General features: G+C 47.1%; 1 protein-coding gene across 1 annotated transcript; it reads left to right on the top strand.

The window, feature by feature from the left end:
- Positions 1 to 26,701: 26,701 nt before the first annotated feature.
- Positions 26,702 to 131,638, top strand: LOC119396552 (17-beta-hydroxysteroid dehydrogenase 13). Its single transcript, XM_037663810.2, has 6 exons — positions 26,702 to 27,543; positions 121,788 to 122,027; positions 122,904 to 123,010; positions 128,334 to 128,471; positions 129,922 to 130,047; positions 131,484 to 131,638. Exons 1-6 carry the CDS (start codon positions 27,316 to 27,318, stop codon positions 131,554 to 131,556), a joined length of 912 nt encoding a protein of 303 aa, XP_037519738.1. The 5' UTR covers positions 26,702 to 27,315; the 3' UTR covers positions 131,557 to 131,638.
- The last annotated feature ends 12,541 nt before the right edge of the window (positions 131,639 to 144,179 follow it).

The following is a 144,179-nucleotide window of genomic DNA, read 5'->3' as shown; positions in this document are numbered from 1 at the left end:
CATTCCTTACTTCGTCTCGGGGAAGCTCTCGCACAGTTACTATCCGACAATGTCGTAAAACACATCAAGGGAAAGAAAAGAAGAAAAAAACAACATCGCAGTATGTACTCTCGGAATCCTTGTATCTCCGTCCAGGAAATGAGATCGGTGTTACAGTCCCCCTAGTTCCTTCCGCTTTGTATTATTGGTTGTGTATTCTTCCTCGCTCTCTTTCTTTTATCTGTCGCGTTCAGCTGTGGGCTCACTACCACATCGGCTTTATTCCTCCGCACGACCTTCGAGACAGGGCAACTGTTGAGTCAGTCCCTCCAAGAATCTCGCGCTAAGCTTGCAGCGAATGAGTTTTCTTGCGCGACAACTGAGGTTGTTGATCTCACTAGCCACCGGAACGACACGCTTGCCTACCAGTCTCAGGATCGATTAGGCGAGGCTCGCGATCACTTGCGTCATCGAAGATGACCCTCTGGCTTACACACACTGCAACTGATGCGGGGGCACAACACCGGCGCAAAAAACTGCCAATGTTCTTGCCCTACTGGCTAAAAGATTGTCATTCGCTTGTCATTCACATATTGAGGCAAGAGGAGTGAGTCTATGCGCAAACTTATCCCTTGACGATTTGTGCCCGCTTCACCGATGTTTTGAAGTAAATGGAAGAAGAGAAAATCGATGCACTCGCTCTTGCGATGCCACAGTTACTCCTCTCTATGCACTACGGGACAACAAAAACCTAAAAAGAGCAGGGCGAAACCCCATCATTTCGGAAGCTCTACAGCAATAGTACCACGCACACCGCGGCACGAAACGAAAGACAAAAAAAAAAAAAAGGCTATTGCGTACTCTACAAACTGGTTCACTGTCTGCTCAGCTTCATGTAAATAAGAAAGTTTTTGTTAAACATGCCAGCCTGCCGACGATCTAAATTATCCATTATCCACTCGCTAGGGCACTCACAGGCGTATCTGCGTGTGCACGCACACACAGGCACACACACACGCGCGCCTGTGTGTGCGTACATACATACATACATACATACATACATACATACATACATACATACATACATACATACATACATACATACATACATACATACATACATACATACATACATACATACATACATACATACATACATACACGCGCGCGCATGAAGTAAAGATACGCCCACGTCCACTCAGCGACGTAACAATGCAGGCTGATTATTATAATTCAACAAGCGCCTCAGCAAAACCCAGGAGAGCGTGGAAAAAGGCGTGGCAACACTGCACCATCATATGCGGTCAATGGACAGACACGCACACTCCATTTATATTATATACGCCCAAAAAGAATTCTACGATCACAAAAGGATCATATACTTGGCCGGCAATCTGGCAGCTGTTGCAAGAAATATGAACCGCTTCTCTTGCGCACCCAGCCTGTGCTTTGATTATCGGCGCGATGTAAGGTCCTTCAGTGGGGCCTGCGAGTCGTTTTGCAGCGGACGGTGGACGTCACGTTAAAGGACGGCGTAAATATGTGTCGGGGTCATTCATCACATCGAAAACCAACGCAGTGTTGGGGCTCCTCGATATCGGCAGTGGTACGCAACAGCGATGTGATTAAATATCTTCCGGACGCCCACACGCTCTGATGTTTCCTATACTACCAGTATATCGCTTTTTTTCGCCTCTGACCTTCATTCGCAGGGGCAATATCTCAGTGCCGTTACAGGTGCCTTACGTAGAAAGGAATGATGTGTCGCGTTGTTTACGTCGGTGGCAAAATTTATGATCGCACTTGATCTTTGAGGGCGCAATATGATATGGAATACACGATACGAAGGCACTTCGAGATGTATTGTTGCTGGTTCTCACCCTTCGCTTCGAAATGTTCTGTTCGAGAGAAAGGAAGATTGGGCGAGTTGGTTCGGCTGTGTGTCTGTGTGCGAAAATTCGGGAAGCTGGACGGGAGGGGAAGGGGGGGGGGTCAAACTTCATCCATCCAAGTTTACTTAGGCGACGGTGCTCCTCATTGCCTGAAGATCAGTGACACACACACACACACACAAACACTGTGTGTGCGTGGGTAGGACATCCTCCTCAAGCAAAAGAAGACTTGGCAAAGAGAGAGAGAGTGCGTGTGTGTGTGTGTGTGTGTGTGTGTGCGTGCGCGCGCGTGTGTGTGTGCGTGTGCGTGCGTGTGTGTGTGTGTGTGTGTGTGTGTGTGTGTGTGTGTGTGTGTGTGTGTGTGTGTGTGTGTGTGTGTGTGTGTGTGTGTGTGTGTGTGTGTGTGTGAGAGAGAGAGACGTGCATTGGTGTAAGTAGCTTGAAGTCATTCATAAACCTGTAAAATCTTGCGCTTAATTCCTAGAAATATTTGCACACTTTTCATTATTTTCTGACACAATGCTGTTCCGTTGAATAGAATCACTTCCTGACGCCCTGACCTAGTTTTTAGTATGTTATATGTTTTGTTGTTTAGTTGCGTATGCAAAGAACTTCTCTTGTAATGTTCTACTTACGGTTGATATATCATCACGTGCAATATAATCATTTATTATAACGCGTCACGACTGCCCAAAGCCTTCTCACATAACCATGTGACGATCACAAATTTTTATCATCTCATACAGCGCACTTACAATTGAGTACGTAAAGCCTTGCGGCATCGATTCCTGTCTTTGTTTGTTTGTTTGTTTGTTTAGTTCCTTATGCAAAGTGTCATCTTGCTCAATTCATTAAAGTGTTCGCACTGTGTAATGCCTTTCGGGCGTTTAGGGACCCTGAGCAAATCAATAAACGCGACTGATCTTCGCTATACCCTTTAGGCACATACACACACGCCTCGGCTAGCTTTGCGAGCTGCGCCAACTCGTCTCAACCCCTGATTACCGCCGCGACTACGACAAATGACGAGGGACGCAATTACGTCCTGGCTCAGCTCCTCGAGCACTCAGCCACGTGGATGTGTTACCCAGTTTGCGAGCGCACTCAGCACATGTTTACTCACACTGAAGGAAACGGCGAAGTCCTCGAGGCTAACGTAATTAACGCTTCGCCGGGCGTCGTAGAACACCCTGTTTTCCCGCGTGACCCCGGGTGGAATTCGCATTGTCGCGGGAATACTCTTGAACGTCGTTACTTTGCGGTCAAACGAAGGGCCGCGTCGTTTTCGAGACTCGTAGTTGACTCTAGCACTCGCCCAGCACGCATACTACAAGTAACGCTGCCTAAACAATTAACAAGGCGAGCGAACAAATGGGCAACGCTGCAGGCTCTTAGATGAACAGGCTAGGGAACCACGAGCTCCGCTTTCAGCGGAGGGTTTGATGATGTGGCTGCAGCGCCTGGAATCTTGTGTTCATACGAAATGTAATACTCCGAGTCATTACTTAATTCGTAACAGTCTGCGATAATGACGCGAGAGCGGCGTTCTATTTCCTGCCTCCTGACATACGTTTCCTACGGGAAACGAACTTCGCGACTCCTATTCCCGCTTACGGCGCAAGACCCAAACAATGAAAGAAGTTTGGCGACGCAACTCCGCACCAATGACGCAAGCCTGCAGTGTCGCGTTGGTCGTGTTGTTTGGTAAAACAGTAATTACAGACTCGGCGTTGACCAATAACATCATAGTTTAGTCGAGAAGAAGCATCGGGACCTTGGGTCTGCGCGTGTAGTAAAAACAGAGGCGTAAACTGCGTATTACGCTGTGCATACTGCAATGACTTTTTAGTCAGAGACCATACTGTCGTTCTAGATCTGCAGGGCATCGATCTCTGAACAAAACGGATGTGCAACCGTCAAAGCGATTTGAGCCTTCTCGAAGTTCTCTGTCTTGCGACCCCGATTGCGTATGACAACTGCAGAAGCCAGTCTACCATATCCTTTTTCCTTATAACTGTTTCTGGCTTTATTTCAAGCATTCCAGAAGTAGTCTAGAAACTTGCATTGTTCTTTTTCTTATTTCGGTGCGAAATATTAGCAAAGGCAAAAACGCTAAATAAGTGCAAGCCACGATGTTGACGTGCTCGAGCGATCCCAATGCCAGGCAGGCATGCACTCGCATTAGTGTTCGTGTGTGACTCTACGCGTGGCAAGCCAACATTTAGCAAAACTTCCTTAGAGACTAGTTGGTTCATGCTGAACTATTGACGCGATCCCTTCTTTAAGCTTGCGTAGCACGTCAATAAAGAACATTTAGGTATCTCCGACCACGGCCGCTATCAGGCAGGCGTGCCTTGTAGGAAACCTCAGCACGGAGAAGCAAAGCATCACCGCCAAGTCTCCCTCCTCGCATTCGACCGAGTGAAACGCCCTTGACGCTTCCGCGCTTCCCGTGTGCACATCCACCACGCGTACACGGCAGCATGCCTTACTGACTGCGCTCGCAGACGGCGTGGCGACAGACGGGCAGCTGTCTTCGCCCCTTCGTCGTCGTCGATGCGTTCAGCGAACGATTCCTATCGTCCTCCTCAACACGCGATCGATCGTGTGCTCCTTCAGCTTTTTTACGCATACGTATACGCAAGAATGCATGCGCGGCGTGTGTTTCCTCGTGATCACCCACATACTCAACCCCTCTGCCGCCCTTTTAAATGATCAGCATCCGTGACCCATATATTTTAAGAATGCCTTGTTAACGAATTAATTCGTTAACGAGGCATTCTTAAGTCTCCGGAACGCGTAAAATACCGGGAATTAAATAATCATTTGACACTGGGAGTGTTAACCTGAGCCACCCGTGGCTATAACGGCGAATGTAAAACCACGGGCGCTCCATGGTAAAACAGTCTTTTTGCCATGCGCCGTGCGGCGTCATATAGCCGCCTCGGTGACTCAGTGGTTAGGTGCTCGCCTGCTCACATGAAAGACGTGGGTTCGATACAGGCGGCGGCGATCCCATATCGATGGAGGCGAAATGCAAGAGGCACGTGTACTGCGCGACGCCAGTGTACGTTAAAGAAACCTCGGTGTTCGAAATTGTTTGGAGAATTCCACTACGGCGTCTCTCCCACATATCAAGCGCTCTGGCACCCTAAACTCCATAAACAAACAACTAGACGGCGTCATGTAGCTAGCCTATCAGTCTGCCCTTCTTGAACTCTGTCACACACCACGTGATGAGTTTTGTCGCAGATGGCAAGCTCGTTGCTTGAAGTCGTGAAGACGAAAGCGAGAACAGCACTCTGCCTTTCTTACTATTTGCTTCTTCTTTTTTCATTTGTCTGTGTGAGACGGCAAATGCAAATAGCACGCCAATATAAGAACAGCTTGACGGCCTACAGATCCAAAGTTTCGATTGGGCCCGTCTCAGGAAAACTCTTCCTTTTCACTTTTCTACGACAAGTCGATCAAGTACCGTCACGTGCACCAAATGTCCGTCTCTGGGCAGATTGTTCGAAACGATGCGCTCGAACTTCCGTCGTCTCGCAGCAAATTGCTGAGAGCGTATGGCCGCGATGGCGTTACTTGCGACAATATGGGACACAATACCCTGACTTTTCGGGTGACTCGTTGGGAAGTGTCTTCATTTCACCGGTTCCAACGAAAAGTTGCAAACGTCTTCTTTATGTTTTTTTTTTCTGTAGTACTTCCATAAGAACCAGACCTTGTTTTTCCTAATCTTGCTTTACTTTTCATGTCCTTCTCTGTTGACGTACCTAGTAATGTCGCTACGTTGAAGATGGCATGATATTTTCTTTATGTTTTTTTAACAGAAGCCTGGTACTCTGCATGTCGTTTCAAGTACGGACGTACATTTATTTCCGAGCAAAAGATAACCAAGCCCTCGAGGAGAGCGACGCCTAGTAGTTAAGCTATACCGGAACGGCAATAAACCCCGTTCTACGGGGGCGAAATAAAAAAAAAATGGTCGCATCTTGCACAAGTGGTGCCAGGCTGGACTAACAGCGCAGCTTGTGGCTGACCTAGCTTATTAGCAAGGTTATAATTAGTCAGAATATAATTAACAATACCTCAATGAACGATGACTTAATTAGCCGTATCTTAATTAACAAGGTTCTGCTTACCGAGGTCTTAATCAGGTAGACCTTAATTAGCGCAATTTTAATAAACATATTATTTAGCAAGGTATCAATTAGCATGACCTTAATTATCTTGAACTTAGCATGGCTTGGCTTAATTAGCTTGATCTTGGCATAGCTTGGCTTAATTGGCTTTACTAAGCATATTCCGGCAATGCGAGGCGACGTCATAGCTAGGCGGAGTTTTTGTTCACGCCATGCGACGCGAGGAAATGCTTAACAGCTCCGCTGAAAAAACAAAAGCACCCGTCTACTCAGATTTAGGTTCACGTTAGAGAACCCCAGGTGGTGGTCCAAATTCATCCGGAGTTGGCCCCTACGGCATGCCTCGTATCTGTATATTAGTTTTCGCAAGCGGAAATCCCAGCATTTTAAAGTTCGGTTACGTCAACACCGAGAGGCTATACAACCGACATGAATATATGCAAGTCACCGCGTTTACGCGCGGTCTCGACAGCGCCTGCACCCGAATGATAAGATTTTGAGCCTTCTGCGGCCGTTCCCCGGCAGAAGAAGATCGTCTATATCCTCCGCTGGCATTTTAGCCTTGGAGACGCACGCTTTTTTTGAGCTCGAGTGAAGTATTTTTACGTTTACAGACAGCTCCGCGAGAACATTTAGTCTCTAGGAAAACACGAGGTTTGTTCTGCGCTCACAGAAAATGCGTTCTGCCTTGGCACTTGGCCTCCCGTGTGTATTTATCACTGCTCTGAACAGCGGACAGCTTTCACGCGCTTTTCCATTTTTAAAGCAGCTTGTTGGCCATCACGCACTGTTTTGTCCCCAGAGGTCCCCTGAGACGATGAATTAGAAGAAATCAAAGAAACGGTAAGAAGAAGAAAAACTACAACAACAACAACAACATGAGGAAGGACACGCCTGAGACCTTTTATTCAGGAGGCTGCCACGACTGCAAGCAGGACTAGAGCTTGACAGCAATTGATATTCGCCATAGATCCATGGTCTTCGTCTTCCTGTTCTGTAGTAGTCGTTTCTTTCGGGCTCGCAGAAGGCAGATCCGGTTCTTTTAGGAAGCGGTGCCCTCACTACGTCTTGCTCAATCTTAGAGCGATGTACAAGCGAAAGCTGCCTTCGCCATAACAGACGAGGGTGGTGCGTCGACGTCAGGTCTTCAATATAGCAGCAACGGCTCTCATGGTTTTATGGTTCATTCGAGTTGACGGATTGTTGTGCGCATTAATAACCTACTGGGCTGTGATCCACGGCTCCTGGACATATATAGTGACGGGATGGTTTGCATTGCCATACGAAACATGCGTGTTTGTTTGTTTGTTTGTTTGTTTGTTTGTTTGTTTGTTTGTCTGTTTGTTTGTTTGTTTGTTTGTTTGTTTGTTTGTTTGTTTGTTTGTTTGTTTGTTTGTTTGTTTGTTTGTTTGTTTGTTTGTTTGTTTGTTTGTTTGTTTGTTTGTTTGTTTGTTTGTTTGTTGGCTCATACCTTCTACGGGCGATAGCCATTCAGTCATAACAAAAGACCCCTGAAACACTTTTCTGTTCTTTCTATCAACTTTATACTGTTCGCTGTTTGATTTCTACGATTTGACTTATCACTCCGGTTACGTGAATTGCTACTATCCAATCTCTTGGTTTTTCTTATAACTAAGCCATTCTCAACTTTTACATATTTTACACTTGCAATTATATTTTGAAATGTACCACGCTCTTGTCCAATTTATAAACAACGGGTACGTGCCATAACACAAAAGGCTTGCCATGTAGTACATCATGCTGCTGACAGCTAGGAGAGCGTAGTAATCAAACGGAAGGGGTATTCGAGTGTCGATCTAACTGTGCTCAATTAAACACATTGCATTCAGTCTTAACGAATTCTGCACCATGACCTGATTCCTGTCGTTATAATCCTTTGTGCACTGCCTACAAGCGCACCGATCACCGTCATGACGTCAGTTGGGGTACGGGGCACGTTTACGGCCCATTATCCTTGACTATACCATTAATGAGTTATTTTGAAAACCATTTATTTCTAAACATATTTAGAATATAAAGCCATTCAATTTCTAAAAAAAGGTAGCGCCCGTTTCATGGCCTACCAACCGCGGCGGGTTGCGCCAGGTTACCGAGGAACAACCAACCAGCCAACAATTGGTTGGTTGGTTGGACCTTCGCAACCTGGCGCAATAATTATCATCCATATAACCATCGTCGTCATCGTCGTCATCGTCGTCTTGAGCACGTGGCACATGTGGCACGAGCATTGAGAAGAACAGTGTGGAACCATGGCGACGTTCGTCTTTGCGTAGCTGCAGTACAACTAGCGAAAGGTCCCATCTCCTATCACCCTATCGACCGGTCATAGTCGCCCGCTTCAGTCTCGTGGACGCGGCCAAGAACAAGTGCGAAAAGTGTCTTGCTCAGCTCCCAGTGCCTACCAGAGCGTTGTGCGCCGCTCAGGTTAGTAAAACCTGCGTTTTTGTCGTCTGTGTGGTAGAGGCCGCTAAGCAATATTCATAACTGCTGCAATAACATCGCAGAACATTTGGCATGTTCTCGCTCATAAGTACAACTCGGTGCTACGCTAAAGGTCTTAAAGACCTCGTCATGTTTCGTGTTTACTTGAACAAGGGACAGGGATGGCCAAAGATCACGCCTCCTACCACACCCTGCATGATAGCGAGTTCTTTGTTTCCTTTACACATGTAGCCAGTAAGCTGTCTTAGTTGGGTTTCTCTAGTGGCATTCGACAAGCTCAATGCACATCTTTATCAACATGGAGAGTGTATGAGTCTCAAATATGACGCGTGTCTTTAAATACATTACAAAGAGCGAATCAACATGCCGCCGAGACGCATCGAAGCTTCCTTTCCTGTAACATAGTAAACATCAGAGTGATACTTAGGTTCAGATGCACGTTAGAGAATTTCCAGCGTTCGAAATTAATCTCGCACTTCGGCGTGCCTCGTAATCATAACATGGTTATATCGCGCAAATCCCAAGCATTATCTTTTACGCCAGATGCAGGACGAAAAGCCTCATATTACACAAGAAAGGAATATAATCGAGCAAAGAGGCATCTTTTGTGATGACGCAGGTATAACCATGCGAAGAGGCGGCGCCAGACGTGGTCGCGGGTAGCGGCAACCTTACCAGCGCCAAGGAGACAAGACGGACCAACGTAGGCCGACAGGCATTCAAAGCGACCCGGTGTATCCGATTTCTTCACCAGAGTGCACCGTTCCCGCCCCCATAACTATTAAGTCGGACAAGCGCAAGCCTATAGAGAACATACAAAGCAACCCGGGGTCTCCAAAGCGGGACCAACGCAAGCCTGTGTACTTGCAAAGCAACCCGGTCTCTCCGACGCCGTCAGCGGAGGGTGTCGCTTCCGCCACCATAGCCACTGAGCCTGAAGAACGTAAGCCTACGATGTGCGGCGTGGACTACGTCCAATGGACTACGTCCACGTGGACTACGTCCAGGTGCCCCAAGAGCAACAACAGGAGGAACGGAACAGGGAGTCGATTCCTCCGGAGACGCCGTCCCCGGCGTTGCAGCACGCTAACCAACCGATGGCAGCGACCGGAGGGATGCAGATTCAGGTGTACCCACGACTCTACTTTGATTGCGCTTCATTCACACGTCTGGAGATACTAGAATAAGTGGTATAGGCAAATTTTGACATTTCATGCATCTCCAGAGTTGACATTGATAAAGAAAGAAAAGGAAAGAAAGGAACGAGAGAATACGAATAAAGAAAAAAGCATCGTATACCTGTCCGCTCGTCATTCTTCTTGCGCTTTTGTCTATATATTACTTGAAGTTCAGAAAACGCGTGAAATAACTGTTATTCGCCGCGCGCATTTCTTAAATTTAAAACTCTCACGCCAGCGTACTCGTGTCTTCAGCTTCACAATTGACGCAGTAGCGCAAAGAATCACATGGACCACAAAAGAGCAGGACAAGACACAACGCTATCACGGCGCTGTTTCCCTCCAAAATGTTGTACCAACATGCCCAAGCAACCACTTTAGCTATTTCTCCGTCCACGTGATTCCTTGCTCTACTGCGTGAATTATGTGCTACCAACTAGCCCATCAGTTTCGCTCTTCTTCACGCCATTGTGAAAGAATCCGGATTAAATTTGACTACCACGCGTTTTTCAACTAGCAATTGAATGTCAAAAGAGCTCTCATCCATGGACAACGGCTGTATACAGGTGGCAGCGGCCCAGCCGAAGGATAAGCAATTGGCCGCTGAGAAACGTCGGGTAAAGCGGCGACGTCTGGTCAAGCCGAAAACCGGTACCAAAGAGAGCAGTCCTGGTGCGCCACCGAGGCTCTCCGGGATTACGCCCACCAGCATTCCTGACGGGCCCGACGACGCCCAGGCGCGCGTCGCACCCGATGACTGCCCCGTCAAACTCGGAGCGCCGTCACCGCTGCCGTCGCCCATGCGCTCCACGGCTGGCGAATCCGAAGCGCAGCCAGGATCGGGCCCGGCTTCACCTACGTGCACGTCATACGACGTCACGACTCCCGAAAGCGTGGATTCTCCGCCGATGGTTCCTCCTTCTAGTAAATCGGCGATAAATCGAGTAATTTCCTTTGCTGGTGCTTTTGACGACGTGAACTACAATGCAGTGCTTATCTAGATAAGTCCGTAAGCTTCTAGAAAAGATGAAAAATCCTTGAACGCGGGTTGCCGCTGAAGCCAAGCGAACGTTCTTAGAAGCGGTCTTGTCCTCTTCAAGGCTGCAACACTTGCAGCCTTGATGAAAAGACTGCTTCTAGAAACGCTGACTCCAGCGACAGCCTGGGCTTAAGAATTTGTCATCTCTTCTAGCCATAGGTAGGCAAAAAAAATTGGAGGTCACTCAGACTCACTCAAGAAATATATTTTGCTCTGAGGGCTCACTCGCACTCAGACTCGACAAAATTTTGCTCAACCGACCGGACTCACTCGGACTCAGACTAACGAAAATTTTTCTCAACCGGACTCACCTGGACTCAAACTTACCAAGATCTTACTCAGCCAGATTCACGGCTTGAATGAGTCGACTTAATGAGTCCGTTAGTGTAAAATTAGCGTTTTCCATCATGGTTTTAATGCTCTTTAACTCCAATATCTCACATCATCGGTGTTCAGTGATACGCCTATTAAACTTCTACTTTCAAATACACGTCATCAGGGGTGTCAATACAGTAAAGATATTTTCATGAAATACGCAACTCACGATAGATATTTTAATCAAGAACTCACACTGAAAGAGTTTGCGGAAGGAAAACATGCTCCCCCCCCCCCCCCCCCCACCCACACACACACCCTAGCTCACACCTCCGATCAAAAAATATGCAGGTGGCGCATGAACGCTAGTGCGTTGAGATATGTGTGAACAGACTTGAGTACAAACGTAAGCCGATGTAAGACTGATAGTAATGCTGAAGATGAGTGCATAGGAGTTCAAGCTTCCATGCCTTCTTCCCCTGCCGCAAGGTTCTCTTTTTAAAGCTTTTGCGAATTATCACGTACTGTGTGACATGGCTCTCTGAAGGTTTAATTTGATTTGATGGCAGCGTGACACATTCGCCGCTTTCATAAATCCATTCTCGCAGGACAAACAAAGCGACGACAAAGTCGACGTTCGGGAGAAGGCCTCGTCACCGAGAAGTCCGCAGAAGGCCGCCGCAGAATTGCTGTACGAAAAGCTCTACGATATGGTAAGAAAGGCGAATCTCTACGTTATGAAATTCAAGTAATCTGTCGGCTGGGGCAGACGCTTACAGAACCTGAAATCACAAAAATTAGGAGTTGATTAACTAAATTTTACAAGTGATTTCTTACTTAAAACGTAACTGGGGAGTTCGAGGTGTGTCTATCTTGAAAGAATCTTGAAGGTGACGACGGTTTCGAGATATTCATCCCAAAAGTGTGCTCCGAAATATGTGCACGCGTCCCTAATTTTTGTACGCGAAACGGCGTTTTGCTGAAATAGTAATCAGAAAGACATTACATTTTTACCGCGAAGTTGATGGCGCATACCTCAATATTTGCGGTGCGCTCAGATTTGATGACAAGTGGATATGTCTTGCGAGACCCCAGCAAGGACAAAAATAATGTCTCTCTCTCTCTCCAAGCTACTACTCACCAATAACGGCAATGGTCTCTGGGTAATTATATCTTAATGCGTGAATTGCAATTACTTCCCCATCGATTAGCGTGGTTTTAGCATTGGCGGATGTCTACCCTGACATACATCTTACATATAAAGAAGTTTTCTTTTTTGCATTGGAAACCCTGTATTTAAGTTCTACCCAGTGTCCTCGTAGAAACACCAGGTGTGAATCTTCAATCGGGAGACCATCTGCGCATTCACTTTTGAGAACAGTTATTATGGTCCTCGGCGCAGATCACTTTTCTTTTTTCCCTGCCAGGTTCCAGGTTAGATTGGATTAGGTTCGGTTCGGTTAGGTTTGCTCATATATGAATACAAGACAAATCGCCTCAATGATGTCCAGCGCTGTCGCACTGCAACAACTGAGCTTTTCAACAGTGAATTCGGGTTTGCCATTTCAAGTTTTCCGCAGGTACAGTCAAGGTCACAAGAGACAGTCACGACGAGACCCGCACTAACGAGATCGGGGACGAGAACGTCACTGGCGAAAAGCATAATCCCGGGAAAGAGCGCAAGCGTCACGATCGGCGTAACCCTCTGCGTCTGCGCCATCTTACTTCGGCACCATTTTCCTCCTCGTGACGCGGCGCTCCGTCATTCATCTCAAACTGTGCCTCACCGAAGACTGCCAACGGCACGCGACGCTGCTCACCAAGCACCTCAACACGACGCTCGGCCCTTGCGACGACTTCGAGGCCTTCGTCTGTTCCGCGTGGCAGATATCGAAAGAGTACCGGTAGCAAGGCAAGTCGGTCATCGACGACCTCCGGTTCAACTGGTACCATTGCTTCGAAGACACCCTGACCGCCGGTGGTCTGAAGTATTCCGCGGGTAGAAAGCCGCTGGCCATGTATCACATGTGCAACCTCTATTTCCCTTCCAACGCGTCGCAGGTCGAACTGATTCACGAGTTTTTCGCCTACCACGGGTTTCGCTGGCCGGAGCCGCCGGAAGTGCTACATCCACCACTGGCCTTGCTCATCCTGCTCAGCTACTATTGGGCATCGCCGTATTGGATAACGGTCCATCTTTTAAGTCCCACTGCCAGTGGCAGGCAACGCGTGCTGATCACCCCTGGCCTCTACGTTTCCATTCTTCGCAATGAACACGAGATCGTCGCAGCGGCGTACGGTCGCTACTGGCAGTTATTTTTAGAACTTTTCTATCCGGACCCCGAAACGCGGCCTCCGATGAACGGGGAAGCCGTCGAAGAGATTCGAGCCATGGAAAAGGACGTGCTGGACACCCTGCACGCCGCTGCCGTTTCTCTTCGAAAGAGTCCAGCCACGTTTCCCTTCCGCGAAATCGGCAATCACGTTCCTAACGCGTCCGCCGTTGAGTGGGTCGAAGACTTCCAGGCGGGCATGGCGCTCCGACCGAGTCTGACCGTCGACGACGAGATCGTCGCTAGCGACGTCGCATACCTCGAGGTGGTCAGCGTGCTACTGGACAAGTACGGCCCGCTAAAGTTAAACCAACATTCTGCAGAACTACGCACCGGTGACCGACTACGCTTTCCTCGTGGGCTATTACGGCAGCAACCAGAAAACAGCGGCGTACAGGCCGCCCTACTGCGCGCACAAAGTAGAAGCCTCGTACAAGGTCCTCGCACTCGGGGTCGTCGCACGGTTAACCGTCCTCGACCGCAGGGTCATCGACGGCGGCTTCAAAAGCCTCGTTTCTGCCGCTTCAGGCAGAATATGGAACTCCGCCTGGATGGACGATGAGGACAAAGTGCGGATGATCACCAAGTTTGCATCCGTAAGCATGGGTTTCTTGCCACCCGAGGCGGTTCTAGAGGACGGCGCGCTGGAAGGACTTTACGAGGAATTCCCGGAGAACAGGCCGTCTTTTGCCAGTTACTGGATCGGATCGCTGGCGGCCATGGGAAGCAGGGGCGTAGCCAGAAATTTTTTTCGGGGGGGGGGGGGGGTTCAACCATACATTATGTATGTTCGTGCGTGTGTTTGTATGTGTGCATGTGTATATATGCAAGCTAAATTGAAAAATTTCGGGGGGGGGTTGAACCCCCCCAACCCCCCCCTTGGCTACGCCCCTGATGGGAAGGATGAACAGGACGCCAGAGTACCGGAAAGCGTTGTTGTTGCCGGGCAACAACTTTCCGGATTACCTCAGCTACGGCTACATATCTAACACGGTGCAGCTGGCAATTGGTGCGGCCGCCGCGCCCGCGTACTACAGCAGCGGCACGGAGGCAATGCTGTACGGTGGCCTGCTCTTCTTGCTGGCCATGCAGATGGTCAAGGCTGTCGACGAAGAAGGTATCAGGTGGTACATGAATCAAACCGCGCTGGACAATACATTCCTGTCTAACGCTTCTCTGCAGGCATTCCGCGACAGGTCGGAGTGTCGGTATGCCGCCGGTAACGAGAGTGCCTTCCCCGAGGTTCCGGCCCTCGAGATCGCCTATGCCGCTCTTAAGGAATCTCACCTTGAGCGCAATACCGAACCCCTGGCCCTCAGCGAGCAGCTGCCGGAAGACAAGGTGTTTTTCATGACTCTATGCTACATGGCGTGCGGCAACGTGCACGTCAGGGGTGACATCGCGCCGGACTGCAACAAGGTAGTTCGCAATTCCGACGCATTCGCCCGCGTCTACGCCTGCGCAAAAGGAAGCAAAATGAACCCGGAGAAGAAGTGTTCGTTTTTCGCGTAACGTTGCGTCGTGCCGGATTAGACGGTTGCGGCGTACGTAGTTCCGTGTTGCACAAGAATAGCGGGATTTGCAGGCATGCGTACGTTCGACGCGACGTTACTTGATTTGAATATTGTGTGTCCGACGTTGTCTGTATGAAGTGAACGCTAGCAATCTTGCGAGCGCATATAAATGCGTTGTGCTCTCTAACGTCGTCGTGCGTGAAGAATAATCCAAGAAACGATCAGTGGACATCAATCCTGGAAGCATGTTTCTCGATTTAATGTTATATACTTCACGACCTCAGAAGTCCCTGAGTAAGTTACTTGCGCCCCTCGTGGTGTCGTTTACTGGAGGTGACAACTAGATACAGCAAAAAAAGTAAAACTTCTGCAATCTTGATAGGTTGTAGTGTCACGTCTTGCGACGCTACTACTCGTCCTAACGCACGCTAAGATAGTGGACCACCAACGCCGATGATGTTAATTGTGTGCTCCAGTTGAGATAGCAAAATTGAGAGCAATACGCCCGCAGGACATGCTTACAGCTGTTTTTTATAATGTCCACACATTTTGCTAAAGTGCAACACTTATTACTATACGGATCATCAAAATGTAGTATATTGCCAAGACCAAACAAACCGTATCTACCTTACTTTGCGTTATGGAGATGTGACGGTAACGCTATGCGAGTATATACGAAGCAAATCAGTGCGCCGACCAATCGTAAGTGCATATGTGAACTTCAGCAGCCACGATGGTTCGCCTCGATGGTACAGTGGTTACGGTGCTCGGCTGCTGACCTGAAGGTCATGAGTTCGATGTCAGGTGGTGGAAATTCGCGGAGCCATCTATACTACGGCGTACCTAATAATCATATCGTAATTTTGGCACGTGAAACCCCAGATATTAGCAGCCATGATAGTAACAACTCCCCTTTCCTAATGGCATACAAACACTATGGAAGATGGGCCAAGAACCGGGGTGTGTTGTCGAAGTAATTCCGGAATAGAAAAAATGGCTACTATAGATGAAGATATGAAAAGGTTATGCTAAATCAACTACGGTAACTTCATTGATATTTTCCCCTTCCTTTGCGTGGTTCGCTTTCCGTCACTGGTTTATTTTCTCCCTTCTGATAATGTTCTTTACAATATAATTACCGACCTCGTATTCAGCAGATGCTTTTCAGCTATGTAACGGGTATTGTACCGAACCTTACTTGCTTACTCTGGAACATGCTAATAACCGTGCCTGAGAAGCATATTGAAAAAAGAAAAGGAAAACGTGCTCGGAAAGCATGAATGGTAAAATAGTTGTTATACAGCGCTTACAGTCAACTCTGCAGTCCGCGTTCCTTATAATCAATTTTAACTGAAGTACAATGTCTACCTATTTTTGTTCGGCCCGGTGCAGTTGGAAAATAACATCTGTGTTCGTCAAAAAATTTTTTCGTTTTTAAATACAATGAGCACTGGAATCTCACTCTAATGAAACGGTGAACAAAAATTAGGCAGGTCCCACGCAATGTGGGAATCGGTTTCATGCGAAGCAGTCAGAGAGTACTTCTATGCTGTATTTTATGGCTTTGAGCCAGAGTTACGAGGGGGATCGACGGGTTTTACAGCGAAAGCTGTTATGAGATCCGCCGCCGCCGCAGCCGGTGTCCGTAACCAGTATCGCTCGAAATAAAAAACAAAAAACGAAATAAGAAAAAAATTCCAGGATGGAACGAGGTTCGAACCTGGGCCCTCTGCATGGGAGCCCAGTATTCAACCTCTGAGCCATGCCAGTGCTTGAAACTGCTTTGCAAAAAGGTCCTATACAGGCTTCATGTCGGGAAGGAACCACATTAGCATATGCAATATTGCGTGGTAGAAGAGTAAAATAAGCACCAAGCGTCGCACAACGCGAATTCTGTAACCAGGCGTCACACAATGCGAATTGCGCAACGAGCAGGTTGTTGAATGCTTCCAACCAAGGAGGTTTAAACCTCCTTGCTTCCAACCCATTACAGGGCTCTGCCATAATTCTTCGTCGTCATCAGGCACAGCATCAACAAAGTGCGCATAATGCCTTACATGCGTTTAGCAGGTACCCCGGCTCTCCGTAGAATGACGAAAAATGGCAGTGCCTGCTGCCCTACTTCTAAAAAATTACAATGATTTATAGCGTAGTGGGTTCCTCGCAAGTGCACTTGTATTGGTTGCCAAGGAAGCCGATAAGCGCATGATCGATTTCCTCGGGGTCTCAGTAAAATTACAATGATTTATAGCGTAGTGGGTTCCTCGCAAGTGCACTTGTATTGGTTGCCAAGGAAGCCCATAAGCGCATGATCCATTTCCTCGGGGTCTCAGTAAAGTGCGACAATGAATGTGCGCGTCGTTTCTTTGCGTTTAATGTCACCCGCACGCGTGCCGTCATAATAAATAACGCTCTCTCACTCATTTGTTTAACGTGCGCGCCTAACCTCATTAGCGTCTACCATCCAATGGTAATGGGACTCGCGAGGCAACCGCATGAGTCATCTGCAAAGTCGGCTCCCGAATGCTGGCTCTGGGCATATGGTGGCACTGTGATGATTGTAACGTAACACCAGCCACGATGGCGTGATAGCTACGACACAATGTGATATCGCTGCTAACTCAGCGCCTGCGCGCGCTAGCCTTTAGAATGAAGTCAACGGTGCTAGCTAGCAATAGCAACATTACGTACGCGAGAGTAATTGGCGCTCTCGCATTTAGCACATTTTCCAGAGTTTTATCTTAACCCTGCTTGCCTGCCTGCCTGCCTGCGTGCGTGCGTGCGTGTGTGTGTGTGTGTGTGTGTGTGTGTGTGTGTGTGTGTGTGTGTGTGTGTGTGTGTGTGTGTGTGTGTGTGTGTGTGTGTGTGTGTGCGTGCGTGCGTGCGTGCGTGCGTGCTTGCGTGCGTGAGCGCGCGTGTCCTTTAATTCACCCGACACCAGGGTGGCACCTACCTGCCATCGTAAATTTATAAATTGCTCCATACCGAACAGCAATACGGCAGTGTAATAAGGATGAAGTGTAATACGGCAGTGTAATAAGGTATGCACATGAGGAAATATCGATCGATCATCGATGAGCAGTGGATGCACGCTCACCTTGCGAACGGTTCTCATCGCAAGAAAGCGTGAAACAGATCATATGTCAGGGAGAATTCGCTCTATGTAATCCCCAGTGAATGCACGAAGCGCTCGGGCCTCCGCGTAGAGGCTGCTGACTCGATCGTGCAAGGCGTCGAGAAAGTGCCGAATGGGAGTCTGCTTTTCTCTTCGCGAACGCTCGCAGTGTTCAGAGCGATGATTACATATGCACAGAGCCTAAGCCATGCTCCGTAGGAAGTTATACATTACTGCGCACTGTTCATCACCTTCCCTGGAGATTTCTTGAAGTGTGGATGTGATAAAAAAAAAACTGAAAACTTTCCATTTCAGTCGAGCGAGGAAAAAGAGCTTCTTCCATCATGTGTGTAAAAAGAGAACACTCTCTCACAAGGCCATCAATTTTACTTTATCTGGCGTAGAACATGCTTCACGGCCCCCACGCGATCACAAACAGTACTGGAAGCAATGTGCTCAAGTATACACTTAAAAGCGTTCTGCAGAGCTAGCATCTCCATTACAAACTTCGGATCCGTATGTATCCCGAAACGACAATTTGTCTTTCCTGTGACGAGTGCCCTGCTTATTTTCTGATGATTCTACCTGATTACTAGACGGTTCTCGCTAGGAGCCATGAGTACATAAGTACTAGAAAGATGTTCGTCCGTAAACATATTTTACCTGACGCATGCTTATAACTTTGATAGCATCCATTTCACATTCACGAAACGCGTGCTTTGAGAGCAGCTACAAGTTCAAGTATACAACTGCCTACAACGAGTGTCAGGCAAAGGGTGATAATTTAGGCCCCTTACATTTTTTGTTTAGACACACGTTCCTATGCGTATAGCGTTACGACGGTTAATATTGTGAAGGAGGCGAGACGTCGATGAATATTTACAAGGGCTTTTCTGAAGTAAGCCAAGATGGTCGAAGTGGTCGACCCACGCACACTCGTCGGCTTCATCACTGAGGAGAACATCTCAGGAGCTCATGTTCGTGTCGCTCCGTCAAAATATTGCAGCACACGCCACTTGGTCATTCAAGCGCGGGCACTGAACTCCTGTGAGAAGTCTTCGATACTCATCAGTCACTTGCAAGATATAGTGAAATGTCAATGAAACGTCTGTGAGAATATCTACCTCACTGAAATTGCATTATTAAAAAAAACTGCTGCGTAAAAGGAAAATGAATTAGCAGATTAAACAGGCCCTCGACGCTGTGCCCTGAACAAAGTTCGATGCACTGAAAAGCGTGAGGAATGCTCAGAGGAAAATGCTGAGACGCACGCAAAAAAGAGAAAAAGAAAAGAAGAAAGAAAACGAAAGCGGAGGAATAATGCTTACGTCAGCATAAATATGATGGATGTGACAGAAAACGCACGTCACCCTGTTTACGCGGTAATTCGCTGCGCTTCGAACGAAGGTACACGTGCAGTACATGACAAAGAGACTATGACGAGCATTTCAAAAGCGCATCGAAAAGCTTACAGCCTTTAAAAATAGTTGCGTAAGAAGTTTTGGAGAATGAAAGTGTTGTGTAAGAAGTGTCAGGAGGATGTCCCAAGAAGCGCACAGTTTGTGGAAACCACACAGTGTTAGAGGTGATCGATCTTGTTTTTCTTGCTATTTTTTTTTTCTTATTGCCTTACGAAACGTGTGCATTTCACATAAAAGGCCTGTTTTATGACGTCTAAGCGCTGCAAACAGCAAATAAATACTGAGATACGTTTATTGTTTGTTGATGCTCCGTCCACCTTGTACGGTGACGAACTCAGCGGAGCAGGAGACCTTCTCATGACACCGGGCTTATAAAAGCAACGGTGCAACAGTGTGGGCTCATGCGAAAAAAAGGGCACACCACTTAACAAGCGTCATGACGTAGCATATGACGCCCCCAAACTTTGCTCTATGTCAACTCTAGCTGATCCAAACCTCCTAGTTGAGCTCGTGCCGAGTACAAACAGGTGCGGGTTCGACACATGGCCACAGCCACGGTCATGGGTTCGATCCCCGGCCACGGCGACCGCATACGGATGGAGGAGAAACGCGAAAGCACCTTCGTGTGTAGTAGTTTGGGCCCGTTTCACAACATCAGGTGCTCAGAATTATTCCGTGGTCCTTCTTTTTACGGCCTGTCTCATAATCACATTGGGGTTTCAGTATGCAAAACCTCAGGATTAACTTTAGCGGTACAACGTTGTGCAGAAGATGGTGGCAGATCGTGCTTCTTAGAAATATTCAAGCGATGCTTGTTATGCGACTCAGATTTCGGTGGCGAGCGTCGTACGTGTAGTTATGATAACCTCTCCTGGATGGCGCCACGGGTCGCCCTATTGTCGGATACAACTTTAGAAGTCCGCGATATTTCCTCCTTACAGGCAGACGTGCACAGGCCTGCATCAATGGGTGCCCACTGCAGACTGACGTCATGAGCCGGACGGCCGTCTTCGGAGAACATTGCCGAGTGCATGAGCGGGACTATTTATTTAGTCGCAGTGGCGATCGGCTGCCGCGCTTCGGTCGCCTGAGCGGACTTCTTAAGTTGTATTCGACCATAGTTGTGTATATACATTTCCGCGACTAATGTATTAAAGTGATTTTCGTTCGGATACTTGCGTCGTGCTGCTGCTCCGCGTGTGTCAGCCGGCGATGCAACAGAACGCATGACCGTCGTTGTTGCCTGTAGCAGCTGAAGTGTTGCGCTACTATGCGCTTGAATGAAAGTCCGATTCCCGGCATGGGGGAAGGAAGCAGTTAGGAGGGAGCATTGCGCGACGAGATAGAAAGAAAGAAGGAAAGAAAAGTAGCAGGTCAGGCACTCACACGCCAAGCTTCGAACGCTTGCCCCCATCTTCCCGATGGGAGAAGGTCTCCTGAATTCTTTTTCTATAAATAATCGACTAAGTAAATCAATAAACACGTAATCAGGCCATCTGCATATACGCATGGCCGATGTCACGGAGGCACTGCGGCTCTGTCTCTCTCTCTCTCTCTCTCTTTTTGACCGTTTAGGCACGTTTACGCACGGAACACAGACCTTCCGTGCGAGCCGCGCGCGGCGTTCGGGAAATCATTTCACAACCCTTTTGGAAATATCCAGCTGATCCGTGTCTGCGCGCCACCGTTTCCACAGTCGCGAAGGGCACCGCTGATGGTGTACGTATGCCACAGAAGCCTCGCCACTGGTGTCTGCCATCGCGTGACTCTGTCTATCGCACGAACGAACACGGACGAATGAAATCTTTTCCAGGTCGCCGCCACAGTCTGCACGCGATCAGTTCTTTCAGCAGCTGATGAGTCACTCGGTTCGAGAAACGTCATGACTGCAGTTTAGTTAACCTTTTATAGCGAAGCTTTCTTAAGCCCTAACCACACGTACGCGTTACAGCGCGTCAGCGCGTGGCGTGCGCTCTACCTTATCGCGCCCTCTCCCTATGGAGAGAGAGTGCGCACAGCTTGGTGTAGCCGCGCACCCTCTCCCTCCATACGGAGACGGCGCGGCGCTGAGTATACACGCCACGTGCTGACGCGTTGTAACGCGTACGTGTGGTTAAGGCTTTCCCCTGCCCTGTACCGTCGTTGTTTTCGTAGTAGTAGTAGTAGTAGTAGTAGTAGTAGTAGTAGTAGTAGTAGTAGTAGTAGTAGTAGTAGTAGTAGTAGTAGTTGTTGTTGTTGTAGTTGTAGTAGTAGTGGTGATGGTGGTAGTGGTGGTAGTAGTAGTAGTAGTGGTGGTCACGCAGGTCATGTGATCAGAGAGGGCAGTGAATAAAGAAGTAAATAAAACGAAATGATGGTGATGCTTTTTTTCAAATAAAGAAGACCTCGATGACGATGATGCTGACTTTTTCTACCGAATGACGTCATCATCCTTACAGCTTCGCTTTCCGATGGCATTCACGGCATGGGATCGGCTGAATTATCTTTTTTTTCTCCATGCTAAACAGTGACCACGCGCAGTCTGACATTTTGGATTCGATTTTGTTGTTCACAATAAATCCGATGTGTTTCAAGACACATCCTCAGCCTCCTGCGAAAGTGAAAACGCAAGGACGAATGGTTTTTGAGAGGTATTTATATAGCACATTGTATTAATTAGTTTATTTATTTATACTATTGTAGTAGTGGACAAGCACACGTACACCGAGTTATGCAAAACCAATTAACCGAAACCGCATAGCGAACAATATTATTACTAAGTACAAACGCAAGGCAGGAAAACAAACTTCAGTAAGGAAAGCAAAACAGCGATACCGACAAGCAGTAGAGAATGACTGATTTATGAGGCTTCCAAACGGCGCGTTCTTTAACCACCTGGAGTGTTTTGCATTTCGCTCTCTTCGAAGCGCGGTCTGCCGCCTCATGGATCGCTTCGAACTTCGCAGCATAACTTTCCATAACCACTAAGATACACTGCAGCTGATGCTGAAGCTCTGTTCCATGAAAGTATGACCCCTTTGTATTGTCGCTTTCGCGTAGCAGTGAAAAGTGTCACCACATGGAATCACTCTCACTACGAGAACTGGCCGAATAGCCAAAGAAAATTTTAAAACGCGCTCGTGTGCTAGTTGGTACATATTTAGTAGAAAAGGAAGGCACGACAAGATAACACGGACATGAAATACAGGATCCGCCACGGTAGTCTAGTGGACGGCGCTCGACTGCTGACCCGATGGTTGCGGGATCGAATACCGGACGAGGCGACCGCATTTCGATGGAGGCGAAGTGCTCGAAACCCGTGTACTTAGAATTAGGTGCGCGTTCAATAACACCAGGTGGTCAAAATTTTTCCGTAGCCCTCCACTGCGGCGTCGCTCATGATCATATCGTGGTTTTAGGACATAAGAGCCCATCAATTATCCTTATTATGAAGGACAGGATGGCACTCGTCCTGTCCGTGTCCGTGTTTTCTTGTCGCGACTTCCTTTTCTACGAGATACCAAAGAAATGTGTTCGCTTTAAAAGACGAATCGAGCGCAAGAATTCGCACATCGTGAATAAAAGGACAATTCCTTGTTGTCGTCGTCGTCGTCGTCGTTGTTGTTGTTGTTGTTGTTGTTGTTGTTGTGAGTCACGGACATAGCTTGGGACTGCAACGCCTAGTGAATAGCGCGCCGCTGCACCACTCTACTGCCCAGTGCGCAGTCGGCAGCCAAGATGACGCAATCGTCATTCCCCAACGAACAGAAAGCATCGAGTATGCTTCGTTGCCTGAGAGGTTTCTCGTTAAACAAAACGTCAATCTTACGTCAATTTTTCGTGAAGTTATTGCTCGGCTTGATTCACGGGTAAAAAAAAAAAGAGAAAAGAAAGCCTTTCAGTGGAAGGCATGTGACCTAACGCTTCTGCGCACATAGGCATGACTCACACATCACACTGGCGCGCCGTCGCTGCGTGAAGGAGGAAAAACATCTGCCCGCTTGCTGCTGCGTGAATGAAGGACAGCAGAGGGCAACAATTCAAGCCACCAAACCCTAAAGAGAGCGCATGTCGATCGAAACATTCATTATCAGTTGCCTTTTTATGCATTTTGAAGCAATACCGCGAAGCCAATAAAGTCATGCATGTATTCTTGTATACTGTGTGTAGTATGCATTAGTAGTATGTAGCAGACAACTGTTGTAACGTCATGCATAACTGTAATTATTGTTGTATGTGTGGTAACTATTGTAATAGAGAGGTATGCGCAGTATGTAGCATGTTTTCTTTTTTTTTTGTAGCATGCACGCATTGGTGCATTTTTTATCCCACTCCTGCTTACAGCCTTCTTAGGCTAGCAGTACTTTACGAATAAATAAATAAATAAATAAATAAATAAATAAATAAATAAATAAATAAATAAATAAATAAATAAATAAATAAATAAATTTCTAAGTGTGATACTGGACTAATACATAGCGCCTGTGTAACAGCAAAACGAATTGCATACCGCGTGACGTTCTCTGCAGTGTCAGAAAAGGCAGAGATTGGACAGGAAACGTTCTTTGTACTGTTTGCAGTGGAATCTCGCTGACAGATTCTCCGTATAAGTTTCGCGGGATAATACGTTTTTATTTATTTTCCCGGCCAACGTTCCATATAGGAAGTATGTGTTTTCATTCAGTTGATACAATCGTGTTTTCGATAAAGTCGGATAATACGACCGCAGATGTGGCCATTTACTGCTCTTCCTAGATGTGATTGCTTCACGTTCCATTATAATAGCTTAGATAACATTTCTACGAACCCACGGCGGGAAGCGCCGTGGGTTCGTAGAAATGTTATCTAAGCTATTATAATGGAACGTTATAGTGTTACGCCGCCGTCAGCTGCGCAGATTCTGCATCTGCAGCGCGAGGGAATGATCACCGTCGGACAGCCCAGCGAGCCGCTTCCACATCACCGATTCATATGTGCGGTATGACAAGTTCGCTGAATAAAAGTTCTTTGGCTGTGATTGGTGTAGCGTAGAGTGATGCTGCTCCCCGTAATCTGTTATGCGGTGCCACTTAACGCCACAAGAACATTTTCTGTTGTGTGTGCCACCGAGTACGGACGTCTGCACACATCTTGGATCTTAATTCGGATAATAAGATTTTCGGATAATACGTTTCATTTTCAGGCCCTCCTGAACATCGTATCAACGAGATAGCCGCTGAACTTACAGCAGGAATTCCTTTTCTTTCGAGAAATTCCGGTTATTTAAAACAAGGACAAAATCTGGTCAGCATCTTTCATCGTTTTAAGTGGCCATTGAGGTCATTTAAAACGATGAAACGATGTCGCCGCATTATGCGGCGACAGACAGAGGAGAAGCCACTTAATATGAATGCTGCCGGTATTGTCGCATCGGCACGCTTTAGGTGGCCACAGGCAGACGAGAAGCCACTTAATATAAATGTAGCCGATGTTGTATCAGTGCGCATTACGCGGCGACAGATAGATGAGAAGCCACTTAATGGAAATGTAGCCGATGTTGTAGCATCAGCCCGCATTACGCAGCGACAGACATACGAGAAGCTACTGAATATAAATGCAGCCGATGTTGTAGCATCAGCCCGCATTACGTGGTGATAGACAGACCAGAAGCCACTTAATATAAATGCAGCCGATGTTGTAGCATCAGCACGCATTACGCGGCGACAGACACACAAAGCACTGCATGTTACACGGTGGCGAAAGTGTGACGGCAGGTTCAAACTGACGGAATCGCAATACGAGCGTCTGAGACGGAAGGGTGGGTGGGAAATTCACGTTGCTCGTCTTTCACGTTCGCCTTGATTTGCGTGCCCGGGTGACACATCCTATATCAGTACTTCCACCACAGTATGGCGTGATACCATTGTTAATGTTTGCAGGCATGAGACTGATATGGCGAAAGGGCGTGAAACAGTGACCTACATATCGGATAAATGCGCCTTTAACAATCTCGAGCTCATCCTCAGAAAAATTTTGAAGCACGAAAAGGTAAATTATTGACCAACAACGGACAACACGGATGCGTCAAGTCCGATGTAATAAATTTTCGGGCTGCAAAGGTAACAGTTTTTCGAACTCCAACATGAAGCATCCAGAACGAGGTCTACTATCCGTAGTCGATAATTAAGCACACAGCTTTTTCGAATCCCGGCCGGACTCGCCACATCCCGATGGGGGTGAATTGCAAAAGTACGTACTTCAATTTAGCTCATGAAGTCTAGGTGAACAATATTCCGGAGTCTTCCATTGCCTCATCATCATATCGTGGTTTCCGCACATAAGATCTCAGAAATTTGAAAAATAATTCCTAAATGTGGAAGCAAGCAGTTCATCGGCACACCTAATTCCAAATCAGTAAAGCGAATTGGCGCGCCGCTCCAACGACATTGTCGTCGATGAGACTTGAGCAGAGTAATTGTTGGGGTTTAACGTCCCAAAACCACGATATGATTATGAGAGACGCCGTAGTGGAGGGCTCCGGAAATTTCGACCACCTGGGGTTCCTTAACGTGCACCTGAATCTAATTTCACGGACCTCCAGCATTCCGCCTCCATCGAAACGCAGTCGCTGCAGCCGGGATTCGATCCCGCGACCTTCGGGTCAGCAGTCGAGTACCATAACCACTGACCACCGCGGCGGGTGATGAGTTGAGTAGAGCTTGTTGAACTTGTGGATCACACCCAAACAGGGGTATTTGCCAAGAACCGGGTAGTTTCGAGGTGATCCTTAAAATATATGATGTTTTATCGATTAACACAAGGCGAAAAGAATTAATCATAGAAAAACTGAAGATATTAAGACTAGATAAACTGGAAAGTGCGGTTATATATAACGAACCGAATAATTCGCAACAATGCAATGTGGAGGTTTCCTTGACTGTGCGGAGTTATCTTAACGATACCAATAGGTTAACTATCTAACCACGTTATTCTAACCTTTCTGTGTATACCAATCGAAATAAAAATTAGGTTATTTATTTATTTTATTCCTTGTTACTATTATTGGTAAAAAAGAAACTTTTTTAACACGTATGCACTTCATCGTGTACAAGAATTTTCTCTCTAATTTCGTAACATTATTACTCTATAACTTGCCCTATTTGTAAGCTTTCTCAAATTTTATAGAACCACTCAATTCTTGGCCACTCCCCGACAGTGGGTGTGAGCCACAGTTCATAGGTGAACAAGAACAAAAAGACGACGACGAAACGAATGTGTGTGACCTGCCCCCTATTGCCACTCATGAACGAACAACAAAATTCGGCCGCGCAACCCACCACCACGGCGTGGCCCCGAGAGGGGCCCTCAAATTTCCCGATCTCGACGCTTCGACGGGGCGCCGCGGGGCGTCGCCTCGTGCGTCGGCTTTGAACAGCTGGCGGGGCAGCAGGCGGCGGTCGAGGCGGCGTCGACGCCGGCGCGGCGAGGGGGCCCAGCCGAGGCCGCCACACACGACGACGGCCCTCGCGGCGTCGTCAGATAGTGCGTGCTCGCCCGCCGAGTGCAGCAGCTGCAAAAGGTCCCCCTCCTGGTCCACGCTCGTGTTGTCGACGCCTTCGCGTGGGGTGGCCCTCGAACGACAAGATCTCCTCGGCGTCCCTGACCGATCTTCGGAGAAAGCCCCGTGCGTCTAGCCGCCGCGGCACTTCGGCGGCGTCCCCTTCTCGCGTGGCGGGCTGCCTTGTTTTCGACTACGGACTTCGTGGCGAAACCCACGTGGTGCTTCGCGTCTCCGGCAAAACCGAAGCTGTCTTCGCTCCATCGCTGATTTCGTGCCTCGGACTTGGCCTGTTATTCCTCACCGTGGCGCCGCCTCCGTCATAACGCGAGCGCCGCGCACTTTGAAAACAACGCGAACGCCGCCGTTTGGTTTGACTTCGTCGCAACCGTCGTGTGAAGCACCATGGAGGTGGCTCCGTACTTCTTGCTCCTGCTCGAGCTGCTGGGTGTCGTGGGGCGGTGCGTGTTGTCGGTGCTTGTGTACATGCTTCGACTTGTGGTTCCCGTGAGCCGCAAGTCGCTGCGCGACAAGCACGTGCTCGTCACCGGAGCGGGACACGGGCTGGGACGCGAGATCGCCCTACGCTGCGCGCAGCTCGGCGCTAAGCTCATCCTGCTCGACATCAACAAGGTGAGCAGATTTTGAAGGTGCATTTTTTTACACTTTTACAGGTACGCTCACCCTGCATTCGGCATTTCGCGGTTTTCTAGGTGGCAGGTCGGCGTCTTTATGTCGTGTTTTGCAGGTAATCGTGTAGTTAGGCGGGTACACGATATAGAAGGCACATTACTTAGCCGTAAATGCGTCGTACAGGATGACCAAATAACATTTCCGAATTCGTTATCGACTCTTACACTCAGGCTGGTGTGCATTTAGCACTGCTCCGCAACATTTCTGGATCTGTGACCTTTTTTTTTCGCAAACACTGAGTTGAAACGTACACTGCGACTACTTGGCAACCTACCGCGTTGCATTACTGAACTAGATAGTCCAACAACTGGCCGCGGCGACCACATTTCGATGTGGGCTAAATACGAAGACGTTTGTGCACTTAGATTTCGGCACACATTGAGGAACCTTTGGTGATGAAAAATAATCCGGGTGCTCCCATAACGCCGAACCTTTTATCAGATTGTAGTATGGGTACACACATCGAACTCTAAAAATTAGTTGAAAGCGTCGATTCATCCTGCAATCGCTTATTATTACTTTTCGGAAGTTCAGTTCACGTTTCGTCTTTATGCCCCGCGATTTACTTGATCAGTGCAAGTCAGATGCCCCATATTTCTTCGTGTGTATTGCGATGACGGGTACGTTCCGTGCCATCGCTTACTTAATCTAAAAACGAGCGTCCGACGACTCAGAGGCATTGCTTACTTAATTATTCGCAAAAAGAAACAAGTGAAAAATAAACCAGTACTTGTCGATACATAATAAACCTTTCACATCGAAAATGTGACACATTCAAGTCCCCTTGAATGTAACCACTTAGCACGATTGAAAGTTGGGCAAGTTGGTTCGGATTCATTGCTTGAAAATGCGCGGTAAAGAGGGTCACACGAGAAAGCCGGTAAACAGCGCGCCGTCCTGTGTTTATCGCATTTCTCGCATGGCCGCCTTCGCCTTTTCCGCGCATTTTCAAGCTGTGAATGTAACAACGTTGTACAGAATCGCGTATGTTGACATTCACCCTCAGTGACCGTGAAACCAGCGGCTGGCCGTTTGCGCAGGAAGTAAGAAGGTTTAGTTGTTGTTTTTTTGTTTGTTGTTGTTTCTTTTTTCACTTTCTTTTATAGCTTTACAACTTCGAGTGTGCCAACTGAAAATTGACTCATCCTGTCCGCTTGGAGTAGCCGAAGCGCTGCTATAATTTACTGCCGAATACGCTTTCGAAACAGAGGCTCACCTTCGCTACGGAAACCCATTACTTTTTTTTCATCCAAAGAAATATTAGTTTTGTCAGGTACAATCTATAACTCACATTTTTTAAATATATGTTTTTGTTCTGAGCGCTGCGAACGAGTGCGGATCGGCGTAACGGGAAAATCTGCGCACGTCATTCTAAAGTCCAGTTGGGGTGGCTAAACGAAGCCCCTCAAAAGCTGTCCGTACTGGATAAGCCAAGATTCTCGTGAAACAACAAAAAGTCGCAAGCATGTAGACTAGTTAGTTAGTTAGTTAGTTAGTTAGTTAGTTAGTTAGTTAGTTAGTTAGTTAGTTAGTTAGTTAGTTAGTTAGTTAGTTAGTTAGTTAGTTAGTTAGTTAGTTAGTTAGTTAGTTAGTTAGTTAGTTAGTTAGTTAGTTAGTTAGTTAGTTAGTTAGTTAGTTAGTTAGTTAGTTAGTTAGTTAGTTAGTTAGTTAGTTAGTTAGTTAGTTAGTTAGTTAGTTAGTTAGTTAGTTAGTTAGTTAGTTAGTTAGGTTGAGTTGAAGGGTTGTCGCGTCACTGAGTCGCTCAACAGGATGACGACTGATCAAATTGTCAGAGGACGCAGAGGAAATAAAGGATCACAAAAGTCTTCAGTGCTTGGTATATATAGCGTTTTGCTGCTGAGCACGAGGCCGCGGTTTGGATTCCAGGTCGCAGCTGTCGGCTTCCAATGAAGGCGGAATGCAGTACCGCTCGTGTAATGTGCCTTGGGCGCACACTGAATAACTACAGATCGTCGAAAAAAAAAAAGAGGTATGACAAGGTCCTCCACCACACGGCTACCCTCAAACGACAGTCCACATCTCACGTAGCTTAACTGAAATTATAACTTAACTAAAGTCGGATATCAGGACGAGGAGAAAGAATCGCATCTGATGAACACGTTGGAATCTGGAATTTATAAAGCGAAGCTTTCGTAAATCTGTTGCTTGAACTTCTGCGCAACTGAAAGCGTTCTCTGATAGCTCGACGCTCCTCGCTCAGTCCCATTTTCTTCACTTCCCGTATTTCTTCTACACACTCAGATGCTTCTGTTGCCTATTCCTTCACTTCTGTGTATAGCCGACTCCTTTACTTTTCTGTTGACTTCTCTTGCCTGTCGTTCGAGTCGGGCACACGCCCTGTATAACACGTACAGTTTTTGCGGCATTGGTCAAAGGTGTGGACGCACGTCCAGTGGCTCAATTTGTCGTCGTACAGTTTAGCGGGGTTTTCGTCTACTTGACAACGCATCATCCACATAGTGCGGGAAAAGGACAAACGAGGCTTCACTTAAAAAGCGACAACTCAGGGCTAGATTGCCGCTCTCTGACAACGGCATTTATCGAAAGCTTGCAACGACCGTGCACTCATTCAAGGTGCAACATCGACCCCGGCATTCTGTAAACGCCGAGACAAACCGGTATATTTCCCTTACGCGTGAGTTGTGTACGAGAGAAAGGGCCATCTTTTCGAAGGTCACTCAAGGAACGCCCATCGGCACGCACCTAAAACGGCAGGAGGAAAGAATTGTGCGGGGGCTTATACGGTGATTCACACGATCCTTGTACCGTTGCTGTTTTCTCATAAAGCCGCGTGGGACAGTGGTAATTCGCAATTAAGGAATGTCGTACTTGTTCTTTTTTTGTTTCTGTTTGGTTTTGTTTTATTGCTTGCCGATGTGTCGGCAGACGCAACTTCTCTAACGTCTGCGCGCGCGGCAAGGTACTTGGACACATTATTGGTCAGTTTATTACCAATTTTCTCTAACATAATAACCTGTTGTCTTCAGCCCAACATGGCTTTCGTAAAATATTATAAACCTGCACGCAGCTATGCAGCAACGACACTCGCAGTTTTTTTCCCGCTTCGTTGAGTCATGACTCAGGAGAATTCCATTGACCGTGCGAAGGCCGCGCTATCAAATGCTCGCGTTCCCGCCGAACCTGTTTACTGGGATGGGGGAGGGGGACTTCGCTTTTCACCTTGGGCCGCATACCATAGAAGCCCAAATTACCCGCTGAGTTTTATTCTATACATGTAATACACTCCAGGCACGAACATCGCGCAAATAAACTTTCGAATTCTGACCACAACATTGACGAGTTATCTTCCTCTTTGTGAATTCGCATGCTTCCCCTTCAACGTTAATTTCAGTGAATTGTGTTTTTTTAACGGGGCTTGTTGCTGAGCTAGTTGGTTCATTACTTGAGGAAAAACTGGTCTGTGCTTCCCTCAGTGCGAATAGCTGCTTCGGCTTCCAAGTAATCCCACCCTCCCCCTTCCCTATACTCCGTTTCATGCATCAGGTGCATCGCTGTGGAAGCTATCTATGCAAGAAGTTCGGTCAGCAAATTGTGTAAATTTGGGCGTTTCGCGCTTGGCTTTCCCGTGCCAGCCGAGCACGCGCCTGCGCGTGAGGCGTCGCGATGGACTGCAAATGAAACACCAAAATACGAAAACAAGGACGCTAAGCGATTAAAAACAACAGACTGACAACCGCATAACAGGGTTTGTTTATTTCTAAGGCACAAAGCATCTTCATTTATTACTCAGCCTAAAAACAAACCACGTTACGGTTGGTGGAATCATTGAACTATTGCTTGGTGCGAACACATCTACTGCAAGAAGTCTCGCTAGATTCCACCAAAGTTGCACGTGATCTATGAAACCGAGTATAGCAAGACTGGAAACCTACGCCGCCGATCTTTCTTTTTTTTTTTATCTACGCATATACTACGCGTTTATATGAAACGACGAGGAGAGCCTACGAGCGTTTTAACTTTCAGATCAGCTTTTGGCAAGCGAATTCACGCAAGATCTCTAAGCCAGCTTCTCAGCTTATCAATGCGTCGGGCTTACTTATCCAGAATAAAAAATGTGTGTGTGTGTGTGTGTGTGTGTGTGTGTGTGTGTGTGTGTGTGTGTGTGTGTGTGTGTGTGTGTGTGTGTGTGTGTGTGTGTGTGTGTGTGTGTGTGTGTGTGTGTGTGTGTGTGTGTGTGTGTGTGTGTGTGTGTGTGTGTGTGTGTGTGTGTGTGTGTGTGTGTGTGTGTGTGTGTGTGTGTGTGTGTGTGTGTGTGTGTGTGTGTGTGTGTGTGTGTGTGTGTGTGTGTGTGTGTGTGTGGTGTGTGGTGTGTGTGTGTGTGTGTGTGTGTGTGTGTGTGTGTGTGTGTGTGTGTGTGTGTGTGTGTGTGTGTGTGTGTGTGTGTGTGTGTGTGTGTGTGTGTGTGTGTGTGTGTGTGTGTGTGTGTGTGTGTGTGTGGGACGACCACCACTGCGGTTTTTTGAGTCAGTGCATGAGGCAAGCAGAACACGGAAAAGGTGACCTAAGCAAGCGATCGTTCGTAATTAAAACAATTCCGTAAAGATCTCGCGGTAAAAACAAGAGAAACGCTTTAGAATTATGTTGAATTAGCTTCAGTTACTCTGATAGCAAATAACAGCCAACATATTACTCAACAGTGCTGATATTATGCTAGCAAATACGTTACACTAAATACGCTGGGCTTCCCGCAAATCTCGTGCACACTCTTTGTCACAGTTCGTCTCATAATCGTAACGCATTAAAAAATTGCTTTGTTTAGCGGGCGAAATCTAAAACGCACACTTCGCCGTCACCTATAGTTTCGAACTTTGAAGCGTTTACAGCCGCCGCACACTTCCGTCAGTATCCCACTTCTGACGTCACGTACGTTATTTGTAACCACGCTGCCCACTTGTCCCAGCAGTGCCAGTGAACGCGCGATCGACTGCGAAGCAGTTCTTAACGACCCAGGCTGTCTATACTAGACCGCATGGTGTAGAGTTGTAGAGTTGTCACATGCCGCCGAGCTAACAAGCAAATAATCATCCCAAAAGAAGCCTCCCCCCTTCCAAAGAAATCGGCTCTACTTTTGTGAAGAAGCCTAAAGAAGCGGATTTTAATAAACATTCTCACTCCTGAAAGTATTTTTCAATTACGATAAAAATTTGCTAAAATACGAGGAGAACGTAAAAAGTAACTTTAATCATTTGTGTACAGCGAAAATATGCGCAGTTATGAATGAAATCACATATTTAATTTCAAACATATATTCTCCAGGGTAGCCTCCACTCATAGGCGTGCGCAGGGTTCCCCATTAGGGGGGGGGGGGCGAAGGTTCATCGCAGCGCCCCCCCCCCACCCTACTAAGTCCATATATGGGGCAGATTTTGCGCCCCCCCCCCCTCTTGGGCGATTCCCCCCCTGTGCGCACGTCTATGCCTACACTCTTCTCCTTGCACTTCTGCCAGTGCATAAATAACTTATTGACTCCACCAACGTATGTTTGATTTCAACGCTCAACTAGACGAAGTTGTCGATGAAGACGCTATGAGTGAACGTTACGAGCACTAAAATAACTATATTTGTGAGAAAATCGCGAAGCCCCAGAAACTCGGCAAGCGACTGGCAAATTCCACAAGTGACTCGGTGATAAAAAAAGAGACTAAATCCGCTTAATATAAGCGGAACTGGCAAATATGCCGTGCACTATACGTTCGCCTTTCTGCTTCCTTGCGGAGAAGTCTGTAACGTACCCCTGTCTCGAATAATCACCCTTATACCTCGCTCTCCCTCACCCCTCCCCACCCTTCCCCATGATTCTCGCTAATGACTTCGAGATGACTGGGAGCTCGCTTTGCCCCCGCGAGCATCGGTTTTCGATGCGCGTCGCATTTCTTAAACGCGTCCCATATATGCGCTTTAATCGCGTAATTTTTGCTCGCTTCTATTTAATGATGCCGCACCTCGATAAGCGAGTTGTCTAGCAGCTGTTGTGCGCCGCAAATGAGAAGTCAGATAACGGTCCCGGGGTCGCTCGTTCCCCGCGCACGCGATTATGAAATTTAACGCAGCGGCCCGGGAGTGCTTAAACGCTTTATGGGCTCGTAACTTGTACGGTGAGAAAAAGAAGAAAAAAGAAAGGATACGACGGGGGTTTCCATCTCATACACCGTGCGAAGAAAGACACTGAGATATTTAGTCGACGAGCACACAAATGCTGGCGTTTATTGAAAGGCGGTCGTTTCATCGAAGTTATGTGTTCGTAACGTTTTGAGTTGGAAATCGTGCCGCGCCAAAAATTACTAACGCATATACGAACGCGGAGATAACATGGAAATATTAAAGTCCTCGACTTCGTGGATTGTCTCTGAACCATTTATGTACACGGCGGCGTAATGCGCCGATAACGGACCCGTTGGTTCATAATTAAATAACCCTTACAAACAGCTGCTTATACTATACAGCGGTTTCACGGAACTGTTTTGTTTCAGTGAATGGGGTATTCGGCGCCTAATTAAAACCCGGGCTTTGCGGTTGCGTTTCCCTAATTGCCAGCGCTTGGCATAGCGTCGATTCTTTACCGCATCGAAAGCTCATCGGTATCATTCTATAGACTTACGAGCTTACGTACTTCAAGCATGCGATCATGTGTTCTTGCTCCTCGACTAAAATAAGCAGAAGCCGCCGCGGGGGTACAGTGGTTACGGTGCTCAGCTGTTGACGCGAAAGACGCGGGTTCGATCCAGGCCGCGGTGGCTGCATTCAGATGGAGCTGGAATGTTAGAGGACCGTATATACATAGATGTTGGTGTGCGTTCAAGAAACCCAGGTGGCCGAAATTTCCAGAGCTCTCCACTACGACGCACCTCTTGCATACTCATGCCGTGGTTTTGGCACGTAAAAACCGCTGGGGTTATTATTATAGCGCAGTATCGTGATCGTGTAAGAAATTTTACTATTTTGGAATTGTACTTACGAGCGTCTGCTCGCAGTAATTAGTACAGTTCAGTGGCACATTCCAGTGCTCAGTATCAGAAGATCTTCACCTCTCCGTTTCTTAAAGTAGGACATTCAATCCATCGATTTACCGTCAGTCGAAAAGTGACACGGTCCCTTCTGCAGTCGCCTAAGAAGACTGAAAGGTGAAAGCATCTTCTTCATTTTCTCTCAGTCGTTTGTACTGATACCCCCCCCCCCCCCCCACACACACACACCCAAGATTGCTGCACCCAACGTGCTTTTGCACTGCCTCCGTGATCGCAGCATTGGAAGCTATCTGCACCTCACGTGGTTTTTGCACTGCCTCCGGGATCGGCCCACCTTTGACTTAGCGGCAATGTCTTGTAATGACGTTTTCATTACGTCACGTTAAATGACGTCGACGACGTAACTTTTCGCGTTTGATGGAGCATCCAAGGCTTTCGCCCTGATAACTGAGTTGTCTGCCTAGCCTCGTCTTCTATGCAATCAGTGGCGTAGCAGGGCACCGCCTTATCTCTATGGGTGTCGACATTCCGCGACAAGGCGCTGCTAATCATCCGGAGGTGCGTTTTGCACACGTCTTCGCTGCCGGCTCCGGAAGTCCAGCGGACGGTCCCGCGGCGAGGTGTCCTATCGCATATACTGGTCTTTCCGGAAGTCGGGTCTGACGCGCCGTGGCCGACTTCCGGGCCTTACTGGCGATCGCTTCCTTCCTACACGTTTAGTGGCTAAAGTTTTAAGATGACGTTCTGGGGATGCGGCGCACCATTGGCACACGCATCGTTAGGGCGGCTCCGACCTTGATAAGTTGCACGTGAAAGGGATGAGGTGTTTCATGCTGAGGTAATCACTGTATATATATATCCTATCGGCCCGTTGCTTTTTCCTCGGGCTCCCCTGTAGCATTTGACAAATGTGTTCTCAATGACCTTCTTTATTTACTTTTTCTTTAGTCTATAAACTGCAGGTATAACTTTCTCTAGTGTGTAAGTTGTTTTTTTCCCGTTCATTGTCATAATCGTCATCACCAGTCTATTTTATATCAACTGCAAGACAAAGGCGATTTCACCGCCTCACCTAACCCCTGCCTTCCTCGGCAGCCCTTGTCATCTCTTGGGATCCATTTTGTCGCGCTCTTTAACCGACCATCGCTTATCTGCACTTCGCGTTGCGTGTGCTGCCCAGGTCCACTTTTTTTTTCTTTTAATGTTGACTGGGGTGTCGGCTACTCGCTGTTCGTTCGCTTGCCCACTTTGCTGCCTTCCTATCTCTTAATTCTACGCCCATCAATTTCCGTTCCATCGCAAGTTGCGTGGTGCTCACTTAACTCTCCGCATCCTTTGTAAGTATCCGAGTTTCTGCCCGATGCGTTAGTAATGGCGATACACAAGTCCTGTTTTTACCTGATCTCAGAACAAAGGACGAAGGAAAGAGCGTTGAAAGCGGTAGTGATCTACATATTTACACAGCGCAATATGAATGACGACAGATATCGAGTCAAACAAAATAAAACAAAAAGTATCGAGTAGCGATGTTTTAAGCATTTGGGAAGGAGTAATTACTGTTAGGAGTAGAAAAGGTACTCCATTTTCTGCGCACGGCTCAGCGCCACTGGGGAGGGAGTAGAGGAAGATAAGAAGAATAGAAGAGACGGGAGATTTGAATCAACGTCCGCTATCTCCATCAACCAAGCGACGAGGGCCCCAAGAGAGCGAGCGGCCCATTGAGCTGGAGCTCCTGAGACGAGCGGAGGAGCGGGGGGTCTCCTTCAAGAACCGCTCTCTCTTTCCCTCAGCCCGAATGACCAACGAGGCGGGATGTCCAATAGGGGACATTCGGGATCGTGAAACATTCAGGCTGTGAATACGCAACGCAACACGCCAGGCTCATCGCTGCTTCTCGGCAGTAACAGCGCCCTGGCAACTGTTAAACGTCTTGGAATGCTGGCTTGATTAGAAACCCAATAGGCCTTAATTCAACGTCTCCAGCGTCTCTCAAAGTCCTCGTCATCATATTTGTCGTCGTCATCTTCCCCTTGCAGACGTCAAGGAGTGTGCTTATCCCACGGCCAAGATTTCAATCGTGCTTACCGACGTGTATGTCGTCCACGAAGTTGTAAATGTACACCGAACAGCAAAAGTTTACGGGACGTTGGCTACGCAAGAAATTTGATTTCTTGCTCTGTTGGGGCGCATTGCTTCTAATCTAGCTGGTGACTCCATATGTTTCAATGCCGACTATAGGCTGGAACACTTATTTGGAGGCTATGTTCCCAGTCAAATCGAGAGTATAGCTTTCTCGAACATTTCGCGTCCCGCAAAGCTTTTGCTGCTGGGTGCACTTCGAGCCGCACTGTGTGTGGTGCCTTCCTTGTCACTCTCCCATAATCGTAGCGCCAGATGCCGTTTTTTTTTTTTTAGCAGGTAGTTTAGGGAAATATGGGACAGGCCCATGCACGCTGGTCGTAGTGAGGCTTATGATGATGTTGAGTTAAACTATAGGTATGATGAGCTAAACTAGAGAAATGGTTAGTTAAACAAGAGAAATGCTGCGAGTTGCTCGTCGACATCCATGACTTTCCTTTATCGTTCTCTCTTTGAACTGCGGTTAGTGATCTTTAATCATCACCTGATGCGCGTGCACCGCGCACGCTTAAAAGCTACTGAAAATGGAACGAGGATTTCACGCATGTGTGTTGCGTGCGTGCCCCTAACTACAAATAGGGGCCCCGAAATAACGTCTTCGTACACGAAAACGAGCGGCGCGCCCTCTATGTATGTATACATACACAAATCACGCGCATTTGCGGAACTCAAAAGGGAATTCGGAACCGGCAAAAGAAATGGAGAGAGGGCACGCAATGAATCAAGAAAGTGAATAGGACACTGTCGCACGCTCGGCTGCATCCTAGACACAAACACGCGCCACAAGCGAGTTACCCCCATAGAATCTCTATACGTCGTTGCTTTCCGTTCCAGCCTGCTATCTCCTTCCTGTTTCTTTTCCGTTTTTCTATGGTTCTTAGAACTTTGGGATGTGCTGGAACTCTGGGAGAAAGCAAGAAAACGATAAGCACCGAGTCTGCAGGCCTTTCGCCGCGCGCGTTTCATGGGGGCCGTCCTCGACGCAAGTCTTTCTGGAACCCCGTGCCTAGAGGCGCAACGCGCGCGGGGGAATTGTGCGACCGCCTTCGCTGTCACTGCTGCCTGCTTTTGCCGTTGCGTATCTTCTATGTGTGTGAGTGTGTTTGTGCTTTCGAGGAGCTCTCGGGTAAAGAGCGTTTTGTCCGAACAAGTGGGCTCTGCTGCCGGGGAGATTGGAAGCGCGCGCGCACGCGCTCGCGCCCCACATCGCGTTTGTTCGAAGCTGCACTGCCTCTGTTGCTGCTACTGCGTGCGATACGGCGGCTGAAAGCTACAGGACGCGCGAAGCACACGTTTACGCACAGTGCAGTGTATATGCGTTGGCTCTCGACGAAAACTGGCCCTCAATGCTTCTCGGGCGAAGGTGGCAAAGTAAAAAAAAAAGAAAATCATCTAGTGAAAGGATGGCAGGGAGAAAGCTTATGTATTTCCTGAATCGGTGATGCACAATTTTATAGCCAATTTTTATGCACAGTTTTATAGCTTTAGTGCGCGATGGCACACAGACGCGGTGGTTGATGGAAAAATGGGGAACTGCTTTCTCTGTCGCCGTGTTATAGGATTTATTTTCTTTCCGTATGCATGGTAACCAGTACTGGTTATCATGCATTATTGTTCACGGATTTTTGGTCAGGCGGGCAAGTTAACTCGCGAGGACTTCGGTTCAAGCAACACGCTGAAACGCGTTGCGTTCAGCCTGGAGAAACGTCGGCCTTATATGTATATTTAAAAACGCTGAGATCGCTGAGATTTCTAGTGTCTCCTCTTGTGGCATATTTAAAGCGGCATAGAGGCTCTTCGTTTCGCGTTCCTTTTTTTTATTTGCTATGGCGTAACATAGTGATGAACACATCTTCACAGATTCGGTTCCCGCGGAATTCAAAAATAGGCTCGCGTATGTAGTTCGACGCTTTGGTGCGCATTCATGCAACCCAATTGTGAGAAATCACTTTTGATTACGCGCGCTTACTCAGACAGGCTAATTGCCTCGCTGGGTTTAAATAATTACGCATTCTCCGATATTAATAATAAAAAAAAGATCAATAAAGAGTAATCGCACTCGAAAGCCTTATGTCGCGATCGCGGATATCGGGACAAACACAATAACGACGGATACGGTCCATCTTTTCCATGTATGGAAACTAAACGGCTACCTATAGCCTAGTGGGCCAACGGTTATAACGTTACGTTGCCGAACACGAGGTCGTGCGTTCGATTCCTTGCCACGGCAAGCGCATCTTGATTCGGGCGAAGTGCAAGAAAACTCCCTTGCATTCAGCTTTAGCCGCACGTCGTATATTATGTAATAAAACTCCACTTATTAATCGCACACAAGAAGATCCAACTTGTTCTATCTCCCTTCTTCTTTATTCTCTTCACCTCCCCTTCTTCTTCTAACTGTAGGCCGCTCGGATTGCTTCACATTATACCGGAGTACCACATACCACTGGGCACATATTTATCACATCGTCGTCTTGGCACGATCAAGCACCAGAATGTGATGAATGTCGCACGGTCGCGGTGCCGCATTCTTTTCTCTGGTGATTCTTCCTCGAAACGCTATACGTGCTTCGGACACTAAAAATTATAGCAAAGCTGTCAAACGGGCAATAAGCGGGGCTAGTCTTTTTTTTTTCTTTTTTTCTTTTCTTTTTTTTTACAGTGCAGCTGTTAGAACCTCCCTAGGTTTCTCATGTCGTCGTGCGCAGCTTCGACTTGCGGATATGTGCCACAAAATTTGGGCAAGTGCCGCTGCTCGCCTCCGGCCAACTAAAAATGAAGAAGCTGTCTAGTCAAGCGCAATCTACTCCTCCTATACAATGAACCAAATGCTGGCGTTATGGACACAGTGCTCATGGTTGTCTCGAACCGATAAACTAACAAAGGAAAACGAAATTGAAACTGCACCGGAGATTGAAGACCTGAATGACCTGATGCAGCTTGCCAATGCTTTGTACGTCGGGAGCCGAACGATGGCGCCCAGCCAGAGTGCTGCGTTTGTGCAAATACCGAACATCGAAGCGCTTTACTTGACCAATCAAGATGAAGATTACACTTTCTACCAGGCAAATGATAATGTACAAAAGACTTAAGCTGCCGAGTATTGTAGGCTAAAAGAACACCCTCTCGACCCGATTACGAATTGATATCACGAGGCGTTGGACAAGGTGTCCGAGGATGAATTTATAGGCACGGTCCTAAATATCCGATCGCTTGGCAAGCATTACGCAAACTTGGAATACGATGACATCCTCCTGTGTCTAAACGATTCACGGTGTGATTAGGTGCTACTTTACTGGGCTTCCACCAGCTCCGTTGCTCATTGGTGTTTGCGATAGCAAAGCCACACGTAACTTTTTTTTCTCCCTTTTGCATTTTCTAAAAACGCGGTGACTTAGAACCACGAACTAAGCAAACAAGATAAACGAACACAGGTTTATAGGGCGAAGTGCGTTGCCTGTAACTCGGTGTCCAAGAGCGTTAATGGGTTCACGTCTCGTTTATTTCGTTTGTGGTTTTCAGTCGGCACACTCTCAGATTACAGGAAAGCCGGGCGCGTCGAAATGACGCAACCTACAGGTCACCTTGGGAACCGAGTGTACGGTAACCCTTTTACGCCACGGCTTCGAGGACGCTCTCGTCCTGTAGGTTTACTTATTATTTTTTTTGTACGAGTTTTCCTCCTTACTTAAATAGCGCTGTCATAGCGTGTGCCGATGCAATGTAAGTCCGCGGGGTATAGTATAACCACGCGAGCCGTGATTGCTATCGAACTCTCCCACGTTCATGGTCACCGTCGCCCGACGTGACAGGTGAAAGTGGTCGCCGACCGCACTCTATCACAGCACATTCGTTTGGCTGGTCAGTTTTATAGGGTTTAACGCTCCGAAGCGACTCAAGCTATGATGGGTGCCGTGGTGGAGGGTTCCGGATAATTTCGACCACCTGGGGTTCTTTAATGTGCACTGAATTCGCACAGTGTACACTGACCTCTGTAGCATTTCGCTTCCATCGAAATGCGACCGCCGCGGCCTGGATCGAACCCCCGTCTTTCGGATGAGCAGCCGACGTCTACACTCTAAGATAAAAAAAGAATGCGTTGCCCTTATTCGCGAGTCCTGACTTGCGAAAACATGAGACAGAACATGAGAGTCACGTGAACTCTTTTTAGAGACCATTATACTTTCTTCTGAGAGTCGAGAAACCGAAAAGAGAGTCAATTGACGTGCCTCTTTAAAGAGAGTCATATACGTGGTAAGTCAGGACTCCTCATTTCCTTCTTAGAGTGTATGGCGCAGCAGATTAATCGCAGTTGTTGTAGGCCTGCACGGTGCGTCTGTACAGTGTCGGCCATGTTTAGGCGGTACACCTCAGTACAGTGTCCAAGAGTTTATCGAAGCTGACATTTAGCTTAAATTTTTTAAAAAAACTTTTTGACCTAACAAAGTGTCTCCCTCCGTATTAGGCCTTCTCGTTTGCTGCAGCATGCTATATTTAGCTACAATGTCTAAACACCTCCTAAATAGCCCAACCTTATTTATCAAAGGTAAACGAATCTTGATCAGCTGTTCTGTTCTTTGACGAGGCGCGTCAAAGGCAGTGAATCACATTCGCTTACCGCCACGATGGTGTAGTGGTTAATTAAGGTGCTCCACTGCTGAACCGCAGGTCGCGGGATCGAATCCCGGCCACGGCGGCCGCATTTTCGATGGAGGCGAAAATGCTAGAGGTCTGTGTACTTAGATTTGGGTGCACGTTAAAGAACCCCAGCTGCAGGGGCGTAGCCAAGGGGGGGGTTGGGGGGGTTCAACCCCCCCCCCCCCCGAAATTTTTCAGTTTTGCTTGCGTATATATACACGTACACATACAAACGCACGCACGAACATACATAAAGTATGGTTGAACCCCCCCCCCCCCGAAAAAAATTTCTGGCTACGCCCCTGCCCAGCTGGTCAAAATTTCCGGAGCGCGCTCCACTACGGCGTCTCTCATAATGATATCGTGGTTTTGGGACAATAAACACAAACTATAATATTACTAATCACATTCGCTGTACTAAGAACGACCAGAGTGTTTAGCAAGTTGGTGTATGGGGGTTCAGGTCGGAAGAGCTGATTTGCAGGTACGGACTCAAATGAAGCAAGAACGATGTTTGTATTTTCCATTTTCCTTCACTTACGTCCATGTTTACCTTTACACGTGCCGCGCAGCGGGCCAACTTATGAGGCAAAGCCATAACGCGCCAACTAATTGGACCACGTGGTGACAGTTACGGCGAGAGAAGGGGGTGAGACATTGTTCAATGCACCGCAGTTTCGAGCTACGAGCTTTTTCAGATTGGAACGTTGCTTCTGACGACTGAAATGACTGGCGATCAAGTGAGCGAAAGTAATGTGTTCCGAAGGGCCCGATTCTTTGTTACAACGATGCGAGCAGACAATGGATTCGGAGAAAGCTTAAAGGGGTCATGAAGCACCCCTTGGGCTTGTTGAAAAAAACACATCCTGCGGAAAGCTGACACGGCTATGAACTGCTCTGCCAAATATTACAGTCGTGCGCGCCGCGTAATGGCCACAAGCGGAGCGCGAAGTTGCCGTTTCCCCAGGCACCCTCTTTTCAAACAGAGGCCGGTTCTCACTCTCGTCGGTGGGCGGGGCGTCTGTCCGTTTACGTCGCGGATCTGTCAGTTTACGTCGCAAGAGACATAGCGTGCTTATTGGCCGATAGCCGAGGTAAATCGAGAGCGGCGTTCGGATCAGATGCGCTTCTTGCCGCGGGGTGCCGCCACTTGCCGGCGCCGCACTCAGTACACGGTAGCCGCACTCGCGCAAGCGAATCACAGCGGGAGAGCGATCGCGTTTCATGACGCGCGCTGACGTAACTTCTTTCCCCCATGCCATCCCTCTCTGTCTAGCTTCCAGTGCGCTCGTCGGCACGAGAAAAGAGAGAAAGCGCTGGGAGCGTGCGCCAAACCCCCGTAACTCCGCTGATTCTTGACGGATTCGAGAAATTTTTGCGGCAATCGATTCGGGAGGCAGTACACTCCGATACTGAGGTCATTAGATCATTACTTGGAAAAGTGGTTCATGACCCCTTTAACAAAGGTTGTCATGCTTACTTAAAACATAGAAATACTAAAGGAAGCGAAGTGAAGGTGCAGGGAAGTTGTCGCAAGTGGGAGCTAAACCCACTATGTACTTTTACAAATCTAGCTATACCGTGGTGAACAGGCCCTCGCGCCAAGTTTTGACGTTTGCGTATGTGTCCAAGATTAGACTTCGGAGTGATACACAGCGAATGTGAAACATCTACATATCCTTCATTCGTAGCTTGGCAAACAACGCTGTCCTTGTCGGAGAAACCCAGGCACCACTTATACTCGTCAATACGATCTGGCGCCATGCAATGAGTCTATACCTAACTACCGGGAAAAGTCAACTTCATGGCTGCCGCGCCGTATCATGTTTTGTCCTCCCCCCTCCCCCCTTCAAATTTTTTCGACGTAAGCACGTGATCTATCAGGATGTATGCGTATCTCAAAGGGATTGTTTTTCAGCCCTTTCGCGCAGGGCTGTATAAACAACAGGCAACGGCGCTCGTTTGAAACTCCTTGATGGGCTAACTGACACGAGGACGACACTGACAAAATCGACGCAGCATGAAGCTTCCCTACGAGACGCGTACCGTCGGTTCTCAGTCTCGGAGCCGCTTGTCGTTTTTCGATATTGCCATGGCCGCTTGTTATTGTTATGTGATCGGGCCTCACCCAGCACCTCCACCAGATGTCACGTGGTAGCGCCGGTGTAGAAGGCGGCAGTCACGCTGGTATAGAGACGGAAACTCTTTATTGAGCGAAGTTGTGCCCAGAAAACTAAGTAACTCCAAGTACAAACAATGCGCTCTGTACACTGATAGCGGCGACCACAGTTGACGGCTTTCGGTAACCTGATCGTCGGTGGAACGCGTCGTATTTTATTCATGAATGATCGAAAATTCCAGTGTTATCGCTGAGGCTCGCGTTATAGCTTCAGAATAGCCTCGACTAATGGTGACGTGCGCGCAACCTTATCGGAACCGTCTAAAACAGCCTCGAAGTGCCACAAACATTGCGGCGCAGCCTGCGCCGAGCGGTGGTAAGGCTTTCTTTTTCTTTTCTTTTTTTTTTTTTTTTTTTGTGGGTGACACCCGATCACATCACAATACAGAAATAAGCGCGCGTGGCAGTATGATCACTGTTGTTCCTCTTAGCCTCCACTGCCTCGTCAAATGCGGTTAGTGGTGGGGCGACAAATGGGAAAAGGAAGCGAATGTCCTTCGTCGATAACGTTAGTCATGCTCTAAAAAATGAAGAAGTAAAAGGCGACCGCGTGGAGGATGTGAGGCAGAGAGAGAAAGAGAGCAAAGGCGCGTTGAGGTCATTTAGGGCCGATTATGGCCTATCGCAGTCACTCTTTCGGCCGGACGACCGTAAGTATAAGGCTGTCGTCGCCACCCAAACTCGCCCAACGACTGAAATGGACTCTCGGGAGTCGACACAGAGCTCCTAAACGATCGTCCTAGGGCGCACCGCCGTTCGCACGCAATCGCCAGCGCTTTAGCGTATCCCTTCTCTCCCTCCCACTCTTTTCCTCCTCTCTGACGGAGTCCCCTCACCCTCGCTGGAGTTCTCCTTATGGCGCTTGCGGCCTGAATGTCCAACGAGACGGAATGTACACGAGACTGAATGTCCAATAGTGGACATTCAGTCTCGTTGGACATTTCGTCTCGTTGGACATCGTCTCGGTTGGACATCAGTCTCGTTGGACATACAGTCTCGTTGGACTTCCGTCTCGGTTGGACATTCAGTCTCGTTGGACATACAGTCTCGTTGGACATTCCGTCTCGGTTGGACATTCAGTCTCGTTGGACATACAGACTCGTATGGACATTCAGTTCTCGGTTGGACATTCAGTCTCGTTGGACATTCCGTCCCGCCCGGTCACAAATTTCACTTTTCCGTTTTCGTTCCACACATCCCAATATTTGCTGTGAAAATTTTCGGAATGTGCCCTAACATTTGCGACGTGCGTGAAAATTCGTTTCGTCGTGATAGGACGTGGCGCTGACACTGCGTATTACGCACGGCGCGTAATACTGCTCGATACCCAGGCTTGTACAAATGGCAGTGATATATATATATATATATATATATATATATATATATATATATATATATATATATATATATATATATATATATATATATATATATATATATATATGTATATATAGAGAGAGAGAGAGAAAGTGCAAAGACACGAGGGAATAAAATAAGGACACAAGACGCAAAAGTGAAATATTTAAAAATAAGAAAAAAATATTTAAAAAACTTCCTTTTCCACCCGTTTGCTCGTGTTCATATAACTTGATGCCTTTTCAACTAATCGAGTTGAAAGTTTGCGCTTTTCATGCTTTTGTTATGTGCGTCCTCCCTAAAAATATGTACCTCTAACTTTAGCAAGCACAGTTTAACAATTATGCAAAACCATATAGCCCGGTACCTCACCTTGTTGAGTAATCGATTAGCTTTCAGTTTTTTCTCCGTAATCCGTTAGCTTTTTTTAACAGTAATTGTAATCGCTGACGCTCTTTCACTGTAATGCGTACAAGTCTGTTCCCGACCCAGTTTTTTTTTTTTCACTTGAGCTTCACAGCACTAATATCGACGTCATTGGAAGAGTAATAGAAAAGCTCGTGTTCAGGCCGGTTCTGAAAAGTTCTCAAATGATTTTAAACATCATAAAAACAGTTTTATTGTCGCCAACGATTACCTGTATGCTATGTGTTGTAATGAAAAATTATTCACGCGAAGCACTTTGCAAAACGCGAGCAAGATTGGCTACTTCGGCAATAAGCTCAGAAAAAATGAGCAGTTCGCAGCGGATGGCCTGATGGTCTCTTGACTGGCCCGGTGCAGCGGAGCTGTAGGTCACCGCTCATTGCACGTCACTCTAATGTGGTGTGACGTCACTAAAACTTTCGTTACGCTTCCTACACAGTGACGTCGGTGTCAGTCGCGCTAGCGATGGGTCTCGATCGCGAGAATGAGCATTTATACAGACTTTGGAAGTGAATTAAAATATATTCTAAACGTTTGCTGCATGCAATACTTCGTGCTGAGCGTCCTTGCTTACAGAGAAAGCCTACAGCAGGCTTTTTATAGCCTCAAAATTTGGTGACACCACTTCTTTAACGGCATGGTCTTTCCTAGACCGGCCTGCAGTTCTCTTGTAGCCGAAATGCCATGACATGTTTCCATCAAGGTAGTCAAAACTAAAACTGATATCCCACACTCAGCATGCTTCATAACCATTTCGTGGTTCTGGCGCGTAAAACCCAAGAATTTGATTTTAAAGGAAAATTTCCTCCCTAGCTTCTTCGACCCGCCTTCTTTAAGAGGAAAGAAGAATTGTTCTAGGGGCTCGTAGAAAGCCAACAATCAAGCCAAGGAAAGCATAGGTACGTTGTTTGTTGATGTTTTTTTAACTGTAGTGTAACGAATATTACCTAAATTGAAAGGACTTAAATGGCACGAAAAAGCACACTTTCTTTCGGTGGGATTCGAACCCACAACTTTCGCATTACGCGTCTGATGCTCTAACAATTAAGCTATACGACGGAGGGCGCTCCCTCGTCCAATTTATTGGGTATTTACGTGAGCTTGATCTCTGGGAGTGTTAGCAAGCGCAAATGTCCGCCGCCGTAATTATGAGGTTGCGGGTTCGGATCCCACCGATGGAAAGGTGTTTTCTCGTCTACTTGGATTCCTTTGAATATGGGTTATAATTATTACATCGCAGTTAAAAGAAAGCAACAAATAATGTCCCCAATGTTTTATTTGGCTTAATTGGCTGTTGGTTTTCTAACTAATAACTGAGTCTCTCGAACTATTCTTCTTTCGCACTTTCATAGCAAGGGCTTCGTCCTGCCTCGTGACGCTTTCTGGCAAAAATAGTGTTTCACACTCGCCGCCTTAGCTACGAGTGGCGCTGTTAACACTCTCAGGGATTAAACGCACATAGATACCGCACTAGAGTGGACGAGGGAGCGCCCTCTGATCGTAATCCTTTAAGGGGCTGTGATGTCCGATTTATGACAAAGATAAATAGGAACAGCAAAGTATGCAAACAAACAAAATAAATCAATAAAGTAACATACTCAACATACATATGAAAACTAAAACTACAAAATAGAAATAAAACTAACAAAACTTGAAATTATGATAAATGCAGTAAAGCGAATACGGAAACAAAAATACGACGCCCGACGCCACAGACAGTCAATATTTGCAAAACACACAAAAAATGCGATCTTCTGTTAGGCTATCTTAACCCAACGAATTCAGTTGCCTGAGAAATTTCAAACGAGGGCACGTTTATCTCTTCTAAATTGGACATTCCGTCTCGTTGGACATTCAGTCACGTTGGACATTCAGTCTCGGTTGTACATTCCGTCTCGTTGGACATTTCGTCTCGTTGGACATTCCGTCTCGGTTGGACATTCAGTCTCGTTGGACATTCAGTCTCGATGGACATTCCGTCTCGGTTGGACATTCCGTCTCGTTGGACATTCAGTCTCGCCGGTCACGTGACCCATTGGACATTCAGTCTCGTTGTACATTCCGTCTCGTTGGACATTCAGGCTCTGAATCAGGCGGGGAGTTCCAAAGGCCAGAGCTGCGGACCCTGGGTCGTTGTATAACGATCGCAGGGTCCGCGCCCCCGCAGGATTTAACGGTCGCGCGAGATATAATGCCCCCCCCCCCCCCCCTTTCTGGTCTTCAGCATCGTCCCGATACGCCGTTCCCAACTACCCTTTCCCCTCCATTCTTTCTTATTATTAGCGCGAACTGCCCTACTGGGCGGTAATGTCCGGTCGTTACGGACCGGTGTAATGCACCTTAAGTGGTTATGATCTGCTTCAGAGTGGCAGCGGTGGCGAAATGAAAGTTTTTTTCCCTCCCATATACAGTTCCTCGATACTTCCCGGACGATGCCTTATGCTCATTATTCAGACGTTCGCTTCTATACGCGCGTGGTTTCTAGGGTGAGAGGGCCTTCAAGGTCGTCGTTTCCTTTATATATCCTCGGCTGAGTAGAACGACTGTTTTTCACGCGTGACACTGTATACGTGCGCGCATGGTCGATTGGTCATGACAAGAACAGCAGCTCTTCTTCTCTATGCGAACAAATTTTAAGCCTGGTAATACTTGTTGCTAGGCTAGTTTGTACGTGCTTACTTCCTGGAATACAAAAGCACGCGCAGGCACCATCGAGAGGACACGAAACGTAAAAAGTGGTTGCAAGGGACGAGCTTTTCCGTTTCGTGCCCTTTCTATTGTGCTTACGCCTCCTTTTGTAATTCCAGTAAAGTGTTAAGCCCGCGAGAACGTCCTAACGAAACTGTGACCAGCCGTCTCCTGTGTTATGGCTCGAGGCAGTTATACTGGCGTGACATAATCGATGCGCAATTTCATTCGGGACCGTAGGAAAAAAAAAAAATTAGACGGCCATTACAACCCGTGAATGTGGATGTATAGCGAAGCGGATGAAAACCACCGCTGTAACTGGTGATACATATCACGGACTTCTCCAGTGAGGCTAAGAGGTCAACCATCCATGGTGACTGTAAGGTACGGTCATGCCCGGTTCCTCCTCCGGCACATTATTCGGACAGGAGAATGTCAGCACCCAGCCACGATGGTCTAGTGGTTATGGTGCTCGACTGCTGACCCGAAGGTCCCGGGATCGATTACCGACCGCGGCGGCCGCGTTTTCGACGGAGGCGGAAATGCTTGAGGCCCGTGTACTGAGATTTAGGTGCACGTTAAAGAACCCTAGGTAGTCGAAATTTTCGGAGCTCTCTACCATGGCGTCCCTCATAATCATATCTTAGTTTTGGGAGGTTCATTCATTCATTCACAAAACTTTATTGAGAGTCCTGAAGCCCGGTCTCTTCAGACCGAGGCGGGCCGCGTCCACGTCGGCACCGTTAGGCCGAGCCTTAGGGCGCCATCGTGAACCCTCTGGACAGCCCGTAGTTGATCCTGATATGAACAGCTGGAGATCATCTTCTGCCAGTGAAGCCATTTTTCTTCGGGGTTGGCGAGAGTCGCGGGCCAGCCCGCCAGCATGTGCCTGATTTCAATGATGCCATCGCATGCGTCACATTCTTTTCTAATTTCGCTTTCGGGGTGAATTTTTTTTACAAAATACGGATTGGGGTACGCCCCAGTTTGCAGTAAACGCAGCGTGACTGCCTGAGCCCTGTTCAACTTTGCGTGTGGCAGTGGGAATTGCCTACGCCCCAAGTAGTAGTATTTAGTGATCTCGTTGTAGGTTAGTAAATTATCTTTATGATTCCCGGAATGGCAGTGGGCGTCGGTTCGGTTCTGACCGGCACGGCAAGCGAGTCCTCGTGCCAGGTCATTCGTCACCTCGTTGAGGTTGACCCGAGCCTCGTCCACTTGTCCCATATGTGCAGGAAACCATCGGATTTCAGTTTCTATAGTTTCGACATTGCCGATAAGTTTAACCGCAGTCCCACCGACAAAGCCCTTGTCGAAGCTCTTAATTGCTGTTTTGGAATCGCTATAAATGTAAGACCATTTTCGGTTCCAAACCCCAACAATTTGCCATGCGAGCTCTCCGCGGCATTTCTTTCCCAATGCTTCTTTTAAAACTCGTTGTATACTCGTTCATTCAGGAACGCTTGATTTGATAACATTTATTTTTCTTTATTCAGTAGGCCTACCGGTCGAACGTAAGCGCCCTCGTTCGCGCAGGATTCCCATATTCTTTTCCAGTGGTAAAGCGTTTTTGCCGGTTATCGAGTGATTTCCGTTTTGTGTGAGTTATACACACTTCTAAGCCAAGTTATACAAACTATAAGCTTTGTATAGCTTGTAATTGGATTCTTTATTTCATTTATTAAAGCGAAAGCCTTAGATGCTTCAACAAACGCAAATATCGACCGTCGGCGGCGTCAGCACGAGTGATCTAAAGAATATTGTGATGACGTCACCTCATGACGTTATTGTGACGTCACAGATTGACAAAATTCGTGGCGTCACTACGAAGTCGCACCGTGTGACACCATCGTTTGATCTATGGTGGGCCGATCCCGGAGGCACTGCAAAAGCCCGTGAAGTGCAGAAAGCTTGCAATGCCTGCGATCCCGGGGGCAGTGCGAAACCGCGTAAGGCAGAATCAATATATCGACTGAGAAGAAAAACTGGAAGAAGAAGATGGTTTTTGCCTTCTAGTCGTCTTAGGCAAATGCATAGGAGTCGTTGTGAACTTACTTTTTTTCGCTCTCGTGTAGAGCGCACATAACGACGCAAAGCCGAGTCTCCCACAAAAAAGAATTCCTCGCATTCCCGCGCACCGCGACGAGGCAAGAAAGATAGGGCGTTGTTTCCTCGAGTGCACTTCTTAACCGGCGCCGAGCGAGACTCCCCTTTTATTTTCCCTCAAAAACCCGAACGAGCGAGACGGCTTTTCCTATAGCTACTCTGAGCTGTTCTTCTTGTACTTATTTTAACCGTTCGAACTGTCTCTACGTCGCGAGTATGAAGGGAAAAAAAAGAAAACTTTCGGACGAGCGTTTTGCTCGCCCAACTTACGAGGACTTTTTAAACTAATTAACGCCATACTTCGGGCAAGAATGTCTTCTTCTTCCGCACGATGCGCACCTCTCCTCATCTTGTTCTTTTTCTCGTCTTCAAAGAAGAATACCTCGGAAGTATACGTGGGCAGGCTTAGTAGTGCGAACCGGATTGCGTTGCTTCTTCGTGTAGCTAGTTCTAAGCGTGCCGCGTCACTGACAAAACGCTTTGTCCCGCCCACTTTAAGCAGCGGTTACTTCCACAGCGGGTAGCTAAAAAAAAAAAGGGAAGCGCCACCGCAAAGTTTAAGGAAGGCGCTGTAATTCATGTCCGACTAGACATAAGAAACTTTGTCCCGTACAAACTGGGGTTAAGTTTTAAATTGTTCTTGATGTCTCCGCTGGGCTAAGTTTAGGATACCGCTCGCGGTGTGTACGGCGTTTGTGTGTGGGTAGTATGTTTACAGCGAGCTGTGTGAAGTGCATGGTTACAATGCTAAGCGTGCGGCGTTGCGATCAGAGTGTATAAGTGTCGCGAGGTGCTCATGTGGCATGCTTGTCATATATACTGCAGAAGCGTTCAAAACTGGGCTCGTATATACAGTCTGCCACTCTGGAAAGTTTAGTGTGTAACTGTACCACAGTTTCCTCGGTGTTCATGGATTAAAGCGCGCGGTACTCGTGCGTGCATGGCGGCCGCACTCTAAGCGAAAAAAAAAAATTAATTTGGGTATGTGTTACTATTTTCGGTGACCCCTGACTTGCCATGTATATGACTCTCTTTAAGGAGACACTTTATCCTCTCTTTTGGGTCCCACGACACTCCGACGAGTGCGTAATGACCTCCAAAGACAGTTCACGTGCCTCTTTCAGATACATGACAAGTCGGGAGTCACAAGAAAGAGTCAAAGGATTCTTTATTTATTATTATTATTATTATTATTATTATTATTATTATTATTATTATTATTATTATTATTATTATTATTATTATTGTTATTATTATTATTATTATTTAAGGCCGAAAACATTAGTTGCCTCATCAAACACGAAAAGTGACCTTCGGCATCAACAACAGTTAAGCAAAAAAAAAATATATATATATATATAATGTGGTGACGTCACCATGAGACTTCATTGTGACGTCGCAGATTGCAGAAATATGTGGCGTCATCACATGATATCGTCGCTCGGTTATAGGTAGGCCGATCCCGAAGTCACGTGAGGTACAGAAAGATTGCAGTACCTCTGATCACGGAGGCAGTGCATAACCACGCTGTGCAGAAAGCTTTCGGGAGCGGGGCAATCGGTACAGTCGACTGAGAAGAAAAAGATGGCTTTTACCTTCGAGTCATCTTAGGCGAATGCGTAAGGGACCCTGTGGAGTTTCCTTTTTTTTTTTTCTTACAGAGTGGTGAGCGTTAATTGGACTCACCAAGTTCCCACAATGAAATCGAGAACCCTTTTTTACGCACTGCGGCTGTGTTTGATCTCCACAGCGATCACATATAGCGCTCACAAATGGCGCAAGATAGAATTACTGTATATGCTACCTTTAGGTAGCAGAGTTGCGCATCTGTCTTGCAAACGCCGCTAGCAACCATGCGCTGCGGAGAAGCTGACGCTCGGCTCAATTTTTGTATTTTTTCGACGGCGCCGCTGTAGCGAACTGGATTGACACTGGTCATTCACAGTAAGGTTAGCCACCGGTCTTCGACTCGCCAAACATGTCGATCGGTGACCCGGTAGGCATTTCGCCTGCAAAAACGGAGTGCGTCTTCGCCGCATAGCTGTGGTTGCTAGCCAGATCTATGCGCAATTCTGCTACCTAAAGGTATCGTATACAGTAACTCTAGCGCAAGATATGCTGACCGCCGTGCGGTCCAATTGTTGCGTTTAAATCGTTGAGTACTGCACAAGGGTATGCGCGAATGATCACTGGGCGTGTGCGACCGAAGCGGGCTTTGGTTAGTGGCTCAGACTTGTGTTGCCACAAATCGGGATTTTAGTCATTCGAGCCAGAAAAAGCGTGTCCGAGTCGAACGTGAAGCCGCTCGCCATATCAAAATCGGAGACCGGAAGCGGAAACACGTCGGCGCGTCTTGCGTTAGAGACAAACTAAGCGGTAAGCGCCGATCAACTAAGGGTCTTGTGTTGCCGACGAACTAATAGGAACCGCGCGTGCGGCCACGGCTATGTGCTCTGCAGTAGCAGTTTGGACTTGTTGGTATATGCCATTCTAAGTAAATGTATTGAATAGCACTCATGTAAGTGACAAGAAAACGATAGAAGGAAAGAAGTGTTAATTTCAAGGGCTCGTTTTCTTTGTTATACACAATAATTATGAGAACTAACAGACAATAATGCCAAGGAAAGTATAGGGGATGTTTTTAGTAATGAATGTAAAGTAATTGTGAAGAAAGAAAAGTGGACGAAAAGATAGCTTGCCGCGGGCAGGGACCGAACCTGCGACCTTCGAATAACGCGTCGGACGCTAACGCACCGCCGGTAGAGCATCGGACGCGTTATTCGAAGGTCGCAGGTTCGGTCCCTGCCCGCGGCAAGCTATCTTTTCGTCCACTTTTCTTTCTTCACAATTACCTTACATTCATTACTAAAAACATCCCCTATACTTTCCTTGACATTATTGTCTGTTAGTTCTCATAATTATTGTGTATACCAAAGAAAACGATAGAGAAGACGGAGCGGTAACAATATACTATACCACGGCTTATGTCGCGCCAACGAGGGAAGCTGCAGTGGACACGTGGCCCGAATTGTGCCACGTCTCAGATCTCACTCACGTTGGGATGTCGACGGTGAGAGCGCCTCAGAGCGCTCTGCGCTTGAACGCAGTGCTGCGAAGGAACGGGCGGTGTTCAGAGCGCTCCATTGCGACCAGCCGAACATGACGCCCGTCGCCGCGGAGCGCTCGACAACGGCCAGCAGAATGTATACCACAATTCGTATGGCTTAAGTCAGATGCACCACTGTCGCTTCTCACATTTAGTCACACCGCCCAATCATCGCCGTCGTCCTTATTACCGTCTAATGAAACATGATGGCAACTCGGCGGTCTTTATACAAACGCCGTTATCGTCATCACCGGCATGTGTATCTTTGCAAGTCTTCCGAACGCATAAGTTGCACTTCTGCAGTTCACAGAGGCTTAGTACTTGGTACTTGGGCAATCCATTTCTGCGGTATTTGCAATTATCATTCTTATTTGACTCTCACTCGCTGTTCTGTGATATCCCAGCCTCTCGGTAAAGACACAGAAAGCTTTCAGAGTGTCAGTAAAAAGGCGACGATATTTTACTTGCACTCAAAGCAAAAAAGAAAGTTCTTTTGCTCTTTTTAGTGAGTTCTGACTCGTCACATATATAACTGTCTTTAAGAATACACGTTAAATACATTTGGAAATAATTTATATTCTTTTCAAAGAGTCGCGGGAGGCGCGACTCTTTAAAAGAGAGTCGACGCCTGTCTTTAAAGAGAGTTATATACGTGACTAGTCAGGATTAACCAGAAATAGTAACAGTAGTTTTCTTATAGTGTGTGACCAAACTTCTTTCCGTCTGCTTTTTTAACACGACTGTGTCAGGTTAACTAAACAAGAAATGCTGTGCCGGCAGACACGTCATCCCCGTGAAACCGCAAATAAACTTAAGACAACAGCAATCACGTGAGGCATAACAGATCAGCTGAAAAGTTTAAGAACAGTCCTGGCGGCCGCGCCGTGGCAATATACGGGAGCGTGACGCCCAATTCGAGTCACGTACTCTTGCCGGTTTAATAATTTTTGATTCGCGCAAGCGTTGAAAGCGTTAAATTTAGTTCGTACTGTTATGGCAGCCACGCATCGCGACACCGCCGGGCCGCGCGCGACTTAAGTCAGCAGGTGCTTCTTTACGGGATCTTTTCTTAGTTTAATTTCTCTAGGCTCCGCTCCATTTGGCATTGGCGCTCTTGTCACGTCTTTAACTCAACGCCGCGCTTCTCGGGAAAATTGCGGGAAAGGCAGAACATGCGCAGGCATAATGGGAACTTGTAATCGAAGTTTCGCTGAGCAGAAGTTCTTCGAAAATAAAAAAAAGATGAAATAAATGGAAAGAAAGATAACAAAATTTTCCTTTTCAACTTTTCCTTTTTTTTTTCGTCATCCCGACGTGTTACCATACGCGCTTGCCTGATCTCAGAATCAAAATTTTATCGATAAATTCTTATCGCTTAGCGGAAATACTTATTAATTAGGGGATAAAGGCGCTTGGGTCGTACGTTTATTTTAATTGTTCCGTGACGTTTCTCATTAGCTGACTTGCCCGACAAGCGGCTTCTTCGCCCGACTTTTAATTGCGGTATCGACTCTCGACCCGCCACACGTTTAGCTTGCTTTCTTTTCTCCGCCTCCTGATCGCATACGTTCATTCTATATCGCCGCAGCACGTGCTCTGGTTATCTTTCTTTTTGGTTCCTTTAATCTTTTCGCGGCACATATCGCACGGGCGTGCATTCTACAACCTCTCTTTCTATGTAAACGCGTCATACGCTTTACGACGTTAAATACATCAATGTAGTTCTGTGTATACATTGTTTGGGGAACTTCCTCCGGCAATTAAAACTTTCAGATAAGACCTTGCCGATGTAGCTACCATGTAGTACATCTAGCAAAACTGAAGCTGAAACAAACATCTGTGCCGCTTCTACTCGTACATACATGTACCGCATATACAGCTTTCTGCTTGTCAGTTGTTTTCTTCTTGAAACCTGCATTCGGTAAATGAAAAAAAAAAAAGGGCGTCTCACAAAGTCACGTCACTTCAATTACCGTATTTACTTGAGTACTACCAGCACTCGTTAGCGCAGACTTGTGTTGGCTAAATTATGACTAATCATTTAGCCAACAGGCTACTGTGGGGTAATGTTGACTATATATCAGTCAGCAGTATATAGGCGACGATAACAATCACACACGTATATATATATATATATATATATATATATATATATATATATATATATATATATATATATATATATATATATATATATATATATATATATATACGTGTGTGATTGTTATCGTCGCCTATATACTGCTGACTGTTTTTGACTAAACATGGCTAAGTGATTGTCAATGTTGGTTGATCTTGGCTATCCCCCTGTTATAACACAAACATTGTCTTCTTTCACTCTAAGTCCAGTGATTGAGTCATCGGCCAATTTCTTAAATCTTCGGTGCAGAGTGTCCTTGTAACAATGATCGCAATGCAAGCAAAACTGCATCTGAGTGACTGTAATCGTTATATACAGAGAGTACCTATTTATCCACAAAAAGTAATTGCGTAATTTATCAGAACATGTTGTTGGGCTATAGTTGGTTCATATCGTGCAAGGTTATTACAACGCAAGCGCAAGGAGAGGAAAGAGAGTGACGCTCTTTTGCGTCGTTGATTCTTCGCCTACTGTTGCGTTGTTGTCATTTTGATTGCGTCATGCGCGCTCTCGAGTTCGACCGATTGCGCAATAAGCTTTGCCGATCTCTTCGAACATTAACAAAAAAAAAGACAAAGGATTTATCGGCTCTGTTTCGGGTTGTGCCCGCTGTGAATGGTACACTTAAAAGCTGCTTGAAACTGCTGCCGCTACACTCGTAAGCCGGCCGTATACAATTTCAAATAGATAAAACCGTGGTCTCCAGCTGACTCGGAGTTAAAAGAAACTCTCTAAACTTCTTTCTCCTCTTTTTATTTCTTCTTTCCACGGGCAGTACGTATACTTCCACTCTCAAAAGCAGCTTAAGAGTGACAGATCGTCTGTCCTTTGAAGGTTGAACGGAACTCTCTGTTGCGTGAGAAAATTACGCCGCGTTAGAACTTCAAGCGTACACGCACGTGTCTCCGAGCTAAAGAAAGAAATCCTCGTAAAATGAGGCCGTAAGGGGTGAGGGGTGGTGGAGAGGAGGGAGACGTTCCGTTATTGAATGTGTTCCGCTCGCGCGGAATTGTAGCAGCGTTTCCTTTCGTCTTCGCGACTAAAAGACCGCGTCGATTCTTCGAGAGCTTCTCTCTTATTTCGACGACATTTGATTCGTCTGATCGGGTTATTTCCATGCGCAGGCTCTTTCGCGCGCATTCACCGCATTTAAAAGGCCAAGTCCAGATCTGCCTACGTCTCCTTTTTATTTTCCAAATTTGAAACATTCTCGCTCGTCCATTCCGGGTCGAAGTGCACACAAGGAGCAGCAGATCGTCGCTGACTTCGTTGGACATTCGTATAGAATCGATTTGAGAGCGCGCTCCGTTGAAGCGACGTTACCAGCTGCGAGAGCTCGCTGACCCGTCACAGTCGTCGTTCTCGAGTCAATGTTTGGCCATAAGTTCCTCCCTTTGGTATATAGCCGCTCTTACTGACGCACTATTGTAATCGCAACTTGGTTTAGTTTCTGTGCCGGGCCGACTCTGCGCAGCAAACTCGGGCCGAGTAAATAGTAATGGCACATGGCGACGCGTCGGCGCTTTATCGATTCTGAGGCAGTATGTGTCATATATGATGTCACACCAAAGTTGTGGCGTGCAAAGAGTGACACATGTCACGGGCGGCTGTACAGAAAAGATCTCAGGATTTAAGGCAGGAGCGGCGATGGGGGCACAGCCCCCCCCCCCCCCCCCCCCCCCCCGCCGCCCAAGAGCAAGCATTTAGCTAAAACACAACACACACGTTTCCCGCCTTTCTGCCACCCCCAAGGAACTCGCTTGTCGTGGGTGAGTTCCTTCAGGGTGTAGACTGTTGCGCACAAAAAACAGGGACACAAGAGGGAACGCAGATAGACAGACGAAGCGCGAACTAACAACACCGTTAGTTCGTGCTTCGTCTGTCTATCTCTGTTCCTTCTTGTGTCCCTGTCTTTTTTTTTAATTTTTTTTTGTTTGCGCGCAACAGTGTACATCCATTTGAATTACGAAACAAGCCCACGTGGAAACCAACCTTCGGGGTTGGTTTCAACCCCGAAGGTTGATTTCCAACTCAACTGCTAGCCTGGCTTCGCTTCTTGGTGCATGCTTCAACCGTGCCGTAAGGAAACGAAGTGCGCGTATCATTGGCCGTTTCAAAGTATCCTAGAATGCCTACTGCAAGTACAGCTCTTAAGTGCCCACTACGCCATAATTCTTCCTTTTGCGAATCAGCGAAGGGCCCACTACGCGTTCGTAAGGCAACGTGCGAACCTACGCAGCTGCTCACTTTGTTTATGCGTTTGCAGCTGATGATGATTAAATATCTGAGCGCTTTGTAATGGGTGGGCCTATAAAACATACACTCGTTGCGTAATTCACATGTTTTGACGCCTGACGCAATTCTACGCTTCTGTCACGCAATATTACACGCTTTAAGGAGGCTCCTTCCACTGCATGACATATATAGGGTGTTTTTTTTTTTTTTTTCGAAGCAGTTTCAAACAATAGCGTGGCTCCGTGGCAGAGCACCTGCTTGCTACGCAGACAGCCTGGGTTCGATTCTCACTCGAACCTAAGATTTTTATTATTTACTTTATTTGCATCTTTCTCGATTTTTTGCTCAGCGGACAAGATGATTTTTCGCTCACAACCATCGACACCGACACCGGAATTTCTGCGAAACCAGCTCTTTAACGTTATCGCGTTAACACGGAACCGGAATCTTGTGAATTAAAGGTTTTTGCAAGTTCTGCATCCCGTGAACTTTTGCGCATGACTGTATATGCTACCGCACTGCTCGCGGGGGATCCTGTGCAAGCCATTTTCGCGCTGATGTCTGACAAATGGCTCTCAACCTTTTTCTTTCTTTTTTTTTCTCTCCTGGCTTCAAGCTATCAACGGGCTCCACGCGAGCCGGACTATGTACACTTCGCACTGTTCCTGCGACGATTTCCTGGAACTTTTCCTGGAACTTTGTTTCCGAGAGAGACGGTGTCGATGTTCCTTTCGTCGATCCGACTGAGCGACAGAGCGGAAACGTGGATTTTCTTCGAAGAGGAGCCGGGTTTTAAAAAGAGTCCGCGTTCATTCGGCCGAATTCTATCTTCGTTTTGATTACATCTATACTGCTACTTTGACAGGCTCCTTCCCATTACTTAGTAGCGTCTGTTTTTTTTTTTTTCAGCTTTTTTTTTCCATTTCACGGGTGAACGAGCCAACGCCGTCATTCGAACAGATCTTGCAGTCCGTGTAAAGTCGACATACTGCCGGAAGCTATGCAGATCCCTTGTCGCCTCGAGAATTTTGACGAAACGCTCGAAGTAATCCAGCCTCCATAAACCCAACACCTCTGTTGTCTCGCCTACACTCTCTGCCTCTTTCGCTTCGTGTGTGTGAGGGGGCGATGGGGTGAGCGTGTGTGAGCGCACGTTTCTTGTGGTTCATATTGAAGTACTAGGCCTTTTCGACGTGGCTGACACTTGGACACGTTCTTTGCTTTGTCGTATCGTATCACCGCTAATCTGTTCCTGTTTGAACGAAATTCTGCTCTTCGACTTCGGATTGGCACAGATTTGGGTGACGTACGTCTCCTGTATTGGCATGATGCACGTTACACTGACATCGCAAAAAAAAAAAAAAATGAAAGTTGTTATCGCATGTAGTGCGGCGAAATCCACCTGAGGCTCTTGTCTCCGGTCTGCTCTTCCGCCATTGCTACAATTTTATGAATAATAATTGTCGCGGTTTTTTACGTCCCAAAACCACGATATGATTATTAGAGATGCCGTCGTAGAGGGCTCCCGAGATTTCGACCACCTGGGATTCTTTTACGTGCGTCTAAATCTAAGCACACGGGCCTCTAGCATTTTGCCTCCATCGAAATGCGACCGCCGCGGCAGGGATTCGATCCCGCGACGTTCGGGTCAGCCACCGCAACTGGTATTATTACAATTTTGTCGCCAACGTTGTGCAGGCTTCGGCTTACACTAAAGCGTTGTCCATTCCCGCATGTATTTATTCGCATTCTTTTCTCGTGTGCAGGCGGAAGAAATAATCATTAGTGTTTATTTTTAACACGAAAGTGTTTTATGCCGGGGTCCACCAAGACTTCACTGACGTATTTCCGTCACGGATATGACGTTCTTAACATGTACACGAACATAATACAAAGAAAAAAACCAGAAGAAAAAGTTTCACAAACATGGAAAATTTGGGAATCGAACCCACGACCTCTCGGTCCGCAACGATAGATCGCCGAGCGTTTAACCCATTGCGCCAGAAACGCATTTGCAGAGAGCTACACAGACGCGCCTTATATATCTAAGACTCCTCCGTGTACCCGCGCTCTTGCTCGGGGCGGTGCCGCCGCCTACGAGCAGAAAAGAGAAGTACTGCATTATGACACTAACGCGCACCGACAGTGAACGCTTCGGTGGTCTCAGCACTACGACGCCTCGATGCCAGCATTCGAAGGGAGGCTGGCATCAAGAAGCACTACCAACGCCACCTAGGTGGTGTTCGCCCTACTCAGCACAGCGGAGCGTGGCCTCCGCAATTAGCTCTGAAAATGTTTCTGAAGTTGATTGCGGAGGCTGCAATTGCGACGCGCTATACGCGCTGATTTGGACGCGGTGACGATTTGGTTACGTGCTTTGTCTTTCGCGTTGTATTAGTGTGTCAGTTACGTGCTTGGTCTTTCGCATTGTGCTAGCGTGTGCAGCGTAATGCAGCTTCCAAACGCACTAACGGTGTTTCTCCGCTGTCTACTGATACGAGCGATACGAGTGTGATGGCACCGACTACGAGAACTGCGGCATTAAGCGCCGTCGAAAGACAACGACGTCGGCGAGCTAACGTCGTGCAAGTGAGTTTGGGTGCAGCGATAGGCACGCCAGGGGGGAGCAGGAGGCCTTCGCGCGTTCACGGCTCAAGCTGAGAACTCTGCCTCTCGCTTTCCAGAAGTTGACCGTATCGCGACCCAACTGGCTGCCATACACGCACCGAACCAAGACCGAAATGATCGTACCTTCGCCGAAGCGACCCGCCAGCGGGACGCCGCTCGACAATACGACGCAGGATGCCCAGCACACCCACAGGATGGTCCACGACCCGCAAATCATGCACCCTTCGCTGCAGTGGACCGCGAGTTGACCAAACGATTCAGCGACAATCCGTTCGGTTTCGCTTGCACGGTTTGCAAACGCCTGTGGTTCAAGTGTGCTTTGCGCGATGCTCCGGCGCGTCCAATGCAGTGTCTACGGAAAATGTATCCCGGTCGCGAGTCTTTCAAAAACTTCCTCTTATGTGCCAACTGTCTCACTTTCGTGTTCTATACCGATTCCTATATCAGAGGGATCAACCACATTTTTGTTTTCTTGTCTCGTCCTAGCCTTGTCTTGTTAATATACCCAGTATAGTAAGTTCGTGCTTGCAGCACTTGCACGAAAAGAAACCTGTAAGCTGGCCAGGCTGTTTTCACGCTTTTCCTGAAGTTAAATTTGCATCCCTCGACGAACGCACGTGGCATATTGATGTGCGCGTGCACGAGCGAACGCCCAGTGATATGTACGGTGTGTAGAAGAAAGAAGAAAACAAAAAAAAAAACGCGGGAAAGACAAGTAGACATGCTCGGATCGCTGCATTTCCTCTCTTCTTTTATGGTTTTTTTTTTTGTTTCGGTAGCACTGTGCAATCAACTTGAATACTTCTCCAAACTTTCCAAACGGACGTCAGCACACCGATGCTTGAAGTGTTTTCTTCTTTCATCTTATTTTTCCTTACCCCCCCCCCCTTTATCTCCCTGTCTCTCCTCTCTACTTCTTCTTTCTCTACTTCTTATTTTATTTTATTTTATTTTATTTAGAAATTGAGAGTCAAACACATGCGCAATGGCGTTCCTGGATTTGATTGATGTTCCGTGACCCAGTAAACATGTTAGTAAAACGCTCAACGTCGCTACAAATGTTGCACGGTCGAACTAAATCAGTAGCATTTTATTTTTATTTTTTCGATCTGCTTCTTGATTCTCGTGTCAATTATTTTTATTTATATTAGTCGCGTGCACGAAGCTACAGCTGAGCGACTTCGAGCGCACGTGTTCTCGGTGGCGCATAGCTTATCGCGGTGCTGATTACCTAGTGGAAAAAAAAGAGCACCATGTCGCATTCCAACGATAAAAGTCAAATAACTTTTTTTTACATTGCCACAATTGGTTGGTGAATGTCCATCTGACAGAACATGAACCTGCTTACATGGTCACCTGAGGTGTACCCCTGTGCGGCACGGTGTCCTCATTCGGAGGCGCGATTTACTTTTGGCCATTCTGTGCACTATTAGCAAGGAAGAAACCACAAATGCTGAGCTAACGATAAGTTAATCACTGTTGTCACCTTAAGTTCCTTTATATCACTTCTGGTTGAATTATTTTGCTACAAACGATCGCTTGGGTGATGGCAGTACCATGTTTACGAGGCATTGGACGGGCGGCGTTTCAGGCAGGAATTTCAATATTTTTTTTACCCTTTTAGGAATTCTCGCTGCCAACAGATAGCTATCGCATGTAATTTGAGTTGGTCGTTGAATCCGGTTTATGAAGAAATCATGACTGGCAACAATAATTAGGCAATTATTTACTTATTAATTACAGTCAATTGCTGTAAAATAACCATAATTTATTCTAACACTTCCACTCACTTTAAATTGGGTCTCTAGAACCTCGGCATCAAATTATGCAAATTTCTCGCATTTATAGACGGTCGATCATAACGCGTTTATCGCAAAAGGGTATTAAGTACGCAGAACATTACTTGTCAGCCGTAACTCCTTGGACAAACAAGTTCTTCTCGTCTTAATCTCCTGCGCCGATCGAAGCTAATCGTGAGCACGCGTGGTGGAACGAAAGAAAAAGAAAATCAGTAGAGTGCACCGTTTCACGGTAAGCTTCGCAACATCACGCGAGAACCCGAGAAATCATTACTTCACGCCGTAAATTTTCTATAACGCGCCCAGCTTTCCCCTGTAAAGCCGCTTTCGCCTCCTGCAAGGAAGGAGACGACGCCGCTGGTGCTTCACAATGACCTTTCCCTGTCGTTTTGTTTACTTCAGCGCACGAAGGTAAGACGACACCTCGAAACATCACCTGCTGCTACATACGCATGGTCTTGTGCAGCTGCTGTCGGCGAGTGATTGGTACCCATGGCAACGCAAACTGATGCGAATAAGAAAGTAATGGCGAGCAATATATTGTCTACCAAACACTTACCCTCTCCCCCCCCCCCCCTCACCCCGATTATTCTGCTCGACTTACAAAACTTCCGGGTTCGACTAACAAATTATCGCGCATCACGTTTGTATTTTTACAGTTTAAATGTGAGCCAGCAATGTCCGAACGAGGAGAAATACAAAACATTTCCCAGCTCGTAAAAAAAAAAATTGTCTATAAATACTGCGTGCGCCGCCTTTCAAGCAGAAATAGGACCCCAACGAAAACACTGTAGATACATAAAAAGGAAACTCCTTTCGCTGATCTGTATAGGTGCACGCCATTGGATCTCGTTTTCCATAGGCCCGCAAAAGCATCCGCATTAATCAGAGTTCTGTCTTCATCTTGTCTCACGTTCGTTTATTGCACTGCGGTTTTTGAAGCACTATGAACTACCAACGAGCCCAAACTTTCCCCCCTTCTGTTCGTGTAACGAAGCAAATTCATCGTAGCTATACGCAGTAACCATATATGCGAGCTCCCTCCCCTCTACCTTCGATAGTTAATACACTAAACCCGCAGAAACGTAACGCTGCGCATCGCTCGGCTCCCGTTTCTCAGGGAACCCTGTTGCTCTTTCTTATACTGCCAGTTGACCGCTGTCTATCGCTTTCCAGGCAGCGGCCGCTTCCGGAACCTCCTTTGTGTGTTTGTAGCGATGATTGAGGCGTTCGCTGTTGCGGCGGCTATTCGGTGGCTTCTTGTTCGTTGGTCGAAACTTCTTTCCAGCCTGTCGCGATTTAGACTGCGAGGGGAAAAAAGAGAAGACGAATGTGTGTACCAAGTAGGGCGCTCAGAAATCTCCTTTCACTAAAGAACGCATTCGGGTGCGAATTTGTGCGTGTAATAAAACAGATGGTACGGATTCATAATTGTGAAACGGCGCCACAAAGTAACGCAAAGTCACTGAGGAATTACGTCCGCCGTGGTGGAACAGTTACGGTGCTCGGCTGCTGACCCGTACGTCGCGGGTTCGATCTACGCCGCGGCGGTCACATTCCGATGGAGGCGAAATGCGCGAGGCCCGTTTACTGTGCGATGTCAGTGCACGTTAAAGAACACCAGATGGTCGACCCTCCCCTACGGCGTGCCTCATAATCATATCACTGGTTTTGGCACGTAGACCCCTGATATTATTATTATTATTATTATTATTATTATTATTATTATTATTATTATTATTATTATTATTATTATTATTATTATTATTATTATTATTATTATTATTATTATAAAGCTCCGTGGCTTAAATTACACGATATCTATGGTAATGCCAGGGCTTATCAGCTATTGAGGCATTTCTTATAAGAACGCCGGGTACTACAAGGTGAAGTTTATATTCACACGTTGAGAGCATAGATTCAGTATTTGCAGCGCCAGGGCCGTAGCCCCGCTCCACTCAACGCCTCTTCACATCGACCATCACCATCGCCACTACCCTACAAACAAGCAATTAAAAAAAAATCTTTCGCTAAGGTTGTTTCGGAAGGAGGACCCGCAATCAGTGGTAGGCATCGGGCATTATACCACACCCTATATAAAGCGGCGAGCCACTAGAGAAAACCACTCGCCGACGAACAGCTTTACGAATTCGGCCCTTCATTTCAACTCAGCCTGGATGAGTTTGCCACTTGTATCGAGTAATCGCTGTTTAATGCATGCCCTCCAGACTACGGAATATCCTGGCAGCTAGTTTACTACATCCCAAATTAAAGGAGACGACGCGGGAAATGTTGCTTTGGACGTTAATTGGCTCTTCCATTTTAACATTTCGGCCGTGCTACAACAGCGCGCGTCCTCGGCCTCGTTAATTGGGTCGCCCTCACCGCTCCGTGTCAGCTGCGACAAATGCTGCACAGTGGTTGCGAGACAGAGTGGAAAGGAAAGCCTCTCGACAGACAGCGCGCGGAGGGCGAGATAGCAGCGCGCTATAGGGACACGTCGAGTGGACGGGACGACAAGGGCCCTCGATTGCTTTTTCTTTATTTTGCGGGGCAAGGGCAGCCCATTAAAATGTGACGATCGGTGACGTGTTCCGCTCATTGTTTTCTGTCCTCCTTATTTTTTCTTGCTCTTCTTTCCTTTCCTCTTACTTCATCGTAGGCTGGCTACTCTGAAGTGTAGACACTCCCTTCGCGTCCGAACGTCACATCCTCTACAGCGCATGCGCGCTCCGCTCTCCAATCATTTAGCGCTTCCTGTCATCTCTCTTTCTTCCCATTCTGGCCCCTTGATTTCGTTATATTATTTTCATGCATGAATCCACTTCATCTTCTGATAAGCTGTATAGTCTCGCTAGCTTATATGCTATTCTGGTCTCTATTGGCGTTTCCCTATACACGGTGGCCTGCTCCGACCCAGAATTCCTTCTTTTCGGCGCGCGTTCCTTCTTACATTATTCAGCGGGCGACTACAGAGCCGACGCTTCCTTTCTTGACACGACACGACACCCTTCTGTCTTATCGCCGTCCTCACGCTGTCCAACTCGACTCCTCAGTCCTTCCCCGTCTTCACACTCAGCTACACCCGCCATACCGTGCCCTTTCAGCCGTCTAGCTAGACTTCCAATTTGGAACCTCTATATTGCGATAATCGTGTTGTGTCTGGGCCTGGTGTATTTTTTGCCTCGTCACGACGACGCGTCGCTGCACTTAGTCCCTCGCTTGTCCCTCTTTCTTCAACGACCGCTCGCGTCGTCGCCTCTCGGCACTCCAGTTGCTCGTTGTTTCCAGTTCGCTGCCTTCATTATTGGGCTCAACGCTGTCGGGCTGTCACCCCAAAAGTCTGTCATTGTCGGCCATGTTGGTTCTCATCGCCGGTCGCCCTTTTCTCTGCTGTGACGCCGAACGTCTTCGCCTTTGTTCTTATCTTCTTGCGTGTCTCAATTCGATGCTTCACTTTCGTGCGCTGTCGCCGGGAATTATGGGAATCCCCGTTACTCATTAAAGCGTGCCGCGCTGTTTAATGAATGGCAGCTTCTTTTATCCTCACCGCCGTTAAGACTGCGCTGTATGCTCTCTTGTTTCTCGTTAACGATTGCTCTTCCATGCCACTCGCTCGACATTTGTTCTGTGCACTTAATTATTCTAGCGGGTTGTCTACCAACCTGGAATGCCCGGAATCTGCCCTTTTTCATTTTCCTGTGCTGTCCTGTGCCGTTTTGGTAGGGTTTTGGTAGGGGCCTGGCCAACCGGTATTGCCAGAACGAAAGCCTCCGAGATTAAGGGACATTTCGCGACTTTTTCGCCAGAGGAAGAACGCGTGCGCCGTGGCACCGTGAAAGAGGCGGATTGTCAGGAAATGTGGACGTGTCTTGAAAAGTCAGGGAATTGTCGTGGAATTTTTTAAAAAACCTGGCTTGGTCATGGAAAATGACTGGCGACAGCCTGTGCAACCATCACGAGAGCAATTATTACCTTTGATGAAAGCTTATAAATTCGCTCCTTTTTCTGCAACTACAGTAAACAGCTGAACAGAAGCGTAAAAAAAAGCAAAAAAGAAAACTGACAGTGCGTAGCTTGCTTCTACAGATCACACAGCACATCTCAATTCCCAAGCATGGTGTTACCGTAGGCGTGCGCACGCGGGGAGGAGGGGGGGGGGGGCGATATCAGCCCCACACATTGACATAATAGGGAGCGGGGTGCGCTGCGACTCGGGCAGGGGGCGCAATGTCAGCGCCAGACATTTACATAATTGAGGGGGGGGGGGCGCTGCGACAGACCTTCGCCGCCGCCCCCCCACCTGAGGGGAACCCTGCGCACGCCTAAGGCTGTTACTACAGTGTACTGTAGTGTTACTCTCGCCGATAAGTTTGTACTTGTTGATCTTGGCCATGTCCTCGGCTCGACTTGAATGCCTTATGGTTTGGCCAGAAGCACTATGAGCAGAGATTCGCCGGGCCAAGTCAAGCTCATTCAGTGGCGATGCAACGGCAGAAGACCACCTCAGTTCCGCACTCAGTTTACGAAAGTCTTTCGGAAGTGACGCTCGGGATGTGACTACCACACTTTCAGTGCAGACGAAGTGCTGTTATGCGTGACTTGTTCAGTAAGCCCTTCTTTCCAGTATAATACCTTGACTTGGGCGAGTTGGTACATACTCGGACGAATGAAGCGTGACTTAGACGAAGATAATAATAATAATAATAATAATAATAATAATAATAATAATAATAATAATAATAATAATAATAATAATAATAATAATAATAATTGTTGGGGGTTTAACGTCCCAAAACGGTGATATGACTATAGGGGACGCCGTAGTGGAGGGCTCTGGAAATGTTGACCACCTGGGGCTCTTTAACGAGCACCTAAGTCTAAGTACACGGGCCTCAAGCATCTTCGCCTCCATCGAAAATGGGGCCGCCGCGGCCGGGATTTGACCCCGCGACTTTTGTGTCAGCAGTCGAGTGCCATAACCACTAGACCACCGTGGCGGGTCATTAGACGAAGACAGGAGAAGCAGACAGACACAGACGAGCGCCGACTTGCAGCTGAGTCCTTATAACTTTGCAGATTTAGGGTGCCTCGATGAGATTTACCCACGTACATTTCAGGAGCGCGAGTGATCGAAATCAAACCGGTTTTGCACGTGTAGACTAAGCACTATCTGAAAACCTCGTTACGCTCTGCCACCGGGAGGCATATTTAAAACGCGCCAAGTAAACGAAATGAGGCGCACTTAAACTCACTCCGAACGATATCCGCGTACGAGCGCTGCGTCTTTTTCCGAGGTTTAAGACTTCCGATAACTTTTCTGCGCTGCCTGTACCTAACCTGACAACCGGTTTAGCGCACTTTTTTTCTTTTTTTTTTTTGCGTCTTACGAAAGCGCTTGGAAAAGTAAACGGCCACAAGAAAACCAGCCCTACGCCGTAGGACTAGTAGGACGGATGTGTTTTGCAAGCGGTAAAATGAAAAGAAAAAGGGGGGGGGAGGGGGGGACGCTACGGGATGCATATATATGACGCTATACTTTCACTCTTTCTTCCCTTCACCACACTTGCTGATGTGTTTTTGCAACGGCCGTCTGGCCTATTCTTGGCCCGAGACAGTCATCACACAGCGTGTTTCTTTCTTTCTTTCTTTCTTTCTTTCTTTCTTTCTTTCTTTCTTTCTTTCTTTCTTTCTTTCTTTCTTTCTTTCTTTCTTTCTTTCTTTCTTTCTTTCTTTCTTTCTTTCTTTCTTTCTTTGCTGTTGTGGTGGTTGTTCGCGACACACCACTTGAATCACGCCCTAATGAACGTCTGACAAATGGTCATGCCCAAAGTGGGGGCTCGGTCTGGCGTTCGCTGTCGCGTTGTGGTCGAGCATTGTGTATGCAGTGCGGATGGCTGGCGTCCAGAGAGAGGAGGATGGAGGCGGGGGAGGGATCGCTCAGCGTCCCACCGCAAATAAGTGATGGTGTTTACTCGGCCAAAGCGGCTTCTGTAGCGTCGTCTTTTGCCTACAACGACGGCGCGTCGCTAGCTCTTCTTCCGCGCTCTGCGGGAAGGCGCGACCTGCAGAGCTGTTCCGCGAGGTTGGACAAACATTCCTCCGCGCAAATTTGTCGGCACCTTTTATCGTTGCTTGCTCGCTCTGTGTACCGTGTTTACGAGCTTCTACCGCCGAACATGTACGCGCGCTTCTTTTCTCACCCCAACATTGGCGTGCTCCGGCGGATACGCATGTATGTTCAGTACGCCCGTGGGAATCTCGCTGACTGATCGCCTGTGCATCAAATTTGCACGAAATAACACGTTCCAAAGACGGTGATTGCGCTTCTCGCGTTGTGACCCAGACTTTGATATGTTTACCTGTATATAAGAACAAAAAAATGCTGTGAATAAGTGACAGTATTTGCACTCTGCGCGCTTATTTTAAATGCGAAGCATTTCTTAGCGAACTTCTGCGACTTTGACCGTATCTATCTATCTATCTATCTATCTATCTATCTATCTATCTATCTATCTATCTATCTATCTATCTATCTATCTATCTATCTATCTATCTATCTATCTATCTATCTATCTATCTATCTATCTATCTATCTATCTATCTATCTATCTATCTATCTATCTATCTATCTATCTATCTAGCCGCCTACGACTTCGTGCTCTCCTGGTCGCTTGGTTAATCGAATGTGCACCAAAATTGGTATGGCATAACATGACTGTATGACGAACATAAATGACAAGTCATAACATGAAAATCATGACACGAATGTCATGTACAGCATGATTTACATGCTACGCTCATGGTGCGCTGGCGGCCGTTTCGCTAGCTTGATATACACCAAAATTGGTATCTTGTGACGTGACTGTGTGACGAACATAAATAACACGAGTTAACATGAAAATCATGACACGCATGTCATGTACAGCATGACTTACGCGCCACGCTCATGGTGCGCTGGCGGCCGTTTCGCTAGCTTTATATACACCAAAATTGGCATCTTGCGATGTGACCGTGTGACAAACATAAATAACACGAGTTATCATGAAAATCATAACACGCATGTCATGTACAGCGTGACTTACGTGCCACGCTGATGGGGTGCTGGCGGCCGTTTCGCTAGATTGATATACACCAATATTGGTCTCTTCCGACGTGACCGTGTGACGAACATAAATAACACGAGTTATCATGAAAAATCATGACATGCATGTCATGTACAGCATGACTTACGTGCCACGCTCACGGGGCGCTGGCGGCCGTTTCGCTAGCTTGATATACACCAATATTGGTCTCTTCCGACGTGACCGTGTGACGAACATAAATAACACGAGTTATCATGAAAATCATGACACGCATGTCATGTACAGCATGACTTACGTGCCACGCTCATGGGGCGCTGGCGGCCGTTTCGCTAGATTGATATACACCAAAATTGGTATTTTGCGACGTGACCGTGTGACGAACATAAATAACACGAGTTATCATGAAAATCGTGACACGCATGTCATGTACAGCATGCCTTACGTGCCACGCTCATGGGGCGCTGTCGGCCGTTTCGCTAGATTGATATACACCAAAATTGGTATCTTGCGACGTGACCGTGTGACGAACATAAATAACACGAGTTATCATGAAAATCATGACACGCATGTCATGTACAGCATGACTTACGTGCCACGCTCATGGGGCGCTGGCGGCCGTTTCGCTAGCTTGATCTACCCCAGAATTGGTCTTGCGCGACGTGACTGTGTGACAAACGTAAAAACACGAGTTAACATGAAAATCATGACACGCGTGTCATGTACAGCATGACTTACGTACCACGCTCATGGGGCGCTGGCGGTCGTTTCGCTAGCTTGATATACACCAATATTGGTATCTTGCGACGTGACCGCGTGACGAACATAAATAACACGAGTTAACATGAAAATCATGACACACATGTCATGTACAGCATGACTTACGTGCCACGCTCATGGGGCGCTGGCGGCCGTTTCGCTAGCTTGATATACACCAAAATTGGTATCTTGCGACGTGACCGTGCGACGAACATAAATAACACGAGTTATTATGAAAATCATGACACGCATGTCATGTACAGCATGACTTACGTGCCACGCTCATGGGGCGCTGGCGGCCGTTTCGCTAGCTTGATATACACCAAAATTGGTATCTTGCGACGTGACTGTGTGACGAACATAAATAACACGAGTTAACATGAAAGTCATGACATACATGTCATGTACAGCATGACTTACGTGCCACGCTCATGGTGCCCTGGTGCACGTTCCTCTAGGTTGATCGACCCCCAACTTGGTATTGCGCGACGTTACTGTGTGACGAACATAAATAATCGGAGTTAACATGAAAACCATGACACGCATTTTCCTCAATGACATACAAGACGATGTATGCAGCTCTTTGCTGGCTGCTTCGCATTACATCGATTCCCACAATGCGTCGGATCTGCCGGCTTTTTTTTACGCTGACGAGTACATGATGGCGTTTGCTAACGCCGTATTGTCCTTATTCTATCTCAAACCAGCGATGGTCCTGCAAATACACAGAAAACCTCAGTTGGTTCTACCTGATTTTTTTTCTTCTGTTGTCCCTCATGGTTTGTGCCGTTCGCTTTGGCAAGCCTGTAGTATACCAGCTTGTCTAGCTGTCAAGTCTACTGATGCGTTTAAAAGGCTACAACAGGTTATAACAGCTTATACAACAGGTGATAAAAGACTCCAACAGGCTGCAAACCGGATCAGAAATTTCTCACGCGCGTCGCGTTCTGTACGCCTCGAAACACGTTGATGGTAAGAGAACTGGAGTGAGGTCACCCACCCGTTAATCTGCTAGAGAACAACAATAGTAATTAAAAAAAACTTATGCTTATCTCCGCACCGGTAGCCCTCTGCACCCTTTGAATTGCTTTCTTCCGAAGCCGTGATTCCACAACTCTGCAAGCGCAATTTCCGGCCGGCTTTGGGCCTTGTGACGCCCACGGCAACAGCTGAGACTAAATTAACTAATCGCTTTGTATGCGGCGCGTGATCCGTCCTTTTTCTTTATTAAGCTTATTTAATTGCGCTGCGACGTAGCTTTCTGGGAAGTGGATAACGCAGCTTGTTTCGTGTATAGGCTGTCTGCTCGTATGCACGACCGCGCTTTGTTCGGCGCGTTTCAGTTCGCAGCGGGTAATCCTTGGACGAGCAAGAAGAGCTCACAGAGTATATATGCTTACTCTACACTCAGTGCGTACAAGTGCGCATTGAAAATATCCCAAAAGAAGGTATGGCCACAAATACGCTGGACTTATGTAATCCTGGCGCGATTTATTCATTTTGCTGCATGGAGATAACGGATAATCTTTCAGTGCTCTTCGGCGCTAGTACCTACAAGAAATTTCTTACTCCGTGGAGTTGGTAAGTAATGCACAGACGGTCGTGCGGCGAATAACAATAGAGACATTTTAGGGTAGGTGACCAGGCTACGGGCAATGAATCACTTACGAAATAAAAGCATCCTCCCGGTGTCTTGTCAGAAGGAATTACACAGCGAGTCGGGAATGGTTCAAGGAATTAGTTTGGAATATTCAGCGAAAGAACTCGAAAATTTCATACCGCTTCTCACTGACACACCATGCGGCAAGTTTCGATAGCGCACGCAATGATGACGATGATGGTAGTCGTGCTGGTGATGTTGTTGAGGGCGATGATGAGGTAGACGAAGAGGAGGAGGTGAAGTGAAAGAAACGTCGAAGTCCTCGTCTCTAGCTTCGTAAATTGCGGCAAGATCTGAGAATGACACCGTGCACATACGCACTTGATGCGTTAGCTGCGCGTCGAGGGTAATCTTGGATTCCAGCAACCGTGCGTCAGCGAACTGCTTTGTCTCTTTTTATGCAGACAGGCTATAAATTCAACTAGCGCAAGTTCGCAACCTGTCACGGCCTTCGCGAATGTAACATCACCTGCTTAGTGCGCTGTGTGTATATATTCTAATATTAACCTGGGGAGTGAGTGAACTCAGTACGTATGCTACAGTGAACTTGTGTGTGTTTACAGAAAAAAAAAACTTTTTGTACGTATATGTTTTAATCCAGGCAGACATTGAATGTCAGTCCGCACGCAAGTTCATTCGCTGCCGTGTGCAACAAGATTGTTTTGTCTTTGCTGTTTTTTTTTTCGTGCACTCACATTAGCAGGAGTGTCAACTGTTACCGTCGTGAAAGTCGTGGCGCAACATAGTCTATGGTTCAAAAAAAGCAAAAAGCAACAAAACTGCGAACCCTTCGCACGAATGTGTTTACAGCGCGGCTCATTCTTCCCGTCTCCAACAACCCGTCGCGTGCCTTTTTTTAATAACGAAATTCATAATGGCGGGAATTGTACTGTCTTTTGAAGAAGTTAAAGCCTGTACAAGTGCTCCGAACGGGCAATATATTCCGTATAAAGGGAAGGTCGAAATATGCAGTCGTGAAAGATATATATATATATATATATATATATATATATATATATATATATATATATATATATATATATATATATATATATATATATATGAAAGTATAATACTTAAACACGCAGGAACAATTCAATTAAAGCAGCTCACTTACAGTTCGCTAGTGGCTGTTCGTATACAGTCAACACCTTGTCTCGAACGCAAATATGTGAGGCTCACATTTGCACGCCGTTCCCGGCGGTTCTCGCTCGTTATGCAATGCACACAACACGGTGGCTCTTAAACGTCATAATTTAACACCTAAGCTGTACAAGACACGAATAATGAAGTCCTCTCACGTATTTATTTTTTCTCCTTGTCATTCATTATCTTACCTTCCCCGCTTACGAAATAGCAGTGTGAAACGTATTCACTCGGTGCGTAGCTGCAGTGAATCGGCAATACGCGGCACGCGGGAAGTACGCAACATATGTTGTTCGCTCGCGGACTTACGCAAGATTTCGCAAGCAGAAACGCGCAGTTTTTCTGAGGCGAAAGCCTTAGATGCCTCATAGGACGCGAAAATCGACCGTCGGCCGCGTCAACGCGAGTGATGCGGGAATCGTCGTCACATGATGACGTCACCATATGACGTCCCGTATCGCCGAACTTAGTGACGCCATGATGATGACGTCACATAGTGATTTCACATGATGGCGTCATCACACGACATCGTCGCTTGGTCAAAGATGGGCCGATCACGGAGGCAGTGCAAAACTAGGGGAGGTGCAGAAAGCTTGCAACGCCTCCGATCCTGGAGGTAGTGCAAAAGCCACGTTAGATGCAGAAAGCTTTCGGATGAGGGCAGGGGAGGATCAATACATTGATTGAGACGAAAAAGAATGAGATTGTTTTCACCTTTCAGTCGTCTCAGGCAAATGCGCACGGGACCCTGTGAGTTTTTTTTATTAACTTTTCTCTCGCTCATTAATTCGCTCACCTTCTGCACTTACGAACCGCGACTGTGGAACGTATTCATACGGTATACGTATAGCAGCAGTGAATCAGCAATGCGTGGCACACGACGCAGCAGCTTTGGATTCGCGAGCGAAACGATGCAAGATTTCGCAAGCCGAATCTCCTCGTTCTTTTACGCCGCGATTAATGTGCAGTTTAGATTAATCGCGCGTCGGTCGTAATAGTGAATTAAATGCGACGAGTACAAAGAACAGGTTCTTTGAACGAAACCTCATCACACATACATCGCGTTTTCGTATAGTCAGGCTCCGAAAAGAATACCAAAGGCCTTGTATAATTGCGCTGCAGCTTCAAGGAACTGGAGATTAAGAAAATGGGGCAAGCAACGAGAAAAGGCGAATGTCTTATTAGCTAACGCTTGCTTTGCTGCACCGAAAAATAAATATAATAGTAATCAAACCATTATCATGCGTTACAGTGCAGTCTGCATTGCTGTTCCCTATAAAACGGCTAAAACAACGAAAATCGCATGAACGATCAACGCAACTCTGCAAGCCTTTTCGTGCCTGCTAACGGTGCTCGCACGCATTCCAAAGACGTTAACGCCGCGCTGGCTTTTGATAATATTCAGGGCGGTAAGGCATTAACCATTCAGTGAGGGATATCCAGGGCAATTTAATGTCATGAATACACAGAAAAGGAAAAGCTAAACGATGCATGACAAAGCCACAGGCGGAGGATGCATGTATTCGCGACGCGCAAATAATTCCACTCTGCAATCATTTGCTATCGCGACGTGTATGCCTCGTGTACTTATGTCATAACAAGATGCCACGCTGTTGCCGACATATGAATTTGAGAATAGCTAATAACAATAATTTGTGGGGTTTTGCGTGCGAAAACCACAATATGGTTATAAGGCACACCGTAGTGGAGGGCTTCGGAAATTTAGACAATCTGTTGCTCTTTAACGTGCACAGAACACGGGCCTCTACATTTCACCCCCACCGAAACGCGGCGGCCGCGGCCGGGATCGAACCCGCGACATTAGTGTCAGCAGATGAGCAATGCAACCACGATGCTATCGCGGCTGTCACTTCGAGGGCAGCTGAACATAAACTATGTTCTGCGATGTTTGCGCTCCAAAACCACCACGATATGACAGTGAGTCGCGTCGTATAGTGGGGGACTCTAGATTTACTTTGACAACGTGGGGTTCTTTAATGTGCTTCGACATCTTAAAGTAAACGAGTGTTGTTGTTTTTTCTTTGTTTCTTGCACTTCGACGTGCGGTTACCGTGGCCGGGTGTCACACCCGCGTTCTCTGTATGCACAGCAAACAGAGCAACACCGCATATAGCCGCTGCGTCTTTCTCCCTGTTTCGAGCTTCCGTTCTGCCGATACTGTTGACTTGTTAACTCGGTGAGGACGCCAGCTGTGTAGTGAAACAGCAGCACAAGAGCGCGTGCACGATTGCACACGCTGACAGAACCGCAGCTGTTTTGCAGTCGAACGCGCATTTTCCGCGTAGGCTACACGCACGCAGTATACCGTCGAAACAAAGCATTTCTAAATGACCGTTGACCGCGTGCAACTGCGTGCATACCTTACAGATCAGTCTGCAGAGTTCAAACTAATTTAGCGGAAGAGCACATGCGGCACACGCAAATAGCTTACCCCAGTTCCAGCCAGTGTGAAACCTGCAGACACAGCGGAGTTGCCTGCTGATTTCTCTGGTGATTTTCTGTGATGTTTTGTGATTTTATGTGGGCGTCTGTGATTACGTTATTTGTAGAGTAGAGATGTACGGGAAAGTACGTGTGGCAGCCTATGCCACACCCGCACCTGCTACAGTGACTCTAGGCCCTATGCACGCTAAAGCCGCCCTTGCCCGTTTCACTGTGCGGCTACCGCTTCGTGTGCCAGTTACGCCATCTATTGGTTTATCTGGGAACCGGGGAGTGGCATGCGACGCGGACACCCATCTGTCGTCAGGCCCAGCCCTAGAACAACTCCGCTGCTAACAGTGCCGAATTTATGCAAGACCATTAACTATTAGCGCTCGTTTAACGAAGAATAGGTTGCGTCAGTACCGTTCCCCCGAGTTCCCCGACTTTCAATTCCCACCTGCGAACACCACAATCTGCAAATTCAAACAGGCTTGCAAAACTGCCATACTTTATCTCAGAGCACCATGAACTCCCGAGTTCTCGCGAATCCAATCCAATAGACGCAACGACTCGTAAACAACTTCGGTAATTGACTTAATTAAGAAGGCCAGTGACGGCTTCGCAGTTCGCGCCGAGACATTTTTTTCTCACGCCTTTAGCCTGAATTCTCGCCCTTCACTCCTTCGGCAATGAATTCCAATTTCGCTGTCCAAAGGTCTTTTACCCATACCAAACCGTAGTCTATCTGACTATCGCGCCCCCATCGCTGAGGAAGTTAACTGAAATCGCCGGCGATGGGCTCACTGAAATGGCACCGGAGCGCAGTAAGCGACGCGCTTTCACTTTGCGTGCAGTCCATCTTGACTGCGCATTTAGCTCATCAGCGACGCGCGCTTGCGCGCTCATAAACCTTCGACTCATTAAGGACTTATCCGGCAAACGGAGCGCGCCAGGGAAGTACACTTACTACTGGGCCGTTCTATTACGACTGTCGTTTCCGAACGGCTTTGCGTGCTTATAGCTCATTTGCAATTAACTCGACCTGACGCCATTCCTATCTTCGCTGTGCGTCGCGTTCCTGCCCGTTGGTGCCCGTTTGGCAAGGTAATGTTACTCCTGGGCAAGCCTTATTTACTAATACTTTTCCTTTCGTCGTCGGTACTGCAGTGTTCATTGCGCAGCGAAGCGTCATCGTAAAGGGTCTCGCCATTACTCGCTTTAGTAATTCAGTATTATAGCCGCGCTTTCTTCGCTTTTCTTCTTCTGTAGTTCGCGCTGTTAGCCTCATACAACATCCAGTAGCTGTGCAATAATCGCAGATTAGTTTGGCTGACTGTCCGGGGCCTATCGCGAGTTGAGTTAACGTCTCGATATTTCGCATAAGCGATCTCTAATCTTAGCATTAAGCGAACACCGGCACTTTTCGTATACCAGTTTATCTCTCTCTAACGAGACGTTCACATGAGCCATTTACAGCCGTATCGTGATCATCGTTGCGAGTTAATAATAGTCGTTAGAGGGTACCCGCTGGGGTTGGGACATTGGGAATATATAAAAACGCCGCGCGAGGTGACTCAGATTGAAAAGCTGAGCGTAGATCGCACGCATCCGTAGGTCTATGTGCAGCAGCACTCGATTCAAGTAGTCTAAGTGAAGGTTCCGATGCTTGTGACGCGCATTTATTAAGGCGAGAGCCTTGTATGTCTCGTGAGTCGAATAAATACGGCGTCCTGAGTTGACGACACAGAACCGCACGCACCGAAACCACGTCGCATGACATCATCAATGGGGTCGTGACACGACGCCATTTGATGACGTCATCCGATGACGTCCACACATGACATCGTTCGTTATTTGTATAGCAACGCCAGAATGTATGCGCATGTGCGTAAAAATGAGCCTCCTCCATAGAGTTTCCTATAATATTTGCTACAGGGAACTTTCGCGCTGCGACCATTATGTTATGTTATGTTATGTTATGTTATGTTATGTTATGTTATGTTATGTTATGTTATGTTATGTTATGTTATGTTATGTTATGTTATGTTATGTTACTGTTACGTTACGTTACGTTACGTTACGTTACGTTACGTTACGTTACGTTATGTTACGTTATGTTATGTTATGTTATGTTATGTTATGTTATGTTATGTTATGTTATGTTATGTTATGCGGCGTTGACACGTCGGATAAAAGAATGGACCGTTATGAACTTCGTGGCCGGATTTGAAATGGTGAGCCTAAAAAGGTCAAGGTGGTGAAGTGGAACTGCTGAACGTTTGGTGAAATTTGTCTTGCGACAGAGCGGCTGCCGGCCACGCGGAGCCAAACGGAACCGAAAGAACGAACCTTAGACAAATCCGCGTACTACCCATAATTCCCACGCTAGCTGAAGCGCCCGTGCGTTGCTGCTCCCATAGACACTAGCTCCAGAGTTCCCTCTAGTACATTATTAGGAAACTCTATGCGTTCCTCTGCCCCGAAGGTGTGATCTCAGTTAGAATTTCCGTACCTCCACTTGCCGGTGCTTGTGATTTTGTCCACCTTTCTCTTGTCTCTTTTCGTCCTTTCATCCCTTCTCCCAGTGCAGGATAGCAAACAGGACGTACGTCTGGTTAACCTCCCTGCCTTTCATTGCTTCTATCTCTCTCTCTCTCTCCCTTTCTCGCTTTCTCTCACTTGTCGGTGGAAACATTGTGGTATTCGCAAGACATTGCCATCCCTCAGCACCACCCTATAAATGTCTGCAATACTAATTTTGCTTTCTCTGGTTATACGTCGGCTGTTTTTTTGTCACGCGCTACTCGGGCGGTATATATGAGTATCAGCTTTAGACGTGGGTTCATCTTTTCCTCGTCTCTCCACCGACGTTTCCCGGTGTGCGCGAGATCACGTGTTCTCGGTTTTATTGCTGTGTCTCGCATTTCCTTGCCTATTTTTTTTCTTTATATAGCCGTGGCTTTGCGCTAAACGTAAACGTCGATGTTTGTGCGACCAGATGGGCGGAGGACGAAGTATCGACGAGCGACTGTCGCCTGAAGAAATCGTTTATACCTTTGCTTACCGACTTCATTAATCGACCGAGTGAAAGAAAGATACGAACAATAGAGGAATGCTGGTATTTTAAAATTTTCGACGCGCAACGCGCAAAGTTAAGGCAAAGCAAAGAGTAAGAAGCGAAGGGGGTTCGGAATATATATATATATATATATATATATATATATATATATATATATATATATATATATATATATATATATATATATATATATATATATATATATATATACATACACACACGCACACAGTCGGAACGGTGACCTTTCAGGCTTCTCTTGAGCCTTGGGAACAGGTAGAAATCTGCCGGGCTCACATCGGCTGTTGCAGCCTTGGTATATAAGATAAACATAGTGACAGTATAAAGCCCTTGAAAGAGCAACGACAACAGAAGACAAGCGCTTTGCACTGTCACACTATGTCACACCAAGGCCGAACATCAGCACTGGTGTAGGTAAACAGTTGCCCTGTCCCCCCCCCCCTCCCCCCCTCCTCGCCATGAAATAACACACACACACACGCGAACAGAGGAAACATTCAGAGTTCAGTTCACTACCTTTGCCTGAGCGAAGTTAGCGGAGCGGTTGGGGCGAAGGGAAAGAAAGGTGAAGCAGTGGAACGGCGGGAAAGGCGACGAATTCGTTTCCGCTGTGGCTGTTGTAGCTCCCTCGCACAGCACAAAACAGCTTATGGTTACTTGCCCAACTTCGTCATGTTATCCGAGAAAAATAAATTGCCCATCGTCGTATCTACACACACGTATACGTCCGTTCGTTCACCATTTTCGCGTCTTTGCTGGCGTCCCAGTAAATTGCCGGCGGCCGCCCGACGCCGTACTCTCTCTCTCTCTCTCTTTCACTCTTTCCCTCTTGCTCGTCCGATATATCGCTGTCCGCCGCTAATGGCGCGATCTGATTTATCGCGCGAACTTCCGTTTAAACAGCCATCTTTCGAAGAGAACCACACTCTGCAGCACCGTGCCGCCGTAACACGCTGGCAACACACTGCGGTCGTTAAAAAAGTAACGAAGTCGGTTGCGTCACAGGAAACAAACGTGTACATAGTTGCCAGTCACAAGTGACAGAACACGGCTCGAAAGTGAAATAATTATTACGTCGCAGACTCGTATATAAGCAAGACCGCTGTTTGACCATTGCCGAAATTTCGGGAGAATGAAAAAAAGAAGGAAAAATAATGAAGAAGAAAAAAATAAGAAAGAAAAAAAAACGTTGCAAGCGAGGTGTCTGATCGATAACATACAAAGCGATGAAAGTGGATTTTTTTTTAACCGCTCTGTTTCATATTTCAACGTACATAGATACATAGTACTATGGTCACGAAACTGCCGCGTCAGTTTCATATGGAGCCAGCGGCGGCCGCCAGAAGCGCAGCTGTGCTTGAGAGGCGATGCGAACGCTGCTATCGCTGGGGTTGTGCGTGGGAAGCCTCGGTGTTTAAGCTTTCTAAACTTCCGCAACGGTCGCTTTGCTTTCACGCTTTTACTTCTAGCACTCAGCATGCATAAATACATTTCTGAACGCGTTTTCTGTTTTAAAATGAGCACCCGGGAGGGAAAAAAAACAGCTCAATTAAAACATGCAGCTCGCAGTGGTATCAGCAGAAAAGATACAAAAATTCGGGGATTAACGACAGAATACCAAGATATATAATTACGAACGCCGTAGCAGGGGACTTCTGTATGACTTTTGCCACCTGCAGGCACAGCTGTTTCACCATGCTCGTAAGTCGCTCGCTGTACGCCGCCGGCCGCAAGTTGATTCGTCTCGCCTTCACGCTAGATGTTTGACAACAGTTGTGGCATGTAGAGAAAGACACAGTTTGACCTGTACTTTATTCCAGAAGACATTCTCTGTGAAGCATATTCTACGCAACGTTTCTTTCACCTGCACCGGCAACGCACTCACACCGGCCGCCGGCCGACGACGTAGCGAAGCCTACTTCGTATCGCTTCGTAGTTGTAGCAGGTAACTCTGCGGGAATACAACCGCTGACGAACAGCTTACTTTTGTTAACGCTGGCAGTGTTCTTCGTAGTTCTTCCTCATTGGGCACATTGAAGCGAGTTATCCGTGGCGTCCGGGCTCGAAGGCTTGCACTTGTTTGGGTCCGGAAGCTGGATAGGGAAGAAACGTGGGTGAGCGCGCTCGCTCGCTCGCTGCGTGCGCCGGCGAGAGTTGCACTTGACTCTCATAACAGCTTCTATTCTAATAATAGTGCTTCGCTTTCACTCTGGCGTACAACCGATATGACTTGTTTTCGTCTAGCCGACAGGGCCGAGCAGTGCAGCACTTAGCAGGTGATCGGCGCGCAGTTACACTGCCCGTTGGTCCCTTTCTTGCCAGGCGTTTCCGCACGACACGCACTACGGTGCGGTCTAAACAGGGCGTCGGCGACGCTCGGAGCTCTTCACAGGCTGACTCACGTGGTCTTTTGCATGGTGGTCGCACTGTAGATGAGCGAGATCGAGGTTTGCGCTTTGTGAGATACGAAGGAAGTCCTTCAAAAATCCTTGGAACGGTGTCAGCCTTCAGCGTTGGTTTGTCGCGTTTCTGCGACACGGAGTCGCCGTTGATGTTAAAATCATATGCAGTGATAATGTCCGAGGCGTCGAAATGGTTCGCACACACACGTGTATACTTCGGCTCAAAGTTAATTATCACCGCTTTCTTGCAGCGGTATGGCCCGCTTCCATTTCTCGCGCTGCTGCTTGTCTAACGGTAAACAAAACAACGACACCTTTTTGCTTCCCTTGTAGCCGAAACGGCACCCCGGCACGCAACATCTGTTAGGCATCCTAGTCCTGCGACAGCGTTTCCTCTAACTTGAACATATGATATCCAGCAGCTTGTCTCGCACTGCGCGAGTATTTCAATACGCGGACGGCGCAGACGATCGCCTCTGTGGCGCAGCGGCGGCGCGTTGCGGCATTTTAGAGCAGCGTATGAAGCTCGCCCATAGCGTGACGGTGCAGTTTCGTGACCATAAAGAGAATTGAATGACTCTGATAGTACCTACAGCGCGAAAAGAAAGAAAAAAAAAAGAAAGAGAGAGAAAAGGAAGGGAAAGAATAAAAGAAAGAGAGGGGACGCGCGGGCGCGTAACCCCACATGTTTTTTCTTGTTTCTTTTTGTGCAAGACAGGCAATAAAAAATGCAGAAGTACATCAGTGGAACGTGCAAGGTATTTTAGGAAGATAGCGGCGATATTTCAGTTTTAATAAGCAATAAATTCAACTCCGCGAAAATATATGCAAGTCCAAAAAACCGTATCTGAAACTGAGGACCACCGTTAACATCAGTAGGGACGCATGGTAGCACTAAATAAGAGTTCCTAGTTGAAGGGCCTAGTTAGTGCATGATTGACAACGTACTACAGCGCATAGAGAGAGAGAGAGAAAGAAAGAAAGATGCGGCGCGGTCCTGTGCTTAGTCTTCTTTTGTGCCGCGTCTTTCATTTTGTGCTTTGAAATGTTGTCAACTGAAACCACTCTTTTTTTTTTTTTCCATCATATGTAGTAAACGTCCTTAACGTAAAAAGAAAGAAAGAAAAAAAGCTCTTCGCCGATGACCTCCAAATCTGATATCCTTCCTGCATGCCTTTGACACCGGAACAACGCCAGGAACGGGGCCAAAAGTGCCGGACGCGCCCAATATTGACAGAGACAGCGGCGGAGAGCCCGCTATTGGAAGACCTCGATCCCTTCCCGAATCGGTTAGCTTTAGCTTGGAGCCCCATCGCCTCCCGTGTGTGTCTCTCTCTTTTCTTTATACAAGGATCGGTATACCTTGGAAACGTACGACCAGGGTCTCTATATATATCTGGCCCTCCCTGCCACGTTTCTTCGCGACCATCACCACCGCGCCGACATTATTCTTGTGACCGTCGGCAACTCCAATATAGGCTCGGGACCGCTGATGGGGGGGAAAGGTAGTGAAGAAGCGGCGACGAAAGACAAAATGATGGCCTCAGTAGCGACGTTGAACGTCTACTGCCGCGTTCTTTTATGTTGTATTTTTTTGTTCCTCTGCTGTCATCGTTCCCCTACTGTTGCAGCTTCTCATTCCCAGAGTTCTCGTCTCCGTTTACGGGCCTTTCGTGCACTGTATGTACTGTACGCCTCGCAAATGGTCCGAGAAAACGATTCACGAACTCCGTCGATGGCGTGGCTGGTGAAAGAACCGGAAAACCGCGCCGAAGATGCGATGTACAAATAACGGGACGAACGGCCTTTGTGTATGGCCCACGGGGAAGAATTGGTAGGGACGCTTCGCGAACTCTGTGTGAGCCATTCGTATACACCCGAAGTCGACGATTTCATAGACGCCCCCGTATGGTGTATCTCGCCCGTTGGTCCCTGTTTTTTGTGACCGAAGTTTAAGTTACCTGGCGTTGCAATTAAAACTCGCATTGTTTGGATCTGAAAGCGTCCGGAGGGTCTTTTGTTGGTGAGGAAAAAAGAAAGTTACTCAGTCGAGCATTTCGCTGCTTCGTATCATTAGAATGAAATCCTACGCTCGCGTCGTCAGTTCATTCATTCTTTCAACTTTATTTTAGTTTGTCGAAAAATGAGGGGACGGGACTAAAAGCCTTCCTTGTGTCTAAAAGTTCTTCCTTGTGTCTTCATGTGTGCGCACTGTTTGAGGATGAACACATCAAACAAAGACCGGTTACACGCAGCCGAAATTTATGCGTCGCAAAAGACTGGTCGTGCAACTTGAAAGAGGAACTGTTGAGTGTCTTCCGTTCTCAGTCTTTTCCGGCTTAACGAGCCAGCTTATGCCCCTCGTATACGACCAGCTTAGTATTGCTGCAACGTCATTTCTCGTAACAGCGACAAGCGTTTGAATATAGAACGCGTTGTTTATGACAACCGCGTGGCACGCTCAGGCAATAAAAAGGACTGCAGAAGACCGTGTTGCTAGGCTAGCTAGCGTTTGCTAATTGACATATTGTAGCGCTGAACACATTTACACATTCCCGTCTTCTTGTGTTTCTTCAGCGTTACAATATGTTAGTTAAGTGTAAAGACGTTCATCCTTACAAACGGCGCGTGTCCATGTTTGATACATGTTTGTTTAAGACGTCACGCCGAGCACGACAGGGTTCGCCTTCCGAACGAGGCGCCTCGTTAGGGTTCTCTCGAAATCAAGCAGCTGTTAAGCGGGCTTCGCGCAGGCTATATACATCACGAATGCAGTAAACAACGGGTAAGACATCACGAATGCAGTAAACAACGGTTAAGGGCGAAGGAGGGGTAAAAAGGGTAGAGGCTTCTTCAAGGCTTCTAAAGTTGCAGGAAGGCGCAGGTGGCTTGAAGCAGCAAACATGTCGACAGCTTTAAGGTGGCCGCGGTGATTTTTTCTTTTTTTCTGGTCAATCTGCGAGTGGAAGATTCCAGACGACGCGAGACGTTCCCGTGATTGCGCAGCAAAGCTCTGTTCTCAGAAAAGCGCAGCTGCGGGAAAATTACAATTCTGTGAAGTCTCAAGTGACCAAGTCACGACATAATTAAGCCACACCGTGGTGGGTTGCGCGACTGCAGATTAATGTTGACAACCCGGTGTTCTTTAAAGCACACCTTAGTCTAAGCACACGGGTGTTTTGTCATTTCGTCCCCAAAATTCGGCCACCGTGGCAGCGAACAGAACACGCCCCTAGCGGCGGGAAAATGTCGCGACTACGCGAGTCTCTTTGTTTGTTATATACATATACATAGACACGATGATTTGCAGAGCTATACTTACCGAACAGTAACTAGCTAACTACCGTTCTGCCCTAACGTAGGACATGCCTAATATAAGTCAGCTAAATACCATTATGCCTCTATTTTATTTAGCGATACTTCAGTGATTAACATGTGAGCAGGGTCGTGCAAATTATCTGTATGAACGTTTTTAGAAACTACATTGTTGAAGGCACGCAATTGCCCTCGTAGAAACTGTTGCTCGTTCGGCAACTATAACTGATCACTCTAAGTCCCCCTATTCCTGCAAGAATCTGTCTTGTTTGAATACGCAGAGCATTGTTTATGCATCCTGGTCGTTCTTAAAGGGCCCCTCACCAGGTGACATGACGAATTTTAGTTAGACATTGGAAGTTGTTGCGGGCCCAATAAAGAGCATTATGCCACAAGAATTTTTCTGATCGGTTCATTAGAAGCTGAGAAAAACAATAATTTGTAGCGGCGCGAAACCATGATGCGAGGAGGAGAGCTGCAAACCCTCGCCGCTCGCCCCGTGTAGCCTTCGCAAGCCAAATCCCTTCCCTGCCCTCATCGGCACGCGAGCGGGAGGATCACATAACGCATACGCACGAACACGTCATGCGCACACAATGCCACGAGCGCATAACGTGCCCGAACCAGCCAGAGCCCCCGAGACGCGAGCGGTGTCGTGGCGGCGTTCTTTGCGCTTCATCTCTGCAAGTTATGCCGAATGCGCCCTCGCCGATCACTTGGCTTTAAACCTATTAATGAGCACGAAAGCTGCGACATTTGTACGGACGCGAGACTAGTGGTGTGCCGCATGAACATCTAGTTAGACGCGGGAGGATAAATGAACCTAATGAGCGCTGGAACGCGGTAGAAAATTATGGTACATTCGACTGGTCGTTTGAGAGCGCTCTGACTTTGTTTAATAAACAGGTATGCAAGTCATGTTTCTCCTTCCTGATCATATTTTGACCCGATAATGTTAGTAGCAATGGATAGTTGCTATTTTACATAATTTTTTCAGCGCCTGCGGAGCGCTCGAAAACGGCCAGTCGAATGTACCATTAGTTTCGTTGTAAAGGGTGGCGTCTGCACGATGCGCAAAGCGCGAGAACACGAACGCGTGCGAAACGGAGGTAGATTAGTCTCGAAACTCGCTGCGATTCGCAGAAAAAAAGAAAAAAGAAAACGCAGACATTCCGTTTGTGTGTTTTATTATTGCTCTCAAGTTTTATTCATCCTTTCAAACAACAAATCACACAAACTACACGTCGTGACAAATAATTATCGCAGTGTCACGTGCTGCTGTTGGCGACGTCAGAGCACAGTCGTCTACGTAGAGGAGCTACGTCACAGCAGTACCATCTACGTAGGGCCATTTTCTCATGTACGTCATCCCCTCATTTTCTAAAGCGCGCGCCCGCGAGAGGAAGGGCAAGCAGCGTTCACCTTGAAATTTGACCCTTTTGCGCGGCGCGTAGCGTTGCAAATTTTGGCAGACGTGATCGTGAACGCCCAGTGCATGCATTGCGCTCGTCAGCTAAAAATTGCCAAACCTGGTGAGGGGCCCTTTAAGGGACTGACAACGGGCGAGAGCGTGTGATGAGATCGTGGTAGAAATGGGTAAAACCGAGAAATACAGGGACAGGATCGAGCATTACTGAACTCGCGATTTCAAAGGAATCGTAGTTTTAAGTTGCTTTCGAAAGCCACAGCAGCCTGTAAATCGTGCTGCCTGGTAGACAATGCATAAGTATACCAGCACAAACGCAACAAGACACAAAGAAGACACAGGACACAACAATCTGTCATGCGCCTTCTTTGTGTCTTGTTAGGCGTCTGTACTGTTATACCTGTGAACTATGCATCACCAACTAGCCTGTCGAAGCCATAGAACTGCGCGAAGGAGTAGTTATATAAATGCATGCAAGACAATGACGCGGCGCACACACAAATATGTTTTTTATTTATCGCCTTTTCTTTCTTGTCTCGCTGACTGGTTCTGTGGCTAGAGGTGTGGCTTGCGATCCTAACTTATTTTTCGCATTTACCGGCCGAACAGCGGCACGCGATCACAATACATGAAATAACACACACGCGCGCGCACGCACACACGCACGCACGCACCCACACACACGCGCACACACACGCACGCACACACGCACGCACACAGAGAGAGAGTTTGTGCTGTGACACATTCAATGCTAGCTGACTGCATGCGACATTGACATTAGGTAGCGGCATCGCAACTTCCGGTGCCGGAAGTCACGCTGCTTTCCTGCCGCAGCCGTCACTGCCCTTATCGGCTTTTTTTTTTCTCTGCAATACAACATATACGGAGTTTTTCAACTACATATACGGTGTATCTCCGGTGGTTTTTCTTGTTTATTTTTTTTTCTTCGATGTAGTTTCTGTTATATTCGGCGCGGTTCGCCCCTTTGCGACTCGAGACGGGGTATTAAGGGGTGACCCGTGAGGCTTCGCTTCACTTCCTGGCAGTTGGTAATAATCTCTCATGGAACGCGGTGGTCGACGCGTTCCTCTTCCACGCCCGCTGTTGTCACCTTTTTTGGTGAATTCTTGTACGCTGTATTTCAGTTGCCAGTCAATCGTTTGCTGACTTCGAAGGTTTGCCGTGACTGTAGTAGCCGTTACGCATTGTCCTCGATTCAGCTGCGCTAATGTCACTATTACAATACAACCACTATTGTAACTAATACAATAGTAGTTGACTTCGTGGAAGAACATGTTCTCGAAATGTATACACTGAGAGTATAACAACGCCACAAACGAAAAACCAAGACATCTCAGGTCGCAGTCAACATGTTTCTAGCTAACATTGCATAGGCATTCAAAATTTTTGTCTACCTAACCCCTCCTCTCCCCCCCCCCCCTACGGCGTATCTCGTAATCATATCGCGCTTTTGGGGCGAAAACCCCCGAAAATTATGAGTGTAAGATGAATAAAATAAACCATCATCCATTCTACGCCCTTTGACGGAATTAAGTGAAACAACAAAGCTGTTTCGACTCTATACCACTGTCCCATGTAAGCCTTATTGCTTATATGAAATTAGGTTTGCATACGACAAACGGGGCGATAGTTAAACGAACGGCCCAGAGAGCACGAACGTTCACTTGACAAAGGGACCGGGTCTAACTTGGCGATTCATGGTAAAGCCTGCGGACGCAGTCCTCGTTTAAAGGACGCCTTGGTTCTTTATAGGAGTCGAGACCACGTGGTTCGTGAGCTCAAAGAAGCCTTCTTTCTCCAAAGAAAGGACCTAGATTGCGTCAACAAACCTTCAGAAATGTTGTACGATTGTGAAGTGTCCTTTTTAGAAGCGTTTAGTTCAAAAGAAAGCGAGAGAGAGCAAATCTCCGTGCATTGGTATGAACACCGCCCGCGCATGCCCGAGAATCGGAAGAAATGTTCTTTTTTAATAGGGTGCACTGTTTCAGCTGCTTGTAGATTTTGTTGCTGTAATCTATATAAATTTTATTTTTGATTTTCATGTTACTTTGGCCATATACAGCACGTGTCATAGGTCACGAAGCCATCTTTTTCGTCATGTTACGTCATAACATACAACTGTTGTCGCTTTTAAGTACACCATGTGAATATCGACCCATGTGATTAACGTCAAAATTTGAGCCTATACGAATACCTATTTTCTTGCAATAAAGAATCAGTTGTCAGTAGGCGTCTGTCCGTGTCACTTCTTGTGTTTGTCGACCTCGTTGTTGGCGCCTTATTCCTTCCGTTACCACTGTCCGACGGCCATATCCTACTTGCTGATACGTTAATCAACAGAATAGAGTATAATTCTGGCGATTGTTACGTAACACAGCTGATTCATTTTCTTCCCTGCTGTGGTTTCGATAAATCTTTCGCTGGAGATCGCGCAGGGTCACGGCGAGGCTCTACAAGCGTGCCGCCTTTGTCCCAAGCCCTATCGACCACATTAAAGCCGGGATTCCCCGTCCTTGCGGCGATTAATTTGTGTCGCCTAGAAGAAGAGTCCGTTGTCGCGGTCCCTCCTAATGGCCGAGCGGCAATTGCGCGTACAGTGCTTGGCCTTTATAGTGCACGTAGTAAAGTCATCGCTGTGGGGCTTAGTGTGTGCACCGCCAGCTGTACGTACTGCCTTCAGCCTTCTAACCCCCTCCCCCCGTGCCCCCCCCCCCCCGCCGTCGCCCCCCTCGCACGCCCCCTGGGGATTAAGTCCAGCAGTTCTCCTTTTTTACGTTCACTGAGGGCGCCGTTAGATCGTTCATCTGCACGGGCGAGGAATTAGGCTCAACTGATCTCGGAAGCTACGGGCAAAAAAAAAAGGCGGAGTTTTAGTTGTCTCTACTCTTTACTGGAAACGGAGATGGAGGTTCGCAACAGAGTCGTACGTAAGTACATAGTACTCATTACAAGACTACGAATCCCCTGTTGTTTGCGCCCAAACTGGCTTCAATAGATTGAGGGAGCACCGCGTCGGAGTTTTCGATCATGTACCTAATGAGAAGCAGTCAACCTGCACTTGGACCCGACCTGCAGTTCACTTAATGCCTCTTAATTGCTGTATTCCACGAAGGACAATGACGTAAACAACTTTTCTTTTTTTCAGCGGCGCTGTATATTGTTAGGTCGTGGCGGATCGCGTCCGTAGGCAAAAGATGCGTAAAATAAAACTGATGTGTAGAATAAAAAGATGCGTCGAATAAAATGTCGCGATACTCGGCGGCGGCACTCCCCACCTCCCCCGATCGCCGATTCCTTTTCCTTTGTATATCAACGGCGGTGAAGTAGCAATTCCAAAGCGCCGCATATCCTTCGCAGGTTTCGGTGGAAACAAAAGGAGTAATCCGCAATACATTAAAAATTCCTTCGCCCTGCCCTGTTTTAAAGTTAACGTCAGCACCTTCGCCTCGAACCATATACGAGTCATTTTCGCTGACACAGTTTCGGGGAAAGAGTGCGATGTGCGTCCAGGTGGAAGGCCCCTGGTTTCGGTGTGTGGGCGGCATTCTGCAGACGGTTGTGTTCGTTTATTGCTCCTTCGTTAGTGTGCTTGCGTTGTTTTGTGTTTGTGCGTACTTAAAGCGATTGTGCGCACTTGCAGTCGGCGCACAAGTTGCAATACCACTTTCCATCAAATAGTTCGCATTATTTCATTACCGCTGCTTTATTTCGTTCCTAGAGAAAGAAATGAGAAGTAATCGTCAAGCTAGCGATCGAAACTGACTTAATGTCAGAGGACTGTTTATAGTTTTCGAACCTGGAGCTGTCCAAGGTGATTTCGTTCGTTTACGGTCGCGGTCAGGGGGCCCGTTTGCTGGGCAGTAAAACCTGCAGTGGTGGCAGCACATCAGGCAGAATGAAGCCCCGCACTGCTGGCTTCGCAATTTGTAAGTCCGTGTTTTTCTTTCTTCTAGATTGATTCTTTTTTGCGCGGATCTAGAGGTGTGCACGACGTACAGTGCTCACAGAGAGGAACGCGCCGAGTTTTGGTTAAAGGGTCCCTAAACAATCTCCTAATATACAAAGAACAAGCTCGTTATTCTACATGTCATGGCGTTTCCCGTCTTTTCAGCGCACTCTCCGCGGTGGTCTAGTGGTTATAGTGCTCGACTGCTGACCCCAAGGTCGCGGGATCGAATCCTGGCCGCGGCGGCCGCATTTTCGATGGAGGCGAAAATGCTTCAGGCCCGTGTACTTATATTTAGGTGCACGTTAAAGAACCCCAGGTGGTCAAAATTTCCGGAGCCCTCCACTACGGCGTCCCTCATAATCATATCGTGGTTTTGGGACGTTAAACCCCAACAACTATTATTATCTTTTCGGCGTAGTTCGTGACACCACAACCTGTTCACGTGACGTCATGAAGAAATAAGCTCTCGATTGGTCCATATAGGCAAAAAATGAAATACGCTTTCGGCTTCATCTGAACTTTGAGACACGGAGCGCTTTGACACAGCTTTGGCATTGCCAACCGCATGCCCTACTTTATATGTGACATGATAAAGGATGATTTCGCACCACATGTAAACAATGATGTCCTCGTGTGACAGCCGCAGAGCTTGGAGAGTCATCCCTGGCTGGTTATCAGCGATAAAAAATAATTGAATGACCCACTTTCTCGTGCGTATTTGAGTTCAGTTTGGGTTCCTGATCGCAACGCGAGAATGACAGATTTTTCCTGATTGTCAACATGAGACAACCCTGATCCTAAACAACATGTGGACGCATAACATGTCAGACGCAAGTCCTTTTTTTTTACATCATGCAGCTCTAGTAACTGGTTCTTACGTAGTGGTTCGTCACATTTTCTGAAGCACTTGTCGCATACACTTAACCACGTCCATTGTCCTTCTTTGCTCAGTATGACACAAGTAGAATTTTCAAGTTGGGCAGAAACTTCGCATAGAAGTTACCGAGACCAAGAAATGTTTTCAAGAGAGTGACACGATATGCCCGTCGGGCATGATGTGTGTTGACTTCCACTTTTCCTCATGTTGGGGGCAACAATTTCCTCTCTACCTCATGTCCCAGATCGCCAATAGCGCATTGAAAGAACGCGCGTTTTTTTCGCAATTAACACAAATTCTATCAACCTGTAGCTACTGAAGCAATATTACTTTTCTTTAGTGGCATTCTTGATTGTCTTTTCCTCAAATAACATCATCTATGTAGCAATTAGTGCCAGGAATTGCTCGCAGTACTTGTTCTATATACGAGGGATATCAGTTGCGAACTGTCTCCTGCCCGGTATTTCCATGATGTCGCACGCCCGTTCTGCCTGGTCTGGCATGGGTGCCTGCACGATCAACTTATTTCACTTCGTTTTTTGCGTTTTCGACTGCGCAAGCGGAGATAACAGTCTGTAGCCGAAAAGCGCGCAATCTCAATAGGCTCAACGCTTAGCGCTGACATCGTCCACGTGTTTTATGAAGAAATGAGTGGATAGGAGGAGATAGCGTCTGTAGGAAGGGTAGTGAATGCGAGAAAGAAACCACTCTCTCGTCTTTGAATTCGGAGTGGTTAAGAGACCCTTTAAGTAACCCACATACGGCTCCCGACTGTCTAAAGAGAGGGTGGGAGTTACATGAAGAAAGAGCAGGCCCGTTCGGACCGCGCTGCAGCGTGAAAGTCCCTCGAACGATGATCCAATAAACCCCGTTCATGGTTCTGAGCGCTTTTATTTCGGCTACCACGGACATAACGGAGTGAACCCTCGTTACCATATAGCGCTACGGACTGAATTAAGTCTTTGTAGTTACGAGGGGATCGCGTTAAAGGTAAGTCCGAAGTGCTTGGTGTTTGCCTTCGGGCAAAACGCAACCACTCGCTTTCTCGCAATAAAAATAAAAAAGTGAGCGAACGTAAAGTGAATATAATGTTGCGACCGCCTGGGCTTTTTGTCGATTATCGCTCGACCGCTGAACAGAAATACGCGGACTGCTCTGTCCCTCTGCTCTTGCATTTAAAGAAACGGCGATTAGAAGTCGGAGGGATCATCAACTAACTTCCTGCTCACTAAATGCCACTCCTATATAACGCTTACGTACGTCAGCGTTTCAAACAAGGCATAAGTGACGCACAACGGCTCTTGAGAGTTCGAGAGTTCCGCGAGTTTTCTGAAGAGATTAAACAAGTAAAAGAGAAAACCGTTCTTGGAGGATCGCATGTTCAAGGGCCCGTCAACGATATGGGCGACTCCCATGCCTCGGAGGCCCGTTTTAAATATAGATGCCGCTTTCAAGAAGCCTCGCGCAAATCCTCGCGCTCTACACTGGACACCTGAGCACAGACTCGCCGCTTGCTTTCCCTATTTCCTCGGTGCTGTTTATAACTTCCAAAGTTTTTTGAAGCCTATTCTCGGCGCCGGCAGGCGCAGCGATTATGCGCACCGTGTGGGGGCGTGTGGCGCTCGGATATGGGGGCTTAGCGCCTTGTCCTCGCCGCCCACTCTTATGCCGGCGTTATGTGCATCTGCGTTCCCGGCTTTCGTGAGCATGCCGGCAAAGCGTGGTATATATGCGCGTGCTTGCGGAGCGAGTGTGTCTTAGAATGCGCGGTGATTAGCGCTCTCTTCAGAAAGTTCGCGATCGAAGGCGAAAAACATTATGCAGCCTTTCTCGAAATTAAGCAGGCCGGCCAGTACACTTATTCGGCGTCTGTGCCTTTGTCCGATGATGCGTCATTTTTCGAGTGTTTATAGGAATGCCTGGAGTGCGTCTTTCTGTACAGTGACGGCAGAACAGTGGTAGCTGGTCACTGATTGATTGATTGATTGATTGATTGATTGATTGATTGATTGATTGATTGATTGATTGATTGATTGATTGATTGATTGATTGATTGATTGATTGATTGATTGAAGAGCTAAAGCAGTCTCTCTCACTAGTCGTGAGAGAGACTGCTTTAGCTCTTTAACGCGCATAAAATGGTTGACGCACAATTTCACCCGCCGCGGTCGCTAATTTAGCCTATACAACCAAGTGTTTGTCAGCAAAACGGTATAGTCGCTGAGCCAATTGTGTCGAGTCACAGCTGTGGCGACATTAATTGCGGCGTTTCTTGCTCACGTTTCATATTGAACTGGACATCCTAAAGCTGCGTTTCATTGCCTTTTTTTCTGGGGGGGGGGGGGGGTACAGTGCATTGAACTGCGCTTAAATGAATCGCGGAGGCAGAAGAAGGTGTCACATTTATCCGAAGCTTCGTTCGAGCGAAATACACAAAAGCCGCAAAGCAGTCTTTCTCAATGAAAACCGCGGACTGCGTGACTATTGTACTGTATACTCGAAGAACGAAACAAGGAAGGAAAACATTTATCTCCGACGCACGACCTTGAATGTCATCCACCCGCGCTAGCCGGCTGCAGTGTTTCGAGACAAGAACTGCGTCACTGAGAAAACCGAGTTCCACCTGTCGAAACATTCTTTCCACGCTGGGGATTTCCCTGTGTTCTCGGGAGGCAGATCAGTCGACAAGAATGAAGAGGAAAAAGAAAGAAAAGCTCACTGGGTTCCTTATGCATTTGCTAAGGTAACTTGAAGGCGAAAGCCAACGTCTTCTTCTTAGTCTGTGTATTGGTCCTCGCCCCCCCCCCCCCTAGCTCCGAAAGCTTTCTGCACGTCACCTGCTTTCGCACTGCCTTTGTGATCGGCCTACCTCTGACCAAGCGACGATTTCTTGTGGTGACGTCATCATGTGACGTCACAACGTCATAGTGACGTCGTCATGATAGTGACGCCATGATGACGTCACTAATTCTGGCGTTATGTGACGCCATGGCGTTACATGGTGTTGTCATCACGTGATGATTTATTGCATAACTCGTGTTGACGCCTAAGCCGCGGGACGCCGACGCCGACGGCCAGCTTTTGCATTTGATGAGGCATCAGAGGCTTTCGCCTTAAAAGAAAAGGGTGTGCCGTTTTTCATTTGTTTTTAACTTTTCGCAACGATTCACGGTATAGATCTTTCCAGGGCTATATGCTTGTGGTTGCTTCAGACAGCACGAAGATTGTTCTTCGTCTCCTCCAACAGTTGTCACGTCTCTGTTATAAAGTAGCCTCGGCGCTATCCACGGAAGAGGGAACTCCGCAACGCGAAGCCACACTCACTGGCAATCCGCTTTCGCGCCCATCATCACGCGGACGCACTTCAAGTGTCGCATATTGGATTACGCGGGCACGCCTGCTAGCCTCTCCTCTCCTTCTGGCTGTCAGCTTTCGTTTCTAACGCATTGCTTCAAGCTGAGCATTTAAAGGACACCAACATCAATTTTTGAAGCCGAGTTTACTCCGTCATACAACTCTCCCGTTTACAGAGATGGCTTCGAGCAAGTGTGACGCTTAGTAAGTGCTGATAAGATATTTTGTTTTGACATTAAAAAGTCAATTTTGCTTGGTGCGCCTACTTACATCAACACTACCGTGAATTCGGGCTGCAGTGTCAATCCAGGGGACTTCATGCACCGGTATGGCTAGTTGTGATGACGTCAAGTGCCGAAACACACAAAGCGACCGCTTGCGCGTCACTAACGGAGCCATGCGGCGGAGCGGCCGTGCAAACGTCACGCAGGATTCTCCCCGGAAGTTTTTTAGGGGTGGACATTTTGAGAGCGGGGTAGGGTACTTGTCTATTTCAAGAGAAGCGGACTTGCCTTCTTCAAGGCAGCTTTGAAGAAGACAAGTCCGCTGTAGAAACGTTGGCTACAGCGACGCCCCGTGTTCCAATGATGATGGTAATAATAATAATTGTTGGGGTTTTACGTCCCAAAACCACATGATTATTAGAGGTGTCGTGGTGGAGGGCTTCGGAAAGATCGACCTCCTGGAGTTCTTTAAAGGGACACTAAAGGCAAATAAAAATTTATGTCAGAAAGAAAGCCCAATGTATGACAACTTCTAAAACGGCAATATTATCAACAGCAGTGCCCTACTTACCGAGAAATTAAGCTAAATGTATCACATGATGAGCGCCACGAGTGGGACATTTTCGAAGTGATCCCGATGACGTAGCGAAGTCGGCCTACAATAAATCACTAGTAATCAAACTAGCAGCAGTAAAAAAAGAACATTCCGAGCATCAAAAGACGTAATAAAATGCTGTTTGTTCGTTTCCGCTTGATTCATGGAAAACAAAACCTCCGTGGCGTTGCCATGGGGAACGGCGCGCGTGGTTCAAAGGTTCCGTTTTCGCCGAACTGTGCCTCGCCCGTCTCAGTGGTAGTTTCGGGATCGCGTACTGCCGTGCGTGTTTTGCGCGCTCGTGAAAGTCGCTCTGACAGAAAGTTCGACAAAATGCCGCATGCGTGTGATATTGCCGGATGCCCGAATGGTGCACAACGCCAGTTCTGCAGCAAGGAAACCGGTGTGTCTTTTCACTGGGTGCCGCGGAATGAACCCTTACGCTCGAAGTGGCTTAGTGTCATGCCATTGCGCCAGTGTGCTAAACAGTCTGCGTGTGTGCTCGCTGCACTTTCGTACTGAGGATTACGAGACCAACCGCAACTTGGTGACGGCTTTCAATGTGCCCATCCGAGCAAGTCTTTGCCGCAGCGCCGTTGTTGCTACTGTGGGTCCCGCTACTTCCGCTCGGCTGCTGCGCAGTAAAAGCGGGCAACGTTGGGCACGGCAGCAGTGACGTATCAGAGTCGTATTTTCAGGCGGGAGATTTGAAGCGCGCTAACGCGATGCGGACCACTAAAAACGGGATTTTATTTCAAAATAAGCACTTCCTTGGTACAAAAGCAGCGCTACAAGGTTTCTGGACCGCTATTTCAGCAATCAACGTCGACTTAATATTTGCCTTTAGTGTCCCTTTAACGTGCAACTAAATCTGAGTGCACGGGCCTCAAGCATTTTCGCCCACCATCGAAAATGCGGCCGCCGCGACCGGGATTCGATCCCGCGACCTGCGGGTCAGCAGTCGAGCACCGTAACCACTAGACCAGCGGGTCGGGTGACCCACCCGTATTCCAAGGCATCTTCATCGCTTCTACCTTCCATCTTCCCCTGAACTGTAGGCGTATATCGGGAATATTACAGCTCGTTAAGTTTTCATTAATTGTTTATTGTTCATCGAGTTTCTTCGCCTGCCCTGCAAAAGTTGATCTATAAACCACTGCTCGAGTTACAAACAGAATCTATTTACAGAAGTTCTATTCGAAGTTACTGTAAAACGCTATAATTTCTCGGGAAAAAAAATGTAAAGCACCACAAACACGGATCTGCATTCTCTGCAGACCCGCCCGAGCACATAACTTTTGTTACGTCTCAAAAGGGTTCCACTCCTTTTAATGAGGAGAGGTGAAAACGACCACGGGCCGGAAACAAACGCCGTTTCCCTACGCATTCTGTGCATCCAGGGCCGAGGCTAGCGAAACAAGTCAAGAACATAACAAAAGGGCAATTTCGTCTCGTATACCACTTCGCACCCGTTCCACTCCCATTGTTGTTGCGTGTGCTGGCGCTGTATACACACGCGTATATAAATCGACGTCTCCCGATTCCGCCGCTGCGTTTCCTGTTGCTGGGCTGTTTACAGCCTCGTATTAGGCGCTGGCCTTGCGCAATGACCTGCGGAAAACACCTACCATCCTGCGCGTACGGGAAGCTGTGCTCGAACTGCGTACGCCGCAGTCTCTAAAAGAACGGCAAACGCAATTACCGAGTCGTTTTCGTGTGCATAAAGGCCTTTCCGTTTTCTCTTTCTCGCTTTCTTTTGTAACGCGTGCGGCATTGTGCAAAGTTGTGGCATGAGATATGACAAGAATGCGTTTAAGGCGTGATAACAAAAGCAGCTGTTTTGCTAGCTTCGAGTGGCTTGTCCGTCAAGCTCCTACGCTATAGGGAAAAGCCTGCCGTGTGTTTGTGAGCGCGTGCGCGCGTGTGCGCATATGTATGTATGTATGTATGTATGTATGTATGTATGTATGTATGTATGTATGTATGTATGTATGTATGTATGTACGTACGTGCGTGCATGTGTGTGTGCGTGTGTGTGTGTGTGTGTCTGTGTTATTCTTGTTTTGCCATAAAACCAAAGGCGCAGCCGCTTCTCCAGAATAAGGCTCATCTTATCAAACCGCGCACGATGCAATGTTCCCAAATCGTTGTGCACATTGACCGCCCACTAATCTCCCACTCTTCATCCCGTAGTAATACACACGTTCTATGCCACATATGCTTTAAACACGTTTTTGTCTACTTTTACTATTACTATGGCACACAGCAGCCCAAAGTTCTGTAGTTTTGCACCGAAATAAAATGATTCTAACGCACGTGACCAGCAAGTTCTTTACCTTTTAAGTCGCGGTTAAATAAATCATTATTATTGAACTACCAATGCTAAGAACTCGACTTTTCCACTCCAAAGGGTTGTTTTCGTGGCGACCCTTTGTACTCATCAGCTGGCGTGCACTGGCGTTAGCGCTCTTGATAAAATTCTTGCATGCTTCGACCTACGCACACTCGTTATTTGGCTCGGGATGCCGTGAGAATGCAAAACCTGTTTTTCTTTTTCGCTTTTAAGCCATTGCACTGTTCACGAATCAACATGCGCATCACGCGCAGTGTGCCGACAGCATCGCATAAACATTCGGCTTATATCTATGATTTTTGTCCGCATTTTTTTTTCACGTCTGGATCATCCTTATTCCGTCATCGTTCGTCTAGTTTACGGCCGGTTTTTTGTTCCTTTTTTTTTTATCGTCAACTTGTGTTTTGAACTACAGACGTGGGATGGAGGCCCTGACGAAGTACAGTAGCCCCGGGGCATTTGCATCCGCGCATCTTGTACGGGACAAGAACGTGTACCGCGACTTCGGTGCAGTATAGCAAGAAACTTAGAAGCTTTAGTTGCTAAGTAATGGTAACAATGATCACGGTGATGAGGACGACGGAAACTTGGGGCTCGTCCCGGAAATTCCTGTCATATGCAATAACTCATCTCCCTAAATGCGTACAATAAGTATCTTTCACGCCGTAAGCGCGGTGATTGGTACACTGAAAGCCGTGATGCCCTAAGCTCGCTTTGGTTTTTAGGATGTCATCTTTTAAATACATGTGTCCGCTTTCCTTAATGGAAGGAATCCGCATGTGAACGAGCTCGTTAGAAAAAGATGCGTTTGCCCTGTGCAGTCATTTAGTATTTAAGATCCCAGTATACAAACGTATATAAAAATGCATAGCAGCAAACATTCCCATAATCGTAAGACACGCCCGTGAGGTATACCACCAATTCCTCTGCCGGGCTCTGTTCCTTCGCTTCGCCGGGACATCGGAGGAGCAGTCACAAACCATTCTATTCTACAACTCCTGTCTAACCAATACTTTTGCAGCAACTTCATCAGGTTAGACGCTCAAACTGAAGTTCGCTCTCTTGCAGAGGCGCGCTAATAGTTAATACGAAGTGTGAACGTATCGCTCAACGCTCTTACAAGCAAAACTGACAGCGCTGATATCGCAGGCATTGCACGCCATGCCGCTCTGTCCCATCTCCAGGGCAGAAACGTCACGGTTAACTCCTGCACGGTTTTAACCACGGCTGACGTCGCCGTCAAAACACGCGGCGTGATGCGAAAACACCACGAGGTCCCAACACACCCGGCGGTACAGTGTATTGCTTAAGGCATCGGACGCGCATTTGCATGCTCACAGAAGTTCGCGGCCACTATGCGTGTGCACCGAAGCTGCTGCAGCTTGTACGGCGATGCTTTCTTCGTTTTTAAGCACCGAGACGGCCGCTCCCACGTGGGGCTTCGTTCCGAGCCGTACAGGGCCGCCAGAGGCGCGGCTCGGCTGCACTGTAACGAGGGCTCCTTACTGCTTCTCTGCCTGCATTTGCATTCAAAACGAACCTGGCTGGCTTGCTACAAGCTTTCTCACTGCATGTTGCAGTTTATATATATATATATATATATATATATATATATATATATATATATATATATATATATATATATATATATATATATATATATATATATATATATATATATATATATATATATATATATATAATAACAGTGCAATTCAAGTAATGTAGAATACGGTAGACGAATCTCATCTGCTTTGCCAGCTATATATGTGTTTTGCTCTAAGCGCAACGTTCACTAAAATGAGCAGAAAAAAAAACAATAAACAAAGCTTTCTCCGACGGTTGTCGTGGAAAGCCTTCGACGCCTTGACGAAACCCGTCGGACAGTTAAAGGCGAAACGCCGTACGGCATTTTAGATACAGAACATATCATGGCGAACCCAAGGCACTTCGACTGTATATATCTGTACACGTTGAAATCTATACGCTAAAAGAATATAGCGCAAAACACGGCGAACACAGAAGGCAAGCAGACAACGGACTGGCACCAGTCCGTTGTCTGCTTGCCTTTTCTGTGTTCGTCGTTTTCTTGCGCTATACTCGTTTTAGTGTTCATAGATATATAGTCTGTTCTGCTCAAATATATACGACCGGCATAATCTGCGTTCCCGGCGCACTCAGCTCGCGGACACAGCCACTCCATGACATGTTAGAAAACTTTTTATTAAAAAAAAAAAGGCACAAGGCGAAGTAAAAGGAATTCGCACCCAACGCGTTGCCGTGTACGTGCTATGCAACCTAGCCCACCAGGAATCGGCCAGGCCGCATTTTTTTTTTTTTTTTGACGATAAGAAAATGTGACAAAGCCGTCTCCCCGTAGATTACTTCGCGTGTCTTCGATTCCCAGTGTTTGGGATCAGCCAGATTTTTTTTTTTTTTTTTCGCTCCATCTGCACCTGCATGGTCCTAATCCACAACCACGCCGCCTTCCAACTGTTTAACCGTAAGTTTAAAAGCTTAGATTTTATTGAAATTAATGCGTTTATGCTACTCCTATTACTATTGCTCCTACTTGTTGGAAAAACACTTAGAATTCGGATCTTACCGAACGTGAGCTAGCACACGTACCTGGGAACTCAAAGAGCAGCTCTCGAGAATGCAGATAATCTTCGGACGAGATCGCCCGCGCGTGCATTACATCGTTGGGCAGCGGAGTGGCTGCCCTCACATTATCCAGGCTGCGCTCGCTTGAAAGGCTGGGAGAAGCCCTCTTGAAACCGTATGCAATGAGCGCTTCTCCGATGTTGGCCTGAGTGTATGTTCTTTTATTACGAGAACCCTGTTCTCAACTGTAAAGATTCTAGTATTATACGTGCGTGTACCTCTCGTGTATAATACTGGAAATACGATGGGTCTCCTGAATCTTGTTGCGCGCGCTCGAATTACGTTCCCCTACTTAAAAGACGTACAGTACACTGCTTTCGTCCTTCTATATTTGTCACCTCCTTTTTCAAGATCCGGAGACTGTTCTTTGAACATCATCGTCCGTCACTGCACGCGTCCCCCTTTCGGTTCGTCGTTTGAAGTGCAGTGCTCTTTGTGTGCGACAGAGAAAACCGGAGACCAACCGCCCAGGAGAAACCACCCGTCTGTCTAATACACGACTGAGTGCTTCGCCAAAAACCTCGTGATCATGCACGTCCCTTTTTGCCCTTTGAAGCGAAAGGATGCGACGATAGCAGTCCGCATTTCTCTGCACTTTGAGAAAGGACAGGTCTATACACTAGACATACTTTCGGTGCTTCCTTTTTATTTCTCGGCATCATCAGTTGGTTGTGCGCCAAAGGGGGAGAGCTTCGCTCCGGCGAAAGTCGAGATTCAACCCATCGTGACAAATGGAAAACGGCGATGTACGGATGAAATGAGAAGTCGGCGTGGAGTCGGTCTCTGAGCGAGGACTCAGTTATCGATTCCGTTCGTTTCGGCGGCGTAGCGCCCGCCAGCGTCTCAGAAGCTTCAATAACGTCTAGTGTATAGGACCGTATTAGGGAACGGAGTGGACTCGATACGTCCACCTTCGTCGGTCCGCGCTTTTAACAAGAGTCGCGGAATGAACGTTATTAGCCGCGCAAGCGGCACGGTTTTCCTCCGTACGGATCTGAGGACACTTGGAATCCGGAAGCTTGGGAAGGGGGGGAGGGGGCACTGTCGCGGGTACTTGTTGTAAAGTGGCAGCTTCCAGTCGGCGTGGCTTTTTGGCGTTTGTTTCTCTCTCGGATCTGCTCTCGCGAGCGTCTTGACGAATTCCGAATGCCGGACGTTGGCGCACGTATATATGTGTGCGGGCAGCTGTCCTGTCGAGAGATAAATAGCGGCCGCGCTTCTAGTTAGTCCGAGTCTTGAGAGACTGCTCGGAAAGCGCGCTCAATTGCTTGGCAAGTGTTATCGAACGCATATGGGAAATCTCCGGCTATAGGGACGTTTTGTTTGTTTTTTTTCCTTCTTCTTTTTCTTTCTTCTTTGCGCCAGCATAATAAGCTTCTCGCGTGTGTCCCTGACTAGCCACGTAAAAATGCGTTAATACCATTTTTTTTTAAGGCGAAAGCCTTAGATGCCTCATCGAGCGCGGAAATTGACCGTCGGCGTCGGCGTCCCGCGGCGTCGGGCACAGCACGAGCGATGCAAAAAAATCATCATCACGTGATGACGTCACCACATGACGTCATCACGGCGTCACATATCTCAAAATTTTGTGACGTCGTCCTGAGTCACGAATTCTGGCGTGACGTCACATTGTGCCGTCATCAAAGGACATCATAGCTTGGTCAAAGGTGGGCCGATCACGGAAGCAGTGGAAAAACACGCTAGGTGCACATAGCGTTCGGAGATCAATACATCGTCTGATAAGAAGAAATCTTTCGCCTTCGAGTCGTCTTAGGTGAATGCACAAGAGACAATGTGAGTTTTTCTTAACTGTGTATCGTAGAACAATCGAAAGTTATGCTAGCCCTGTATATAGTGGGTATTTCGACGCATGCACGAAGCAGTCTGCAAGGTTCGTATCGTATCGCACTATGTGCCTACTTTTTAGTCAGGCTCCAGAAATACTGAGCGCGCGCTGTCGCAATTCGCAGATGAGCGCGGACACTGAATGAGCTCTCAAAAGCAATCGGCTTTTTAGGAAAGGCCGACCAGCGTTGCCACGACATTCAAACACCGCACAAGTTCATTCGCGTTGGACGCTCAATCCAGCCTACCGTGTAACGGGAAGCCGCTTGATTATAGCGATATCTCCACCGAAAGAGAGAGAGAGAGCGAAAACCCAACAGTAGCGATTGCCTACTGTACACTGCTTACCTCTATCGCCTGGGCGGATTCACATCACTGCAGTGTAAAGAGCGTTCGCAGTCCTGCACAATGTCTGTGTTGCGCAAGGTAGAAAGCATACGGCACAGTCAGCGAACGGCTTTTTTTTTTTTTTACTTCTTGAGGAAGTTCGAAATATGAAAGGAAGCGAAGAGGTACGCAAGACCGCAAGTTCCTCGAAACTGAAATCGTGCGTGCGCGTTCCTGGTTTCGCTCATAACCTGCATCGATGCAAGCCTAACGTTTGAAGTGTCGTTCGCCTTTAAAAGAAAGAACTCTCAGGACGCCGGTGTGTTGCGGAATTTTTCTTTCTTTCTTTCTTTCACTATTTCTTTCTTTCTTTCTTTCTTTCTTTCTTTCTTTCTTTCTTTCTTTCTTTCTTTCTTTCTTTCTTTCTTTCTTTCTTTCTTTCTTTCACTCTTTCTTTCATTCTTCTTTCACTCTTTCTTTCATTCTTTCATCTTTCTTTCTTTCTTTCACTCTTTCTTTCTTTCTTTCATTCTTTCTTTCTCCATAGTTAACCGTGTGCATCGCTTCCTTGAACCCTGCTAGCCGCAATCGCAGCTGGCTCCAGAATTTCTCGGTAAACAAACGCTTCGCGCCACACTCATGCGTTGCGTTACAAACTCCAGGGCGCCCAGATACCCTCCTTAATTTTTTTTTTCATTATTCTTATCCTATCCTATTTCCTTCTCGACAAAGCCCTTGTTTTTTTTTTTTTATAAATTCACAAAAATAAAAGCGCTTCCGAGTGCTTACGCACGGCACGAGTGCACGGCGCCTCCGCTAAACGAGTTGCTTCATGCGACGCCGTATGAGCGCCTCTTTTACAAAAATTACCTCGCCGGTAACGAAGTCCTCGCGCCTTCGCTTACCGAGTTATTCTGCAGCGCTCACTCCGTCCTGCGGCTTCGAACGTATAAATACGTGTCTTCGTTGGAAGCACGTCGCTCCCGCTGTCGCTTCGTACGCTTTCTGAAAATTGAAAAAGAGAGAGAGAGAGAGAGTGAATAGAAAGCGCAGCTTAGAGTATAGTCACAAGCGTGGAGTTTAACCTCGTTCAGTTGCCACATTTTAGTGAGAAGAAAGAACATGCGCATCCACCACGCTCACGTTCGAAGGGACGAGCAGTCCGCCAAGTTGAATGAAAAGAGGCGCCCGGAGGTGAAATAGTGTTTAAACGGGGGCTAGGAAGCGCGAGTAATCACTTGAGAGCCTGAGCGAATCGCACGTCTGTACGAACTGATGCCGCCTCTGCTGAAGGGCCGAAGGAAATTCATTCGATAACAGAGCGTAAAAACGACGGAACAAACGTGAAACACGCATGCGTGCCGCTGAACACGTCGGTTCCGTTTTCGTGCCTCGTTTTAGGCGCTACTGTTTAGACGGTCGTGTACTGTAAACATACACGTGAGGCGTTCCCAGGATTTGGGGACATTTGTACGTGGCGCCATCTCTCGGCAGCAGCAACGGCGTCCTGCCATAACTGAATGGGAAATAGACGAAAAAAAAATTATATCTGACGAAAAAAGCTTCTTACTAAAAAGGACTCTCAGTTATATGCAGCAGAGACACACTGCAACATTTCGGTAAAGTTGCATTACAAAGCGTGTGGCTTCCCAGGACAATTGAACACCGCCCATTATAAACACGTGGGGCCCCAATGAAAAATATTGAACACTCCGGGAAGCCACGTGGTTTTTAGTGCGACACTGTAATTTCACCAGAATGTTCAAATAAGTGTCTGCTGTATAGAACCGGGAGTCCTTTTTTGTAACTAGCTTTTTTCGTCAGATATGATTTTTTTTTTCGCCCATTTCCCATTCAGTTACGGCAGGCCACCGCTGTTACCGACGAGATATGGCGCTACGTGCACATGTCTCCAAATTCTGGTCATGTTACTTCTGTATGTAGAGTAGAATAATATGGTAATATTCTCTGGGGTTACGTGCCAGAATTGCTGCCTTGAAGGAGGCAAGATCACTTGTCGAAACGCTGGCCGCAGCGACACACGCTGTTCAAGTATATTCACCTTTTCATTGGCTGGGAATGTATCTTTCTTTGCATGCCTTCCTGTAATTGTTTCGATTTCCGATTCCATCGCGCTTAGCGCCGCATTGACAAGGACGTTTCGGCAAGTGGCCCTGGCACGGTGCAGTAAGCGCTGATTCTGCAAGATGCCGGCAGTACATAGAAACGATCGGAGCTGCTCCGCCGTGCAGGTCTGTTGTCATGCATTGCAACTGTCCCGAATGGAGAAGTGTCACTGCCTGCGTTTCTTTTGCTGGCTTTCTTCTGCCTTCTCGCAATCGCTGCACCAGTAACAGAGAGTCAAACTCCATCATGTCGCAACGATAGGTTGGGAAATTAAATGGAGCTCACTCAGACTCACTCATGATATATATTTTCCTCTTAAGGCTCACTCAGAGGCAGACCCACCAAAATTTCCCTAGACCACCTAAGTTGTATTTTTCCGTGTCTGTATTTGTGTCTTCGTGCTACACTATGACGTTCAGCAAACATCAACCAGCCCGACAAGAAATCCTCACTTCGGGCTCACTAGGACTCAAGTCACCAAAATTTTCCTCAACAGGACTCACTCGGACTCGGGTTCGCCAAATTTTCCTTAACTAGACTCTTTCGGACTCAAAACACACCAAAAGCTTTCCGCAACCGGACTCAATCGGACTCATACTCACCAAAATTTTCGTCAAGAGGACTCACTCCGGCTCAGTCTCACCAAATTTTTCCTCAAACCGGACTCGTTCGAACTCAAACTCGCCAACATAATATTCAGCCGCTCACACTCACTCAGACTCAAGGCTCTGACTCAGGGCTCACTCAGACTCACGGCTCGATCTGAGTGTGAGTGAGTCGACTCATGAGTGAGTTTGCCGATCTATGATCGCAGCTGTACAATAATCCGGCTTGCTTATGCTCCTGCGAAGGACACGTATGAGCTAAACACAGCCCGTAATGAATGGTTCTCGTTGCACGCCGCCTACCTCGGCGTTTTTGGTAAGACTTATACGTCTGCTATTTCCAAAATGTGACGGCGTTGCCTGCGTCTCTCTCTTTCTCTCTCTCTCTCTCTCTCTCTCTCTCGCTCGCTCGCTCGCTCGTTTCTTTTCTTTTTTCTTTTCCTTTTTTTCTTTTTTTTTCTATAATAGCAGGGCTGTCACTTATGCTTTCCGCACTCAGTTATGTTCTTGGTCGCAGCCCGCTTTCAGTAGTAAATGAAGTAAACGGCTCACAGTTAGCGAGGCATGAAGGTAAACGACACATAACCATCGCAGAGGCGTGAACGCTCGCGCCCTCTTGCTAAACTTTCGGAGCGCGCGATAAGCAAAGAGTACACGCGGGAGCTCTTGCTCTTTCTTCGCCTAACTTAGCGCACCAATTACTACTACACGGCGACAGAGTCTGGCGTGGACAGCTAGCTCCTTTGCAACAGCGCCGTCTCTGCGTTTCCCCAAGTTTATGCGCGCGTCCCTGTGGGTGTCGTGCCGCACAGTTCACTGAGCAAATGTTCGCACGCCCTGCGAAGGGAAAAGTTGCGTTCGCGCATGTGTGCGTCGGCACACTCATCACCTTGTGTTTATGACATCTCTGGTGACCACTTCGCCGCAACTCTTATACTGTTGCTCCTTCGTTACAACTTCCACTAATGCAGCATAACGCTGTCTCTCTCTCTCTGTCGGGGGCATTCTTTGCGTGTTCTGTTGAACTGAAAGACAAAAGCTGACAGGGTCCCTTATGCAATCGCGTAAGATGATGATTCGATTATGAAGAAGAAAGGGAAAATTGACAACTACCCGATTGTAGCACGAAGCCACACGGAAATCCAAACGGATTTCCCAGAAAGAACCTCGGCAACTAAGAAGCTTTCTTTCTGAGAAATCCGTTTGGATTTCCTTGCGGCTTCGTGCTACAATCGGGTGGTTGTCAATTTTCCATTTCTTAACCCTTCCACCACCTTGCGGGATTCCGCAGAACTCATTTGCAATAATGTCGATGATGATGATTTTGGTACCATTCGTGTTGATGACGATGACTATGCCAACGGTCAATTTTCCCGTTTGATGAGCCATATAAGGGCTTTATATAAGGCATAGAAGGTCATTTAAGGATCAGGCATATAAGGCTTTAAAAAGATAATACGTCGTCTCTGCGACGACAACGCATACATTTTTTTTCAGTGTTTTGCATCAATTCGGTATCGACCTCAACGGCTCGTCACATTACGGAGTCCCACAAAGCTGTCGTTTTCGCGGTTTAGCCCTGCACGACAGATATGCAGGAATGTTTATTCATCGGGGCGCAGGTTTTCCTTTTTCCTCAAGTCTTGGCACCGTCGCGCACAAAGCCGACGGTGGAGATTACCCTATACCACGCAACCGACGCTTTCTCGAAGTTTCGAAGCCTTCCACATGCACCGTACATCGGAGACGTGAGTCATTTCTGTTCGGGACCTTTCTGCATCTGTGGTCACGTCTTCTTCGGCACGGCCCCGAATACACGACGCAGGCGAGACGTCAAAGTCGTCGCTAAAGGGAACACGGAGCCGTCACACACCGCAGCCGCCCTTGTACTCTATGTCGTAACACCTCGGCTTTCGACGCGCGAGGCCCCATACTACCGCCCCCTTTTAGCTCACGCCTTCGAACGAAGTGTCGCCCTGATGATGGCGTTTGTGCGTGCCACTTGGACTTGACGGGCTCTGTGCCATTGATCCTGGCGCAGATGCCTCCTCTTCAACCACATGCCAACTTTGTGTGTTTAGTGTCCTATTGATCTGACTTCTTCTCCAAGAACTGAAACTCGACGGCCTTGTTTGTTTTGCTTTTTTTTCGCATAATGGAGCTCTCCTCCTTCTGGAACTCTCATAGCGCGTTTACGTAAGCGCTCGAACGCAACCATGTACGCAAGTACACAAACAGACAAACAAACAAGCAAAGAATGTGTTTCGTGCCGCGGTATCCGACAGCGACACCCACTTGTGTAAACAGTAGCGCGTGTTAGCGTTTTTGCCGGCAGGTGACACTTACACGCATCCGTTGTGCCTGTACGTTAAGGCTTGCGAGCAAGTTTTCAGCTTCGGCGCTTGGCTCTGCGCTTGTACTACATAAAGTATACGCCAGCGTACTGAAGTATAGTTATAGGAAATCAATCCTGACCTATGTATGTGTGTGTGTGTGTGTGTGTGTGTGTGTGTGTGTGTACGTGCGTGCGTGCGTATGCATGTATGTATGTATGTATGTATGTATGTATGTATGCATGCATGCATGTATGTATGTATGTATGTATGTATGTATGTATGTATGTATGTATGTATGTATGTATGTATGTATGTATGTATGTATGTATGTATGTATGTATGTATGTATGTATGTATGTATGTATGTATGTATGTTCGTGTGTCCATCCACGCTCACCAGCCGTGAAATCGTTCCGCGCAGGAAAATGGCTCCACCGTGCACGGACTTTTGTAAAGATTGCCTGACCATAATAGCGGGCACGTAAACTTATATCACGCGATGTTCACTAACAAGCTGTTGCAGTCACCTTAACTACTGCGGTTTTCATTCTCGCGAGAAACGGCGGCTCTTGCCAGTAATATGCAGGCACTCGTTCTCTTCTCTGTGCTCTCCAGTAGAAGATTCAACGGCACTGCCCGACGCTCTAGAGAGAACTCTGCGGTTTTACGTGTCAAAACCACGGTATGATTATACGGCACTCCGTAGTAGGTGTCTCCAGATCAGTTCCACCTGGGGTCCTTTAACCAGTGACATCGAAGTACGCAGGTGCTTTTGCATGTCGCCCCCGTGGAAATGCGGCTGCCGCGGCAGGGAATCCAACCCGCGTCCTGGAGCTTGGCAGCGCGACACTTTATAGGCAGTGCGTCCGTCGTTCATGAGCTTAGCAGCACAGCACACAAAACAGCAAAGGCCGCAGGCCCGCCCCTCTTCTTTTACGAGTGTTATGTTTATTAAGGCGAAAGCCTTAGATGCCTCAGCAAACGCGGAAATTGACCGTCGTCCCGCGTCATCGGCGTCAACACGAGTGATGATAAAGCCATCACGTGATGACGTCGTGACGTCATCATATTACGTGATCACGACGTCACTATAACGTCATATAACACTGCCTCACATGACATCATCGCCTGACATTGTCGCTTGGTCAAAGGTGGACCGATCACGGAGGCAATGCAAAACCAAGTGAGATGCAGAAAGCGTTCAATGCCTCCGATCCCGGAGGCAGTCCAAAAGCACGGAAGGTGCAGAAAGATTTCGGAGGGGAGCAGGGGAGGGTCAGTACGTCGACTGAGAAGAAAACAAGTAGAAGATGGCTTTCGCCTTCGACTCGTCTCAGGCGAATGTATAAGGAACCACGCGAGTTTTTGTATCGCTTCGTTGCTTTCTTCCTTGTCGATACATGCTCGTTCACAATATGAGGCAGCACCTTTACCTAAGCAGCGAGACTTTGAGTTCGGCTAATTAACGGCAGGGTGTCTTCTGTGAGCAAATGCTGTTCGGTAGGCAACGCGGCCAAACACGCATAGTAACTTTCGCCTTATCTGCTTCTTTATCTCGCCTCGCTGTAAGGCAACAGCGCGCCGTTTCATTGGAGCGCGCCATTGATTCTCCCGCTCTTTTTTTTTACGGCTACACCGACTCACGCTTCGCTTCTCCCTGCGCTCAAGATATCGCGCGGGCAGTATTTGCTCTGTCCGCCGCCCGCTGCGAATTAGTCTGGACTTGTCTCTATCGTGTAGACGGGCGGCCGAACAGCGCTTCCTTCTCCTTATATGCTAGTGCCTCTGGGCTGTTTGAACAGCACCGCTGCAGCGACGGTCCCGGGACCGTTGACAACTCTGTCATGTTTATGTTCCGTTCTTCTATGGTGACTAAGTACAGCATATATGCGCCGCGACCCGAGTCGTGCGCCTCTGTCGCTTCGAACGAGTCCCCTATTTATAGGGGACTCGTACAACGTGTACACTGCCGTTGTACACGTTGTACATCGGCAGTGATGAACAACGTGTGAATATATATATATTGAAATAAAGCGGTTAAGCCGACGCTTTATTACGCCAAAGGCAAGATGGCGCCGACGAAGAAGACGCCCGAGCCGATGACTGATGATGGTTATGTACAGATGAGGAAGATGAAGTCCAATTAATGCCTACACTAATTTCCCCCGTTGACGAAAGCGGCCAGCCTGGCCGCGAATTACGTTGTGGAACGCAGATGAAAGGGTTTGAGACGCGAAACGTGCACAACCTCTGTGCCGCGGCAGCGTTGGTCAGTGGAGGCATGAACAGGTGTAACACGGTAGTTCACCGGCGAGGTCTGGTCTATAACTGTGTAGGGGCCAATATAGCGAGATTCAAGCTTTTCGCATAAGCCAGGTGTCCGTGCAGGCGTCCATAGGAGTACAGGGTCGCCAGGGCGATAGAAAACGTCGTGGTGAGTGGCATCGTAGCGATTTTTGCGATCTTCTTGGCTAGCTTCGGTGTTTATACGGGCGCGACGACGGCATTGGGCAACCCGGTACAGAAACTGGTCGCAAATGAATGGTGAAGAGTTGACGGGTCCAGAGAAGAAAGAAACGTCGAGTGATGAGGTTGGCTGGCATCCGTATACTAAGAAAAACTGAGAGTAGCCTGTGGTCCGTTGAACTGACGTATTATACGCAAACGTTACAAATGAGAGAACCGCATCCCAGTTACGATGGTCAGGTTGGATATACATGGATAACATGTCGCACAGCGTGCGATGAAATCTCTCCGTCAAACCATTTGTCTGTGGGTGGTAGCTAGACGTTGTCTTGTGTATTGTGTTTGACGCTTGGAGCACTTCACTAAGCGTGCTTGAGAGAAACGCCTTGCCTCGGTCGCTCAAAAGAACGTGAGGGGCTCCGTGCCGTAGGTAGATAGCTTTCAAGAAGAAGGTTGCTACTTCGGAAGCAGTTCCTGAAGTGATCGAGGCCGTCTCAGCGTACCGGGTCAAGTGATCAACAGCGGTGACGATCCATCTCTTGCCGTCTGGGGTAGTTGGGAGGGGCCCGAATAGGTCAATTCCGACGACAGAGAACGGCTGTGCTGGGCAAGGAAGTGGTTGTAGGGTCCCGACTGGGACAGTAGTAGGCCGCTTGCGGTGTTGGCAAAGGGTGCACGAGGCAATATATTTAGCTACGCTCGTGGAAAGACCTGGCCAGAAGAACCGGCTGCGGATGCGCTCGTGGGTTTTGTGGTAGCCAAAGTGGCCTGACGTTGGGTCGTCGTGTGAAGCCCGAAGAACTTCCCCGCGAAGAGCCCGCGGTACGACGGGGACCCATCGATGGCCTTCCGGGTGAAAAATGTACCGATAGAGTACGTCGTCTTCAAACTTGAATAGCTTGAGATGTTTTCGTAGCCTGGCATTAGGAGAAGACGAAGCACCACTTAGGCGACTGATGATGTCACTGCAATAAGAATCAGCACGCTGGTGAGTGGAAAGCACTGAAGGGCGGTTGGCTGAAGGCAGGGAAGAAATGGATGCAATCGACGATGTGTCCTCAGTGCGGCCAATTTGACAAGGTGACGTGACGTGCTCCGATGTTGGCGGCAATGGACATCGTGATAGAGCATCGGCATTTTGATGCTTCTTTCCAGTCTTGTAAATGACGTCAAAGTCATATGCTTGTAATCGGATAATCCAGCGGCCAAGGCGTCCCGACAAGTTTTTGATTGTCGACAGCCAGCATAGCGCATGGTGGTCTGTCACAACAGTGAAATGTCGACCATGGAGGTACGGACGAAATTTTTAGATGGACCAGAGAACAGCCAAGCACTTTTGTTCGGTTATCGAGTACTTCTTCTCTGCAGAGGTGAGAGTGCGGCTTGCATACGCGACAACTTTCTCGCGAAATTCACGGTCACGCTGTAGCAGTACGGCACCAATTCCCTGCCCACTAGCGTCAGTGTGCAGTACCGTAGGTGCCTCGTCATTGAAATAACAAAGAACCGGTGGGGATGTCAGTGCGCGCTTGAGTTCTTGGAATGCGGCCTCGCACTGATGATTCCAATCAAAGGGAGCTGTACTAGCAAGGAGCTTGTGGAGAGGCGAGGCAATGGTGGCAAAGTTCCGGATGAAGCGTCGGAAGTATGATGCGAGCCCAAGGAAGCTGCGCAGTTCTTTTACACGAAGTGGGCGCGGGAAGTTGAGCACTGCGGAAATTTTGTCCGGATCGGGCTGGATGCCATCTTTGTTAACGAGATGTCCGAGAACTTTGATCGTTGTGCTACCGAAGTGGCACTTCTTTGTGTTTAGTTGAAGGCCAGCATTGGAGAGGCATGTGAGCACTTCGTCGAGGCGTTGCAGATGGTCATCGAAAGTGGAGGAAAACACGACGATATCGTCCAAATAGCATAGACAAGTTTTCCACTTGAGGCCGCGAAGAACAGTGTCGATCATCCTTTCAAATGTGGCGGGGCATTACATAGGCCGAAGGGCATTACGTTAAACTCGTAAAGACCGTCCGGCGTAGAAAAGGCGGTCTTTTCTTTGTACGCTTCGTCCATTGGAATTTGCCAATATCCGGAACGAAGGTCAAGGGTGGAGAAGTACTGCGCGCCTTGCAAAGAGTCAAGTGCATCATCTATACGAGGCATCGGATATACATCCTTTCGGGTGATCTTGTTGAGCGCGCGGTAATCAACACAAAATCGTACCGATCCATCCTTCTTTTGTACCAATACAACGGGTGATGACCAAGAACTGGCAGAGGGTCGTATGATGTTTCTTTTGAGCATGTCGGCCACGTTCTCCTCAATGATTTTGCGTTCGGCCAAGGAGACTCGATAGGGACGACGGCGTACAATATTCTTACCGTCAGTGTTGATACGATGAGACGCAACTGTGGTCTGTTCGAGTGACGAAGCATTGGCGTCGAAGGAGGCCTGATGTTTTGCTAGCAATTTCAGCAACGCCTCACGCTGAGGAGCAGGAAGGTCGGGGTTTATCCCGGAAGCAAAGGTGGATGAAGAAATAGGCTTGTCCTGTGGAGGATGAGCTTGCAAGGCGTCAAGAGGTACGAAAGATGCCAGTTGTGTATCCATATAACAGGTCACCGCAGAACCTTGAGGTAGGAGAATAGTCTCAGTGGTGGTGTTCAGGCCGACGATTACCGCAGCACTTTTTTTGAATCGCACCAGGCTGGATGGGAACACAATGCCACGAGCTAGACAGCGGCCGTAAGGGGTGATAAACACGTCACCATTGGCAATATGCGTAGACATGATCGGGATCAGTTGCTCCTGACCCGGAGGCAGTACGGAATCGGCAGCTGTGGAAAAACGCAGTCGTGTCTCATCGATACGCTCGCTGCAATGATCGGTCTCGGTCATCTGAAGTACACGTTGGCGGCAAGAAATTAAAGCAGACGCTGACGAGAGAAAGTCCCAGCCTAAAATGAGTTCATGAGCACAGGAAATTAAAACTGCGAAAGTGATGTGATGACGGATACCGTCAATGAAGACGCGTGCTGTACATTGAGCCAATGGTCGAATGATTGCTCCATTGGCCCCGATCAAGGATGATCCAAGGTAGGGCGTCTTCACTTTCCGCAAACGAGAACACAAGTACGCACGCATAACAGAAATCGTTGCCCCGCACCTCCACCACTGGTGCGTTACCCCGCACCTCCACCACTTGAAATAAAGCGGTTAAGCCGACGCTTTATTACGCCAAAGGCAAGATGGCGCCGACGAAGAAGACGCCCGAGCCGATGACTGATGATGGTTATGTACAGATGAGGAAGATGAAGTCCAATTAATGCCTACACTATATATATATATATATATATATATATATATATATATATATATATATATATATATATATATATATATATATATATATATATAGTATCATGGAGTGTCATGTGAATACCAGAGATTTAAGCGACATCGGAGCAATAGGATCGACTCGGTGCGAACCTATACCTTCATCTCTTCCTCGTCGTAAGCTTACTAGGTGTCACTAGCGCGGTTTAAATTCACATTGTCGACGTATATTGTTGGTTCAGCCTATTACATAGGATCTTAAAATAGAAGTGCATACCATATGCATACCATAATCTCTCAAGACAGAAGTGCTAATGAGTGGGAATGTTAGATAGGTGAACAAACGGACGAACCATCAACTTCTTTTTTTTTATTGTGATAGGAATTATATGGACACTCTCGGCGGATTTTTGCCGTCGCCGTCATGCCCAGGATATGTATATGTATGTATATTTATAAAAGGTACAAAGAAAAATAAAACAGGAAAAAATTCCGAAGTACCCGACCGGGGATTCGAAACAGCGACCCCTCGCTCCTCAGCGCGCTGCATTAGACAACTCAACCATAGCGCCTTTTTTTTCTTTATTGCCTGGTGCAAAAGGTACAGTAAGATCACAATACACATAAATACATTAGTTACACACTGATGCAACGCTGTCTAGTCTATAACTCTTTCATATCATTAAGCACGTCAAGTATAGTGCCGCAGTCTGGTGGATCAGACTGGACTCTGAACATCTTCCTAATGTGCACAACACTTGTCAATGAAATTGTCTCTCGAAGATTTTACACGCACATATGCGTGGCGTACCTGCATACGCGTTTTCCACAATCCATGGAGACCCAGAATCATTATCGCGTCATATGGACTTTCTATTGGTGCTAAGCTTATGCCATAAGGATCCAGGGGCAGTTCTTTCCTTAGAGTGCGCCGGAGCACGTCCCAATAAAATACTGCATCCCGGCAATCTAGAAAGGCATGTTCGGTATCTCTGGTTTTTGGCATAGGAGGCATTCGGTTGTCCACTGAATGAAGATGCCTTTTTCCTGAAGCCATGTTTTTAAAAGTATCATTCACCTTGTATGTGCCGGCGAAATAACGGCGAGCTATTTATGTTTACCATTTACTGCTGGTGGTACGCAGATCTCGGAAAAGCTTAAGCGTATTTTCTATCACGCCATGTTCCTACATTTTCTTTGAATTTGAAAACTGCCCTTGAGACGCGCACGGCAAAGTGTACCCACTCGTTATGTGGAACGAAAAAACAAAAAAAAAATACCGGGCACACCTTGCGTCAGACGCCCCCGTGTGGCAGGAGACGCAGAGGGCCCTCCACGCGCCGCCGTTTAAAAGAAAAATAAATATCTAAGAGCATCTGATTCTCCATTGTCGACACGCAGTCCGTGGTCAATCCCCCAGAGTGGGTATGTGCCATAATTTTGAGGAAACGAACAAACAAACATTGTCGACACTTGCAGCGCGTTGCTCAAGAACAAAGACGTAACAACCGTGACAGTAGTTAGCTCACGCTTGTCCTGTGTATACCTGTGCGTTCTTTTAGGGCGTCCTTCTTTGTGCTTCAGCGGCGCGCTGCAAGTATCGAGTTGCTTGTCGTTCTTCGTGTGACATTCCAATTTCTTGCTATCGCATTCATTGCTTGACCTTTGCGGCGAAACTGTGACTTTTTTTCCTTTCTCAATTCAGTTCAGCCCTTAAGAGCTGCGCTCCGTGTTAGCAAACGATTGAACAAGGTAGAAATTAGTTACCCTAATGTCGCGTATGTTTTCCTGCTTATATACGATACCACTACTCACGCCACCTTCTCATTGTTTCACTGTTATCCAGCACCGATTAACAGGTATGAAAAGAAATTGTAACACCACTCGTCAGATAATAGAGAGTTTAGAATAGGGTACTCAAAGCAGTGCGTTAGCGTACGTCGCTACCGCGCATGCGTCGTACGCTATCCACTTGAGGACGTCCGTTAAGGGACGGAAATAGCGTGCGTGCTCAACGATCTCTACCTTTGCATACCCTATTCTAAAACTGCCTAATAATAGTTCACGGTTAACAGCGCAAAATGACACGTAGAGAAAGAGGAGACCAGACGACACGAGCGGTGTGTCCTCTTGTCTCTCTCTTTTGTCCGTGTCCTTTTTGTGCTGTTAACCACGAGCGTAATCCAAGTCGCCCAATTTTCCATACTTATTTAATAACAGTTCTTCGTCTTGCAGCATCGAGTGCGCTGCGTTTAGTGTTCTAGACGGAAAATGGGAGGAATGTTGACTTCTCGATGTTTATTTCGCATTGTCGTCGCGTCATTACGGAATGTAGATGCGTGGCATAGCTGTTTAGATGCGCCATAAGCGAGCTTTTATGTGTTCGGTCGTTTGCGTAAGTACGGAAATGCGCGTAAGACAAGTGAACCGAAAGAGAGTACGCAGTGGCATCGATGCTTAATCTCCTCCCGTCGCACAGCGGCGTTTTGCTGCGATCTCGGAACAACACGGCGCGGTGATGATGCACAGAGACAAAACACGCATGCTATGAGAAATATCGCCTGTGTACCGCCGAAAAAAGGGGAAAAAAATAAGAATGCCTGCAGGAAAATAAAGCTGGGCGTGTCAGGATACCACGATTGGTCCACCGCTTACCGACAGCCATGATGCGCGCGTAGTTCTCCTCGTCGTGGCACATAATGGAACGAGCGAGGCCGTCCTTGATCGATGACCGTATAGTTGGCGCGACGCTGCCCCCAGGCAGCGGTCGTCGGCGTGCGCCTGTTGCTGGGCCTGGTCCGTGATTCAGGAAACATGCGAACAAGAACGTTTGCAGGTTGCAAACTCTGCACCAAAACAACTTTCTCTTATTTTCACTCGACTTATGCACATCGGGCGCAACTCCCACTGATCCTTTTTCTTTTTTTCTCGTCTAATCGTTCAACGTCTATTGTATGTGCAACTTTGTTTTAATAGGAACATATTGTTCAGCTTAGGCAAAAACAGCCGAAGTGGCTCGGCTTGGTGCTTTATGAAGCAGTGTGTTTGGCACCCCGTGAAATTTATCAGCCCAAGGCTGATCGTAAAACACGATGAGCACAAAAGCACAAGACAATGTTTCAACTACGCACCACAGGCTTGTTTTTGGTGCTTTTTTTTTCTTGATGCATTTCTTCCCAGTTTTTTGTGTACTAAGCATGCACCGCTCCACGTCCTATACGGTGGTCGTGTTAATGACGAATGGCTGTCATACCCGCTCCTTACCGCCCATAGCGGGCACGTAATCTCCACGAGCTTGTCTGTGCTTCGTACACCATCGTGGGGCAGGCTTACGGAGCCTCACACGAACGGCAGCGCTACTTCAGTGGCGACGATGGTGCACTATATAAGCAAGACCGAAACAAGCTTTTGCCGCGTCATAAATTGGCATCTTCGTTGTCCAGCGTAGCCCTTGCCGTTCACTGTGGTTGCTGTTGTTCGAACTCCAACATATATTAATGCTGCGAATGCTGCAATTATTTTCGTGCATGCGTCTGTACATGCGTACAAGGTGTTTGTAAGGGAGAGAGGAGGAGGAGGAGGAGGAGGAGGAGGAGGAGAGGGCGGTAGGGAGAGATATTATATGGTAGAGACCAAAAATGCAGTTTCGATGCAACGGAATCATAGGCATGCAGATCAGTACCAAGTAACGCGCAACGAGAAATTGCGAAAGGACATAAAATCGAGGTCAAGTGCGCTCTTTTGGATTATTCTCTTGCTTGTTTTAAGTGCGCGTTGCATTCGTTAATCTTTATTCTTTTGCTTTTTCTCGACGCTTCTGTGCATCACGTACCCCCCAACGCAACTTGCCGTAAAGCGAAACGGGATGGGGGTAACGCCCTAACGCCTTCCGCAACCATCAAACGAAACCACCAGTGCATTATTATACATAGCCAAACGGCACTGCGCCAACTTTTTCTTAAGATGGCGCAAGTCTCAGTTCCTCGTTTTTTTATCTCTCCCTCTCCCACTCACTCGCTCGCTCGCACGTGCACACACACACACACACACACACACACACACACACACACACACACACACACACACACACACACACACACACACACACACACACCACCACACACACACACCACACACACACACACACACACACACACACAACACACACACAACACACACACACACACACACACACCCAAACACACACACACACACACACACACACACACACACACACACACACACACACACACACACACACACCACACACACAATGCCTTATATATTCGTTCTCTATCTAGTTCGTTCTCACAAACACACACTTTTCTTTCGAACCCGAACATTTCGCATCGGCATTTCTTAACATCGAAGGGTTCAGATTTGACTTCCCTGCTTTTCACTTTACCTCTTCGATTTAGCTTTTCCATCTCAATCATTTCGTCTTCTCTCTGTCTCATCTGTTTACACTGGCGCCATGCTTTCTTTCTCCCGTCTTTTCTTTTTTTCTTCTCCGAAAATCGGCGAGCATTCTCCCGCCCTTTCGAGGTGCGGAATGAACGAGCGCGAAGAGGAATCGTTCATCTTGCGCAAGAAAGATCGTCGCGATAAAAGACGCTCGCGACTCTTCGCGACCGCGAAAGAAAGAAAGAAAGAAAGAAAGAAAGAAAGAAAGAAAGAAAGAAAGAAAGAAAGAAAGAAAGAAAGAAAGAAAGAAAGAAAGAAAGAAAGAAAGAAAGAAAGAATGACCTTGCGTGTTCTTCTCGAAAGTGTTCAGCGAGGGGGCGGAATTTGAAAACGAAAAAGACAGTTTCCCGTAGATTGATTCACCGCATTGCGTGATACCGGCGCTGATTACAGGCATGGGATAGGCGAGATGGGGCAACGCGTTTCGTAAAATGACGCAAACTTTTAACATCCGAGCTGTTCTAAGTCGAGCCGGCGCCGTCTGCACGTCTGTCCGGTGTCACGCAGGGGCAGGTTCCCCGTCTCGCCGCTAGGGGCGCTCATGATGATACGATAATTTGTCACACAAGCAGGTCGGCACGATGGTTGAGCAGAAGCTTCCAGGTCTATTTTATGCTGATGATATTGTCTTATTTGCGGACAGTCAAGATGATATACAGCGACTGGCAGATATATGCGGAAGGGAATGTGAGGCTTTAGGACTAGGATTTAGTTCAACAAAATGTGGATTGATGGTATTCAATGATCACGAAGACCATGCGGTCTTTATACAGGGCCAAAAAATACCGAGGGTAAGCGAGTACAAGTACCTCGGAGTATGGGTAAATGAGGGGGATAGATATATGGAGGTACAAGAGAAAGCATCGGTAGCAAAGGGAAAGAGGAATGCTGCAATTATGAAGCACAGAGCTTTATGGGGGTACAATAGGTACGAGGTGCTTCGAGGGCTGTGGAAGGGTGTGATGGTCCCGGGGCTTACATTTGGGAACTCAGTGGTGTGCATGAAGTCAGAGGTACAATCAGGAATGGATGTAAATCAAAGGACGGTGGGCCGCCTCGCGTTGGGCGCTCACGGGAAGACGACAAATGAGGCTGTAAAGGGAGATATGGGATGGACAGGCTTTGAAGTGCGGGAAGCTCAGAGCAAAATGAGATTCGAAGAGAGGCTGAGGAAAATGAAGAAGAGTAGATGGGCAGAGAAGGTTTTCAGGTATTTGTATAGAAAAATCGTTGACACGCTGTGGAGAAAAAGAACCAGGAGGCTCACCAGTAAATATACGGCTAGCAGTGCGGGCGATATGGCAACAAGGAGCATTAAGCGGAAGGTCAGAGAGGCGGAGAGGACTTATTGGATGGCAGCGATGGAAAAGAAGCCGGCTCTGAGTAACTACCGAAAGGGAAAAAACGAAATAAGGAGGGAAAGGTTTTATGATAATTCAAGGGGAAGCGCTTTACTGTTTGAAGCAAGGTCGGGCTGTCTTAGAACGCGTAGTTATAAAGCGAGATTCAGTAACGAAGAAGAACAATGTACATGCTGCGGGGGAACTAAGGAAACGATGGAACATGTACTGATTGAATGTGGCGATATTCACCCAGGTATACGTGTGGGCACGAGTCTACATGAAGCCTTGGGTTTTAGGGACAACAATGGAAAGCTGAACACGTCCGCGATAGAAATAAGTAAGAGACGGTTAGAGTACTGGTGGCAGAAAAGTAGAGATAAAGAACAAAAATAAGTAATGGGGGGAGAAATAAGGTCATTGTGCCTTAAGAGGCAGAGAGATACACCGTGAATTTATATTTTTTGGTATGATAACATAGATTTAATCAATGTAAATAAGGTATTAGGCCAACATAAAACAAGGAAGGTTTTTTTTCTTTTTTTTTCTCCGAGCCTGGTGGCAGACATGTCACCGCCCCGTTACAAAGGGGACGCTCATAGCATCCATCCATCCAATTGTTCATGATGATACAATACCACGATAGGATCATGAGGGACGCCGTAGTAGAGGGCTCCGGAAACTTCGACCACCTGGGGTTCTTTAACGTGTACCTAAATATAAGTATACGGGCCTCTAGCATTTTAGCCTCTGTCGAAAATGCGGCCGCCGCCGCCGGGATTCGATCCCGCGACCTTCGAGTCAGCAGTCGAGTGCCATAACCATTAGAGGTGCTCTAACGATCGCAGCGGAAACGTATAGAATCCTTCGTCATGCAGGTGATTATATTGCAGAAGTATTCTTTGTCTAGACGCTCGACTGTAAACCTTTAATTAGTTTCTCCGTTGAATGAATGAATGAATGAATGAATGAATGAATGAGCGATTACACAGGCACGTGACAGCAATTCACGGTAAACTCGTCTCTTGCGGAGCCCTTTCGGTATATTAATATAGCAGTTTGGACTGGCTCTTACTGCATCGTGAGCTAATAAAAGCATGAACTTAAAACGAACACACGAGGACCAGCACTAAGTTCCAACTATCGACTTTTATTAATTGGCAGCATTTATATAATCGGAACTATAGGTGAAGTTATATGTCTTGACGTGACAAAAGCCTATAAAAATAATTTTAAAGGACTAATTTAGAAACGACAGTTGAAAGCGCTTGCTCTCGGGTGTCTCTTTCCTGGTATATTGCTATTGCTACTAATTAAATTGTTCAGTACATCTTCTTTTTGAAGAAAACGTGAAATAAGCTTGTTTTTCCTCTTGAACTCTCAATATCTGGAAAGCAGTTTTTATATATATATTTCCCCATTATCAAAACAACTTGAAAAAAAACAGAAGGCTGATTTTTTAATAGAATAAACAAAACATCAATACGAAGCTGTTGAACTAGAATAGCGTACGTATACGGAACAGTGCTCGTTTTTTTTTTTCTTAGCAGTTTTATTCAAAAAATGCAGACAAAAATATATTTCCTTTGCTAAAAAAAAATGCGGAAACCTCAACACTTAAAAATACTATTGTAATTCTTGCTCCACTGAAACAAGGGACGCGCGCTTTACGTATAATAGTAGTTTCAGAGAAAATGTGTCTCAAAGAAGCCTTAAAATACATGGGAGGTATAGGGCCTAACCTGCGTCCTTAAGTTCGCGCTGCTGTCAACTCTTTTGATAATTATACGTTGCAACGGACACTTCAGTTGGCGTCGTTCAACAACGTGCATACACGCAAAGGTCATTGGTTCCCGGCCGGGCACATAAGGTCGCGACGGCGGGCGCGCGCATCCTTACCGGGAAAGGGGCACGCGCGCACGGGCAACGTTATTTCGGGTTCTCCCCAGAACTCTGCGTACTGGCAACGGCGCTCTATCTCCCAGGTCGCCCATAAACGACTGGAACAGCGGAAAAGCTCCGTCGGGGTCGTCTCGGTGTGTCGTATGTATACGTGCACGCGATCCCACCACGCCGCGTCGTCGCGAACGCAAACGAACAGCCGTACGCGGTAAAATGACTGCCTAGTGGGCTGTTTTGATGGATGCGGGAATGTGTAGCGGTTATCTCTCTTTCCCTCGCCTTGTTTTCGGTCTTCGCGTCGGCGGCGATTTCGGTCTCTCGAGTGATGTAGCGAAGTCCGCGCGGCATGTCCAAGCCGGCTGTCGTAGTAGCGTGCCCTTAACTGCTTGTTGGTGGATGCAAAGGAAGCCGAGGTTTCGGTTTGTGATACCAGCGAAGCTTATTTTATGCCCCGCCTCTCCGCCTCTCTCTCTCTCTCTCTCTCTTAGTACGACAGCACCGAGAAAGCATTGCTACAATTGTTTTTTACTTGCATGAGCATTTATCTTCCAAACATTTCCGGTCGAGCACTTGCGTCCGGTTTTCCGAATATTCGGAAAAAGTCTTGTAAAAAATAAAACTGTCCGAAATGGACGGTTCTAGTTCAAGTTAAGAGTTGTACTGGCTACATATGATGTCGGAGCATACGCTTGCCTGAGATAAGGGTCAATTAACTATTGGGATAACTAAGAAAAATTAATCGAATGAGTTCACTGAAAGAGCCGACCGCTTTCGTGTAAGCAGTTGGGATCGTTGCGGCACCTGGCGGATAAGATCTCAACCACGCGCTTATTTGCACGTGGCCTCTGAGATCTGCTTCGGCAGTGCGACGAAACACAATGACAACGCCAGGCACACGAACGCTGACACTCGATCGCCAGTACCAGACCAGCGCCTCCTTCATTAATAGAGGAGGCGTTGATTAATAGAGGAGGCGTTGACCAGACACTTATGTCAAGGATAAGGGCCAACTCCCTTTTTCTTTTTTTTTTCAGTCAGCAAAGCGTGGTTAGCCCCGTGTTTCTCGACGTTGCGTTTGTTCCAAAGAAAAACGGTCATTGCACAAGTTGTTATTGAAGCGTACTCGTATTTCTACATAGTTTCTGCGGGCTGGCCTGAGGTCCGTTTCTCGTTAAACTTGTTTTGCGCGCAAGGCATGTAGCAATCCACATCGCTAGCGGTTCGAAAAGGAAGAAGAGGAATACGAATACGAAAAGAATGTAAGGATAAACCGATCCAGAAGCCCTGTCTGCATGAAACTTTACATTGGCGCATTGACGCAGATCTTTCAATGAACTTTTATTGATTATCCTCGCAGTTAATTGGCAATTATCTTAAGTAAACTTATGCTCCGATGTCATATCTATCCGATATAACTCGTAGCCTGGACCAGAACTTTTTCTGAATATTCGGAAAACCGGAAGTAAGGGCTCGACCGGAAGTGCTTGGAAGAGAAAAATAAGTGTCACTCGTAGCTAGTACCACTAAAACGCTATTAACGACGACAAAACAATCATTTCCGATTCTCGGTTCTGTTTTCCTCCAGAACAAACAGACAAATTCCTGACGCACCTCTCAACACTCTCGCAGGAGAACAACGACGCGGTGTGCGAGGAGCTCCGGCAGCTCGGCTGCGAGGCGCACGCCTTCCAGTGTGACGTCACCTCTGAGCAGCAGGTGGAGGCCGTGGGCGAGCAGATCCTCAAGACTGTCGGGCCCGTCGACGTGCTCGTCAATAACGCCGGCATCGCCATGTGCAAGGGCCTGCTCACGCTCAAGCACAGCGACATCCGCAGGACGTTCGACGTCAACACGCTCTCGCAGTTCTGGGTGAGATGTTCATCTATCTATCTATCTATCTATCTATCTATCTATCTATCTATCTATCTATCTATCTATCTATCTATCTATCTATCTATCTATCTATCTATCTATCTATCTATCTATCTATCTATCTATCTATCTATCTATCTATCTATCTATCTATCTATCTATCTATCTATCTATCTATCTATCTATCTATCTATCTATCTATCTATCTATCTATCTATCTATTCATTCATTCATTCATTCATTCATTCATTCATTCATTCATTCAGAAGTGTATGAATCCGGGTCAGTCGATACTCGGCAATAATCACAGACTGATTTTTGAAACGGCGCTTGCTTTGCCTTGTCCCTCGAACGCCTGCTCCGTTTGAGACTGCACATTGGCATTTATTAAATGCGTAAGCATTGGTACGTCGACTCAGTGAGAAAACATGTGTTGTGTGTCCGTCCGGCCCTCTGTCACGTAACACGAGTCGCTATTAATAAATAAATTCATAAAGCAAAACAAATCGCTCTAGCTGTGCTGGGTTTCGAACTTAGGACCCAGCACTCCGAAGCCGAGTGTCTTACCCACTAGTCTAAACCCACGCTTCCGGTATGTTAATATACCTGAAACATATGAACTTGGACTGGTGGTGCCGACGTGGACGCGGCCCGCCTTGGCCTAAAAAACCGAGCTTCAGGACTGTTTTCAGTAAAGTTATTCAATCAATCAATCAATCAATGAACGCGTTGTGCCAGCGTTACAAAACGAATGCAAAAGAACACTCTTTTTGGAGGCTTTGTGAAATATTTATGTTAAACTAACTGCAGCCGATCTACTCTTGTTAACACATCTGCAGTCTACATGGCTTTCTTGCATTTTCTCTCCTACAGATGGTCAAGTACTTTCTGCCATCCATGAAGGACAGAGGAAGCGGCCACATTGTGTGCATCGCATCCGTGGCTGGCCTCCTGGGATCGCCCTTCATGACTGACTACTGGTGCGTCTGCATAGGCGTGACACTGTATGCGGTACTGACGGATTTGGGCTAAGTACCGTATTTACACGATTATAGGTCGACCCATTTTATGAAAATTTGAAATCCGAAGTTGGCGGTCGACTTAAAGTAGTAACAGAAACTAACTACCGCCAGTTACGGTGGAACAAGTGAGAAATCAGGGACGCTGTGGCATAATTACGACATAACATTTGCGTTCCGGCTTTACCCGTAACATATACTGTAATTTCTTGCGTACAACGCGCACTCTCACCAACGATTCGCGAAAATTTTTCTATAAATGATACCCGTGCAATGGATGCTTTGAAGCTAGCTTTTCTGCATAGCTCTGAAGCACTGACGTGAAGCCACCTTTGCACACCAGAATTTGTGTTTTTTGCAAAACTACGTTGCGGGGATAATTGGTGCTGCATCCGTATTTGAAATATTGCAGTGCTACTTTTTACTAGGACAGGACCGAGAAGTGCGTGATACGACGGGCGCTGGCCCCAATTATGGAGTCAGTCAACCTGTAGTCAGTCCAGCAACTGCGTAAATAAATGTCCGTTATGAAGTGCACTCACGCGTTCTTTATTTTTGTTTTTGCCGTGCTATTCGGGGGTCGACCTACATTCGAGTGGACTTACAGCCGCGTAAGTGTGGTGATACCCGTAATTTCGTTTCCGGCGTCTATATTTCGTGTTTTATCGGCGTAATTTTGCTTAAGGTAATTCCGATATCGCGCGTTTATTTCTCTTGAGAATACCTGAAATTGTGCTGCTAAGATCAGCGCTGTGGTGACACCTCCGACTAGTCTGCATATATTTTTTGAGCTTAGAAAGCTAATTAGTACTAATTGAGCATGTCGACAGGGAATACCATCGCTTATTTATAACTCCAAGCTGCGCATAATTGAACTTAACACAATAGAAAACAGCCACTTCAAAGCGAGCTGATTTACTTGCTCCCGCCAAGCCAGGGCTGCACGCCACGTGAAAATCAGCGCACGCTGTAAGAGAACTGCGTTGCTCAAGCGTATAATTAAATCAGCCGGCCGCAAAACTAAAGCTTGCTCCGCGATCGGTAAAGTTAGAAGCCCTGCGCTGACAAACTCGGGGTTTATACTGTGTCCGCGGATAGCTTGCAGCGCATGTTTGAAAAGCGCTCCGTGACGAAATCAAATCAATCAGCCGGCGTTGAGTCTGCTTTCGAACTTTCGTTCACCAAACACGCGACGTTCGACGTAAAACCCAATTCACCGTTCTTTCTTCGGGCGCGCTTTTATTCACGGTAGCTTGCTCATTGCCGTCAGCGACTAGCGAGCGCTGCGCTCCCTGCGGGTGCTGTCTCTTGTCAAAACTGGCTCACTTGTTTTGATAGGACAGTATGTACACGGATCTGGGTGCGCGCTCCCGCTATATATATATATATATATATATATATATATATATATATATATATATATATATATATATATATATATATATATATATATATATATATATATATATAACCGATGAAACCAAGCGACAGTTAAGCCAATGATAGCTTGGGGGACATTATTCGTTGTTTTTAACTGTAGCGTAATGATTACGACCTAATTGAAGTGAATTAAAGTGGACGATAAAGCACCCTTTCTGTTTGTGGGATCCGAACCCACAACCTTCGAATTAGGTTCTGGGTTCGGATTCCACGAACGGAAAGGGCGCTTTTTCGTCCTTTTTTGTTCATTTAAATTAGGCCGAAATTACTACACTACAATTCAAAACAATAAATAATGTCCGACATGCGTTCACTGGCTCAAGTGCCTGTTGGTTTCAGTGGTTTGGTTGTGTCTAACAAAAGAACAAGCAGCTCGAGATGTTCCCTTATTAATTCTATATATATATATATATATATATATATATATATATATATACATATATATATATATATATATATATATATATATATATATATATATATATATATATATATATATATATATATATATATATACTCGCGCTAATTGACTTCGCAATTCGCAAGCCTATACTGTACGTGTCTTGTCATTGCGGGTTTGGCTACTTCGAGGTTGTCGAGGAGGTAGTTGGCAGTGCTAGCTCGACCTAAATACAGAAACCTAATGCCGCTTACCTCTCACAGGAAGAATGCGGAGCCCTCTTGCGTAACGGTCAGTATCTGACGTTTCGTAAGAGCTAACGTCACTGCAGATATCAGTTATAGCTGACTGCGCACTTGCGTCATTCCGGTCATGACTTCCGAGACCTAATTTCGGGCGCGCTTTTTTTTTTTTACTTATCTCTGCCGCGTATTGTTGTCCACAGTTAGACCGAAAACGAGCCCGGCAAATTAGAAGTGAACTGAAGGTGTCTGAAAGTAATAATAATAATAATTGATGTGGTTTTACGACCTAAAGCCAAGATATGATTACGAGAGACGTCGTATAGTGGAGGGCTCCGGAAGTTTTCGACCACCTGGGGTGCTTTGACGTACGCCCATATCACGGGTCTCTCGCATTCGCACCCATCGAAATGAGGCCGCAGCGACCGGCATTCGGTCCGGCGACCTTCGGGTCAGCCGTCATGCACCATAACCAACAGACCGCCGGGGCGGGTATATATAAAAGTAACAAGAAGTGAATTGAAAGTAATTTAGAGTAATTAATAAATTGCGAACAGAGAATGACTACGCAGAAATAGAAGTAGGAATAGCAATTAGGAAAGTGCCCGGTAAAATAGCCGCACGTGAATGGCTTTCGCTTTCGAGTCTTCTCAGGTGCATCTAGGACTCAGACTTGGACTCAGACTCAGACTCGGACTCAGACTCGGACTCTATCAATTGAAACTGCCGACCTGCTGGAGCCTAAGCGTGTGCATTATGTCACCAATAAGTAAAATAAGGGACTCCGTGAGTTTTCATCTTTCTTTTCGTTTCCTTTTGAGGCCGACGATATAGCATCGCATCAAACAGTTAAACAGCCGAAATACAAAGGCGGGTTCAATGCTAATGTACCAGAGCTCCTTCGGTTGTACTGATTCAAAATGTACAGGTAGCTTTGAAGTTAATGCGTGTGTAGAGAAGCCTTGGGACATGGTAATGGGTTACCCTCTCCAGTGCCTTCTAGTGGGTCGTCCTCTTTGGTTGCTTGTAAAAGAACGCCGCTCGCGCAGGGAGTTCGTGCCTTGCCGTGACTGTCGCCATTACTCATTGTCGTTGAGTGCTGTCTATTAAACACCTTAACACGTGATGTAACTGCGCGTCCTGTATTATCCCCGTTAAGCTCCCACAATGTCGCGCCAACTTGGCCAAGTGGTATACAGTGAATCCTCAGCCAGCTTTCTTTTAGTCTGTTAAGTGCCGCAAACCCAAAAAGCAAAATAATAAAAAAAATAGAAAAGCTTTCGTACAGCGGCTGTTTCTGCAAAATTTAGCTAATATTCGATGTAGACTTCCTATCCTATAACTTCATTTTGGTCTTTAACGTTTCTGTGCTGCGACCATAGGTCCGGCAAACTCACTCATGAGTCGACTCGCTCAGACTCAGATCGAGCCCCGAGTCTGTGTCCGAAGTCGGGCTGAGCTATATTTGGCTGAAACTGAGCGAGTCCGGCTGAGTTGTACTTTGGCAAGTCTGAGCATGAGTGAGTCCGATTGAGGAAAACGTTCGTGAGTAAGAGCCCTAGTGAGACCGCGTTAAAGAATATTTTGGTGAGTCTGAGTCCGAGTGAGTCCTAAGCGAAAAACATATTTCCTTAGTGAGCCTGAGTGGGTTCCACATTATTTCCGACCTATGGCTGTGATATGCAACCTCGTATAGACTCTCTTCTTTTGTGAATCGAGCCATCATCTTTCTCTAGTCTTTCCTGTATTGCGGAAGACTTAAGGAGAAGCGCCAACCTCTCCCAGTATCTCCTTACTTGTAGTGAAAAAAAAAAAAAGTTGTAGATGCGCACCGCAAAGATTGTGCGTTCCTTTTTTTGTTTTGTTTGTTGCTGTTTCTAGCTTTAATATCCTTCGGGGCATTCGAAACCGCAGTTTACGACGGACTCTAGATCGAGCCTGAAGGACCCTTAGACGTTGGAATAGAGGAATAGATCCTCCAAATAAGCAGCGAGGAAACTCGAAACGGAATAGCCAAACGAAGTGATCTATGCTCCTCTTTGGGGAAAAAAAAAAAACAAGAAAACAACGGTGTGAAATATCGTCCGCTGCTCTGTCGGAATCCCAAAGAACGGACGCCCCGTTCTTTTCTTCGTTTTTTTTTTCCTCGCGCGGTTTCGCGAGCTTATTACGTCGCCAGTATTTCTTTCTCGTGAAGAATGCGCGAAAAAGTTCTTGGCCGCCGCAGTGTCCGGCGGATCGCGAACCGCACAAAGCCGCGGGGCTGGCGGTAAAAACTATCACTCTTCCGTGGAGTCGGAATCGCGTCGCTTGGTGGTTTTTACGGGATCACGAATGCGGTTCCACCTGCGGTCGTGATTTGTTACCCTCGTTTCTCGGGTTTTCGGCGTGTTAGGCCAGGTTTTTCTTTCCCAATTCCTATGGCCTTTCGAAAGGCCGCTGCATGCTGGGACTTGGTTCGCTCCTCTGCGTTGCTGTCATTTTTTTTTTTTTAAGAGTGAAAATGAGGAAGGAGAGGGAGTGTTTGCGGTGACGAGCGTACAAAGTACGAATGTTCTAGCGCTGTGATGATTCTGCTGTACCCGTTCCTGATAGCGTTAATAAGAAAAAAGGTCATTGGTGGCGAATCTACTTGGCTGAACCGTTCTGATATCGCTTATTCCTCTACTTTCGACCACGTTACGCTAAAGATGCACGTTGTTTTACTGGGCTGGACCGGACAAAACTTTATTGAGAACCTACAGCTTGGTGGCCTGGCCTAGGCCACTCGGGTGCTTGTCGCGGTGAGGTTTAGCCTTTCCACTGTTTCCCGGGCCTGATGGATGGCCCAAACTCGGTCTCGTAAATCTGAGCTAGCCAGAACGTCGCGCCAACGCTCCTCAAGAAGGTCCGGATTTTTTTATAATAAAAGCTTTGTAGTGTGTGTGCATTTTATGTGTCCTATGTTTGCGCATTCGTGTTTACATAGGCTACAGCCAGCATGGGGTTGCGGTTGCGATGCACTGTGTTTTGAAAGGTTCTCGTTTGTAGACGTCTTCAGTATACTCCTCTTGTGTTCTGCCTAGTTTTTTTTTTTGTGCGTGGTTTCGCGCACTCGCACTTTTGAACGGCATTTCCTCGACGCTGCAGTGGTGGCTTCCGCTATTTGCCTATCAGGCGCTACGAATCTTTTCTTGACTGTCATTATACTACTTTTGCACAGTGCTTCCAAATTCGCGGCCCTGGGCTTCATGTACGCTCTGGAGGAGGAGCTCTTCCACACGGGCTTCGAGTTCATCAAGCTCACCACCGTGTGTCCCGTGTTCATCAACACCGGCCTGTTCCCCAACGTCGGTGCCAGGTACGTGTAATATGACGCACAGCATTCGCGTTGGGCTGTTAAGCTTCCGAAATAGCGCACGCGACTAAACGTATAGTACTCGCCTGTCAGGGGCGTAGCCAAGGGGGGTGGGGGGTTGAAAACCCTCTCCCCCGAAATTTTTCGACTTTGCAAGTACACGCACACATGCAAATGCACGCACGAACATAAAAAAAGGATGGTTGAACCCCCCCCCCCCCCCCCGAAAAACATTTCTGGCTACGCATCTGTCACCTTTAGTTATCGTCAAATGTAGCACGAAATACGAGAATACAGAGGAGATTGCACTTAAAGAATAAAAACTTAAATGTGCGGTTTCACAGTGCCTGAATCACGATATGATTATGTGGAACGCCTTAGTCGAGACTGCGGATTAATTTCAACCACGAGCGTTCTTAAACACGCGCATAAATCTAAGTGCACGGATGTCTTTTTGCATTTCGCATCCATTGAGGTGTGTATGCCGTGGTCGGGAATCGAACCCACGTCCTCAAGCTTAGCACCTTAGCCGCTGAGCTTCCACGGCAGGTTGTGGAAGGAGCAATTTAGTCAGTCTGCATTCATTCGTGCGTTATGGTGTTTGTACAGCTCAGGTAGGCTACGTACACGGTGTTTGCGCGCTTAAAGTCTGCCAAGGTACAATCGGCATGAAATAGAAACGCGTGCGATAAAAACAAAATGATGATGGAACTGCTAAGCGAAAGTGCACGCCTCAAATCGCGTCGTGTGGTCACTCCTTAGACGGTCCCTAAGCGTGTAATATTCGGTAACGAACGTTTAGGAATATTATATCAGGTACTTTTTACGGACTCGGGCGAACCTGCAACAGCATCAATAGACCCTCGTCTAAGTTCGCCGCGTGATCAACTTTGAATGAATATTGGTAGTATGTATGGACGATATTACGTAAGACATATGGGCGCCACCACCTTGGGCTGTTCAACGAATGTTTTCGTATTTGTGTATACCGCGAAGTGAATTGATAATGTCAGGAAACGTCGAATGCAGCAACCCAACCGTTTTAATATGTACACGTCCACATTAACGTGTACACTAACGTCTCATTAACGTAGCACCGGTGAACGGTGCTACATCCACCGTAGCAAGCTAACAGCCCAACATGGCGGCACCGAAAGCGATCCGCAATATACTCCATAGAGAACAGTCAACTGTCGCAAAAGTGGACTTCATTTGACCAGACATTCCAGATCAGAGAATTAGGGAAGAGAATACGTACTCCCTCTAACGATGAAGCGCTACATTTACGCGCATGATACGTTTTTTTTTTTTTTTTCTATTTTGGCGGGCACTGTTTGTGTCTTTCTGTCTGCTTGCTACGCGAGTTTAGCGACACGGTGTGGCGTGTATTTGTCCATCTGTTTGACAAGCGGACAGCATGTGCCTCTATTCTGACCCGTCGTCCTGCTCGTAGGTTCCCGCTGCTGACACCCATCATGGACACGAGAGACGTTGCCTACCGGGTGGTGGATGCCATCCAGCGCGACGAGTCCCTAATCGTGGTGCCCCGTATAGTCGAGGTCATGTACAAGTGTCTCAAGTAAGCAGCATCACTTCCTCTCTCTCTCTCTCTCTCTCTTGCTTTGTTCCCATAGCAACCCTTGTATAGTCTCACTGGCACTTGGCCAATGTATAACGCCAAGTTGTAAGACGTACAAGTCAGACCACGGAGAAAAAGAACCACCTAGGACCACATAAACGGGACTGCTTCTTGAGGGCAAAGCCTTAATGTGTCTCGTTGGACGGGGACCTTGCACGAAACACGTACAAAAATTAGTACGAAAACCCACGTGACCTTCACCGAGCGGCGTGTGGAGAAGGAACGGCTTGTTGTGACATCATCACGTGACGTAATGACGTAACAGATCACCGGAATTTGTAACGTCGTCGCATATGACATCGTCAACTGGCCAAAACTGGGCCGATCCCGGTGGTAGTGGAATGTCGCGTGAGGTGCAGAAAGCTTTAGGGGAGGCAAGGAGGTTTAAGAAAGAATTGGGGGAAGGGAAGAACGATGCAGTCGACTGTGAACGTCGAGGTGATTTAACGCATGTCTCTCACACTGCGGTTCGTTGTGTCTTGCAGGAGGTCTGGTCCCCGATTGTATGAATTAATGCATTACTGGCTGTGCAACTGGCTTTTGCCTTAAAGTGTTACAAAGAGTGTAACATGCTGCCGAATTCTTGTTCTAAGTGCGTAGCACTTTAGGGGCCCGGCTTGTCGTCCATCCGTAGATCTCATGTGTCGTGATCACGCTCAAAATCAAGTGGTCAGTACAGGCCTAAAGCAGTGGTAGCGATGCTCAAAACCGGGTTTCAAATAAACGAACAAGGTCTAAAATAACACAGTTAATAGAAATAAGCAAGAAGTTATGGCAATAATTAACTGAAAATCGCTAAAAGCGCTTCGTAAACATGCGGCTGACATCCGCGCCGCGCAAGAGAGGGCGCCACCACCTTGCCAAGAGCGCGATTGATCCTCCCACCGGCGCTTCTCCGGGTATCTATGGCGCATTCGTCGCTACATGTGAAGGGGAAAACAACCTGACGGAACCCGGTGCAGACGACACGAATCTCAACTGCCGTAACAAGCAGGACGTCGATAAAGCACAGCAAAATGTAGCTCGCATGTCGCACACCGAGTTTGCGATTCTCCGAAACGAGATTCTACTCGTGACGGGAAAAACCTACACGCTTACCTCAAACATTGACGTCATCGACGGTTTGGTAAACGGAGCAGTGGGAGCTCTACGAACGGGAATCGCTGGGTGCCCATGCTACGGCACATCCTCGTGTTTCACAGTATAGTGGAGCTGCATTTAGCGCAGGATTTAGAACTACACCAATCGCTACACAAGTCTTTTTTTTCTTTTCTTTTTGCTAACGGCCATTTAGCGTGACATGCAGTCCTGCTACAGTTTCGGAGGCGTTAACATCTGTCTGATGAATGCTTTTGTCTCTACGCTGTTTTGCGCAGGCCACTGCCGGAGGACGCCCAGAAGATGATCCAGCGATTCCTAGCCTGTTCCATCCAGAAGCCGAGCGCGTGATGACGGCGCCATCTATGCTTTCCACTTGGCACAGCCGGCATCTTGAGACACGCACATCTATCCACTCGCTCGTCTACGGCGGTACCTTCCACGCTGCAGATGAAACCAAACCCGACGACTGCAGCGACGCGTTGTCGAACTGGCAAAGAAAAGAAAGCCTCGGCAAAGAACGTCGACAAAACACGTGTGCTAAACTAAAAAGACTTGGAAAAAAGTACTCGCGCGGTACTATAGTTCTTGTTTTTCTCTATCGCGTCATACGCCGATGGAAGAAGTACTGTTCGACAGTTTCTCAATGTGTGTGTGTGTGACTGTGGCCTGGCCACGCCTGGTGAGAACGAAATCTCTTTTTCCGCCGCGCGCTGCGTGTAAATTGAACTACAGTACGTGAGAATGTGTTTGTACTTGTTGCGTGCTGGTGAATGGCTGAAAGAAATTATTGCGTTGAAGGAAAGGTGTCTGAGTGTATACTCGTCGTGTTTTGGAGAACTATGATGCAATGCACAGTAATAATGAAACACTGTAATTCATCTATATGATGTATAAGGCAACAATGTGGGCGAAGTAGTGCTGAGATTTCTTGCATGTAGGTTACGAGCCGCGGCTTTCGTTTATAGCTCGTGTAACAGGGTAAGTAGCTGGCCGAAACCGTATTCGAGGTGGACGAAAACGTGCCGGATCGTTTCGCTGTATAAAGTTAACGAGCTTGCCGCACTTTAGGCCTGTAGAGTAAAAACTTGCTAGAGCTTTCGAGAATTTTCGTTGTTGTCGACTTAGTTTTGCACATATTGCTTATGAACGAAATAATAGCTTTCATCGTCTAGTATTCCTAAGCCAAAGCGACCGATAAACTACGCCCGTATCGCTGTATACCTCATCGCTTTGCTATCCCTTAAGTGCGTCATGGTTAGCATCGTCATCATCTGCCATGTAGCGATTTCCAATAGCTATATGTCGGGATAGAAAGACGGGGAAGGGGGGGGGGGGGCGAGTTGCGAGGCAGAATGTTGATTCTCCTGCTCTTGTTAACGGTTTTCTGCAAGTTGTTCAAAGTCTACCTTCAGGTTGTCATGCGCTTTACCTCCCAGTCTACCGCAGTCTACCTTCCCCACGCTTTTTTTTTCACCATCTAAGCATATAAAATTAAAAATATAATCTCTAATAGCGTCTAGTACCGGATTACGGTGGCGTATAGGGCGGTGGCATCGTTACGTAGGCGTAGTTGTGTGAATGCAAAGAAAATACAAAGCATACGGGGTAAATAGTATTGTGAATCGTATTTTATAGTGATAAGACGACGCCGGTGAACGCAACCGCTTTCGAAAAGCGTTCCTCTTCTTCCTTCATTGTCCTCTAGTTACGAAAACGGGCGTTAATTATTTCTGATAATAACCAGGCGAAAGCGTTCGTCCAGCCGCGAAGCAAAGCCTCGTTAACGGGATGCGGTAAACAACCAAGTAGGCACAAAAATATAAATACAATAATGGGAATATAATTTAATGAACGCTGGCAGATAAGTGTTAAGCACATAGTTAGCGGTATTCCACCAATGGTTGCTTTGGGAATTTTTTTTCCCGGCACTTGGCAATGTGGATGTTTACAGTAAAAGAAAATGGAAATTCTTTTACCTCTTTCACTTTTTATTTACATCGCATTTGGTCCTTCTCTTTCTTTTTAAAGTTGCATGGCATTTTCCTTTATAATCGACAGTGTGACCAATACCTCTCGTGGGAATGAGCCAGTTTCTCCCTAGGCGATAAAGCCAAACAAAAGTACGTTTATGGGATTTATAGGTCACTTTTAACATCTTTCTTGCCCGTATGCTATATGAAGATTCCAAATCAATTTAACCTACATACGCATTTTTGCACAAACGTTGCAGCTATAGGACGAAGTCATAGGGTCAATGGTGATAGAAATCGCAGCATTTCGTGCAAGAAGACAGGCGCCTGCGTTACAGTGCAAAGTGTACAACGGGAATTCCTTGACGGAAGTTATTATAGACCTGTGTGCTCCTTACTGACGTTTCGGTGTTAAGATCACTTCTCTGCACTTTATGCGTGCAGGTCCTGTGACTAACACGTATACCGACATGAGTTTTTGAAGCCTCGTCATGGTCAACCGTATCACTTGTTTTTGTTCTTTAGGTAATTGGAGAGAGCAAGGTTGTCTTTTTTTTTATCTGTCTGATTGTCGTACCAAGAGTAAACTGTTTCAAACAACTTATAGAGATATCAATCACATCTACGAGTGATCTCGCGATAAGGTCCGCTGAAACTGAATGTTGCCGAAGCAGTGACAAGTCAAACAAGTCAAACATCTTTGACGGGGTCCCTACTGGATTATAGAATTACAGCACACTGTTGCCGTAGATTTCTTTGTACGTTTCTTTCTTTTTAATATGCTGTTGTAAAGCTCTAATGTGGTTTGACGTCCTGGCGTCCTTTGGCCAGAAGTGGCCGTTGCGGAGTAGAAATAAAGTCAATTAATCACTATGCTGTGCACATCTAACTCTCCTAACAATTAAGATGCACCATCGCAGAATACTCGCTATAGATGTCAGCGTCTGAACTATCAAGTATGGACTACACCTATTAACTGAGATAGCAACTTCACCCGTATATCTTAAAACACATTGTTCGCATGTTAATCCAGTGACTCTGTTATTGAAGGACCAAAAACGAAGCGCTGGTGCCGTCAATGTTGGCGGCCGAAACAAACCTGTTCAACGTGGCTCAGCGTGTTCAAATAACTGGTGCATTCAGGTTGCCAACTCACTACAACACGTTACCGTGGCCATAGTCAGACAAACCGCCTACATATCATATTCATTTCATACAAAGCTCGTTGCGTATGCGAAAGGGGGCGGGTAATAGACATAGAAAATAGCAATACAAAGGGCTAGCGAAAGCGGCGCTTCATTGAGCGCTGTGGTCTTGTTTTCTTGTTGTTACTTTTTCGAGGTGCATTGTTAACCCATATTACGATAGATTCCTCTATACCCTGATTCTCGATTATGTATAATCTAAATCGATGAGTGAAAGTTTTCTATATGCCTCAATGTCAAGATTGGATTGTGCTGCGATGTCTTCATGTGTTCCTCTTTCTTGGCTTTTTTTTTTTTTTTTGCTCTGTCGGAATGTATGATTTAGTGTTTGTGATCGATCTTCTATACTGCTTGAGAACGCACCGCGCTCCAGTCGATACAAATGCCAGTTCCCTGTCAGCTGAAAAAAGATGGCAAACGCGCCTGTCAATGTGGAGCGAATGTCAGGGGTAACAACGTGAAATAAAATTAATAACCCTTTCGCAAGACCTTGCTCGTCCTTGGTAGCGGTACTAATGAAGCATCGTACCGCGCAGTGCACTCATCAGTGTTTGCACTTCGATATATTCTGACGCAACTGCGCACACGTAATCTTTGAAGTGAATCCCCCGTTGCGCGATCTCAGCGGTAAAGTCGTAGCCATCAAAGTATGCACGAAACACAGCCCGATCCCTCAGATGCGTCAATCTTGGTTTGGTGCTAAAGCTTAGTTGCCAGCTTAACTCGAATATGCCTTTTCTTTAGGTGCTAAGTATTGAAGTGGAATGTCCTGTACGGGCCTTGGGAGAGGACTCAGTTGATTTATGCTGATAGAAGCGTGTTTGCGAGAAGTTGCTCGCGAACTCCTACGTGTAGCGTGGCTCTCGCATCAATACGGAATGGCGCGAAACAACAGGGCATTGTCTCCGTGAGTTCTTTTTTGTTTTGTTTTTGTTTTTTGCCTTCTCGATCATCCTCCCTATAGAGACAGCAGAGTCGTTGGTCGTAACCATACAGCTAAGCTGTTTAAGAGAGTTCGACAACGGATTTGGCGCAGTGGCGGTCCCATTTGGCGGGGTGCTAGGTATGGCGAAATCTCGCTTTTAGCGAAGCGCTTGCGAGCTCTTGGTAGACTTTCTCGGCCAGCGCCAAGCCAAAGTCGCTAAGAGTCGCGAAGAGCGTGCGAACTTTCTTACACAGTTTCGTTTTTATAAGTGATGCATGAGTTGAACGGATTTGTCATATATTTGCCAAGTCATTCTTCGTGTTGCTGTCGTAGCCGATGAATTTATTTCCCCTCAGTGTTATGTGTCGCTGTTTCGCTTGCATCTATACTATTTGTTGGATACCAATTTTTTGTTTGACACGTTCTCTTTTTTTGTTGTTCACTCAAATGCTGTTACCATTCGCGCACAACGAAGTATATGTTACGTAGTTGGGCAGCACGTTCAGATTACGTTGTTGTACTTGTATCAAATAAAAAAAAAATCAAATCCAGCATTTGTTGTTTCGCAAAGTGCCCTCTGCTACTAATTGGCGTAGACAGCGGAGGGGGGGGGGGGGTACAGCCCCCCCCCTCTACTGGTTACGACTGATACCGGCTGATAATTAATGCACGCGAAATATGAAAAATAACACGTGACTATTCCCACCCGCAAAAGGTGGCAGCGTAGTCTTGACTTGCTACCTTACAGTGATCCTGTTTGAGGGTGCTGCTTCCTGATGCGCGCTGCAGTCTAGTCACGTGTCATTTTTCAGAGCGAGGGGTTCCAGCCAACTACTTGGGCGAGGACAGAAGGGGAGACGACACACCGCAATTTTTTCAGATTTCACAGGATTCCTTTATTAGCCAAAAAAAAAAAGCGAGCACGCAATTAGTACGTTGCTAAAATAGCGCAGTTAGATGTCATTTGAACATGCCTACATATGCCTCATTGACATTTTAAAGATTAGGTGAGTATTTATCGAGTTAGAAACATACTTCAGATTAATTAACTAAACCTTATTAATGAAAAAAATTTAGTAGTGTCTACTACAGTAAACTGGGAACAATATGCACTAGGTCTGCTGCGCGTAACGACGTTCTTTTTTTTTTTTTAAGGGACACTAAAGAGCAAAACGATTTTTCTCGCATTGGTAAAGTAGTCTTCCACGATACCAAAAAGACCACGCTTTCTGCGCGAGGACGCTTAATAAGCGAGAAAACGCGCAAAAAGAAAATACAGGTGGCGACGCCACCTTGGAATTCCCGCACCATTTGCCGTGACGTCACATATTTTTGACGGCGCCTGCTTGGGCCTACGTAGTTCCTAATCGGTTAAATCGAAGTACATTGTCTTCTGAGGGGGCCAAAGACTTGGCATAACGAGTTTGTGGAAATTTCGTCGAGCCAGTGGCGCCAAAATACGTTAAATGCTCTTTGAAGTCTTTTACGTCACGAATTACAAAGTTCGGCGCGAAATTTAAATAAGAAACTCCGACCTTTGTTTTCTCCTCTAATAATAAACCTATGGTGGTGAAATAAACTACACAAGAGTTCTCCGACCACACTTTATCAATCTAAACCAATTCATTGTTTCTCTTTAGTGTCCCTTTAATCGTGCTGCGTGATATTTGGGCCACCCTGTATATATATATGCAGACACAGACTTCCCACGAGCCATACAAGGTTTGTTTTGCAGTGTATTGGTATCTGTTTCGTGAAGCAAACCAAGTGTCTCGAGCTCTCGTCCCCGTAAACTAGTTTCGTCGATGAAGGGTGTGATTTCCATCGCACCTCTCCCGCTGTGACGAAACTTCACTGGTTAGCGTTGTCTATCACGCAAGTATACTACTTCCTCATTGGAAAATAACCGGACACCTTGGTGCAGCGTAGCCAGCCAAACTGCTAACCTGGTTAACCCCTATGTGTTCCTCCTCTCGTAGTTCTATTACACACAGGAAAACGATTATGTAAATAACTACGCCACCAGCGCTAAAGAAGCGCTCTTACCGAGCTCTTTTCAGACCACATCAAACACCAGCGTCGTTTCTTTCGGGAAATAAATGCGCAGAGAACTGTCAAAATTAGATAAAAGAAACTAACAAGGTCCCTTATGCATTCGCTTAGGACTTGAAGGTGAAAACCATCTTATTTTCCTTCTTAGCCGATATAAGGATCCTCCCCTGCCCACATCCGAAAGCTTTCTGCACCTAACGTGGTTTTGCACTGGCTCCAGGATAGGAGGCGTTTGCGAGGTTTCCGCACCTCACCTGGTTTTGCATTGCCTCCGTGATTGGCCCACCTTTGCCCACGCGATGATGTCATGGTGACGTCATATATTGACGGCGACGGTCAATTTTCGCGTTTGACGAAACATCTAAGGCTTTCGCCTTTAAAAATGCGATATCTCTGATATGTAGTATTCCGGAGATTCAGTCGACACAATTTATGGTGTACTCCGCACGACAGACGGCCATGCGGACAATAATTCCGCCGCCCGTCTGGCTGTGAAAAGAATCCAGACGACAGACGATGTGAGCAAAGGCAAACAGACGGCACCGCCGAAAAAGAAGAAACATGGCGGCAACATTTGAAGCGGGTACCTTTCGCCTCGATGCTACCAGGTCGTCGTAGTGCACTGAGTCGAAGTACAAGTAAGTTCTCAACTGACGCGTGTATTTGCTTTAGATTCATGTCCTGATGCATCGACAGCTAGGTATTCGTGACCACATTGAGCTGTTTGCAAGAGCCATTCTCAAATTCTCTGAGACTAGGCTTAACAGGCGTGGCTGAACAAGCAGCTGATTTCAATAACAGCGACAAAACATACCTGATGCGTTGTCCTTAGCGTGAGATGACAGAAAGCGATGGCTTATTCTTTTTTTTTTTCGTTGTCATGCCACGTTGCTACGGAATCACGGTTACCGGCGGTTACTGACACAATAATTAAAGGTATACGATGAGCATGTCAAACGAAGTCAACGTATCGGGCCTTGGTGTGATGAAGCTCGTGCCATAAAAGCTCCAAATTCCCAACCATGCCAATAAAAAGGCAATGGCGTCTATAATGATTTACTGCTGCGCAAGCATGCGCCTTGCTTACACCTCGTAGCTTTGGCAGAGCTGCAATTTACATGTGAGATAGAGCATGGGAAGCGCTTAGCCGAACGAATTTTCCTAATTAATTCATTGTTGAAAGAGTTAAAAGAAATTGAACTATCATGTTATAATGCAAGTGGGTGCCGCTGTCAGCATGAATACCGACAGCAATATATATATGGGTCATTCCATGCCAACTGTCCCAACCTTGGCGCTCGACCACCTGCGATTTGCTTGAAAAAATTGAGGACTATCTATGTAAAGAGGAAGTCTTCCACCAAGATATTTTTTGCGAAAAAAATTTTTCTGTATCGTAAGCTCATGTGAAGTTTTGGAGAAGCTCGAAACTATGGCACGGAAAATAATTTATTAAAAATTTCGTTCTTTCTGAATTAGGCCGGGACACATTTTTTGCTGCAGAACGATGATAGGCTTTACACTTAAAAAATGTTTCGTCAATTCTGACGCTACCGCGCTTTTTTTATATGAGCTTTATTATGAGAAATATGGTCTATGTTGGGACTTTTTTTCTGGAACGATTACATTTAGTGAAAAGAGAAATTTTGCGTTGGACGATGGTCATGAAGTTGTAAAATGCGCGAAAAATAGTTTCAGCCGCATATAGTGCGAAATAGTGCGTAGAGCTGGCGGCAAACTTTTAAAAAAGTTAGTTTTGGCCAATGTTCAGTCGTAAATTGAACATTGAGGTGGTCCTAGTAAAAATGCTCCAAATAGCGCATTTATCAGCAACGTGCACTCCCCACAAAATGAGAAAGTTTTATCAAATTACTTTTTGTTTTAAGCAAGAAAAATTTTTTTGAAGTTGACTCCCACTTGTGCCTGCCCTTGTACACATTTTGTCCTCGCAAGAAAGTGTCCGTGCAGTAACTACGACTTGCGCGGATGTGAGCCTTCCTGCGCTGATGGGCGTACATGTAGCAACATAGTCAGCTTTTCTACGTGTTTATTGAAGTTATTTATTAGCCAGTATTAGAACGAGGACACTACTAGACTGTACTTGATAGGATGTCAATGTCCGCTGACAGCGGGCATAGCGTTCTCGCGCACCTCAGTCAAGCGACACTGTTGTGTTCAATATGCCGTTACCTGCGATAGGATTTAGTAATAGGGAAATACGCCGTCGTCATCAAAATCATCACAACCGGTCAGCTAATTAAATCATAGCGCAAAAGTGAACAAGCCAATAGCGCATCACTCTACGTTCATCTGGGTGACAGTATTTCCACGCATTAAGAGTTGTATACAGAGCAGAACTGATAGCCGGACTAGTTGTTCTGTATTCATGTTTGATTCATTTTTGAGTGTTACTTCGCAGGCGGCTATCACCAGTAATGAAATCGGTAGCCTTAGTAAAGCTATAATATTTGGACTTTGCAGCTGTGACTTCCTGAAATGCTCACACTTAGCCGCTCCTACGCTTTATTTAAAACACTAATTGCAGCCTCCTTAAAAACGCCACCCTTGCTTCATCCTCAAAGTTCTGCTAGAACACCACCAGCGGAAATCCACAAATTTAACTATTGGCCTGGTGTGCGACCGTTGGCGGCTCGGCGAACGGCGCCTGTATGACGTCAGAGCGGGGATTCGCGCGCTTTCGTCTGCTACGTAGGCCCAGCGCCGTGTTGAAACCACCGTTGTTGTAAATCTCAACATGAAAGCAGTTCAATTGGTTATCTTGCGTATGGTGGCTACTGACGCTGTTGAAACAATCGTGGGTCTGCTTTTAACGTTAATTTAGAACTACAGCTCTTCGTTTCTTAGAACTGCGGCCGCTTGTCTCGGCGGCGAGTGCTGCACAATGGTGAAGTACTGCTCTCAGTGTACTCCGCCCGCTCGTGAAAAAGGCGTTAGCTTTCACAACTATCCTAAGGACCCGAAGCTGAAGAAGAACTGGATTGTCAAGTTCAGAATGGGAAAGCACCCCACGCCTTCATCGACCGTGTGCAGCAAGCACTTCGCGGACAGTGACTTCTGCTACCCACCGTATACGCGCCACTCTTACGTAAGCTTGTGACCGCGTTTAAGCGCCTTGCCAATACTTAAGCCGTTTATTGCATGCAGGCTATAAGCATAGGCGACGTACACCAGGTGCGGTGCCGTCCCACTACCTGCCGCGGAGGCCCCCACAGAAGGAGCCGACGACGCGGCCTCCGAATCGCCTTGCAGGAAAGCGCGCCTCGTGAGCTCAGCTGAGCGGCGCAGATATGAGACTACGGCTGCATTTGGATGGTGTACATACGTATTTTACTTATGAAGGCAAGCGCGCGCCTAGCGGAATACTTATCATAAATTCATAAGCGAAACCTGTTGCCGCTGTTTAGTGCACATTCTCTAAAAGTTTTTCCCTGAGGCAGTGCAGACGCTTTTTTTAAAAGCGGAGCTCTTTAAGCTTTTCGTTAGTCTGCCTAGCGTGGAACTCGACCCAGCTTGCCTTTGCCACGTTAATATGTGTGACCCTGTGAGTGGTATAATCAGATATTAACTAACTGTTATATTCTAATACCCATGCGACGGCCCTGTGCGGTGTTAATATGAACTACCACGTAATATCGTTCTCACTGAACCAACATTACGGGACAAACTGAGATCATGGGCATCGGCAGGGTGGTGTGCAGCAAGGCGGCTATTGCGCACTTGTTTGCAGGACGAGAGCTGCGACGGTGATGCGATCTCCGCTGACGGCCACGACCGCGCATTCAACAACGTGGCCGGCGTCGTACACCGCCTCGCCCTCGATGAGGCACCGCGACCTTTCACAAGCTTTATCTACATACTTGTAGATGCTGGATAACGGCACCCTTACTGAAATATCGAGCGATAATTACTGAAATAGCGAGCGATGATTTTCATGACGACGGCGTATTTTCCTCTTACTAAATCCTATCGCAGGTAACGATCTATTGAACACAACAGTGTCGCTTGACTGAGGTGCGCGAGAACGCTATGCCCGCTGTCAGCGGACATTGACATCCTATCAAATACAGTCTAGTAGTGTCCTCGTTTCTAATACTGGCTAATAAATAACTTCAATAAACACGTAGAAAAGCTGACTATGTTGCCTACATGTACGCCCATCAGCGCAGGAAGGCTCACATCCGCGCAAGTCGTAGTTACTGCACGGACACTTTCTTGCGAGGACAAAATGTGTACAAGGGCAGGCACAAGTGGGAGTCAACTTCAAAAATTTTTTTCTTGCTTAAAACAAAAAGTAATTTGATAAAACTTTCTCATTTTGTGGGGAGTGCACGTTGCTGATAAATGCGCTATTTGGAGCATTTTTACTAGGACCACCTCAATGTTCAATTTACGACTGAACATTGGCCAAAACTAACTTTTTTGAAAGTTTGCCACCAGCTGTACGCACTATTTCGCATTATATGCGGCTGAAACTATTTTTCGCGCATTGTACAACTTCATGACCATCGTCCAACGCAAAATTTCTCTTTTCACTAAATGTAATCGTTCCAGAAAAAAAGTCCCAACATAGACCATATTTCTCATAATAAAGCTCATATAAAAAAAGCGCGGTAGTGTCAGAATTGACGAAACATTTTTTAAGTGTAAAGTTTATCATCGTTCTGCAGCAAAAAATGTGTCTCGGCCTAATTCAGAAAGAGCGAAATTTTTAATAAATTATTTTCCGTGCCATAGTTTCGAGCTTCTCCAAAAACTTCACATGAGCATTACGATACAGAAAAATTTTTTTCGCAGAAAATATCTTGGTGGAAGACTTTCCTCTTTACATAGATAGTCCTCAATTTTTTTCAAGCAAATCCCAGGTGGTCGAGCGCCAAGGTTGGGACAGTTGGCGTGGAATGACCCATATATATACACCGGGTGTTTCAAGAATTGTGTCCAAAAATTCTCAAAAATCAGGGAATTGCGATAATTGTTCAGTGCCTTCACAATTACAACTTCTGTAGCCGCATACATATTGAGATGGCTAAAGACATCATTTAAGACATTAATCGTGAGCCATCGCGAGCTGTTGTGAGCACGAGGTCCACAGAGAGGCTCGTTGTGAACCTCGTGAGAGTTGGTGAGCCTAAAGGGGTGAAGGTTCTGAAGTGAGACTGCTGAACCTTTTTTTTTTTTTTGAATAATTACCCGTTTTAAATGTCAAAACCACACGGAGCCGAAGGAATGAGGCTTGGGCAAATCCATGTACTGCCCATCATTCCCATGCTGGCTGAAGCGCCATATGATAGAGCTCTCATAAACCCAAGCGTCAGGCTTCCCTCTAGGGCATTATTATGAAACGCCATATACAGGCGTGCCCTCCGCGATAAGCTCCGGAAGCGCGGCACGATGTCGGAGCTAATCGCGGAGGCCATGCTAGAGGCAAGCGCGTACTGGGGCCGTATTCGGAGACGATGATTTCCAGCGACAATATCGCTTTGCGTGACGTATAATTTCGTGTGTCCAATGATTTAAGCGACCACTTGCTCACCTTATCCTCTGCAACGCGCGCTGAAAGCGATACTTCCAAAAACAGAAGGAAGCCGCGAGAGCACTAAAAAGATTTCCTTCTAGTGCATTATTATAGAAAGGGCTGGCTCCACTGCGCTGTGTGTGTGTGTGTGTGTGTGTGTGTGTGTGTGTGTGTGTGTGTGTGTGTGTGTGTGTGTGTGTGTGTGTGTGTGTGTGCGCGCGCGCGCGCGCGTGTGTGTGTGTGTGTGTGTGTGTGTGTGTGTGTGTGTGTGTGTGTGTGTGTGTGTGTGTGTGTGTGTGTGTCGCCATTGTCGATGTAATCACAGCGTAAAAGTACATACGCGCATACGTAAAGTACAGACGTAAAAGTACAGACACAACGCTATGTGAGTAGCGAAAGGCAGAATGCGGCCCCTCTTGTTAACAGCGAAACGCACATCGCGCCTGTCGCGTCTCTGAAGGCTTCTACCTTCACAGGCGCTGACCTTCATACATGTATCCCACATAATTCCCATCTTGAACTCTTCTGCTCCCCCCCTCCCCCTTCACACCTCGTTGTTCTCTTGTTTCTCTGTCGGCATTATAGCGTTCGATCGAAGACAAAACGAATCGTGGCCAAGCTCCCCGGATCAGTACGCGTCGCAGAGTTGTACGCGCAACGCCTTCATGTATGTATGTCAGTATATCAGTACAGCTGGGGACATCATCATCATCCTCCTCCACAGAGACGCTTGATGCCAAGCCAATTGAAATCCAAGACAATACCGATATGGATGTGCCACAGACAACACCGCTGTGGATGTTCTCGTGGCATTCGAACGACTGCTCTGCTTCCAGTGCCAATGTCGTTCCATGAGGTAAGTAATCTTTTCTTCAAGTTATGCGGCAGAGATTGTTACGGCCAAGTCCAGCGTAGTAACGTGACAAAAGGCCGTTGTCTCGAGCAAAAGGTCGCGGTTCTGAGGACGTAAACAGATCACGGTCGGGTTCATGTGGCGGGGAGGGGGGAGGCGGGTACAGTTCGACGTTCCATCGGGGCACTCGCGAACGCTGGCGTCTATTCACGTTGTTCACGAGTGGTTCACGTTGACAAAAGTACTTTTTGATGCTGTAGCATATATGGCACACAGGGCGTACAAAAAACGTGCTAGTCGCATGTTCAACAGCAAATCCTGCGATGTTTTTCCCTGTGCGCGCCCTCCTTGTCTAGATCGAGATGGACTCGTCCGGTCCCATGACAACCGCCTTCGCCTTGGGCGAGACCTCCTGCTGGAATTGCTGTTT

This window comes from Rhipicephalus sanguineus, chromosome 6 (assembly GCF_013339695.2).
Source record: "Rhipicephalus sanguineus isolate Rsan-2018 chromosome 6, BIME_Rsan_1.4, whole genome shotgun sequence".
Taxonomy (NCBI): domain Eukaryota; kingdom Metazoa; phylum Arthropoda; class Arachnida; order Ixodida; family Ixodidae; genus Rhipicephalus; species Rhipicephalus sanguineus.
Note: the sequence above shows the minus strand (reverse complement) of the source record. Positions and strands in the feature narration are given on the sequence as shown.

Bases quoted from the DNA above. Each gene is read 5' to 3' on its own strand.
- LOC119396552 (XM_037663810.2), top strand. From the start codon at position 27,316: ATGGAGGTGGCTCCGTACTTCTTGCTCCTGCTCGAGCTGCTGGGTGTC. The intron at 27,544-121,787 runs GTGAGCAGATTT...ACACTCTCGCAG, and splicing joins TCCTGCTCGACATCAACAAG to GAGAACAACGACGCGGTGTG. The intron at 123,011-128,333 runs GTGCGTCTGCAT...ACTTTTGCACAG, and splicing joins CCCTTCATGACTGACTACTG to TGCTTCCAAATTCGCGGCCC.